Source organism: Pseudopipra pipra, chromosome 2 (assembly GCF_036250125.1).
Source record: "Pseudopipra pipra isolate bDixPip1 chromosome 2, bDixPip1.hap1, whole genome shotgun sequence".
Taxonomy (NCBI): Eukaryota; Metazoa; Chordata; class Aves; order Passeriformes; family Pipridae; genus Pseudopipra; species Pseudopipra pipra.
The window spans coordinates 28,647,357-28,755,434 of NC_087550.1; the positions used below are offsets into that span (position 1 = coordinate 28,647,357).

Below are 108,078 nucleotides of genomic sequence, written 5' to 3' on the forward strand. Positions count from 1 at the left end.
TCTCAGTAAGTTCAGCCTTAGTAATTGATGTCTTTAATATGAAATACAGATAATAAGTTGCTACCTGGCAGACACCCAGGCTAACACATAAGCCCTATAAGGCTGACACAAGATTACAAGCTTATGTCATGCATGTGTAAACTTTGGCCTGTCATTGCAGGTGATAGAAAGGTGGGAGGTTGATACATCACATAGCTGTGCTATCTGGGCCCTTATTCAGAGGGACCTTAATAGAGGGGAAAAATGGTAAGAGAGGAGATTCAGGAAGCTGAACAAAGGGAAATAACAGAGCCTTGCAACAGGAGAAGAATAGCTCCATGCGCCAGTACAAGCTGGAGACTGACTGGCTGGAAGCAGCTTTGCAGGAAAGGACTTGTCAGGTCACAGTAAACAGCAGGTTGTGCCTGAACCCTTGTAGCAAAGGAAGACAATAGTATCTGGACTACATTAGCAAATGCATCACCAGTAACTGGAAGGAGCCAATTCTTCCTCTTCATTCAAGCATCAATCAGACACCTGGAGTGTTATGTCCAGTTCTGGGCTCCTCAGCACAAAGAAGGACAAAGACTTACTGGAGCAAGTGCAGTGAAAGGCCACTATGATTTTGAAGGGATTAGATAATCAGACATACAAGGAGAGATCTGGTACTGTTCAGACTCGAGAGGCGAAGGATTGGGTAGTTCATCATCATACCTGATGAGAGGGAATGAAAAAGAAGCCAGACACACCTCAGTGGTATCCACTGAAAGGAGCAGCAGAATGCAGTAAATTCCATTTGAAGGTAAGAAAAAGGTACTGAAAGTAGTTAGCACTAGAACAGGTTACCCAGGGAGATTGTGTTCTCATCCTCAGAAGTATTAAAATATGGAGGGGTACATTCCTGAGCAACCTGCTCTAGTTGACCCTGCTCTAAGCAAGAAGGTCCCTTCCAACATTAATTGTTAGAACCTGCTGAATCAGCTGGCCTGATAGAGAAGAGGCTGTTCAGTTCCATGTCCTCAGGTTACAGCCACTAGCAAGCCTGAGCATGTATTTCCAATAGGTACTCATGCACACAAAATACACAAGCATATAATATGTACATGTACATAAAAGCACACACAGTGCACATGACTGGCCTGAGGCAGAGAGCACAGCAGTCATGCAAGCACAGCACAAACAGCCTGATCCTATTCCCTTCTCCGGCTGATCAGGATGAACCTGTTAGAGGGAAATGCATACATATGTACTATGAAACCCTCTAGCATCCAAGACTAGCTATTCAGTAGCTGGCTCCATGACCTGGAGCTTGAGCTAGTCTCCTCTGTTGCTGGCACCAGGACAAGCAAATTCTGAAGGCCTGCAGCCCTGCTCAGTGGTGGGCACTCAGACATGCACACACCCACACCCCCACACCCTGGAGCCCTCCAGTAGTTAGCCTTAGACATTGGCTCTACCCAGCAGCTGGCCCCAGGATTCCCTGGTCTCCCAGTCACCTCACACACAAATGCAAACTGTTCTCTTGTAGCTGGTCCAGTAGCTGAGTTTCAGACCCAAGAGTAGCTGGCTTAGATCCCCTGGAAGCTCTAGCAGTTGACTCTCAGACACATCTTTACAGCTTCTAGCTAGACTCACAGCTATGCCATGTCATGGCTCTCAAGTCTCTTACCCTACTCACCAGCTACTCTGACTTGATTTTGCTAGTGGTAACACAAGGGCATACACATCCACTCAATATGCATGGACTCAGGTATTTCCAGCTGCTGGTGCTTAGATCCACATGCATGGAATAGAGTCCATTCACAGGAAAAAAAAAGTTATTGCAAAGGCAGGACAAACTGCACTGATGACACATAGGGCATGGCCAGACAAGCATGCTCTGTACATGCAGACACCACCTTCTTTGCCCTTTTCCCCTCAGTTTTCCCATGGTGCTTCCTGTCCTTGATCACTCCCTTTTCCTGCATTTGATCCCACCCCTAGACATCCCATAACAAAGTGTTGTACAGTCATAAAATGCTCTTTCCCTGTACCCCATGCCCCTCAGAAGGATTAATCTCCCCTTAATCCATAAGGTGATCCAGAGTGTCCTTCCCATTGACTCCACTGGACAGGTTTCCTACCCAGACACCAGAGCTATGATCCTCTGATAGCTCTAGGTTAGAGCACTTCTCCATCCCATCACAGTTTCTCTCCTTCACACTCCTTGGTGGTTGTAGGCATGAGCTTTTATAAATAAATTTTATATATAATTTATATACAATTTTATATAGTCTAGAAACAACCTCTCAAAACAAAGTCTACAAACCACCAAGAAGTCAGGTAAGGGAAAAAAAAAATAAAATCAAAGGTACAATTTGTTTATTCTTTGCTCATGCTATAGAAAACCTCAAAGCATTTACTGGATCAATTTGCAAGAAGTCATCAAAGATTTTCCAAAAACTGGCAAGAGATTAAGAGTAGGTTTCACATCTTTGAAGTGTAGAAACATTGGTGCTTACCACAAAGGAGTTTCACCTGCAGTGACCATTACACTACCATGCTTAAAACCATAAACATCAAGTACAAACACTTTCAGAGTAGCAATAGTTAGGGCAAAGCAAGCTAATTGACCACTTTTATTACAGTCCACTTGCAACAGACTGGAATATTCATCTCCCAGTGACACATCAAGCAGACTACAATCTTGCTGTACTGAAATGCAGTCTTCCACTGCTTTAAATGAGAGCTACTCTTCAGGTACAGAAAAATTGGAAACTAAACACTCTGGAAAGGAGACCAAGACACAGAGAGAAAAACACCACGTTCAGACTCCTCATCTCTGGAGGCAAGGTGGAAGAGCAGCTATACATTCTCCACTGCCAAAGACAGCAATTTTCATGGGCAGTTGAACAAACACAGCAGACAGGTTAATGGAAAAAAACACACATTTTATTGAATGCAAACAGTGGTTGGACAGTGTTGCTATTCAAAAGGTTTGTTCAGTTTGAGAGTTTCTAGTCTAGAAATGGGGCTCAGTGCAGTAACACTTAGAGCCAGACAGTACATTGCAATTACACTGCAGCTTTCACTGACAGCAGTGACAGAATCCCTACTGGAATGGGGAAATGTTCCTCAGTCTGCTGAATCCTCATCCGTGCACAGAGACGTCTCCTCTCCGTGTGCTGCCCATCCTTATGACAGTCTTTACTTGTAAACATGCATTCTTTGGACTGCTTTGCTACTCTGGTGCCCAGCCTGGCTGTCCAGAAACCACACTGGGAAATGATTCATTTTGGGAAGGGAAAAGGATTTTTTAAAAACAAAACAAAAAAAATGTTTTCAAACTCAGGAACAGAGTAGTAATTCAAATATTGCCAGTTTAATCTGGCTAAGGAAAACAAAAAGGCGACAAGACAGTTAATCAGTAAAATCCATTAAAAACAGGAAAGCTATAGCAGGTTAGCTTTTTCCAGCAACAGTAACAGATCCTTGATGTTCTGCCTCCACACACTAACCTAGGAGTCAGGGAGGGAGCAGGGGAAGACATCCTGACAATGACGTGCCACAAGACAGAAAATAAAACTGAAGACAGAAGTGGTGCTGAGATGTAGACTTCCACCTTCTAAACTCCCATAATTATTCTTGGCTCCACGGAACTGCAGAATGCTCAGCCCTTCCCAGCACCTGCCACCAGGTCGTTCTTGCTACTTCCACCAGGCGGTGGTGGAGGTCTGGTCTTTCTCCTCCAGAATCTTGAGGGAACAGCGACTGTGCACTCACCTTGATCATAGACCCCAGCCTGGAATATACTGGGGCCAGGAAACAGTAACAGAAGTGGTCCTTTCTTGGTGGGTGTGCAGAGTGAAGTCTAGGAGCAGTGAATCCTACATGAGTAAAGAACTGTGCTGGCATAGTCTCCATTGGTAGCAATCTGCCTTGTCAGGCAGAAGGGTAGGACAATGGCAGGGAGGGGAAGAGTAATGAGTGCAGGGGGGTCTCAAGGATATGCCCACTCCAAGCTCCTCAGCGTGCCATTTTTGCACGAACGGTGTGACACTTGATACACAGCACATGCCCATCCAGTGGAAAGCACCCATTCTCATCTGCTTCAATGGACAAGGGCTTCCCACAGTCCTGAACAGGGAAAGAAGAGGGAGGGAACTCAACAACAGCCCATGGCAAGGTGATTGCCTTCAAGGACATAAGAAATGCCCCACCGTATCAGGATAATGGCTCACAGCCTACTGCTCTTTCTCTGATGGTGCAAATGGGAGATGCTATTTTGAGGGGAAAGTGAGCCACTTCTGTGAGCCCAGCATGTTCCCCTGGTATACACAATTGCTGCATTAGGGGTGTTGGAGAATACAGCCACCCTGTATAGTCCTTGTTCATGGACCCATGGTTTGCAAATGTCTAATTTTCTCCTGAACCTGCTTCAAAAATGCTCCAGATTCATTCAAAACAACTTTAGTATTTTGTCAGGATAGATAACAAAAGGTACGCAGTTGCTGGTGATGGGCATGGGACAGATGGGAGGAGTTGGCCAACAGGCTTACCTCACACTTGTAACATTTCATGTGGAAATTCTTCTCCAATGCCACCACACGCACTGTCTCATCCTTCCCAGGCTCTGGCATGATAGGCTCACTACAGACTGAGCAGCGTGGAGCATACTTTCTGCAACACACAAAAACACGGAGGAGACCATGACCACTGTGGTGACATTCAAGGCAGGTTTCTCACTGCTGTTCAATAGTATTAGCCACAAGGGAATAATAAATCACAAAGAAGTTTAGGTGGGAAGAGACCTTAACTGCTACAGGGCGCATTGCTGACAGTTTTAACTTCACATCCAACAGATGACATGGGCAACCCAACCCCCACATGCATGTGCTCTCTCCATACCTATGGTAGTCATCCACACAGTGAGGCTGATTGGACTGGTCCACAATAAAAGAGGTCCCCTCAAGAGGGGTATGGCACATCACGCAGGTGAAGCACTGGGGATGATATGAGTTACCAGTAGCCTTCAGCATCCGATCTGTTATGGTCTGTTTGCAGACACTGCACTTTTCCAAGGTCCCCTGAGCCCAAAGGAAACAAGTAAGACACATTAATCCAATCCACCACCTGGGCAAGGCTATGCCACAGAGAGCCACGACAGAAGGAGGAAGGGAAAGCAAGAGAGAGCAACCACAGCAAGCTCAGCACTCTCCAGTGGCTTTTATTCCAGTGACTCACAGCATAGCAGTCCTCACAGAAGGGCTTCTCATCCACATTGTAGAACTGCTGCCCCTGCAGTTGCTTCTCACATTTGAAGCAGGTGAAGCATTCCACATGGAAGAGGCTGTCCAGGGCCCTCACGGCTGGTTGAGTTCGTGATAGGGGCTTCCGGCAGAAGCCGCAGAGCTCTGTCAATGGAAGAAGAAAGGGATTAGGAGAGATAAAAACTCACCGCAGTCTTAGTCCTACTGCTGTCCACTGAGGGAACACACCAGAAGTAGCAGCCTCTGAGGGGGGCGGATGCTCCATATCCTTCATTAGTTTCTGAGTCAACTTCTCTAGCTCCTCTACCTCCTTCATGGTCAGACAGGAATTCCCTCTAGGTGGATCCGCACTGGAACCTGTGGGTCTATGCTGCAGGAAGAAGAAACATTCAATTCCAAAGGACACACATAGACAGAGTCCTTCCCACCCTGTCCCTAACAGACCTACTCCTCTCACTTTTACTGGTCGTCTCTCTCCCTCTTTAGGGAACAATCTGCTATCCACTCTGCTTGCTCCTTTCTACCTTCACATGAAGTCCTATCCCCTCTTCATCACTATCTCTATATTTACATCTCTCTTTCAGATGGGTAACAGCCTACCCTACTCTGTGGCAGAACCGCCCTCACACCCTTTGATTTCACTCCCAGTGTGCCTGTCCGAAGACATCCATAGCTCTTTCCCTTACCATGTCCTTTGCAGCAGCAGGTTGTTCTGTTGGACGTGGCTTCACCTGCACTTGGGGTCTTTCCCTCTGCTGGGCATAGGTGAAATTGGGAGGCTGTGGTCGAGAGGAGGGACCTGAAGGTGAAGGGGCTGTGAACTGAGTCTGAAGGGAGGTAGGATATCTTGTAGAGTTTGAGGGAGCCATGGGAACACTGGCATCTGATTTGGACACAGACATAGGAGAGCCAGCAACAGAAGGTGGGGTGAATTTAGGGGTAGGCTGAGCAGAAGGGAGAGAGGGGGGTGGAGGGACTGGTGCTTGGGGTTCCTTGCGTTGCTGTGGGGCTGCCCATGGGGTTGGAGTGGGGTTCAAATCAACTCCAGGGGGCTTGAAAGATGAGCTTCCACTTGGCTTTGGTGTGAACTTGGAAGGAAAGGAATGAGGAGTATCTCTGGGTGCAAATGGCATTTCCTCATGGGCTTTTGGGGCTAATGGTTTCTCCAGAGAACCTGTGGATCCTGGAGTTATCTGTAAAGGGAAGCAGCAGAAGGAAAACAGGCAGTTATCAGCAAGGTGGAAGAGAAAATATGCCACCCAGAGCAGTAAGTCTGCAGCTATCCCAGACCCAGAATGCTAGGAGTACCAACTGTTACATATTTAGCAGTCCTGACAAGTTGCAAAATCTATGCTTTCTGGTCCTTCATGAATACTTCCATGCTATAGTTTATCCAGACATTTTAATCTTCAGTAGCACCTTTCTCACTACCTCTGTTCAGCAAACTAGTCATCTCTTCTTCCACCTGCAACATTCTGGAGAGCTCACCCGGGATTTGAAGGGGTCATTCTTCTCCATGTCATCCAACATTACAGACAGTGAGTCAATCTCAAGATCAATGCTGCTCATCTTGCCACGTACCTATACCACCATCCATGAGGAAAAAGGGAGCAGAGCATGTTACAGGAACAGCCAGAGAAATGAGTGCATCCTCTTACAATAACAGATTTTGATACTTTGGACTGTGGTACAGATTTGCTCCTTGCTTTGAGTGGATAACAAGTTGGTGAAGATGAACAGGATACAGTCTCCAAGGTCTACAAAGAGTGGGCAAATGCACAGCCCAAAGAAGTTCTCAGACAGATTTAGGTGGAAAAAGACATCTGGAGGTCTATAGTTCAACACACTGCTCACAGCACAGCTAACTCCCAAGATACACCAAGTTGCTCAGGGCCCTGTCCAGATGATTCCCGAACATTCCCAGGGATGCAGGTTCCCCAGTCTTTCTGGGCCTCTGTGCCAGCGTTGAGCCACCCTTGGAGCAGAACAGGGTTTTCTTCTGTCCAAGAGGAATTTCTCTTGCCATAACTTCTGTCCATTGTCTCTTGCTGTGCCCCAGTAAGAAGAATCTTGTCTTCTCTCCAGCCCTCCTTCAGATATTGCAGACTGCAGTTAGATCCCTCCCTTGGCCGCTTCTTCTACTCCAACCCCCAATGACTGCTACGACCTTCTACTGGATTGCATCTCCTTCAGTATTCCACTGGAGTTATACCAAAAAGACCCAATGGATGCAGTCCTCCAAGATGCAGCCTCACTAGCACAGAAGGGAGGAATAATCACAGTCCTTGCCCTTTTCTCACAAGTGCAGCCCAGAGTGCAGTTGGCCTTTATTGCCACAAGGACGCATTGCTGGCTCACATTCAACTCACTGTCCACTGAGAACCCTAGGTCCTTCATCTGCAGAGCTGCAGCCCAGAGAGCTGACCCTAACCTATGCTGGTCCATGGGGTGGTAGCATTTTCAGCTTTCCCAGATCTCAGGGCTTCCTGCTGCTGAGGTCAGAGAGTAGCAAGAAGCTGTCACAACCGACAGACCATCACAGAAACCATACTTCCTTTGAACCTCACTCACCTGTGGGGCAGGTACCGTGCTCACAGGTCCTTCATCAAACATTGGTGGAGGAGGAGGAGGAGGAGAAGGAGGAGAAGGAAAAGCTTCTTCTGGGGCTGGTGGAAAAGGTTCTTCAAAGGGTGGCGGGGGTGGTGGAAATGCACAGTTTGAGGAGAAACTTGTCTCCTCTCCGGGTGGAGGAGGAGGCGGCAGTGGCAAGTCTATGGGGAAGAAAGAATGAGAATAAAAGTTTGGATCATTCTTACTCCAAGTCAGGAGGGTTCTTAAAGGTATTGCAACAAGTAGAGTCACAGAGTCATAGAATGGTTTGTGTTAGAAGGGACCTTAAAGAATATCTATTTCCAACCCCCTTGTCATGGGCAGAGATGCCACTCACTAGATCAGGTTGGTCAGAGCCCCATCCAGTGTGGACATCCATAGATGGGGCATCCACAACTTCTCTGGGCAACCTGTTCCAGTGCTTTATCATCCTCTGAGTAAAGAATTTCTTCTTAATATCTAATCTAATCTAAACCTGCCCTGTTTCAGTTTAAAAACATTGCTCCTTGTTCTGTAACTATCTGCCAGTATAAAAAGTTCCTCCTTTTTATAAGGCCTCTTCAGGTACTAGAAGGCTGCAATGAGGTCTACCCAGTCTTCTCTTCTCCATGCTCAATAACTCCAGATCTCTTAGCCTGTCTTCGTCAGAGAGGTGCTCCTGCCCTCTGATTATCTTTGTGGCCCTCCCCAGAATCCACTCTAAGAGGTTCATGTCTTCCTTGGGCTGAGGACCCCAGAGCTGGACGCAGCACTCCAGGTGGAGTCTCGTAAGAGTAGACTTGAGGGGCAGAATCACCTCCCTTGACCTGCTGGTCTTCTGATGCAGCCCAGGATGCCACTGGCCCTCTGAGCTGTGAGCACACACTAGTTCTGCTGTACCCAGGGGATCCTAGCACCCACCAAGGACAACTGAACTCCACAGGCTGGTTTCCACCTTGTCCAAAGCTTTTCACAATCATGTAATCTTTCCTCAATAGCTGTTGCTATTAGTCATTGAGAATAGTTATTGTGTATTTGGTAAAGACATCTCACTGTGTCCTTTCCAAATCCTTGTCTCAGTTGCTGGTCCACAGCATATGCTTTTCTTGCCAGTAACTTGCTCAAGTTACTGGATACAGAGCAGCTATGACAGTGCCAGTGGACAGCCCAGGATCCTGAAGAACCTGTGTTTTTACAGGAAAATTAGCTGGCACCTCACAGCAGGGCAGTAAGCATATAGGAAACAAGTGTGGGGGGAAAAAAACAAGTTGCAGCAACTGCCCATTATGCGTATGAAGAATCTTTGAAACTTCTTTGTTTTTCTGGGGGATGAAAACAGCTTTCCTTTTGGAGGCCAAGATGTCCTCACACCCAGTACATGAGAAATTTTCCAGAACCTTTTAAAGCAGGCTGAAAAAGCACCAGAGGACTTCAGTCTCCTAGAAGAAAACCCCATTGTTTCCAATTTGCCAAAGATGCGAAACAGGCAAAACCAGACATTTTCTACTACAACACAGTCAAAGAAATGTGAATCCTCTTCCCTTCACCATGTATGGGTAAAGTTGTCCTCATCAACCATGCAGCAAGAACACCAAAGATGAGGAGGTGTAACTTCCACATCCCTTCTTCTGGACACCCACCTCTCTTCCTAGCTATCCCCAACCAGCAGTAGGGTAAAAGGCCAAGGTTTTCATTCCAGCTACTCTAAGTGCAACTTCTAACAGCAGTAATCAAATTGTTTCATCTTCATATCCAGCTGTTGTCAACAAGCTTTATAAGGACTGATCGGTAAGCTAAGGGAGACGATACTGCCCTTTCAGAAAATGAAAGCCAAAATCTTATTAGCCTGTGGAATGCATAAACTGCCCTGGTATGCAACACCTCTTCCAAGCCTTCTTGTGCCACAGAAATTCTATTGGGGGGAGGGAGTAATACTGTGTTTGTAATTTTTCTTTGAAATTACAGTTTGGGGTGCAGTTTGTACATGCTTACCTTTTGTTTTATTGAAATCGAAGAATATTACAGAAACAAAGCCCTGATCTGTTGTCACATTGTTTCAGATACACTAAAAGCCCGTTTTATTAATTATTTATGGAAAAAAAGAAGCTGCCCATAAAGTTGTTATACCAGTTTTATAGAATAATCAATACTAAATATAACATTCCTACAGCAATACTAATTTAGCCCTCTTGTCGTTTAAGACAAAGAGACCAATTGCTATGGCTTTATATTATACTACATTTTGTTTGGGGAGTGTATGAGAAAGGCAGAAAAGGATCAAATCAGATGCATTTCTCTCATGACTGAGTTTTGGTGGTTCATCTGTACTTCAGATGTCTTGCTGGCAGCTCTCAAATGATGATGACACAGCAGTCTGTGACAAATGGTTCTTTAGCTAATCTTTCTGTCTAGTTCATTCACAATACACATTTTAAGGAACAGAGAAGCAGAGCAAACAACACCCCGTGTTCCACTCACACTGTACACTGAAAAATTTAACATCAATCTGTCTAGTACTTCATGTAATGTATTTGTGTCAGTTTGAGACCTTCTGACAGACACATCCCTAATCCACACAACTATAGCAGAAGACCACAAAGCCTAAGATGGGACCTTGGTTTCCACAGATACAAGATTCCAGCCAACAACATACAAGAAATAGATCACCAGAGTTAGCTGGTACAATTCTAGGAGACAAAAGCACTGGCATGCCCTTGTGACTTGAGACATGGAAAAAAATGGCTTAATTTCTCTCCTCTAAGCACAGGAACAGCCTTCCTACCATCAGGTCAGCTGCCCACTAACTTAGCATGCTAACCTAAAAAATATTAGTGTTGCACAGTCTATGCTAAACAGGGAAAGAAATTTAAACCAGTATTATCTGAACATGTGTGTCCTGACTGAGATGCACCCTTGACTTGGTAGAACCTTGGGGTAACGTGCAGCATCAAGCATTAGCAAGGGGTCCTCAAGGAAATTTCTGATGGCCCTATGCTGATTAGTTCCAACTACAGAACCACACAACCGTGCTTCTTAGAGGACACAAAACCAAACAAGCAACAAAACATGACACACAAAAAAACCCCAACATGCCACCATCACAGGAAATAAAAAAAACACATAAAAAAAGAAAGAAAAAAGAAAACCACAGTGAATCAAGAAGTCACTCTACACAGGAAAACACACCCAACCCAAACCACTAGGAAAAGTACAAAACTGTACAAGACATACAAACTCTAAGTCTCACTTCCTGTTTATGATCACTGCCATCATTTTTTCAGGCAAATATTTCTCCCTCCTCTTCTCCAGAAGGAAAGATGGCAATTGTAGGGTCCACAAGAAGGATCTCCACAGTCAGAGATAACCAACTTGAGCTGGAACCAATCATGAAGAAGGACAACAGCATGATTCATCACTATCAGGGTCAACTTCTCTGCGACATACTTGCTCTCAGATATGCTGGCCAGAAACTGACTGCAATTACACAACTATGCACCCAGGGAATACTGCAAAAAATCCATTGCGTTCCTCCAGCATTAGTGCAATGCAGGACTGCCTTCCCTAATGAAGGGGAAGGACTCCTTTCCTAATGAAGATACTACATACTTTGAGAAGCCTTTCTAATCCATTTATCTCATTCTCGATATCTGAGACTGGAATCTGCCAGCCTCTACAGCAAGAATATCCATCATTTATAGCACTTATGCCCCTGTTGTCATGTTTAGCCCAGTCACAGATCTCACACCTTGAGAATTTAGAAATGCATATTCACATCTGCCATGCCAACCCTCACCTACCTTCTGCCAGCAGGGACATGGATGCTGATGGAACCTCCCCCACCTTCCCTATCTGAGCACGCTGGGCACCAGGTCCAGGAGGCGGTGGCAGCGATGACTCTGATGCTCCCCCAGACTTGAAGGGGTTCACCTTGGGTTTAGGGGCAACCACGGGTGCAAATTTCTTCTGTGGATTGTAGAAGGAGGGCGTAGAAATGTTGATGCTGACTGTGGACGTCATGCGGGTCCCTGGGGCACCTGGGGAAGCCATCTTCTCAGCACCTGGCAGGAGAGAAGACGGAGGAAACCTACATGAAGTCATCCTTGAGCCAGAGTGGAACTTAATAGAGAGGATGTGAATGTGAAACAGAGGGATACAGGAATTTAAGTCAGGCCAGAGGGTGAGGTGCCTAAGCAGAGGAAAAAGGAGGAACAGAAACTGCAGACAGCTTGAATGAGCCATCATACTTCACCACTTCAACTCAGGATGGCATTAACCACAAAGGGGTTCTGGACACAGAGAAACACAGATCTCTGCTGCACCAGAGCCTCACACGCCGAAGGGGATCATGGTGACCAGGAGGGTGATCCCCCGCACCCCAAGGGGTGCCCCCAGAACTGGAGTCAGCATTTCCTCTTCCCCTTTACCCAATAACGCCAGACAGCTCCCCTCGACCTCAGCCTGTGACAGTCCCAGCAACGCTCCCCCAGCCCCCACTCCAAGCCCCGGCACCCCCCACCCTTTACCTCCAGGCCCCTCCATGCCGGCAGAGGCAGAACGACGGGGCAGGTGAGGCTCTCCTCGGTGTCACACCCCCAGGCAGAACCCCCGCTATCCCTGCTCCCTGCCCACGGCCGGGCTGGCCGCGGCTCCGCCGCCCGCTCCGCCCCCGCCAGGAAGCGCTCCCCGGATGCCGCCTCGGCGCCACCGCCCCCCGCCCTCCCCTTTGGGCTGCCAGGGGCGCGGGTAGCACCCCGCAGCCGGGGCTCCCCTCGGCCAGGCGTCCTGGGGGCTTGTGAACCTGCCCCTCTCCCTCGGCTCGAGCAGCCGGAGGATACCCGTACCGAGCCGGCTGCTGGGGGAACCCCAGGTCTCCTGAGAAGAGGCGCATCTCCAGGATTCCCCCAGGCCAACAACCTCACTCGTGCGAGAAGCCTCCATGGAGCCAGACGCTTTGTTGTAAAGCCTGGCATGTCTATAGCCCTCCTAACACCCCAGCACAATAGGGCTGCCGTCAGCACAGGGGCTCCGTGCCAGCATTTCACGTTGGCATGTCCAAATCAGTGCCCCTCCACACTGCCGGCTTCTCTCACGGACAATAACAGCTGCTGGGACAGACAGCCCTGGTGCCACAAATATCCGCCCACCCCCGATTACCCCTGGCTGCTGATAAGACCTTCGTGCCCCATTCTAAGCGCTCCCACGACTCAGTGCAGTGTGGCACGATATAGTAACCTGTCACAACTTCTCCAGGTCACAAGCATGTGACAACACAAACACAACGTCCATGCTGAGGCACTTTTCCTTCCCTTTGTGAAGGGCTGATGAGTTGCATATGCTTGGACAAACTCTTCTGGGCTTTTCAAAGGGAGAAAGAGGCTGAAACAGTAAGCACTAGCCAAAAAGCTGTGCTGAGCATCTCCCACTTGATCCAGCATGAGGAAAGGGCCAAGGCTGAAGAGTAATTAGCAAGGTCTGTCCTCAATCCCTCAGACTTGTAGGGGTCAAGCAAACTTGCAAGTCAGAAGGGACTGACCAACTCTCTCCATTCTACAGCTTCCAGCCAAGCTACAGAAGCTATTAAAAAGACCTCCAGCTTTTCTTTAGAGACTTCTACCTCATGCTCGACTATTTCACTATGGTGTAGTGAGCCGCATGGTGGAACAGTAGTCCTACCAGATTTGACAGCATTATGAGCAGAACACTACAGTGACAATGTCACTTCTAACCATGATCCATACTGGAGCTGGTCAACATACAGTCTTGGGACATTGGCTGCTTCACAAAAATCCACTGGCTTTGCTACCAGCAGATGCTATCTCCCTTAACCCAAAGAAGCCCACTTCCCGATATGCTATGTTGCACTTAAGGCCCTTTTCTGCTCAGGGCTGTCTCCATCCAGCAGCTGCCCCTGCTCATCCTTATTTCTGTTTATCAGTCCACCCCCACACAGACCAAACCGCCTGAGAAAGGCTGGCCTTGCAGAGCCACCCTCCCAACCCTGGGGCGCTGCCAATGCCATCTAAGCCTTTGCAGAAACACACAGCTCATGCAAGTCCTGTGGCGCAGATTGTGAAAGCTATGGAAGAGGGAATGTGATGCCAAGAGACCTAATCTCAAATCCTTCTCATCCTCACATTTTCCCCAAGGGGAGAGATTTTTCTACCTCCTGTAACAGTATTTAAGATGACTCAAGTGGAGCTCAGAAGAAAGATGCCCTCAAAGGACACAGTCTGGATACCTAGTTGCCTCATACACTGTTTCTCTCTGACAGCAAGGAAAAGTAGGAGGACAAAACCAAGTGACATCTCCCAGGAGGTCCCGTAGTGGGTCTGCCACTTCTTATGCATCCAGAGAGCTTTCAGTTATTTGATCCCGTGATACCACTTTCAAAAGCTCTGCTCCTTTCCTGCGGTAGTGAAAGCAGGAGGAATTTGAGGAAGCAGAGACCTGAGAGCCATTTTTCACCTCTGTTGGTAAAAGCAGTTTGGCTCCAGCCACGCTGGGAGCCCCTGTAAAAGCCAGCCCAGCATCGTGGTTTCATACACCGCATCTGCACTTCCCCTATTTCCCAACTTCCTCCCAATTGAGGGGAGTCAGAAGGAGAACTACAGAAAAAAGAAGAAAAAAAGAGTATTAAGAATAGATTCAACGGATTTAGGAGTTATGCTTATTTTCATACAGAAAGTTCTCCGAGCCTGCCCCAAAGCTACAAAGCTTCAAAGAGAGAAAAGTCAGTCAGCTATGCAAGCTGCAAGGTAGAGCCTTAAAGCAACCGGGCTGGGGGAGGGGGATATTCGGAGTTACAAACTTCTCTCACAGATGCTGGGCTTGCCTCCTCCCTCTGCAAGGGAGGAAAAAAAAGAGAGGAAAAACTCCAAAAAGCTATGCAAACATATTTAAAACGTTAGAAAGTTCTACGACTTTGCAAGCACTTGAGTCTTCGCTTTCTCATGGCACTCCCAGAGAGATAGAAAGTCCTAAATTAAGTAAATTTCATACACAAAGCGCCCCAGATTCCTCTCTCAAACACATCTGGAAAAAGGCTCCCGAGGTGTCTCGCTCATCCATGCGCACACAAAAGAGAGCTTGTCCCGAGTAAAGCCCGGCAGCACCCCCTCCCTCTCCCCCGCTCCCGGGGCTGTGCGGGAGCGCTGAGCCGCCTCCATTGCACTGAGAGAGAAGAAAACTCACCTCACACACGCGAGCCTTCTATCTGCGGAGGGGCAAACGCCCTCACGACCGTAAATCAGCCCCACCGAGAGCGAAGGTCTCTTGTCCGAGGGCGGGAGCGGCAGGAAACCCGCACACACCTCCACGCCCCGCGCCAGCCCCAGGGCAAAGAACAAAAGCTTTGTCGCTAAGCCAAGCGAAGAGACTCACCTCTGGGGGAGCGGGAAATGCCACCCCCGGGGCTGGGGCTTTCGGGGCTGGCGCTGGGGCTGGGGCTGGGGCCGGGCTCCTCGGCTGCCCCGGCCCGCCCGCCAGGAGAGGCAACAGCACCGAGAGGCGGGGGAAAGGCTGAGCCCCGGCGCTTCCTCCCAACTCGCGAAAAAAGCCTCGCCCAGGCAAAGTTGTTTGACCATAAAAGGCGCGAGGCTGCGCACACAGCTGAGCTCACTCGCTGGGGAATGTGGCAATGAGGTAACGGGGGGACGGGGCTTGCCGGGACAGCGCCCCTGGGCTGTGCCGGCTGGGGAGGGGGCTGTTCTCTGCCTGCCCGAGAACGCGAGCGAGACGTGTCTGTCGGGGTTTCTCACCGGTACCCTCGGCACCGACCCTGGGCTGGGCTCGCTGACTGCCCCCCGCATAGAGCCCTGCTCCTCCCGCTTTCCCTAACCTTGGAGCTGCCCCCAGCCCGTGATTTCACTTCCAGTCGCTGAGCTGGATTTTCGGAAGAAATGCGGCGGCTCTGGTGAGTCAGGGTCCCTGCTGGCCTCTTCCTCGCCCAAGCCAGCTGTGAGAGCATCTGACTCACGCTCCCTCATTCTGCCAGAAATTAAAGCAAACATCAGATGACTCCACCGTGCAGAAAAGCGACTTGTTCTCCTTACACTGGCTGCAAGGCAAACGCTATAAGCTGGTTTATATCAAATACTATCCACAGGAATTGCTTTGTTGCATTGCCAGTGCTGCACATCGGTTTTATTTTTATCCCAGTGCTGGCTGTGGTTCCAGCCCTGCTCTAGAACGGGGACAACCTGACCCAGCGGAACAGAACATGTAATTTTTAACCCCAGCTTTTGCTGCTTCTTGCTTCAAAGCCTCTCAGGAAGGAGGAGCACCAATAAAGACAGAATTCCTGTGCTGGGAGAAATCATTGTACTTGGACTTTGGAATTTGGTCTTAATATTGGGGTTAATAGCCCTACTGTTGCAAATGCCCTGGAGAATTACTGTATTTGGTAATGCTCAAGGGATTTGTGGTTTTTCTGCTCCTACAACTTACCTATCAACACAGGTATCTTTCAGTACTGGTAGTTTACTTGCAGGTGGGTGAGTAAGCCACAAACCACACCAGTGAGACTCCCAGTCTGCACTATTGCAAAATGCTCACACTAGAGAGCTAGGCAAAGAGATTCATCCAAGGCTTAAATCCAGTGTAAACAAGTCTTTAATTTTACACATAAGGCTTGTACAAAGAAGTTATATCTTTTTATTTAACCAGATGATACAGTTGGAAAAATTTGGCTCTCTGAGGTTTTTCAGTGTTACATACCATATGAAAATGCCACCCATAACAATGCTGAGCATATCACTCCTCACATAGCTGCAACCATTGATATATAGCTCTAAACTTAGGCATATATAGCTCTTCTGTGGGTTCTAAATAACCCTGGAGTTACTGCTGCTTTTCTAGGCATGGCATCAGCTCTGTTACCTCCTATGATTAATGCACAAGGTAATTATATAGGATAAGGAAAGTATCTCTGTGCTGGGTCTTCTAAGACTGTCACTTTTCTAGTGCAGTGAGTCCTTTTCCCTCTCGTTCAGGTAAAGATGTCAGTGCACAGCTAAAAACATTTCATTGCGGAATTGCTAACCAAATTCTGGAACATCACAGCACCCTTTACACGATCAGCCTGACGTCAGAGAACTCTGCTGCTGTTCCCTGGGCTAGCCTTGACTCCAGAGGAAACAAAGAATGTCTCAGACTGAGATTAAAAAAGTGCTGAGTGAATACGAAAAAAAGATCTGTGCTCTCATATTTTCTGGTCACATCCCCATAAAACCAGATGCTTGCATGTTTGATTGTCTCACCCATGCGGTGATGTTAAAAGTTCATGAAGGCAGATAAAGCAAAGTGGGAATAAGAAAAGCAGATTGTCTTAGGCATTTTGTATTAATTGCTCACTATGAAGAAACACATACGAAACAGAGGTGTTTTGCAGGTTGCACATGTGAAAGGTAGACTTCTCAAATCAGAATATATCAGTACACAGGGGGAAGCTAATCTGATTTCATGCTTGCCATATAGTAGACTTAAAGTTTGTGTTTTGTAATCAGAAATGAAGATGACTTCCCTATGTTAGTTCTGACTGCTCCAGGAGGAGAATTAGAATCTCCTTGTGCTAGCAACCTTCCTTCATGGAATTATTTGCTTGAAAGAGTAGACATTTTCCCACTGCAAATTAAAATTAGAGCCCTAAGATGTACACAGTTGTAGTCACTCTCATTAGTTGAAGGAAAATATTAGTCCTGAAGAGGCATTTAGCTGTCTGGGTACAGTCATGGATTAGCAGGTATACTTAGCTTGTGCCAGACCTTGTTATTTCTGGAATTAGCAGCAGCCCTCTGCATAAATCACTTTGTCTGTCCCATACCATGACTAAAAGCGATCTAATATTTGGATTATATTGTGATGCGAATGCTACTATACACAATGGGTGAAGTGACAGCCCACTACAAAGCAGGTTTTGGAGGCATTTCGAAGACAAAGTTCTAGCTGGGTGCTTCTTTGAGGCAAATGACAGGATGCAAGCCCCAGTACTGGCTATCACATCAAAGCTTAGAAATGCTTAGAGTTCAAGGCACTCACCTCAGAGAGACTAAGTTTCAATGGAGACAGGTATAAAGAATCTTCACTGGTAATTCAGTCATGTAATGCAAAGGGTAAATAAAAAATAATGCCACACAGAAGTGATGTGGCAAATTCATATACTGCACTGGGATGAGGAGTATGCTAGCAGTGATGCCTATAAAATGAAAATAAAAATAGATGTAAGAGAAGAAAAAATAAGTCCTTGAATGCAAAAGGAAGGATTATTTGCCAGAACACTATCAGGGAATTAAACTAGTTGGGCAGAAAATCAGTTCTGATAGCCAGGTAGGGTTCAGGTAGCTGCAGGTGGGAATCTTTGTGTTAAATATATGTTTAATGTCAGAAGAAAGCAATCTGGAATCTGGACAGGGTGCTTTAGTTATTAATAACGCAAAATGTCTGTATCTGTATAATTTCTATTCATATCAACAGATCAATTAGTGCCATTTTTTCTCAGCGTGAGTTAGTTAACAATTAGTGATGCCATACAGGAGTCCATGTTTTTCCTAAGCAGTGAAAAGTTCTGACTTATATCTGTGTCAAATCTCTGATGCTTTAGTCACATAACTTCTGTTTAATCTAACCACATTTTACTGATTATTGCTAAGTTACCACTTAATAAGCTTTCCCTGTGCTGTATTAAATGCTATGTCTGAGCCTACTGGAAGAGTTAGGAATATGTAATGGATCTGCTTTGGTCCCCAGGCTGAGAGGTACAGATGAGGTTAGGCCTGCACTGTCCAGGGCAGAACCACCTGCCGCAAATTGCCTGCATCCATATGGACCAACAGATGTTTCAGTTGGATTCAATGAACTTCGAGTTCTTTTCAAACCTGAACAATTCCATGATTCTATGTAATGCACCTTGCTAAGAGGTCTCCTAGGATCTGTTGTGCTCCCACAGCACGTCCCTCTCCTGGCATGCTCCTTGCTCCCACCCTCAAGTGCGTTCTCCGTGTGAAAGACTACATCTGGCACAGATTGTCACCTGCCACGGCTGCTGCTCACACCCTTCATGGAGGCCATGACGTGTGCAGAGCTGCCTTTCTCCTGACCAAACAGCAGGAGTGCTGCTCAAGTTGGAGTGCCTTAGTCCCCTTGCGGGATGTGTGTTGACAGCTGTGTGCCAAACACAGAGAGCTGTGCTGGGGACAGCAGAGCCTTAAGAGACAGCAGTCCTTATGAGCCTAGTCATCTTCCTGCATCTGTGAAATTGGCACACAGTCAGGAATGCTATTTGCAAAGGTCACGAATTGTGAAGTCCCTGAATGACCAGCCCAGGACATATATCTAGTGTGTCCTTGCTCATTCTCTTCAAAGCACACATCAGAAGTGTCCCTCCCCAAGAAGGGGAGCTGTTTAGTAGCTACAGAGAGCCTCTGTGATCTCTGCAACTGAAGGCCCTCAAATCCCACTGTGAAGGTATTGCATGGTACACATGCACATATGTACATACTTTAAAAGGCCACTCCGCCCACACACATACAATTAGATTACCCTGACTAAAAAACTAGAATAGGCCAAAAGCTGTAAATAGAAAAAAATCCAAACCTGTGAAATGCTTTTTTAATGAGGCAAATCAGACACATACAAATAAGAGAGAGCAGAGGATCTCTGTGGTATGACCTTGGTCATGCCAGGACATGACTGGTCATGGCAGCCAGGCACCCAGGAGAATGGGGGACTGGGTGGTGTCTGTCCAGGGAAGAAGCTCCATTTCCAGCAAGGCTGGCAGATCTTTCCTAGACAGAGCCATAGTAGGGCCTCCTGAGCAGGAGGTGCAGCTCCCAGATGAATCGCCACTGCTGTTTCCTTATCTCCTTCCACCAAAATTTCCTGCCAAGCTACTGCCTCTATCTGCTTCTCAGCATGGCAGCAGGCCTGCAATTCCATGGCTCCTGGGGCTTGCTCACTGACAGGCACTCACAGGCTTGCTCACTGACACGGCACTCCCACACCTACTGCTCACTGCTGCTGGGCTCTGTGCCTGAGGAATGAGGGATGCAAGCAGGCTGTCCCAGTGGATATCTCTTCCCTCAGGTGCTGTACGACCTGTTCTGCAACTCTGGAAAACTACGATAGCTCCTGGGGCATGCCCATGTGAGTGGTTGAGTATAGACGGCCGCCAGAGCCCATTCTGCTCGGAAAGCTGCCATTTCCACATTCCAAGGCACCCTTACCATTTCCTCAACTGTGTGCCCCACCCATTGCCACCAGCAAGACAAGCGGTGACATATTTGGATGTTCTATGGCAAATATTACTGCTTGTCAGAAGTGACTATCAAAGAAACACATCTGTCAGCCTGCTAATTTAAGAGTTCCTGTGTGTAGTGCAAGCCTCTTTCCACCCGAGTGCCATGCTCTCGTGCAGAAGTCTCCTTTCTTCACTCCATTATGTTAGTCTTGTAAGCATGGCACAAACAGGCCATGCTCCTTCCTACAAATGAGTGTAATCAATAGACACAGGTACTCCTGGGTGCTCACTGTGTTGCATCCTAGGGGATTTTGAAAAAAAGTCCCAGAAATAATTCCAGTATATGTGTCGGGGGGAGGGTGCCACATCCTGGGAAAAGGGTTCTTTCCCTGCATCCTCCCTGTGACAAAGCTGAGAGGCAAAAGCAGGTTCTCAACTCTCTTGATATCATACTGAGTGTCCTCCTATGTCATACAACAGAAGTTGTGTAGTGGCTTCCCAGGGAAGGATCTGGTGCAGCTGCTTGGTACTGGAGGGACAGAGATGCCAAGCTACAGTCTCAGTAACATTAACCTGGGACAGGATCCTAATCAGTCCAGTCCACAGATGGCCCCTTTCTATCCCAGTGCTATTATTTTCCTGCAGAAGAACTGGGATAGCCAGATAAGCAGAGACAGGCTTTGGAGACTGCTAATTCTGTGGTGCCTACGAAGAGGTGCCATGCATATGTCAGGGCATGCTGGACCTGTGAGTACATTAGGCATGCACAAGCAGATTGCTCTGGTCAGTAAGAATGAAGCCTGGTATAGTCCACACCTGCATTATCTATAGGGTGTGGATCCTGAAGCAAACTACCCTCTCATAAAACCAAATAATTGGTTAACTCCAGATTAGAGTCCTGGCAAAACCTAGTATGTACACAGTATAGATGATCATGGAACCAAGACCTGGAGCAAAGCAACAAACCAACCAAATAGACAATACAGGCGTATGATCCAACAGTCTGCTTGCAAAAAAAAAAAAAAAAAAAAGGGAAAAATTAAAAAGAAAAAACCCCAGGCCAAATGTTACTCACAAGCTGCACAGTAAACCACCATTTGAGTACAGCTTTCCTTGCTTTCCAAAAGCAAAAGGTGTGGGGCTATATGAAGTTTCCTGCAGTTCCCAGGCTTAGTACCTGTGGCTACTAGTACCTCTGCTAGTTAATTTACTGACAGTATGAATAAAAGGATAACTACAGACCAGACAAAAATCTTTGTTTCATGGGATTGTCAAGATAATTAGCAGGGACTTGCAGTGGAGCCACTGTCCTTTCAGTGGCAGCTAGGAGTCTGTGACAAGTGACAATATACAGGAGAGAGCTGGTTTTCAAGCAGAGTATGATTTTCAGTAGGTTGAAAATATAAGGGTGTGACAGGTCTTACTGAAGATCTGTGCTAAGTTCATTCTGTATGCAGCAAAGTGATCAAGCACTGACTGTTCAAGATAGGGTAGTAGCAATTATAGGCCACCATTGCCAGCTTTTGTAGCTAGTCTAAGTGACACTGAGAGATAAGTAGCCACAGCTATTGTTCAAAATGCAGGAGAGGTCCTCAAAAGTGTTCCACTTTGTATTACCAAGTCATTGACTATTTGCACATTGGGTTCTCCAGAGGTGTGCTGGCATGACAGAGACATAGCCTAAATTCTGGATCAGTTGACTCCCACCACTTTGTACCAATGCAAAGTGCTTTTCCTCCCACAACTGTGAACCATCCCTGCCTGTCAGTTGCAGATGCCTGGGCAAAGGCTCAGGACATAACATTATCTTAGAGGTCTTTTCCCACCATAATGATTCTAAGAATCTGTGATTAAAAAACTCAGCTTGGATGTACATTTCTGGAGATGCATTTCCAAGGCATTCTTCAGTTGCCTTGATGAAAGTCAATATGATGACCATGTCTCCGAGGTACTTGGCAAACTTCCCGCCCCTTTCCTTCCATGGCTTATGAAAGAAGTTATTTGGAACCTTTAACCTTATCCAGAGCATTCAGTTTCCATATAAACCACTTTAGATATGCATTTGGCCAGTTGCAGTCTGCCTGAAGGTCATCTGTGTTCAGGCTTCATATGCAAATATACTTCTTCCCTGGGATTCTTGAGGCCCAGGTAATGCCTGTGACAGTGCTGGCTAAAAGCTGGGAGCAGCAGGTAGTGAAAGATGTTTGGAAACTAAGCCAGCAGAATCTCATCAGGTTGCTAATGAAAATAGGCTCAGGTTATGAGGAAAGCCCTATAAAACCATTTTCTGCAGAGTAACTGATGGTTTCAGAGACAGTGTTAGTTGCCAAAAGAAATGAATGGGATATTTACAAAGCTATTTCTCCAGATCAGTGTTGCTTTTCCTGGGCCTCCCACCAACAGCTTTCTTACCCACGCCTTGGTATGTAGTGTTCAATGCCATGAAAAGGACTGCTGGGTCTTACCACCAATAATCCTTTTATTTCCTGTTTATTTGGCGTTTATTGCCATGCTTTCCAAAACTATATCATCCCAAGGTGGTCATCAAGCTTCTATTTTAAGAATATAAAACAAAAATGAGATTTGATAAAAAAGGAATATTTGTTTGAAAATGTTTTTGGAGTAAACTAGAAAATAACGTGGATTAGTGTAACAGCTTGGCAGATTTGAGACATTGCAAGAGCCACACATTACATCCAATCAATGTACAGGCAAGCAGTGCAACCTCAGATGAAATAACCTGACAGGGAGGGAGCTGCCTTAGTTCCAATAGTCCACTTGCTTTGGGACACACTGAACAGCCTGCATTTCTCCAATGCAGTAAAATTGCTCCCATTTTGTCCTGATCCAAAAAAGGGGAAATCTGCATAGAGGTCCACATTTAAACGTACTTATGGGATACTATCTGTATCCATTCCCTCTTAGATTTCAAAAGGAGGCATTCCACAGGGCTAGACTACATACTGCAATAAGTTTTCTTGAGGAATGGGACAGGAAAGGGTAGAGGGTACAGTTCATCTGTGAAGAATATGGATGAAGGTCTGGTCTGGTTGATGCTGTTCATTGTCTCTAACTCCTCAGATGCTATCACTGCCAGACATCAGAGACAGATATCAGCCTTTTGGTGCCAAAAACCTAAATTCAGCTTAATGACCTTAGCTTGCAGTTAAAATTAGAGGGACACTAAATTGTAGACTTTTTTACTCTTTAATGTTGCATATTCTCAGGCCCCTGGCTTGGTTTTAGGCTGGAATGACTCCCTCATTAGACTCAGAATTCATTTAGTCTTTCAGCCTACACTGATGCTGCATCCTGCTTTGCTGTCTTACCAGATTATACCAGAGTCCTAGAGTCTCCATTTGTGTTTGCTTTTGACTCGAAAATTGTTATTCTCCAAATCCCTGCACCTCCAAGCAAGGAATGGAATTTCAAGTTACATGGTGCCACTCTCCTAAACATAGCAATTATTTATGTGACTTGAGGGACCACAAGACCAGAACTCTCCTCATCTACAGTAATTTCAACTCTTTCTCCCAGCTGACAGTAAACTGAGGAAGAAGTAGTAAATATGAAAGTATGATAAATGTTCTCTTATCTACTGCAGATTAAAAACAATTTTGGGAAGGTAGAAAGAACTGAAGAGCAAACCTTCTGTGAGAGCAGATAAAAGCTAACAGCCTTTGTTTAAGTCCAGTATTGATACATAGTATCTCCACAGAGTGTGTGGTGCAACAATAAACATTATTTTTCCAGTAGCCACCTCTTGAATTGCATTGGTGGATTTCTTTCAAGGATCAGCTATGATCCCAACAGGTTTGAGGTCAGGATGCTCTTCTTTGCTGGGCTGCTTCTGATAGGGGATGCCTCGTACTCAGAAGGTACCATCAGGATGTCAAGTGTTGCAAGACAGTAAGAAGAAAAGGCAGCAAGACAGACTCTTCTGAGATCCTGTTCCTCAAATTCCAGTAGAGAATACAGAAAGAAGCCAGGTCCAAATGTTCTTATTAAGGTGGTTGTCAGCAGGGAAAGACATTAGACCTCAGAAGACTTGTAAACAGATGGGAATGGAAAGGTCACCTCCAAATAAGCACAGAGGGAAACATTCTGGAACCCACCATATTCCTTATGGACTGCAGCACAGCAGAGCAGAGCAGGTAGATGTATTCACATCTTCCAGAAACAGCAGCAGGCCTGACTTGATTCCAAAAATAGTTTGAGTCAATGTTGATTTGCCAGAGCCTACTCACAACAGCTGTGTTCTCTATGTTAGAGAGCAATTTCTGGAGATTTTTTAAAATGTGAGGGCCATTCTGTCAGCGCATGAGCGAACAGTTTAAGTTAATATTTTGCTCCAGGATACATTATACTGTCACTATTCCAGACTTAAGAATTTGGCAGTGAGGACAGAATCTCTAGCTTTTACAATAAGAAGTACTTTCTTTGTTCAGACTTGCTTTTAAGGTTTAGGGTATTTTTATATCTTTTTATTAAGATCTGTAAAACTCCAGAAGCACATTGCAGGAAAAAAAAACAAACAACAATGTATTTTTAAAACTGTGAGTATCCACAGTTTCTCTGAGCTTCTAGTCCCCCATCTCCAATATATCAAAGGGAGAAAGTGAAGAGATGACAACTGATATTTTGTAAGGCTAAAAATATTGTGCCTTTTTACATAACACTGAGAATTTAAAAAGCACATTAACTGCTTGCAGATTATTTTTAAAAATGCAGTTTGAGCAACACCACTAGTATAGATTCAACTGACATTTAGCAGAAGTAGCTGCTGTATATTTCACTGTTGGGAAATGAGACATTCAGTAGAGAATTAAGTAAATGTTTTAAAAAAGGTAAAATAAGACTCAGACTGCATCAAAGATGTCTGCACTCTAATATACACCTCACATTTATGTCATGAGTGGTGTCTGTTTCTCTAATGCATATCGAGTAGCCTTTTTGACCCTCTAAAGCCACCTCCTCTGACCTTCCCTCTTGGCACTACCAACCTGATGGTGAGGAACCTTGACATTCTCAATGTGACTGCCAGAGGTTCAACAAATTCCCTTTTTTTTAACACTCCTGGAATTTCCTTTCTTTTTTCCTCCTCATTTGTTAGCATCTGCTGAGCCCTTCCTGGCAGGGAGGGAGTGGGAAGGAGTGCCTTATCTGAAATCACTTATCTTCCCACTTCACTTGCTGCTGGAAAAGCCCCAGGCCATGGTGGAAAAAACTGGAATTTGAGAGAACGGCCCGGAATACCTTCAGTCTCATTCTGTGTGTAGCAGGCATTTAGCTGGTTTAGACACAAGGTAAGGACATATGAGGATGCAGAATAGATTTATGAAAGACACTTGCCAGAACGGTGTTGCTGAGTGGGTGAAGTTTGTGACAGATGAAGCAGACTTGCTAATTCTTTGATGCTGAGCTGCAGTTCCAGAGAGCAATGGTTCTCCATGCTCAAATGGAAGATGATGCATGATCACATGCAGTAGGTCAGTGTGCTACAAAGGCATCAGTAAAATGCTAACAGAGCAAGCTGCACCACCACAGTCCCAGATGGTAAATTCCTTTTCTGTGTTTTCTGTAAAGTCATGAAATGGGAATTGTATGAAAATGAGATCTTAATATATACAAAACAGAGCATGACACTTCTGCATGACTCTGGATAAAAATCAAAACAGGGATGAAGATTCTGAGTGAATATTACACTTGCTAAAAACCTACAAAACAGCAAAGTTCTGAAAAACTCTGAAGCTACAAATTCCTAAGAAAAACTAATGGAAGGCAAGTATCAAGATGAGAAAAGAATGGCAAACACTGAGTACTGAACATTTATTTGTGTACCAATATGTCAAACCCATGTGTTATACAGAAAGTTGATTACATTTTAATAAAATACCACCAAATTAAGCGAGGTCACATAACAGGGATCTTGCAGCAAAGTACGCATGTGAGCCCTGTCTATTGTTACATTACAGCTAGCCCACTGTTTGCCTGCACTTTATGTTTGGGGATGACATACCTCTCCACTGCAGAAATTCTTAAAATTTGTTTCAGAAATACATTTTTTAAGAATCTCAACTTGCATTGAAATTAGTATGTTTTTAGGTATCTGGCTAACATCAAAGTATTGAATTCCTCTGAGTAAGACTGTCCTTAATTTGGGGCGCTCTGTCAACGTTCAGTTTCCAATAGATCATGCCAAGATATACAAAGCACGTGTTTCTGCTTCGGCAGCACAGGCCAATTCGAGAACTCACCATGCAAGGAGAGAGGAAAATAATGTTTTGGCACTCACTATTACCTCTCTTCAGCAATATGGGACAAAATACCCAGGGGGATTTTTTGATAAATACACTATTGAGGTATTGATTATTTGTATTGATTAGTTCTATCTCAGCACTGAACTAATGTGCTCTCCTAGAAGTTATTTATGAGCTGTGGGTGCGGGCGGAAAAAGATCGCGTTTGCTCAGATGTGAGTGTAGGTAAGCATGAGCTTATATCACAATATGCAATGCAAACATATCCTACCTCTCTCCATCTGTTGTCCCTTCTAATCTTCAGTTGACTCACACAGCCTCAAATATTTTCCCAGCTTGAAAGGACCCAGCCTTTCACTTATGTCAGGTAAGTTGCACCACTTTCAGGATCTGAACTACATTGACACTGCTTTTTTCATTCTTTAAACCTCATAAAAAGCCTTTCTGTTTGTCTCCTGCACCAAAGGAGCTCTGAACAAGAACAACTATATGAGTCATTTTGCTATCTCATTTCCTTTTTGGTCCACATGAAAATCCTATCAGTAGCTAATACAGCTTGATGTAGAATTAACTCTTATGGCATCTATCCATTACTTCTATGAAGCAATTACTGAGTTCTCTGCCAGAAGTAGCTTTTGCTGGGGAATCCAAACTGCCAGTGGAAGGAGGCCAGAAGAGAAGCATATTGGAGCTACAGTCCCCGGAGGATGACTTCTGCCTCTATAGATCTGATATAGATACTATTTTTGTAAACATCTCCTACTCATGAACTTCATAGGCCTCTGTATATTTTCCACAGCTGAAGACACATCTTGCAAGAAGCATGTAGGAAGTTTCTCCATGTCTCTCTGGGATAGTAGTTGGTCACACGATATTACATAAGGATTTTAAACAGCATCAGAGAAGCAGAAGGCGGCGAACATTCATTTTTCAGAGCCTTTTCATGGGAAGATAGACATGGTTCCCAATGTCACCTCTGGGGACAGGAGTAGACAGAAGGAAGACATATTTCGTGGTTGGTGATGTTTACTTGGAAGTGGAGCATTAGTTGGCAAGATTTATATTGGTATTTTTTTCATTTTAACTTGTTTAAGTGGTAGCTAAGGGAGATGACAGGGGCACATTACCTACTGTGATATAATCTGCATCCCTGATAATTAATTGATGAAAAGAATAAATTTACTCAGCAAGTATGACAGTGACAACAGCTCTGTATTTTATAAGCAGTGTTTCTTAGGAAGATGCTGTTCCGGTATTTATAATTTATAAGATCTTTATATTTATATAGAGATATAGGGAACACTTGGTAAAATAGGTTTAATGTATTCATCAATGGCTTATAGAAAAGATAAACACTGCTGAACAGCTGTCTCTTAAAACACAAACAAGAAGTTAACAATTTACAGCATAAGCCAGTCTCCAGGTTTATGACAGAGGCCTCAGAGTGGGTTTAGAAAAAGTTGTTAAAAACCATACTTAATCTAAAACTGCGTTACTCTCTGCTGTTACCAGCCCCTCTACCAGGCACAAGGTCACTATCTTTAGCTTTGCTGGAATTACGTTTTCCTCCTCACTCATTCCTGCTCAGACTTACAGTGACCACTCGGTCTGAATGCCAGGGGGCGGGAAGAGACCATTGGAGGCACGGATGCTTGTCTGTTCCCAACTCACCTTGGCACACAATTCCAGAAATAGGTGGCCCTTGCCTAGGAGCACATGCTTATTGAGTTGATTATGGCATCTCAATTTCTCTCTTGCATTCAGGACAAAGGTGCAGGAATGGAGGAAGAAAAAGGTCAAGGGAGCTTTATGTTGCACTTCCTCCACCAGCATCCTTGACCTAGTTTGGGCAGCACTGAAGCTCTGCTCTGCAAACAGAAGTTCCTAAAGGCAGTGACCCACAGCCCCACAAGAGGTCAAACCTTCCTTCTCTTTTGCCCAGCATGCCTCTCACAACAGGGGCTGTGGAAAGGGAGGTCTACAGCTCTACAATAAACAGAGAGGCACATAATTTCATCCATCATACAAACAATTTAGGAGGTTGCAAGTGGCTGTTTTCTACTGCTCCTTCCTTTGAGATACCCAGCTATGTTAAGGATCAAGTGTCTCTCTAGACATTTAAATATCTCTCTTCCAACCCTGTATGAAAATGTTTATTTTCAAAGATCTTTCAGACCAGCATTTAAATCAGCACTTATCAAAGGTATTTTGTACACAATTTCCTACATGAAATTACAGCCTCATTGTTCAGGAAAGTACCCACAATGCTTAGAGAAAATACTTAGTGCCTGTCAAAGTGTATTTCAAAGAAAACAAAACCATTTATTTTCTGTCATTTACCTCCAGTTTCTTGCAGCACCAGTGGGAATACTGTTGCTAAGGAAAAGCAAGGACAAACTGTGGGGGACAGTTAGACTTATGCTCTGTTTCAGTCCCTTGTTCAGAGATGCAGTCCTGTCACTTCCTTCCTAGGTGATAATTCTCATGAAACCATGTACTGATTCAGAATGTAAAATAGATACTTTTCTTATGCTACTGTATGATAAACATATTTTAACTGATTTTAGAAAGTTAGTTATTGGCTTGTTAAAACCTAGAAACTATTCACTGATGATGAGCTCCCTATTGCATAGAACCTACTGTACAGAAGAGCCAAGCAACTGGGTGAAAGCTGAGAGATGATAGTCTAGCAAAGTCTTCTCAAATTCTAATGAGAATGAAATTTGCTTTAAATATGGAGATTCATGTAAACATGGTCCATAATAAATAAAGGTGTGACTAAGAACCAAAGGATGGTGAAGAGTCTATCCTTTCATTAAATTGACTATATTAAAAATGGCAGACAAAGCATGGCTGTAGGTGCCAAGATAGGTATTGCTTCCAGCAGCTAAGTGATATTGATTCCAAATTAAAAAAAGGAGGGAGCTTGTGGCATCAGGACATGTGAGGCAGCCACAAGACAGGCCAATAGTTCTGTGGAGTGAATGAATGGACACTCGGGTGTAATCCTCCTTCTCTCCAGTTCCTTTTTTCTGCTGTGCATGTCTGACACTTACTTTGCAGCAACATGGGTGCTTGCCAGATCCCTATGTAAACTATCAGCTCACTAAAGCATCAGAAGACAAATCCATCAAGAACTGGAAAGAAGTTTTGCAGGCAGGGTAAGTGCTAGGACTTGCCCACCTGCCTGCAGAATCATACCCTGAGGCAGAAGTCAGAGCAGATGTAAATGATATTGTAGCTTAATGAAAGGAAAGCCAAATGTGCACTTGCTAGGACCTGGGGTGTGATTTTAAGCTTGAGATAAAGTAATAGACAAGCTAAAGCATCATGCAGGGGGAATTAAGAAGAATCAATGCAACTTACCTGAAATCTTCATTTCAGCAGAGATCACTCACAGTGCAAAAAGCAGCTTCACTGAGGAACAGATTTAGATTGGGTGGGTGGGTGAGAGAGAGAAGGGGATTAAGATGAAACCAGACTCTCTCTGAACAGAGGAAAAGGGATTCCTCACAGCTGTGTCGGTAATACATCTTCTCAGGCCAGGATGAGATGCAAATGCTGTTTGGTGGAGTTTGGTGAAACTCCTAAGGACAGCTGTCCTGATCGATCTGTCCACAGGAGACTGCAGATACAACAGTTGGCCGGGCAGCAAAAAACATTTATCTGAAACAGGATTTGGGTCTTAATATACCACTCTTCCCATTGCAATTTGCTTTTGTTTCCCCTTTCCTTGCATTTAGCCTTCCAAGTCAATATAAATCTGCTTTTTAGAGATGGTGAAACACCTCTGGTTAAACATGAAGCTCTGCTAGACCTATGGTTCCCTGGTATTTTTATAACCTGGGTTTCAAGAGTGCAGATACGTTGAGAAAAGTATCTTCAGTGAGTCATTCAAAAAGACTAGATGAAAACTGATAGGTTTGGAAATATATGGGGGAGGTGGAAGGAGGAGTGAAAAAGGAAAAGAATTTTACTTCAGGAAAAACTTCATCCTCAGCAGAGATCTAATGTGTTGTACCCAGTGATAAGCATCATAGCACCAGAGCAGACTGGCCTTGGGCACCCAGAGAGGAGAAGACTACGATTTCCTACACTTCAGCAGTGTCATGTTCATCATACATAGTACTATCTTCGATACCATAAAGGGAAAAGATACAACAGCTGCATATATTCAGACAGTGCTTTTTTTCCCCTGCCTGCATAAATTTCCTTCCTATATAAATTTTAGTTTGTATGAGTAGACTTCCTGCTTATTGTTTCAGAGGGTCAGGCAAAATATGATATGCCTGAAGTCCTTTTCTTTTCTTTATTTTTTTTTCCTTCCTTAGGCTGGCTGTAAGTTGTGCATGGGAATGAATGAACTTACATATTCCCTGGTGCTGCTATTAATGAGGGCTGTTCAGCTGTCTTGAGTGACTTCTCAGCAATGCTGACAAAACCTGAATTTTCCAGGCCCAAGGATAAAATCAAAATAGCTCATTTGGGATCAACGAAATTCAATTTGCCATTAACTAGAGATAAATGGAAGGATGCTGACGAGATCAGAGAGGCTTTTGGGGGCGAAGAATGAAGAAAGGACCAGGGAGAAATCCTGAGCATTTCAGAGAGTGGAGGTGGAATGGGCAGACTGAGGGGAGACTGTGGTGGAGGGGAAGTGGGCAAGGAGGACACTGCCTGTTGCTCCTGCCATCAGCTGAGGAAGAATTTGGGCTGTGAAGGGAGTTGACCTAACCACACCTTCTCCATCTGCAGAGATCCCTCCTCACTGCCATGTTAGCGGGGAGGACGTGGAAAAGGCCTCAGCAATCATCCTCACGGATGAGCTTCCTTCACCGACCTGCGGGGCCACGGGCAGAGAGATGCCGGGCGGCGCCGCGCGTCTGCGCCCCGCGGCCCCGAGTCCCGCAGCACGGCCAGGGGCAGAACGGGCGGGGAACACCGTCCTCCTGTCCGAGCTCGCTGCTGGGGCCGCTCCGCGGGCCGCCCGCCCCTCGGCGGCTCCCGCAGTCCCCGCAGGCAGGGCTGCGGCGGGGCCGCTCCCGGGGACCGCACCGGGACCGCACCGGGACCGCGCCGGGCCGGCCGAGCCAGGCGGGAGCGCGCCGGGCGCGCCCCGGGGGAGGCGCGGCACGGCCGCTGGGGGGCTGCCGGTAACTGAGTCGGGTCCGCAAGTGTAGTTACCGGGAAAACCGCGCCCGCTGCCGCCTGCCTCCATCCATACCTCCATCCTTTCTTCCATCTCTATCCCTCCATCTATTCCCCCGTGCCCCTCGCTGCTGCTGCTGCTGCTGCTGCTGCTTCTCACTGGGACGGAGACGAGCCCCCTACCCGCCTGTTCCCCGCCTGCTCTACTCTCCCCCCTGGCTCCCGGCCTGCGGCACCACCCGCCGCTCACCTGTGCCCGCCCCTCCCCGCTCCTCTCCCCAGGCCAGTGGGAGGGGCCCCGCGCCGCTGCAAACCACCACCCCCCCGTTCCATCCCCATCCCGCGCCGCCCGCACCTGTCCTGTCCCGTCCTGCCCACTCGCCCGCCCGCCGGGGGTCTCTCGCCTCGCCCCGCCGCCGGCGCGCCCCGTGCCCCCCGCGGGCAGGAGGGGCGGCCCGGCCGGCGCTGCCTCCCCTCCCCGGGCCGCGGAGGGCGGCAGCCAATCGGCGCGGCGCTGCCGGGCCGGAGCTGTTTACCCAATCTCATCCCGCCCCCCGTCGGGGAGCCGGGAGCGCGGAGCCGGGAGCGGGGGGCGGGCGGGCGGCGGGGGCTCGGCAGTGGCACCGGCGACGACGCGGCCGCGGTCGGGGAGCCGCGCGGGGCGCGGAACAAAGCGCGGAGGCGCGGCGGGGGCAGATGACAGCCTGGCCCGCGGGCTCTCCGCCCGCCCGCCTCGCCCCGGCGGGGGCACCCCGCGCCCGTACCTGACCATGACCCCGCGCCGGTCCCCGCTGGGCCATCCCGGCATCTCCTGCTGAAGGGACCGGCTGCTTTCCGACCTCCACCGCTCTCCACCTTCTCCGCCTACTCGCTGGTGAGGCTGCCGCCTCTCCCCGGAGCCCCGCCGGAGTGATGGGCTGCATCGGATCCCGCACCGTGGGTAAGGCGTTGGCGGGGACGGCGCTAGAGGATGCTCGGGCAGCCGCGGACCCCGCCCGGGGACCGGCACGACAGCCCCCGGCACGGCGGGTGGCGGGTCGCCCCTCGCAGCCCCCCTTCTGGTTGCCCGTCCAGCGCCATTAGCTGCGTGCGACCCTTCCCCACCTCCTCCTTTGCCCGGTCTCCCGTGGCGTGGCGGGGGCTCCGCGGAGCCCCGGCCGCTGGCCTAGGCGCTGGCAGCGCGACGTGCCCGGGGCCGGGGGGTCGTCTGCCCGTGTCACCCGTGACGGAAGGTCGTGGAACATGTGGGTCAGTGCGGCGCCTCCGGAGGAGGGGGTGGGAGCGGGGTGTGCCGTGCCGTGCCTCCCGGAGCGGGATCAGGCGGACGGCGGCTGCCTTCTTTGCTCGGTAGCGGTTTATTGTTATCCGAGGATACATAACACTGCATGATCTGCACGTCTTCTTCTCTCCCCCTTCCCCCTACGTAGACTTCAATGGAGAACAGCAAACAAATGTGAATCCCTTCCCTCTCGCAGAGCCATTGCGAGGGGACACGGGGAGAGATCGCATCCTTCTAGTGGGCCACGCACATTTTACAGCAGAGGATCCCAAGCCTTTAGGCTGTGTAACCCAGCTCTCCCCTCCTACACACATGCAGATACCAAGAGATCCCTTGATCCCTAAGCACAGGTCTCTACAGGTAAAAACAGCATCCTGGGCACACTTTCTTCCCTGCAGGAAAATTTCTTTCTGTGCAAACCACAGGTACAGTCATCAGTTATATGGAGATGTATCATTCAAGACACCAAAAGAATCTCTTGAGAGCAGACCGGAGTTCATTTAGTAGTACATGTCTCTCTACCAAGCCTGTCCGCAAAGCACATGGGCATGGGGACATTTGTGAAAAAAGGAGACCTCTGAGCACAACAGATTTGCAGCACATCCCCAGAATAAATCCAAGGGGCTGTCTCAAAGCCTGGTACTGTGACACTTGTCTCAGTGGGAAAGCCCTTTGTGAGCACTTCCAGGGAATCTACTCCTGCAGCAGCAAACTTAAACTACAGAATCCTGTTTCTACTTTGGAAATTAATTCCCACATCTAGCCTATGTCTCTTAGTGGTCTCAAATGTCCTCATGACCTAAAGAAATCTCTGACATCTTCTATAATGTCCACATGATAATGATCACTGCATTATTTCCCTTAAGATTCTTCAAGCTCACCTGGATCTCTCTCTCTCTAGCATATATTGCTATATATTGCAAAACATATATTGCTTCCACCTCCTGTGTTGCCCATATCCCTCACACATCCACACTGCTGAGGACATTATTATCCTGTTAGCTGGCAAATTGTCCACGTGCCTTTTATTGATGTGTGTCTGAAGTAGCAACGTTAATTCTTGTTCTCTCTTCCCACACCACAACACTTGAAATAAAGAAAAAGCATGCATCTAGTAGCACCCACTCTCCACTCCAGTGTAGTTAAGCTGTCATACCTAACGACACAGACATTTGTTCCCATGCATGCCAGTGTTTTTATGGTCTGTGACTTGAAATCTGTGTTACAAAAAACCCCTTTTGTATAATTGAGCTATTGCAAGTATCATTCTCGTATGAGAATATATATAGTTATATATATATTTATAAATGTTATACAGATATGTGGGCCTAGATGAAAGTATAGAATAGTGTCTATGCATTAAAATGATGATGGGATAATGATAATTGCATCATTTGTCTGCCACTTGCAGTCCTTAAATACAGACCTTAATGGTATAGATATTGGACTCCCTATATGATAGCGACTTTTGGTTGATGCAGTATATGTTCATTCTAGATGGTAATAGCACAGTGGACATTAGGGACCTATTTGTACAGTTAACTGAGGAATTGTTCTTGACCTGGTGTTATGAAGGTGTGCGCTAAGGGGGATTGCACAACTGTAATCTCCATGGAAGTCAGATAGGAATGTAGTGATAGTGCCTAATGCCTGTTTTGTGTAAAACTTCTATGCTGTTTTGCTTTAGTAGGGGCTTCATCTGTTCTCAGTCTTAAAGGCTGGATTGAGTGAAGATGGGACCCTTGAGTTTTATTTGGACTCCTCCATCTAAGGGGTTTTGTTCAGAACAAATCTTATTTGGCTGCCTAGATTTTTCACTCCAGCCTTCCTAAGTTATAGGAAGGATTCTTCAGACCTGTTTTGGGAAAAGGACTAGGTCTGAGCTCTAGAATATGGTTGGCTCTAATACCCTAGCATGAGTAGAACTTTGTATTCTCACTGTATAGTGTATCTAGATTTTTGCAGAATTAGTTTCTGCAAAGACGTCCTAAAGGTAAAAGAAAAGTGGTACTCTTGTGTTAGCTTTACCTTGGAATTTGCATGTGACAGATTTTGAACTCAGAACTTGGATGGTTTTAATTAGTGATAGAAAGCTCATAATCAGTCACATTTAGTTTATTCACCGCACAAGGGTCTGTGCAGGATTGTGCCCTGAGCTTGCTCCAGGCCTTTTTCCATTCCAATTTTAAGCAAGCCACATGATTTCTTCATCTCCCGCAGGGATGTTTTACTATGATCTAGTTAGATGTCATAGTTTGCGCATGTTTAGTGATGTGCAACTTTACATTTTCTTTCCCAAATATGAGTTTTCTGGTTATTTCTCCCTGGGGAAAAGTAATTGAAAGGGTCGTAACAGAGTCATATAACATCTTGTAGTTTTATAGAGGACACACACAATGGTAATGATCAGATTATGATTTCTTGGGGTATGGAATATGCTAAAAAGTGATCTTAAAAGTCTAAGCTGATATCCAGTCACATCTCAATGTTATACATGTGCCTTGTGTAACATGGCATGATAGCAGTTACACAATGAGCATTGCAGCTTGGCTTCTGCCTCTGGTAATAGCTACAAGTCAGGTCTTTGTATTGGTGGTACCCCATCATAGTTCTTAAAGAGCTATCTAGCAACTCTCATCATAGCTGGGACTCAATTTCAGGCAATGTACAGGAGGTTTTCACTGAGATTGCTACATAGTTAAGGTTGTAAAATCCACTAGGAACTTGCAGATATTCGAGTACCAACTAAATGCCAAAGATCAGCTTGATTGGTGTCAGTAACTGAATTAGCCAAGTTTAGGATTTCAGGCCTGCATAGATGTATGAATGCATTGCAAGTGTACCTTTGACCACAGCTTAGACATCTCCTAACATTGGCTATTCTGACTAGTGTGGCAAGATTTCTTTTAATTTCCTGAATGGATTTAGATTAATAGAAAACTCAAGCCTATTAAGCTCAAGATTGCTCTCTGGGTTTTTATTTCAGTGCTGTCTCTGATTTCTCTCATGTGTTTGCACAGAAGCCTGCAGCAAACATGTTTTGTGAAGTAATGTAAAATGGTGGGAAAATATTCCAAGAAATTAAAAACCAATAGCTCTTTTGAAGTGTGGGAGAGGAGAAACTAGACATGCTCACACTGGGTATCAGGAAAAACTTTTTGAGTGAGGAGTGTCAGGCATTGTAAGGGGTTTCCCAGAGAGGTTGTGCAGTGTCCATTCTTTGGGGTTTTCAAGACTAGACTGGATAAAGCCATAGATAACTTGGTCTAACCTCATAGCTGACTCTGCTTTGAACAGGAGTTTGCACCTCAGGAGGTGCCTTCCAACCCAATTATCTTGTGATCCTATGCTTAGGATCTAAAGCCTGGCATGGTTGCCTTTCTGAGTCAGGTTGGACCCATTGCTTTAGTCTTGTTCTGTCAGAGGACCCCAGGTCTTCTACATTTTGTTAGTACACTCCTATACATTCCCCCAGTCACCACTTTCCTTTAACTACTGAGAGTACTAAAATCCCTCACCATGATAATCCCGGTTGTCAGTTGAAGTCCTCCCCGTGTGTTTTTGCTCTGCCAGTTTTGTAAGAAACAGCCCAAGCCATAGCTAGGCTCATGCACCGAGTTATCAGTTCTTGACCATACAGACTGGTAAAGGCAGTGCTTTTCATTTTTCAGTCTCTGGGTCAAATCTGATTGGCCAAAGCCAGCTACCTGGCTTGCTGGACTGCCCTCTACGAGGAATGGTCAGCGTACTGCAGAGGCAGCAGTACGTACTTTCTACATTGCTTTTGCACTGGATGTTCTATACTGAGCGTAAATGAGTGGCTCATAGCATCCACAGCAGGAGAAGTGGAGCCAAAGACCACCCACTTCTAATCCAGCTACTTTAGATTCAGCAGAGTGGGAGCAGGATAGGAGACTGACAGGAGAGGGGGTAAAGCAGCTGGAGCAAGCAGTGAACATCCCCTGCATTTTTCTCCTTACTCATGCCCCCCACAGATCTGTAGGTGTGTAAAGTGAGATCTGGAATGGCAAGTGTAGTCTACACACTTGGAGTGTGAAAAACTGAGACATCCAGTCTGCATACATACATCATACATATCAAGAGGCCCAGTGTCCAGTTCCTCCCTCCTCCACCTTCAACATATAAGGGAGACAGTGAAAAGAAATAGAGTGAGAAGCCTCAGAGAGGAAATGTTAATGCAGAAGGAAACTGAGTCATGAAAGTAGGGATATATTAATTTATTTGCATGCACACAGGTAGAAGGAGAAGGAGCACAGAGCTCCATGTAGACGCTGCCGCTTTATAGGCAGTGTTGGAATACATGGAGATGAGCATCTGGATATACTGTTCCTCTCTTACCCAGGGGAGAGACAAGCAGAACAGAGGGACAAAGGGATACCTTTCCTTCCAGATTAGACTGGTTTGAGGTTGTTCTCAATTCATTACTCATATTTCTTCCGAGTCTGGCTTTTTCACTTTCGAGCAGTTCTCAATCTGATCACTTTAAAAACTCAAGTAAAGAGCTCAGGGATAAGAATTTGTTTCTGCCTGTAAGGATCTGAACAGAGACCGTCTCCCAGACCTAGCAGCCAGTTGTCATGAAGAGCGTACAAACTGATCGTCTCTGAGAGCTCTCTTTCTCTTGTCAGGGTTTCTGAAACATAGGTGAGTTGTTTCAAAGTTGTTGTGGGGAGAGGTCTAGCAAATAGCATGATTGCCTAAGCCTGGCTTTATAAGGAAACAGTACTAAAAAAGGTGTGCAAGATATGTGTATGTTAGCAATAGTCATTAGTATTAGAAAGCAATCTTTGGCATGTTGCTGATTGACCTCAGACTTTTTTTGTGTGTATGTGTGTACAACACAACAGATGTTGAGGAACACAACAGATTTTGAGGAACAGAACTCAGGAACAACATACTGACTTTGTGAACTCTTATGGACAGTAATATAAAAGAATTATGAGAAAACTTATGAAGGAGCTGATGAAAAAATTGAAGTAACTAATAGTTTTTCCTTGGCGTGATAGAGCTGGGAGTCTGACTTCTATAGACTGATGTGTATTGAAGCAGAAAAAATGAAACTAATCAATAAATATTGTAGGTCCGTTTTCTTGAGGGGAAGTAGAAAAAAATAGTTTTCAGCTTGTTTAATAAGGTTAAGCTCTCCAACAGTAAACAACCCTGATTTTAGACTGGTACTTACAACAGCCAATTCAAGATAATTTGCACTCAAGAGTTTTTAAGCGCTTGGATCAAAAGTTTGTTTGTTTTTCGAAGTTTTGAAACAGTGAGGAAGAACTTGAAGTGAAAAGCTGGGGTGTTAATACAACTTTAAAAGTTCTCTGAGATGACCTAGGTACTTAATTTTGTCAGTCTGATAAAATTCCCAATAAAATATTAGAAGGACAATATGTCAGTGAGAATGGGTTTATAGAAAACAGATCCTGTCAAACTAACTTAATTTCTTGACTTTTATGAGACTCCCTGCAGCCAAGTACTTCTGTGATAGAAGTACCTTTACCTACAACCACAGTAATGGAGCTAAAACATGAGATTGGTAAAAGATAAAAACACTAATCAGTTAGCAGTCGGCTCAGCACCACATGATTCTCTGGCTAATAACATATGAATACAGTACATTTTAAGGGCATCAAAATTCAATAGATAGCAAAATAGTAAAGAAAGAATCACTGTTGAAAAACTTGTGTTCTTATGTGAGCCCACATCTGTCAATGCAATTGACAGTACTGTGTGATTTTAACATATTGCTCAAAATCCTAAGGGAGATCTAAAATACTGATAAACTTGGTAGAATCTAGAAATACTGGAAAAACTGCTAAAAATGAAAGTACAAATTAAAAGAATAAATTGGTGATATGGAAAGTTTGATTCATTTTGAGTACTGAGGCCTGACAGACAGTGTGTATTTCAATCTAGCCAAATATGAGTTCATATATTTAATGAATAGCGTGAATGGTATTTACAGGACCAGAACTCTATGTTAGAAAGCAGTCACACTAAAAAAGTAAATCAACAGCTACTATTGTGATGCTGCAGCTAAAGAAGCCGATATGGTTCTTTGATCTGTTGAGAGCTGAATATTGAACAGGAGGAGAGGACATCTTTTCTCTGCATTTGACACTTGTGAAAAAATTATTTTTCGTCTACTTTGTCTAATTCTATTATTATCACTTTGAGAAATACCGCAAATGGCCAGAAAATAAACATGGAACCCTGAATAAAAACTTACAGAAGTGACTTGATGACAGTCTTTAAATGTTTGACTGAAGAAAAAAACTATCTCGAAGTCATCTGACTCTTCAACCCAGTAGAAAATTGTTAAGATGTGATGGAAGGATTAGATACATTCAGATTGGAAATAAGGCAAAAATCAAATGGTAAATATACTGAACTATTGGAGTTATTTACCAAGAGTTGTAGTGAGCCCTCTGTCATGTGAACATATACAAATCAAGATTAAAAAAAAATGCTCTAGTTCAAGCACAGCAGCAGAAAGTATAATTAACAAAGGGAATACCATTAGCCTCTCTTTATTTCAAGGAGGTGAGATTAGATGATCAGGATGTTTCTTTCTGAGTTTAAGCTACAAGTTCTCAAGTCCAGGAGTATACTAGACTTTTACAGGAAATGTAATTCCTATATCCTGAAATGAATGTGGTTGTATCTGCAGATACTGATCAGACATGGCTTGCAGAAGAGTTTCAGTGCAAAATTTCTAAAGTACATTGGAGAAAATTGTTTAGTGATCCAAATGGTGACCATGTGGATTGACATTCCACGTGGGAAAAAGAGTTTTAGGGTTTATACTACTGATCATTTATGCTCACTGGCCAAGATGGTCACAGAAAGCTGTGACAGCCAGAGGAAGATCAAAGAGCCTGTGAAGGCAGGAAACTCAGTAGTAACAGAGACTTCAGTTAACCCTACGTGTAGGCTGGCAGATTAAGTGTTTACTTCAGGAGCTATTCAAGAGACTGTGAAAGAGTAACTTGCCTTGTGCAGTGACTAGGATGACTTAGTGCATGATGTTACTACTAAAGAGGCTTCAAGTGACTTGGGGAGATTCAGACCATGGCAGAACATCACACACCCCCCAGCCTCAAAACCCCAACAGTTTTATATCTGTTCATCATGGAAGAAGTGGTGGAATTTTATCCTGTGGAATTTTTCCATGTTGGAGATGCATCAGATCAGCTTCAAATCAAAGACTCAGTGAGGCTGCAGAACAGGTAGACAAAAAAGTCATCAGATGGTATTCATGCAAGACTTCTTGACAGGTTTGAATGTGAAAGAGCTGAACTACTGATTATTGTTTGTAATGGTTTCCAATTACTTTGGTACAAGAAGATAGTAAGGTAGATAATGTGGTGCCTTTAAAAATCATTTTAAAATGATTTTGAGACTTGGAAAACTATAGGCTAGTAAACAAGCTAATATACTTTACTCTGAAGAACAGAATTAGTGCATGCACGGACAAATAAGATATTCTGAGAAAGAGTTAACACTACTATTGTTAAGGAACATCACAATTTATAAGTCTTAAAAGGGGTTCAACAAGCATATTGACGGAGATCCAGTAACTATAGTCTACTTGGGTTTGCAAAGAACATTTGTTAAGGTCACTCACCCCAGGCTGTTAAAGACATAAATCTGCTGTTGAATCAAAAAGAAGTTCCTGAAATTATTAAGGAGCTGGGTAAAGGTAGGAAAAAAGGATTAGCATGAAAGAGGGATATTTTTTTCAGATTTGTGCATATCCATAAATGATACAAAAAAGAGGGGTATCTAATGAGGTAACAAAGTATGATAATAACAGTAGTCATTTGGGGAAGCAAGCAAAAAACTGCATGCAGAAATTTGAAAAAGGATTTCATAATATTGAATTACTAGGTCATTTGATTTCACAATATCGAATAACATAAATTATGGGTGAAATTTGAGGTGGATAAATGTAAGATGATGCACACAGGTAAAGCAATTCTAGTGTTACATTTGCAATGATGGAGGTTCTGAGTTTACTATTACCATGCAAGAAGGAGATCTTGGGATTATAATGTGTAACTTAATGCTTAGTATCACTAAAAATGCCAATCAAATGTTAGCAATTAAGGAAAGAATAAGAGAATAAAATGAGAAACAGCATTATACTATGCGTAAATCCATTCTGTGCCCTTATTTTGAATATAGTATGTTGTCCCTAATTGTCCATTCCCATTTCAGACAGGCCATAATCAAACTGGAAAAGATTCAGAAAAGGGCAGCGAAGACAATCAAAGGTATCATGCGGTGAATATGTAAGAAGCCATTTAAATAGACAGGAATTTCTCAAGTATGAAAAAGAGATGATTAAGGAAAGTTATGACAGACATCTATAAAATCATGAATTTTCTCTGTGATAGGAGGAGCATGGAGAAAATGATGAGGGAAGAATACTTCATTATCTATTTCTAAAGAGAATCTAGACATCAAATGAAACTAGCAAGTGACAAGTTTCAAACAAATAAAAGTCAGCACTTCCTCATGCGACACAGAATTAAATTGTGGAACTACTTGGCATAGGATGCTACGGCTTTTATAAGAGGCTTTTTTAGTTTAAAAAGGGAACAGATGAATAGAAGAAAACTCCTTTAAAGATGACTAAATACAGAGGCAATGTCTCTGTCTGAGGAACTACCTGAGGTGTAAATTGCGACAGGCTAGGACAAGTATTTTGGGAAAATATCACTGCTATTTCCTTTATTCGTATACTCTTTCTTATACATCCACTCTCACTTTAGGGGCAAGCTCATATTCATCCCAAACAGATACTAAATGCCTCCTTTCCCACTACTCCCCCAAAGAAGAAAAAGTGAAGAAAAGAAACCAAAGAGAAAAAAAGACAGTCACTGGAGTGGGGAATGGGAAGAAGAAATAAGAAAAGAGTACAAGGTTAGCAGGCTAACAGGCTAAAACCTTGAAAATAGGGAACCAGAGAGGAACAGCGAGCAGAGCACTCCTGTATATTCAGGAATTGGTAAACACTGCCTAGTGATGCCCTGTTCAGGACAAGGAATAGAAATAGCACTGTTAGTTACTGAGATCTGGGATTTTCCTCCTCCTGGGGCTGAAGATAGCCAGCCTGATGAGAAAGGGGAAAGTTGATAAAGAGGGCTCAGAATTTAGTGGGTCTTGGGATAGGAACTGTACAGTAAAGATGTGAGAAGCGCAGCCAGAATCTTAATAGTAAGTTCTGGAGGAGTCAGAAGACTGGCATGCTTGGTGTGTCAGCCTTCCTCTGACTGCAGAAGAAACATGACCTAGGGGGGGTCCTGTGAAGAAAGTTATGCCTTCTGCTTGATGAAGGATTTTCCCAATGATGTTCCCAATGGTCCATGAAATTAGCTTGAAGTAGAAACTGGCAGCCAGGATTCCTCATTCTCTCCTGAAAACGAGTGGTCCTGCAGCCACATATTGTGGTTGTGTTTAAGGGGGAGGAGGTTGAACAATTGCTGCACTTACCCAACAGAGAGCAGTGACTGTCCCTTTGATGTGAGGACAAACAGCAGAGGGAGTGGGGTAGCCCTTGGGGATCAGAGGGACCTCATGAACAGTAAGTACCCCCTGAAGGTTGGTCCGTGTAGGTGCCTGTGCCCTCGGGGCCAGCAGGGAAAATTGTGGGGTAGGATTAGGGGTGGGTGTGATGGTGTTTGTGATGGTGAACTGTAGCCTCACCCCAGCAGGTACAGGGCTGGGCAGTTGGAGGCAGGACTGGGCACTCTATGCCTGCAGCTCTGCCTGGTGTGCTCAGCTGCTGCAGTCTCAGGGTTAGCAGGTCTTTGTTATTTTTCCCAGTTGCTTGGGGAGCTGTGCTGCTCTGTCTGGTGAGGACACCTGAAGCCCTGCTCATGGATTTTTAGGATTGGGAACAGTTTCTCTCACCAGATATCTGTTGGAAATACAATGTAGCAGAGAGGAAACGGACTAGGAGTTTCCTGGAGTGTAAGATAATTTCCTCATGCAGCTAGAGAGTAAGCGAACTAGGGAAGGCACCTGCTGGACTTCTTTTTTGTGAACAGAGAAGGACTTGTGGGTGCTGTCATGACTGGGGGCCATCTTGGGCTAAGAGATGACAAAAGGATTGAGTTTTTGATTCTCAGAAGTAAGGAGGGAGATTCAACAGAACTGCCACCTTGGAGTTCTGGAGGTCAGACTTTGGCTCGTTTAGGAGTCTGTTTGACAGAGTCCCTTGGGAGGCAGGTCCTGAAGGGCAAAGGAGTCCAGGAAGGCTGGACATTCTTCAAGAAGGAAATCCTAAAGGCACAGGAGCAGGGTATTCCCATGTGCTGAAAGATGAGATGGCAGGGAAGAAGACTGGACTGGCTGAACAGAGAGCTTAGGCTGGAACTCAGGAAAAAAGGGAGAGTGGAAGAAGGGACAGGCCAGTCAGGAAAACTACAAGGATGTTGTGAGTTTGTGCAGGGAGAAAATTAGAGTGGCCAAAGGCCATCTAGAACTTAATCTGACCATTGCCATAAAAGGCAATAAAAATGTTTCTATATTAGCAATAAAAGGAGGGCTGAGGAAAAATTCAGTCCTTTATTGGATATGAGGGGAAACATAGTGACAAAGGATGAAGAAAAGGCTTAGGTACTTAATGCTTTCTTAGCCTCAGTCTTTAATAGTCAGTCCAGTTGTCCTTAGGATATTCAGCACACAGAGCTGGAAGACAGGGATGGGGAGCAGAATGAAGGCCCCATAATCCAAGGGGAAATGGTCAGAGACCTGCTACACCACTTAGACACACACAGGTCTGTGGGACCAGATGGGGCTCTGAGCAGCTTGGTCTAGTGGAAGATGTACGTGCCCATGGCAGGAGGCTTGGATCTGGATATTCTTTAAGGTCCCTTCCAACCCAAATCATTCTCTGATTGTATGGGATTCTCCTGGAGAAACTGGCTGCTCATGGCCTGGACAGGTGCACTGTTCACTGGGTAAAAATCTGTCTGGATGGCCAAGGCCAGAGAGTGGTGGTGAACTGAGTTAACATCCAGCTGGCAAGTGGTCACAGATGCTGTCTTCCAGGGCTCAGTTTTGGGTCCAGTCCTGTTTAATATCTTTATCAATGATCTGGATAAGGGGATTGAGTGCACCCTTAGTAAGTTCACATACAATACTAAGTTGGGTGGGAGTGTTGATGTCCTGGAGGGCAGGAAGTCTCTGCAGAGGAATCTGGATGGGCTGGATTGATGGGCTGAGGCCAGTTCAACAAGGTGAAGTGCCGAGCTCTGCACTTGGGTCGCAACAACCCCATGCAGTGCTGTCGGTGGAGAGGATTTGGGTCTTCAGATAACAATGAATGCACAGAGGAAGGAGGCATGAGAAGTAACAATTTTTCCCTGTAAACAGCCCTCTCCTCCTGCATGGGGTCCCCCCAGGTATGTGGGCTATCTGCTTGTGACCACTGCTTCACTGTTTGGAGGGTTAATGACCCTTTCCTGGGTCAGAAAGCAGGCAATTCAGAAGTGTCCCTTGAGGAGCTGTGGATGCACAAAGAGATTCCTGATGATGAATGTAAAGGACTCTGCAGCTCTCTAGGCCATGTCCTGCCTCACTGTCTGGATGAGGACTCACTGGCAGAGGGAGTTGTCCTTTGCAGCCCTTCAGAAGAGAGATGGTAGGAAATACCAGGTTCTTTAGGGAGGTTTAATGAGAATAACCACATTGGGAAAAGGGGTGAGGCAGAAGTTAGTGTCACCTCTACACCCAGCACCTGGAAGGGCTTGATGCCGAGAGCCCTTTACGCATTGCCTCCCATGGAGTGGTTTGTATTGCCAGGAAGAAAACCTACTATGGCTTGGAGGTCACTGTCATGACGTAGGGTATCACTGCCTCTGTGAACTCTCACACTTTGGTTTTTGGGGAGAGTGGTGAGAGGCAGTCAGCAGTCTCAGTGCCTCCTGGCTGGCTCTGACCATTGCTGCTGTTCCAAAACCAGGTGCTTGATGACGACTGTGACTGAGTGTGCGGTGGCTGTGGTGGAGAAGGATGTGGTCACCTGCTGGTTGACTCCTGAGGAATATTGGATATGGTTCTTCCGCACTGTTACGGATGAAGTAATGGCACATAGATGTCACACTGAATGGTATTTTTATGCTCCAGGACAGTGCCCATGTGACATGCGGGCTACAGAGAGATTAAAATTTAAACACATATGGAGAGCAACATATGAAATTGCCTGCTGTGTATTACTTCTGTAATGTTGGCTGTAGGCCAGCAAAAAAGGGCTGCTACCTTGGTTCATATTGACGTTTTCATACTTACTGTGCTGAATGAGGCCCCTGGGGACATATTCTCTGCACTTCAGAGAGGCAGTGAAGAATGAGGATAAACCCATCGCCACTGTTCATGCTGGCTGATACTTGCTCTGCAAATGAGACAGGGCTTTGAGATTTTTTTTTTTTAAATTTGTGTTAATTGGATGTGTTTCATTTTGCAGTACCTCCTTAGCTTAAATGGCATGACTGCTTCTCAGGACAGAACTGCCTGTGTCTAGCATTATGCTCTCTGTTCATCTCCTCGTAGTTTCGAGGATGTGATATGCAGTAGCCTTTAGTATTGGTTTGAAAATGTTTCCAGTCGAGAAGAAAAATGTTGGTGTTGGATTTTGTTCATTAATTCTACTTCCTAAACAGCTCTAAAAAGGGGACCCATCTGCAGAAAGAGGCAGAATGGTCTGGAAAACTATTGAAATTATCCAAATCCAAAGCAAAGATCCTGAGAACTGCTCATCTGATTCCTCTTCTTACAGACATCTCAGAGCTGTAGGTGCTTTCATTTTTTATAAAAAATTTCCAAGACATCTGTTTTGTGGAGACCGAGACATTTCTCTGCCTTGGTGAACACCAGCTGAGCTGATGATCAGTCCTGTCTCATCCAAGAAAACAGGGTTTTTTTCTGGTCCTTTTTGACAAGTGACCCTGTTGGTAGGTGCCAACAGCAGCTAACTAATTTTTATGTTTCCTTATGCAGTACAAGCTGGAATACTTATGGAGTTGTGAATAACTCAGGTGAATTGATTTCTCTGCTTTACCTGAGAGAATTTGAATAGTTCCACTGGAGGTTCACCTCAGGGACTGTTTGACTCACAGAGGTTTATTCCTTTCCTTGATGCTGACCTTTTGGCTAGCTTTGGTTGGTTTTGTATAAAGCATGCAGGGAAGGAAAAGGTTTCTATGGTTATGCTATCCATCCATCTGTCAGTCCTTCCCAGTAGCTTCAGCTGCTTTAATTTCAACCACATTTGACAAGACATGATGATGTTGTGTTTGACAGACACTCCCACAAGTATCATGAAAATTGGTACCAGGGAAAGAACAATTTACAGACTGATCATAATTACTGCAATTACATTTGTTGTTTTCTTAGTTCAGGGAAAAGAAGGGAATGAAAAAGAATAATGAATCATGTACTCTAAATATTCATCTTTACCAACATTAACATTGGCTACTGATATCAAATGATAAGGTTTCTACTCTCTGCTGGAAAGTAAAATTTGAGAAATAGAAGAAAGTGTGCTAACAGGGGATAATAGCAGTGCTGGAAAGTCATTGTTTAATTAATATGTTTCTTCTTCCGTTAATTGGCATGACACATCAGAAAGCAAATGACACAAATACATATTTGGTATACGGTGTACATCTTCACTAGTGTGATGTCCAAAAGGGAAAAACAGAATTTAAGTCTCTAAAACTGTACTGATCTACTTAAGTGTGGAACAAAATAGAGAAGACAAGTTGGAGATGATTAATACCCAGCACAGAAGTTACAACACAACAGATTATTACAGGCTATAGATGCAGATTAAAGTCATAGATGCAGAAGCCTGATTCAAACGTATACCTTGTTAAATGAACAAAATACAGGCACAGGTACCAAATATAGTATCAGCGAATGCACAGTGGTAATAGCAATTGAGAAAATGTCAAGAGGAAACCCAAGGAGAATGGACTTGTTTAGATTAAGTAATGAGTAATTCAAACCGAAGTGAATTTCTTATGATCACAGAAATGCAAAGAAACTGAAAATATGTCTAACTAAGAAAATATGTCTGTGTCTCCATGGTAAATTAAGGTATGTGGCAAAATGAACTAATGAAATAGGGAAAAAAAAGTAGTTATACTATATCAGCAAGGCAGGATACAGTCATCCAGATGGTTTCTTGGATTTTTCCAGTGCATTCATCAAAATGGTCACATTGCTTGGGGAACACTTGGTACATACATTTTCTAATTTCTGAGAGTCCGTGATGCTCAGAAAACCCACAAAACAAAAAGTAGGGAAAAGGGTATTTTCTTTCTTCCATTTTTTTTCTGCTTTGAGTGTTTTTCATCTCTATTATTTAGAAAGGCTAGATTTAAAAATAAATCTTGATTTTTACCTTAACAGTAATGTAAGAGAAAGAGGGATGATGTTTTCCCCCAAAGGCTTAAATGACTTGAGTTGGAATATTACTTTAGTTGTAACGGAGAGACCTTTTTCTAATGAGTGTCTTTCAGAGTTTTTTTTTATCTAATTCATGTTAAAAAATACAAAGCAACGATGATCTGCCATAATGTCTTAGTATATTTATGTATTTCAACTGCTTTGGTTTTCTCTCATTGCTTCATGTAATCAGCTTCCTACTTGTTCTTCGGTCATCTACTGAGTCTTCCAGAGCAGAATTTATGATGTTTAAAACCCTCAAAACACGTATTAAATTTTTAAATAAAATGAAGACATCTCTTAAGAGTTTAATGAAAATGAATTCCCTCTATATCCTTGCTGTACACACCATACAGAAACAATGACAAGGAAATCGGAAACGCAGTTATCTTTCAACTTTCATCGTCTCATTTCAGAATATTTAAATGAGAAATTTGATAGCATGTGTTTGTAAAAATCCCACTTTAAAATTAGGTTTATGGCCCACTCGTTTTAAAATGCTTATCAGTTCTATATGGAGAAGAGCAAATACTATTCTGTAAGAGGTGATTGATCATAGAATTACAAAAGGACTAGTCATGATTATTAGCAGAAGCTGGAATGGAAGATGGATAAGAGAAAATAAATTATATTGGAGAAGAAACGTACCATTACAAAAGAAAAAAACCCACACAAATTGATGGTAGAAAGAAGTTGACAAGAGGTTGGATAAAAACAATGCTAATGTACAGTGTACTGCTTCAGTTTCTCTTTTTCCACTTCACTGTCCATACTTTTTTTTTTCCTGATTTTCCATGTTTTTTTCCTTCCATCTGTCAGAGCAGAACTTGATCTTTCGTGTCTGTGGGTTAATGTTGCTCTTGCTATTTCTAGCAGAAGAGAAAAAAACCCAGTAACCTTTATCCAACTTTCAATAAGAGAAAGTAACATTGGTCCATGCCCAACACCAGTTAGAACACAGGGATTTTCTTTTCAGCCAGTGTGTGGTGATGTAACTCTTCAGCAGATATTACTGCATTTAAAAGCATTTAACAGATGTTAAAGAGTTATTTTCTCTCAATATATTTCTTTCTTAGTACCTATGAAACTATTTAGATCAAGAATTTATTTTCAATAATTATTCAGTCTTTATGGAGCATGCAAAATCATGTATTACTCATTCTTTTCCCTGAAAACTAGGTGGATGAGCTATTTCAACTGGAGAAAACCAGTCATAAATAAAATTCTGTAGGCCTTTAGTTCTACTATTGTGGAACAGGCGTGGACTTTGAGACAAATAATTGTTTGATGTTATTGTTCTTCAACCATTTGATGCCACCATCTACCAGAATAATGTTAGTATACAGCCTGGAGAAGAGAAGGCTCTGAGAAGACCTTATAGCACCTTCTAGTGCCTAAAGGGAGCCTGAAAACTGGAGAGGGACATTTTACAAGGTCATGGAAGGATAGCACAAGTGGGAATAACTTTAAACTGAAAGAGGTTTGCTTTAGATTAGATATTAAGAAGAAAATCTTTACTGTGAGGGTGATAAGGCGCTGGAGCAGGTTGCCCAGAGAAGCTGTGGATGCCCCATCCCTGAAAGTGTTCAAGGCTATGTTGAGTGTGGCTCTGAGCAACCTCGTCTAAGGAAAGATGTCTCCGTCCATGGTAGTGGGGTTGGAACGGGATGACCTCTAACGTCCCTTTCCAACCCAAAGCATTGTGTGGTTCTTGGAATATTTTCCACGGTCTTAACACTTCAAGGAAACCATTAGTGGGCTTGCAGAATTGAGAGCAAAGGTTGGGTGTCATTTGCCAAATTCTGGGCTGTCAAGACACATGTGCTGAGCAGCAGGCTCCCTGAGGTTGTTCTGTTTCTTTGGCAGGGGTGGGGGTGTCTTTGCAGTGCATTCCTAGAGCTGTGCTGCAGACTGTGGTGTGTGCCAGGATGTCTGTGTAGACTTACAGAAGGGCCACAGTGTTATGCTCAGAAACAGCTGTAAGTACAGGGAAACGACCTCAGGTAAACAGATAAAACAGGCGTGACACTGTTACCTGCACTGAAGGCTTCGGTACATTTGCCTTCTGCTCTGGAGAGGTGGCATCTCTCCTGCCTCCCCAGCATCCCTGCCCTGGTCAGGTCTGTGGCAGGAATGCCCCAGCTCTCCCGTTCTAGTGTGAAGGGTTGCAGGTGGAGGGAAGGAGCACAGACAGAAAAAGGCAGCTGGATCCCAGCATGCAAGGACGGGCTCCCGCTCTGCTCTTCACTCCAGTTTCATCCTCCCACTGACCTCTGTTGATCCCTCAGCTCAACCTGACCACAGTCAACCCCTCTGCTCCTTCCCATACCTGTTCTCCCTAGATTTGCATTTCCTGACAGTGCCCCTTTCTTCTCCCCTTTACTCCTTAGACCAAATTCCATTCTAAGCCACAACCAAACCTTACAGCTGATGTGCCTGGGACTGTCAGTTGGGCTCTCACAGCTCTGCCTGGCACTTCCCCTTGCCAGAGATATTTCCAGCCTTGCAAGATTTGTTTGGACCCCAGATCTAAGAGGTCTCCAGGCATGCTGGAAATAAGCAACTCGTGAGTGGCCTGTTAAGACCTTGCTCCTCTCGCTTGAATACAAAAATACCCAAGTCTCAAGATTGCCACTCTGATCAGTGGCAGGGCAGTCACCAAGAGCTCAGTGAGTCCAAATGTATGCATGTGCTTGTCAAGAAAATCAGTTAGGTGGATCATAACCTTGAGAGGTGGTCTTTGTCATGCTCATCATACCTGTGTCCTGCCTTTTCCTGAAGTCTGTCCGTGTCTGATCTCTATGCTCACCTTTGTAGAATACAGTACAGGAATCCTTTTTCTTTTAAGTTTCTTTTAAGTTAAGTTTCTTTTAACTGCAACTTTACTCAGCCTAGTTAGAAGCATATGGGGGATATTATTAAAACACTTGGTTTGAATAATCCTGGTGAACAGAAACACACTTTGGACGTGAAGGGAAAAATATCCCTTAGTTCTTTCGGAAAGGAGATATTTTTGTACAGGAGAAAATCAAGATATGAAGGAGTGGTGGACACCACAGTATACAAATAACATTTGCTTTCTGATATTTTACATATTGCCTTTCTAGGGGACCAAATTATTTCTTTGCATTTTGAATTTTAGCTGACGAATGCCTCAGGCTTCCCACCCATAAGTGCAGACCTATGTGGGGTGGAGCACAGCATCTCTTGCCTGTCAGAAGATTTCTACCTGGGAAGTGCACTGATGAGAACTATGTATATGCGGCAGAGCTGCTGGAATGAGCAAGGGAGTTTGCATATGTTTGTGGAGGAGAAATTTGCTATGAAGAGTAAATAAAAAGCTAAAAGCTGATGGAAATAGAACCATTCACATTCAGTGGCATTCCAAATAGACTAGACATTGCTGAATTGATCCCAGGAATGAATGATCATTTGGGGAGCTATATTTCTTGCCAGGTTCTAGCAAGGCTCAAGTTTAAAGACAGTACAATTGTTCCTCTCTGACATGGCAGCAAATAATTCTAAGCAGAGTTTGAGGATGGCACAAAGGCTGAAGGCACAATAAATCACTAACAGCACAGAGCAGTCCTGGTTACTTGGCTGACTATTTATGTGTGCTTCTTTGCATTTAGTTTCGCTTTTTAAATTTAATGTTCTTTAATTTTTTAATCTTAATTAAATTTTATCATTTGTATTTTATGTTATTGATATTTAAAATTTGAAATGTAATGGCAGGTATTAAGAAGGTCTTTAATCTTGCTAAGAATGGCAAAGCAAGGGCTCCAGCAGCCCTAAGTTGATGTCAGACCAATTAAAATTATAATTGAGAAATGCCTTTTTAAGTGATGATGGTTTAATATTGGAAGGGAATATCAAAAGAATTGGTTCTTTTTCAGTCACACATCATGACTGGATGAATCTGTGCTTTAGCCAAGCATACATTATGCTTGGGAAAAACACGAGTGACTAGTCTTCATGTGGAGATAGCTGTGAGAAATATAATAGTTGATGATGTACATGTCTGATTAAAACCAGAATATCTGATTTAAGGCCACTATTGTGGCCTTAAACTCAATGATTCTCGTTTGCTTAGCTGAGTTGGCTTAAGACTGATAGAACAAATTGTGATGGCATTCAGAAGCCTGACCAGATGTGTTCCCACAGGAAATGAGGTGATTGCAGTAGACTGGAAGGGACTGAAAGATGTGGACCAAATCAATATGGACAGCACGAGTTCACTGCATGGCAGCAGCTTCCATCGACCTTCCACTGAGGTAAGTGCCTGTCCCAGACCTACTTACCCAAGGGGATCAGAAAATTTGAATTCTCTGTGAGGTCAGAAACGCGTGTTGTGCATCACAGAGGCATCATCTGGGAGAGGACCAGAATGCCAATGAGCACCTGAGCACCAGACTTTCATACCTGTGTAGTTTGGCTTGCATTGAATAGAGTTGAGTCACTCCTTCACAAGATCCATAATGAGTAAGAATTTGCAAATGAAAGTGCTTTTTAACCACTCATGACGGGAGTGGAACACGACGTGGAGTAAACAGTGACAGTTCTCACAAGCCTGTAGGTCTGCATTCCTTGAATACAGATTAATATTGAAATGTCCAGCACTATGTCTGTCCCAGCTTCTGCAGCATAGCCATAAAATCTTTTGATTTGTTTACATTTTGATTTTTAGGGCTGCATTCACTAGTAACTCCCAGCCAATTGATTTACCATGCAGTATCTCAAGGGCTGGTTCATTTGCTGTTCTGAATTATTGCAGCTTCTGCACTCTTAGATACCTGAATTTTCAGCTTTGTAAGGTTTAGTGCATGTAATGATGATTAATAAAAATACCAAAGCTATTTTAAATGCATAATATTGAAGAATTACAAATAATGTTCACAAATGACCATAAAAAATAACATACAGTTTGCAAAACCTTTAAAAATATTAATGTATCAGTATTTTTATTTCCTTTTTATATGTCTTTGGCTTGGAATATAACTTCAAGAAACTTCGAGTTTCATGGAATCCTGGCAGAAATTGTTGGGCCCGATCTTGTGTGGAAGATTCAGTTAAATCAAATGCAGATCTAAAAGTCAATGAGCATAAACTGCACCTCAGTGAACATCTTGATTTGTATGAATGGATATAATAGATATAACTGACTCATCTAAATTTTCCTGTGTCCACATCCCCAAAACCAAGTTGTTGAGATGTGAGTCCTCCCAGCTGAAGGAAACACACTGTGAATTGGTGCTGTGATGGCTGATATAGTGAATGGCTGTAGTTTGCAAGGGGAGAGTGAGTCAGAATGGACAAACCGAAACACTACAAGAAAAAATAACTTCAGCAGACTTCTGTTGCTTGCTGTATTACACTTAAAATATAAAGGTGGTGTAGCTCCTCCTTGTGTTAGCCTCAAAGTGGTACAGCACCCACAGTTGGAAGGGGAGCCTTGTGAAAAAGTGTTTTTCCCTTTCCTCCTCTATCATTCTATCTGCTATTGCACTTCCAAGCACCGTGACACCTACAGACGCCATAATCAACAGGAGGGAATGAAACCAGCTTGAAAGACACAAGGTTCTTTTAATATATCAGATAACGTAGCGGTTGTTGATTATGGCAAAACTACTAGAGTTGCTTGGCTGTTCGCAACTTGTTTGTTGCACTGACGTGCTGTCATTCTTTACTTTCTTTAGCAAACACGGACAGATTTCTCCTGGGATGGCATCAACGTGAGTATGCGCTACACTACTGTTCAAATTTCTAGTTATAGGAAGACCAGGATTTGTCTGCCATTGGATACAGTGGAGGCCAGAATGGAAATACGACTGAAAGTTTTTAGTGCCACTGAAATTCTGGGAACTGTCTGTGATTCAAAGGATGGTGATAAATTTTTTTTTGCTTTCCGTTTTTTGCTGTCTGGCAGGTATTTAGATCTGCAGATGGCTATTGAGTTGCCTTCATCCTTTTTGGGACAAATGTGTGATGTTTCCTATGTTCTATTTTTGAAATTTCTGGGTGCTGCTACATAAGAAAGGTGTCTGTCCAGAATGTTAAGAAGATTGTTAGTCCTTGGTCATAATTTAATCTTCTCTGGGAAAAATGTCTCTCTCATATTCAGTTGCATACAGAAGTAAAAGAATTCTTAATGTCCCCCGGGGGAGATGGTCAGTACTAGTTAACTTCAGTTAACAAGCAGAAGAAAAAACAAGCAAACATTTTAACATTTTCTTTTGCTTTTAATACCTGTGCTATGAACAAAAAAATGTGGGTTTTTTTTGTTTTGTTTTTCACAAAAGCAAAACCAACATCCTGGAAAAGGAATAATGCATATTTATGCTACCAAAGTTTTTTTTCTTTTTTTTTTTTTGATCAGTAGGCTTAAAAAGTATTTTAACGTAAGTTAATTTGATAGTTTTGTACACTTGTAAAGGCAAGATTAGAAGCTTCATTTTAAGTAGTATAAATATTTTCATATTTCAGATACTTTCAAAACTTTTAAAATGTCTGTAATTTTCTGGTAATCTGTGGTTTAAAAGCGCTTGGGACACTGAATATCAAGAGGACATTTTTTAAACTAATTCTCACCCTGCTGATACTTCTTTTATTGTAGCACTTATGGCTTGGGGTCTCTTGCCTAGGATCAGTTAGAGAAACAAGTTGTGCAGGAAAATAATGGTGCATGCAGCAACTGTCTAGAAGAAATTTGTCAGATTTTTTTCCTCATTGCACCTCTGTCTATCTCAAAGCAAGGTACACAGTCATGTATACTTAAAGAAAGTAGAAGACAGTTTCCTTACTTGCAGTTTCCCATTTTCCAACCCATTCAGAATCCATGGAGCTCTTCTGTAATGCAGCTCTTTCGCAGTGTAATTCCATAAACCTTCTTTGGTATCTAAGCTGGATCATTAATTTCCTTCTGATCCCATTCATTTCTGCCTTCATGTCATAGCTCTCCAACCTTGCAGTGGTAGAAACCCCCTGATTTTACTTTCTTCTCTGGCCGATTTCCATGAGGCAGCTCATGGCCCAGCCCGCAGGCTGTCATGGAACAAGTGGGTGGATACTGAACAGCAGTGCCCAGGCAGGAATGACCTGTGGGGGCATAGATGGACTTTCTCCAACAAGCTTCATCACCTAAGGAAATGCATCATGGAATAAGGGATGTGTTCTCACTTTTTACTGTTCTTCCCCTGCTTTGTGATTTCTTCAGCTCGTGTTACACACAGACATTCCTGGCTCCAAAGTTACAGAATGCCTTAGCTGCTGCCTTTATGCTCAGTTTCCAGAAAACCTCATCTCTCATAATTCAGCAATTGACTGGAATTATATGCAGTTCAACATCTTTAAAATGCCTTTCTTTGCCTCCAGCTATTTCATTGCCCAGTTACTGCTCCACTCACTTTTTGTGAGGTCTGTGCCTGTGACCAAATGCTTGTTTTGTGTCAGGATTTAAAATTTCCGGCATCATGGTCACTACTTTTGAGTATTGTTGTGTTTCAAACATTCTGGCCTTGATTTTCAGTGAGGTTGAAATGAAGAGCAGAAGCAATGCTTGTTTAGCCCTTGTGAAAATTAAGCCTCAGATGAAATGCGTGGCATCTCTGAAGAAGCCTGATGAATTCATCTTGAGAGATTATTTTCGTGATGATGTTTGTGACTGCTGACTGTCCCAGTAGTGTCCTGTCCTTGTTATTCTGGGACTTTGGATGAACATAGAGAAGACAATAAAGAAAATTAGCAGAGCTGTATATACCACATTTATATACAGGTAGTTGTAGGTGCTTGAAACAGGACACATCACTGATACAGTCATGTTCATTTTATTAAGACCATATGAGAAGAATAAAAACCCCCAAAGTGACATATAAAAATTATTAACTTTAGTATGATGATGATACATTTAGTATGATGATACATTAATTACTGTGCCTTGCCATTTGCACTGACAGCTCCCCATTGGAAGTTCCCTGAATTGTTCATCAGCCTTGTCTTGGATCTCTAACAAAGAGTTGGGAACGGTGCTGCATGTCTATGAAGGACTGGCAGCAGCAAAGGGAGGCTTCTCACAGCCTGGTTCTGCCTCTCCCTCTGACCTTGCCTCACTCAGTCCCAGTGCTATGCAATACCCAGTCCTGGTTAAATAGCCTCTAATTTTTCCTTTCCTTCTTTTGTTCCTATTGCTTGCTTCTGCTCCTCATCTTCCAACTACCTACTGATTTCTCACTCCAATTCACTTCCTTTTCTCCTTCCTGTATATCATTTCTTCATATTCTCTCTCTTTTCAGCTCTCCATGGAAGATACGACCTCCATCCTCCCCAAGCTGAAACGCAACTCCAATGCTTATGGGATTGGGGCTTTGGCTAAATCATCTTTCTCTGGTGAGGTCCTCAGAATTTGAGTTTATCCTTGGCAGCTTCTCTCCACAGGCCTTTGTGCCTCTTCCCATATCTCTTTGTTGCTCTCACACCTGCTCCTTTCTGACTCTCGCCTTTTCAAGGCCTTAGAGGAGTCTCCACCACCATGGTTCTAAATACAGAGATCTCATTGTTGTTGCCCTTTCAAAGAACAGATTTGTCTTACTCCTGTTGACTTCTCACCGTGCACCCCCGCTCAGACATCTTCAGTTGCTTCCCCTCAAACAGTCTTGAGTTTAACCCCATTTTCTGTTTCTTAGTTTGTTCACTTCCAGGCTTCATCCTTCATGCCCAACTCTATCCTAAATGGATTCTAGGCAAGGAAGGAAATGGTCTTTCAGATTTTGGGTTTCCCTTTTTCCCCCTTCTGAGAGCTAGTCCAAGGAAACATGGAGAAACTCTCCTGGAGAGTGATACAGGGAAACTGGGAGACACCCAGCCGCAGGCATGAATCCTGTCAGGAAAGGAGGGGAGAAGCTCCACTTCTAAGAGAGGTAAACAGCATGGCAGACAACCGTGGAACTGTGTAATAGCCCTTCCTTGTTTTCTAATGTCTGGCCCCTTAGGGATATCTCGCAGCATGAAGGACCATGTCACAAAGCCAACAGCAATGGGCCAAGGCCGTGTGGCTCACATGATTGAGTGGCAAGGCTGGGGCAAAGCCAACAGCCAGCAGCAGCAGCACACGCACGAGACAGCGCGCAAAGACGCCGACGCCTACTCAGACCTGAGTGATGGGGAGAAGGAGGCCCGGTTCCTTGCAGGTAGCACTGACTTTCTGGCATGTAGATTGGATTGGTTGAGATGACTCAGAGCAGAATCCCCGAGAGACCACGTAGGAGAGGTTGTGGGTGGTTCAGATGGCCAAAACAGAGAGAGACTTGGTGGTTGAAGGATTGCCAATGGAATGCAAATGTGAGAGGGTCAGGGCCCATTGTGGGTGATGGGTGTTGCTGAGATAGGACAAGAGTGGGACAGTGTGACCAAGAGATGAGGTTAAGGAGGGTGATGAGAAATGGAGACCTTCACAGATCCCTATTTACCCTTCCTGTTTCCTTTGGCACAGGAGTGATGGAGCAATTTGCTATTTCTGAAGCAACTCTCATGGCCTGGTCCTCCATGGATGGTGAGGATGTGAGTGTAAACTCAAATCAGGACAACCCAGCAAGCAACTACTCTGAGAACTATCAGGAGCTGATGGAGAGCCAAGGTGAGCTCCAGTGCTTCTTGCTAATCTTAAAACTTCCGTTTCCTCCTCTTGTTTTCACGTTGCTGTCTTTCCCTTTACCCTGTTTTATTCTGCAGCCTCAGTCTTTGGGGGTGTGACTAGTAGAGTCATTCCTATTTGTGGAGCTGTTCAAGGAATCTAATTATAACAGGGAGGCTCCAAAGTCCAGTTCCTTTTGCCTTTTTTCGGGCACAACTGTGGAAAGCTACCAGCCATTGCAGTCAATTGTGGATATAATCAGGGTTATCTGCCTACTGCCTAGAACTGTGTTTTCTCTTCGCTCTCCTTCCCTCTAAGGGATTCTTTTACCGTGTACAGTGCAGTGCCAATGCACAGGCACACAGACTACCTGAGTGAGCCAGCTTGGCCTAGAGAGAGTGTCTAACTGTGTGTTGTTTCCCTCCTTTACTTGCAGAGCATATGGCCCAGACGCAGTATGATAGCTGGCCTCATTCCTACGTCTCGCAGGGCATGTATTGCTTAGGTTCATCTGATGCCTGGGAGGCCAGTGACCAGTCCCTCATTGCTTCCCCAGCAACTGGCTCCTACTTAGGCCAGAATTTTGATGAGTCCCAGACAAACCTTCAGGAAAGCATTTTGCTTCAGAGCAGCTTTCTCCAGCAGCAACAGCTGCAGCAACAGCGGCAGGAGCAGAACTTCATCCAGAGCACGGGGCTGGTCCACGTGTGGCCCCTGCAGACTGCTCAGAGTGGGGGTGGAGCTGAGTCCAGCACATACATGGAGGACCACATTGAGGATGAAGGGAACCCACGGCTGGAGAAGGCTCCTCTCCTGAACAAGAAGCCCTCTCCAGAGGAGGATGATGCAGTGTGCCGGGACCTGGAATCTCTATCTCCTCGAGAGGAGATGGAACATGCTGCACTGAGCCGCAAAGTCTCAGATGTCACCTCCTCTGGGGTGCAGTCCTTTGATGAGGAAGAGGGAGAAACAAATAACTGATGCTTTCTGTGAAGTTCTCATCACTGCTGAACAAAGAGAGGGGTGGCAAGGAATGAAATTACAGGGATTCTTCTCTCCAGCTCCCCATGTTTCTGAGGAGGCACACCTTCCATTCTTGACATTTAATTATTTTTTTAAACAAGAGGAAAATCTCAAAGTGATTGACACATAAAAACCTCTTCTCCCCTCCCCCATGGACATATATTTTGGATTTTCATTGCTCTGGGCAACACATGAGGTGCTTGTAGAGATCTGGATTGGTAAATAATTTCTAAATCTTTTTAATACAAAGTCTTGGCTGTGGATACAAATTCTTCTGGTACGGGGGATATGGCTGATGAGACAGGCTGGGTATAGGGAGCGACTATGTGGCTAGAATTCATCTTGGCAGAATGGATGGTGTTCTGTGCACATGGTCCCCTTTGATAGAATATGTGAATATAAACTGGTTTAAAATGAAGATTTGGCTTTGCAAATATAGATTGCACTAGTATTGTGTGATTGTGACCAATACAGACTATAAGTCTGTATTCGATACATATTGTACTGAAATGAAAGTTTGCTGTGTAACCAGATCCTCAATAGCACCTTGATACAAAATGGTAGGTTTGATGGATACAAACTGTGCTCCGTTGGCACAGGCTATGCTGCTGTACAGATGGTGTGGCTCTGTGGGCCAGGCTCTGCTGTGGCATGGAGGAATGGATGCAGATGTGAATCTAACCCTGTTCTCAGATATTCATGTTTTGGCTTCTTTCATTTATTTGTTTCTTTATTTGACATTTCTGCCTTCCCAGGAGCTGGCAAGAGCGGTGTGTCCTTTTGGCATTGGGCACTGGAAGCCGGTAGAAAGGACATTTTCAGCCTCGGAGATAGTAATAAAAAGCTGACTCTTGCAGGAGGCTTGAGAACATGTCCATCTTGGTGCTGCTGCTGCATCTTTCTGTATTCTTCCTTGCCAGTGGTATGGGGAGACCCAGAGAGTAGGCAGTAGATCCAGGAACAGCATGTACAGCTGTGAGATCACAGATACCCAGTTTACATTAGAGTTTTCAGCTTTTGCTTTTTTTTTTTAACCTTTTTATATTGCTGGATAAGTGTTAATAACAGAGCAGTTAATAATAGGAAAGGCCTGTACTCCAGTCATGACTTAACAAAAATACTGTTCACTTCCCATTTCTGCCACTCCTTCTGCAGTGCCAAATGTAGCTGGAGGAAAAGGGGTGAGAGGAAGTTTTCTCCTCCTATTTGTCTTCTTCCTGCCTATGTTTTCTTTTGTTTTCCCACGCCCAAGCAGTATCAATAATGCTCAGTATTTGGTCTGTTTGTTTTTCCCTCCCATCTCTTTTTTAGGTGTGGAGAAAGCTGATTTCAGGAGTTTTCCCTATTTTTACGGGTTCTACATTTTTTGTTAAAAAAACGTGGTTCATTGACTAGGGGAATTTGGTCTCTTGCAATTCCTCACCATGTTTCTACAGACCTCCTTTTGGGAGGAAGAGGTTTTGAAAGGAAATTGTCTCCTTTTGAGCTCTCGCCAGAGAAAAAAAAAGCAGAGACAAAAGCAAAAATTGTACAAGGTTATTGATTTTGCTGAAGAACTGAACAGAACCAGCAGAGATTACCCAAATGCTGAGTTTTAATTGCAAGACGTCTTGCAAAAAAGCATCGGCAGAGCATGGGTGTAAATCAGATGCTAAATCTGATGAGCTAGAGAAATGAATTTGCCTGGGCACTGCCATACTGTTCCAGGGGCAACTCTTTCTCACTTACTCTGACTCATATCTGCTCTGTTTAATTCATGATACATTTGATTTTTCTTTGCCTCTTCTTCAGGCTTGTTGTGTTTTTTGGATGACAGGAGAGTGATGCGTGCTCCTTCCCTGCTTCAGATTTAGTTCCTTCATATTGGCAGGGAAGAATGTCTAAGGAGAATAAATTGTGACTGAAGTAATACCATCAAGTCTCAGAGTTCAGACAGCTCCTGGCAGTCAAAGCAGGTGACATCCAGGAATTACGAAAAGTAGGAATGGGGCTCTCAGGTAGAAGTTTACCCCACTCAGCTTTCTCCCACTTACACCGACAGCTGCATGAAGAGGGACTCCTCTTTCAATAACTGAGTCGTTCCAGCAAAGTCCACTTCAAGCGGATCTGTCTTCCCTCTCTTGCACCTCTAAAGGAAAGACCTTTGGGATATTTAAGTAAGATTGGTAATTTGGTGTAGGTAAGAGGGAAAAGTTTTTGTGATCATCTTTTTTTACTCATTTGTTTGGTCTTGCTTACATCTCTCTAAGGAGGTAGCTCTTCTCCTGAATGATGACCTTTCAATATCTCTTCAAAGATGTTTACACATTCAGGTGCTAACCTCCCCTGGGCAGGAGGGTTTGATAAATATGATCTTCTATAATTCTTGCAGGGCCAGTGCTAGCTCATTGTCCTGAACTGGTTTGGGTCTAGCCTTAGAGCGGGACCTAGGAAATCACGCTAGACAGAAAAGGGAGATGAGGCAAGTGCCAAGAGCACATCAGCAAATGACAAATGAGTGTTAACCTTTTCTTATTTCTTTTTTAAAAATCCTTCAGGGAAACAAACATTTGTTGGGTATGTTTCTTTCTGGGAGATTTGGGTGGCTTCTTGTTTTCCTCTCCAAACCGTTTTGTTCCCATGTGCCTCTCCAGGAGCAATCTGGATGTTTACGGTGACTTTAGAGTAGCTTCTAATGATCCCTCTGTGTTGTTTACAGGACTGGGACAAGTGGGTCAGCTTGTCCAGGCCTTCTTTTTCTTTAATATGGACATGTGGTACATTTACTAAGATGTGTGACTCATGTCTAAAAGATGTACATTATCTCTGTGGAAGACAGTGACAAGGAATTATCTACATGGGAAGAAGTGTGAAAAAAATTAACCTCTGTGGAATGGGATAGAGAATTATACCCTGCTGTATAATTCCATAACCTGATCTCTAGAAACCTGTAGATAGCCTCATTCTCTGTGAATACAGACTGGTTTGAACACTACTCTCTGTAAAAACTTCCAAACTTACTAATTTTATTTTTTTTTCATAAAGGTCTTGACTTTCTGTGAATAATAAAATTTCAGCCTTTTCCTGAAAGAAAGAAAAAGGCTATTTTCCGTGACCTCTCCACAATCCAAAAGAGAAATGTATCTGTATTTGCTAGGAGCTTGACCAGAGAGAGCAGATCTGCCTGTCTACACTTGTCACCTGCGTGAGCATCCTGAGCTGAACTGGAAAGGCAGTTTGAATCTCTTTGAAAGTGGAAAATTGTTTGTATAACCTGGCCTTTTCTTATGTAACAGGCCTGCTGGTTGTGTGTATCCAATATTAGAGAGAGACCTGGAACCTAGTGTACGTTTCCCAGAAAAGCTGTTATTATGTAGATACACCTATTCAAGCATATGGGAGGCACAGGTGCTCTGTGAGTGAAATTTGGCCTGCAACCCCTTTATCCTGGTGAGGAGGGATGAGTTGGAGAGAGTCCAGCCAAATAGTCAGAGCCCAAATTGTATTTGTGAGGCTGAAAATAAGACGAAAGGTAAGCTCAATATTCCTGATCTGCAGTTACTAAGAAACTGAGCCTGCTGTTTGTTTCCACAAACCTTTTGTAAAGCAGAGCTGCACTACAGAAAAATTTGGATATTCTTGAAGCAGTGGAGGTAGAAGATTCTCATCTTTTCCCCAAGCCTTTGTCTTCAATAGGAACTTGTTGAAATTATTATGCTAAACACAAAGAAAGCTTAAACACAGGTGACCCTAATTTAAAAGCTTCCACTGCAAGAAAATTCTCTCTCGTTCCTTTTCCCATGATTGCTCATACCTGATTACACTATTTCATAAGTTGTTGGGGGTTTTTTTATAAATCTGAAGCTTTTTTTATAAGCCTTCTGAGTTCTCTTCAACTCCATTACCTCAGACTCTGGGATGGAGAAGTCAGTCTGCTCCTTTCAGTTTCTGTGCCTCTAAATTACCATCACCTTCTTCTGGAAAGCTGCTGACAAGTCATCCACTTGCTTTCCCCCTTAAAAACTTTAATGTTACCTTTAGCGACAGACTTGCAGCAAAGAACAGTTTAACCATGCTTCTAAGCTGATCCAGTGGTCAGCTGCTGTGAAGGAAGGCAGCCCTTTGCCCTGGCTGTGCTCACCTCCCACAAGCCTTGTGCTGATGCTGATGCACAGCTGACCCACAGCAAACCATGCACTTTTACCCTACTATAAAAGTGAAGAGGGAACAGCTGTAAGCAGAGGGGGAGATAGTGCTGTTCACAGCAGCTGGCTTTCCTTTATATCAGGTTAGAGAAACAGGGAAAGTGCACTTTGAAGTGGCATCTTCATGATGAATCTAAGCTGCTCGAAGGAGCTGTCATGCCTCCTCCTTTCCGCCAGCACCAGCTGTGTACTTCTACTGCCTAAAAAGCACCAGCGCTAGCACTCATTTGCCTGCTCAGGAACTGGTCCCATTGAAAACTAACCCAGTCCCCTATCAAAATAAGGGTTTCAGTGGGATGAACTCTTCATATTGCTTCACTTGGTGAGGCAAGCATCACTGAGGGCTGGTAAAATGTGCAGATGGTCACGTGGAAGACTGGTTGCCAATGCAACTTAAATTGGCTTAAGCCAATTGTGAAGTACCTGTCTGAAAAGAATAAACCCAGTTGGGGCACCATGAAGGACATATTTCCCTTTCTCTCCCATAGTGTTTTTCTTGGAATTTCTAGTATGCTCTTACTTGATTTGGTGTTTGTTGTTATTTATGCTCTGTTATTTCCCTCACTATTCCCTTCCTTTCCAAAGGCTCCTTTGAGATAAACCCTTGCAAGGGACAGGAGGACAGGAGTAACTTGATAGATGCATGGAATTAATAAAATTAACATGCATAAATCTTATATGCACTCAGTGATTAAACTCCATGGCAGCTAAAGGTACTGATAAGTCTTTTCCTGTAATTGCAAGAGGAGAGCCTTGTGCAAGAGTGGAGCACAGCTGGAGCAAGGGAGGCTTATTCCTGTCTTTAAGCCAGTTCCAATCTAGTGTGAGATCCAGAAGAGCACTTCTCACCTACACAGAGTCTGTGTGTGCTGTACTGTATACAGCAACAATGAAAAAATGTTAGTTGTAGCCCCAGAGAAGAGAACCAGAGAGAGGAAATTGTTCTCTTAGTTGGACAGAGGTATGAGGTATGGTGGTGAGGCAAGGTAGTGTGCAACAGTACAGGCTTGTGGACATCTATGTGTGCTCTGTGCAAGGGCAAGGAGAAGTCTAGCTAGAGAGGGAAAGACATCGAGAGAAAGGCTCGGGAAAAAGGTCAAGAAAAGCTAAATGTCTTTTGTTTACACAATTCGGGTAGGAAGCTTCATGGCAGACTTGCTGCACAAGCTGTAAATCCAGGATTGTTGCAGCTTATAGTACTCCTTAGTCCAAGCCACACTGTTTTTTCTGTAAGACAAAGTGATAGGAAAGGGTACCTGCTAGCTTCTTTTCATTATCTTTGAAAAACCATTCTCAACATGCTTAGTTCTTCAGGGAAATCTTATGAGAAATACACCAAGTAAGAACTTACTCCTTGTCCAAATGAAGTTAATGTGAGTTTTGTTCTCATTGGAAACTTAAAATACCTAAATTCAGCTCAGTTTGCCTTAACTGATGTATTGGTAATTGTCTGGAAGGAAAAACTCAAATAAATCCACCTCTAAATGCTATAGAAAGCAGAGCAACATTGACGTAGTCTAAGCTCTTCCTTCTGATTTCTCCCAGGTGGAATTTCCAATGTTTCTTGTTCAGACCACTCTGGCATGTCTTTTAAATTAACTTTTTGACTTTTTCTAAAAGAAAAAGAAAAAAGAGAAAAAAAAGCCGGTGCCCTTACATCTAGAAAAATGTAACTAAGTAACAGTTTCATCTTTGATTTTCCTCCCCTGTAGCAATCTGACAGGGAAAGATTTCTATGCCATGGCTCAGGGAAAGGAAAAATAAACAGGGAAAATGTGAGTAAAATAGTGCCTATTAGAACTAAACATATGTGTAGGACAGACTACAGTCATTAAAGCACAGTCTCAAATATGATTGCAAGCTGTAAAGTCAATGTCAGGTGCCTCTTTTGTATCATAGGCTTTTCCCAGGCTAAGTAGCGCAGGAGCAGAAGAGCTGGACTTGTGTGCCGGATCAATGTCTCTCTTTCTCTCAGAATTTGTCATGGAACCTGGAGACACTACACTCTTTCAGCAGCACAACCAGCTCCATGAATTGACAGGTGTAGGCATGAAGACAAATGGTTATTGTGTTAACAAATGGACATGGACGATTTGCACTTGGAACATTAGGGTCTATTTACATCCTTGCACTGGCATTTTTCCCCAGCATAGGCAGATCAAAGTGTTATCTTTTCCTTGGAAATGAAGAGAAGCTCTGTGATTGTTAAGTGTTGGTCTGCACAAAAGAGAATAAATATGTGATATATTTTTCCAGTGCAGATACACATTGCTGGAAGAGGAAAAATTTGGTCCAAGAAAGATTATGTTTACTAAAACTGTAAAGACTTGTTCAAGACTGTTCTCAGTGCAGATACTATAGAGTCACAGAATGGTTTGGGTTGGAAGGGACCTTAAAGATCGTCTAGTCCAACCCCTCTGCCATGGGCAGGACTTACCTATTGATAAGTAGTAACTGCTGTCTTCTAGGAAGAGAGAGATTACAGTGTTCTGTGGATCTTCCTCATCTCCTTTGACTGGGGACATTTGAAATGCCCTCTGAAACCTAGTCTTGTTTTTGCTTTCCCATAAGGGATCAAATGTCCATGCTAGCAAGACAATAAAGGCTTTTCTCCATTATGTAGACAAGATCATGCATGAAGATTTGCTTCTAATAAGATACAGGCATCTAGTCCAGATTCATTGGCCTTCTGGGTTCATTTTCATTGGGCATGGAAATCTGGTCATGAGTTGGAGGCCAAAAGGTTAAGAACCCTCTTCCAGCGCCCTGCCAAGTTCCCATGAGGCAAGTACAAGTGGATTTCCCTTCCTTTCAGATACTGCATGCTTGAGCAATGTAGCAAGCCAAAAGCTCTTTTGCAGGTATATATTCTTGTTTGGCTTTAATTTTTCTTCTCTAATTTGTGGATGTTGTGCATGACTGGAGGTCTCTGGGAATCCCTACATTATAAAATTGGGACTCAAAATAATTTAATGAGGAACAGGATTTCTCTTGTTTCAGCTCCTTTTTAGATAGGGGTGGGTAAAGACTGAGGTTTTGGGAGGTACAAGGGTGGTGGATGGGAGTCTCAGGGGTGGCATGCAGAATGGATTCCTGAAGCATGTATAAAAATAACTGAAGGCTTGGGTCTCTAAATGTTGTATTCTTGGTATCTGAAACTACTTTAGCATAAGTGTATGGGACAATGGAGGTTGCTGCAAAGCAATTTTAAAGAGCTTCCCCCAAGCCTGTACACTTTCTGTAGCGGGGAGGCTGCATGGTGATTATATTTTTCTTTCAAGCTAGTGTTTACAGAGGTGCATTGATGTTTGGGGAGAAAGTACTGAATTGAAGTAAAACAAGGGAAAGGGACCCGCTATTGAAAGCTTTCATCCTTACCTTGTCCCACCCTAGCCCTTAATAACTAAAATGAGTCTGATTTGCCTTTGGTCTTCCAGCTCCAAAACATGTTTGCCTGAAAATTTTTGTTGGATATACTTCGCATGTTTTGATAATGTGACTTATGAGATAACACTTCTACAAAGATATATATAAATACATACATGTACAACCACATGCATACATGTGCACACACTACATATAGACTTAGAAATTTATATGGCACTACACACCTCCATGCCTGTATGTGGCAGTAACCACAGTAAAGGAGGGGAGGTAGCTCAAAATAGCATGTACAGTCCTTTATGGAGTTGTTATTAAACAGAATGTGGTCTTGCCATCCTGGCTGGTGGAAGTGTTTTATTTCTGTGGGACTGATTCCAGGGGAGTTGCGTCTCAGGAAGGAGGATCCTAGGAAGAGGGGGTGGGTTTCCATAGTCGGATGGACCATGTTGAAAAGGATCCGTGGTGGCTTGGAGAAGCATTCCAGAGTAGGAAATATCTGATACTCTCTTTCTCATTAAGAAGATAAGAATGTTTGAGTATACAGAGCTAAAATCTAATGTGTGTCTGTGACTACCATGACACGAATCCCAGGCCATTGTGGCAGATTTGAGGATAGATGGCATCACATCAACAGAATCCTCTAGTTTAGCATAGAGTGAGTTTTCCTGTTACACTGGATAGATGTAAGTTTTGTCCCGATATTGGTGACATGCAGACACACCTGGCACAGAGTTGGACAAGTTTCACAGCAGCAGGTTAGGACTGGACACAAAGAGGAGTTTGATGCTTAGGCACTGACTTTGGGTAGCACAACTCTGAGTTCACATTTCAGTTTTAAATCAGTGCATCTCAGCCTGGTGTTCTCTTAGCAGATTGGGGAATTAGTTGACCCAGAGGGAAAAGAACATCTCTGCACTTCCAACATTGTTGTATCATCTGCTTCTGATCTAGGACATTAGGCCAGATCCAGTAGCTATTTGCTTGCCATATGAGACTTTTAAATTCTAGTCATAAAAGATATATATTTCCTTGTCAAGATACTTGTGCTTTTCCACTGGTTCTTCCAGGGGCTAGGCAGTGTCCCTTTGCCGTGCTTAAGGCATAGCATATTTCACAATCAGGACTATTTAGGTGATCATTGCTTTCTGTATTCTATTTGAAGTTAATTTGCTTCTTTCCAGTTTACCTGCTTTTACTACTTGAATAGATTGCCACCTACCACTCGGTATGTATATCTGCATAATTATGTGCATATAATTAATTTTGACTTGCATAAGACACACTTAACTTCTTCAGGTTTTTTTTTTTTATTTTTTGTCAATCCTTGTAAGTCCCACAGTACTCTCTCCTGGTTTTGTGGAGGGTTTTCTGTCTTTTGGGTTTTTTTCCAAATGGCCTTTAAATTGTCACTACTGGTTTTTTTTAAACATGTGCCAGATGAAATCAATTATTCCACATTTGTTTAAGTCCTTGGGAAAATAGGATTTTTCTGGGCCTGAAAGTCGTATCTCTGCAATGTCTTTTTTTCTTAATTTCACGTTATGCTATGAAGATGATGTCCAGCTGCTGAGTGCTTCACCTAAAAGAACTCTTTTACCATCATACTAGGCTAGACATATCCCTCAGTTAGGTTTGTCTCCTCTGGATTTAGCTGCTTAGCCCCAACATGAATCTTATTCTATGGTGTCTGCCTCAGGCTCTGATTTCCACTTTCTGCTTATTTCTCTCTTTAGACTAGATGGCAAACCTACCATATGTTTATCTCATGTTACTGTTTTACAATTTCTCCTATCTTACTTCTAAGTCGTTTATGAAAACAGTAAATAAAAAGGGCATAAGAGCATTTTTGCTGCACACCTCACTGGATCTGCACTATGCCAGCTGCAAGGGTATTTTCTATACAGTTCCTCAAACAGTTCATATCTTCTGTGCCAGAGAAATTGCAAATTTGATTTAAGCATAAGATTCTCTGACATGTTTGGTCATAATCCAACCATCTCAGCTCCCATTTCTTTTCACAGCCCATTTGCTTAAGTGCACTGTAGAAGTTTGAGGGGGAGAAAAAAAAGCAGATTTTTTGGGGTTTTTTTTGCAAATGCATTCCTCATAAATCTTCCATTACTGTCTTTTGCATTTGTTTCTGTGTGGAAAAACTGAAAAGCTTCTAATTTAAGTTCGTGTGACTTTATTTTTGAGTATATCTCAGTATGTCTTGTATTTTTACCTTCTGTTCTTCAGACTTAGCTATCCAGTAAATAGTCAGATATTAGCAGTGTTTGGGTTGTTGTTCATGTAAAGCAGGCAATTCACATTTTCATTTCTCTACATTCTGTTTTCTTTATAAATTTGCTACAGGACTTTTCCTCAGCATACATTGTCTTCTATATCAGGTGCAATCCTTCAAGTTGGCTGAATATGTTTCAGTAAATGGTTTTACTGTGGAACAGAAAATGTTTGCACAAGCAGCACGCCAAAGCAGCTGGGATGTGAACAAATGCTCATTTGAAAGGCCAGTGCTTGAACTAGTAATAGGTTTGGCTGAGACTGGCTTCAGGTAGCTTTCACACTAATCCCAGCAGTGGCCCCAGCAGTGTCTTTAGTTGCTTGTCTTTCCCTGAGGCTGCACCGCGACTTAGTGACTTCCAGCAAGCTGAGTGAAGGGGAGATTTGGTTCAGGGCACAGGCAACTGAATTGCAGAGCTTTCTGCTATTGCACAGCTGTGATTTGAAGGAGGTGATGTTTGAGTGTGTGTGAGTACACATTCACAGAGTTGTCTGTCCAGTGGCAGGGGGAAAGACACAGAACAGCCTGTGGCTTTTGATCAGGACTAACTTAAGCTTGCCTCCCACAAATAAAGCCTTAAAAAGTTTTGCATCACATGGCTTAAGATATAAAATATTTTTCTCTGAGAATACTAATGCTCAGGCATGGCTTTTAGGTGGAATTATTAATTATTGGTCTCCAGTGTTTATTAAATTTTTATGAGAGCTGTGCCCAGATATGTGCTTATGTGACCATGAATAACTTAGTTCTTGCTGTGACCATATTTTTAATAGTGTGTTTTTCATTATACCCTTCCTAGGGTTGGACTAATTTGGCAAAGAGGAATCTTTACTTGCTAAGCTAGTTACTGCCCTGTCTTGTGCTCTTTGGCCACAAAACACACACTTCTATACAGTGTTTGTATAACTGGGAAGAAGAGGGAAGTTATTTTCATGGACTCTATCTGTCTCTCTATTTCTGCTTGTACTACGTGGTTTTGTCCTTAGGCTTAGCAAACTAGAATTTTTCTTAGTCTCAAGTAATTTGCCAACCAAAAAAGTTACATTGTTCAGGCAAATTTTTCTTATTGTCCAATAGTCCATCTCCATGTGTTTTCTCCTTCATCCGACTCATGACTACATCTCCTAGCCTTATCATAGCTACCCAAAGCCCTACCTCTTATCTTACCAACCTTAAGTCTCCCCTATTTTTTTAATTCTTTATATTGATGCATTTAAAAACAAATCTTCTGCTTTCACCTTTGAATGCCATGTGAGAGTTCTATTTTTTGCTAGATTAAAATTTAAGACATAACTTCTCGCCTTCATTTACTTCAGTGAACTGACAATTAGTTGAAATTAAGAATGCACTTATTTTGAAGATACAAGGTCAAAGGATTTTATTTAGTTTTTCTTTAGTTGTTTTTGATGGTGGTGTTTCCCCCAGATTTTCTGCTCTGATGGAGATATTTCATTTTTGTGTTCTTCTCATACTGTTATGTTGGGTGCTGTCTCAGTTTAACGAGACAGCAGTGTTTACTAGGGAGAGCGAGTTCCCTTCACAAGTGTCAGTTTACTACACATTTTACACCTATTAAAGTACTTGGCATCAGCTCAGTGAAGATTTTATTGGTAAAATGGAAGTGGAAATAACTTCAGCCTTTGCAGACCATCTTTGCAGTATGTTTTTTTGTCCCATCCTGACTCCCTATGCTTTTTCATGTATGAATACAGGTGAGAAAATGGTGCAGATGAATGCTGCTTCTGTTCCATGGGTGGAGGCAATACCTGGAATGGATCTTGAGTAGTGTCTACAAGAAGCAGCAGTTACACTCACCTTTCAGTTTCCCCACAGAGAGAAATCCAGCTCCTCATAGGAAGCCTGAGAAGCTAAAGGCAATAGGAATGGAGAAATACACGTGTGTGAATGTGTGAGCACACATGTGTGTGCTTGTATATTGTCAGGTGACAAACCTCAAGAAGCTTTCCAGGTTAGCTTGTGTCTTACTCCAAGCTCCCCAAGCCTCTCCATGTGCATCATTTTTGTTCCAGCTTCATCTCCCCCAGCTCACAGTCTGTCTGTAATGACTCACATGCTCACTGGCTTTGATTTAGACTCCATCTGCTTTCTCAGCTAGTCAAAATCCCAGTTCTTCTGTAACACACTGTAGGAGAAGTGTGGGACTGGAGCAGAACATGTATCTGTATTCAGGAGAGAAGAGGGGGAGGTGTATTGACTCCAGTCTCAAAATTTCTCCTTGTCTCATCTATTTCAGTGGAAGCATTTGTTTAAGCTACAAAATGTAAATCTGCACTGTAAGGCTGGGGATGACTTGGAGAAACTCGTCGTTCGTGAAGGTACATGTACCCTCAGATCTGATTTGGTCTCAGTGTTGTCACTCACTGCACATTTGTGTGGGTTTAAAAGGAATGTCCTTTCTCCTTTGCTTATATAAAGGACTATCACAGTTCCCTGAGAAAAAAAAGCAGTTGTTTTGCCTCTTCTCTGCAGGCAGCAGAAGGTGACACAAAGGTAGCGGGGAGGCTGTGTGCTGATGCCTGGCAGACAGAAATGTGCCCCTCTGGTGGAGGCAAGCAGCTGGTGTGTGCAAGAGACTTGCCCTCAGATCAGTGTTGTCTTCTCACAAGGACAGGGGGACTCTGGGAGGACAGAAGAAAGGGAAAGGCTGTCCCCAGTTAGCTCATAAAGGTGGATCATGTGCCAAAGACAATACACAGCTGGTGGGCTCTGAATTCCAGGCAGCAGAAATAAATTTTTCCGTGAGACTAGCTGGTAAAATTTCCTTCTACTATAATCTTGTCACAGACTCTCCCACCCATAAGCATCATCAGAGAGGAATTGGTGCAAGGTCAATGTCAATCCTTGGAATTAAAGCCAGGAGGGAATTTTCCTTTGGCACCTGGGTTAGAGGTAATGATATTTTTGACTTGCTACTGAGAGAGCTTGTGGAAAATTACCTGTTAAGGTGAAACTGGCCACTCTAAGTTTAGGTAATGCTATAATAATATCAGGAAAGGGGATGTCACCCAGCATCTGGGAGAATACCCCCAAGAACATATTCTCCAAGCCTGGATTTCTTCTCTGTTGCTGGTAAGTGGAAACGCATCCAATAGGCCTCTTGGGGTTGCATGTAAGTGCCATGAGACACCAAAAATATGATAGAAAGAGATGTAGACTATTAGAAGAAAGCTGCAGAATACACAGAATTTGATTTTGCCTATTTACTGAGAAAACCTCACAAGAGCGGTGAGTTAAACAAACCAGCATCTTATCTTTGGATGCTAAGATTTTGCATGCATGACACGAACTGACAAGACATCTTTTTGCAAGATGCAGATCAAGATCTGCTCCAGATTTAGAACTGGAATAGAGAGGGATGCTGTAGACAAGGGTTGAGGTCTCTGCTGTTAGTCACAACGGAGAGAAGCTGGCAAAAGTGAGAGCTGGAATTCTCAGATATGAGGTATGCAGAAATATGTGGAAAGTAGGCAGTGCAGAATTAGCAGGAAAGAAAGCAGTTTTCAGAAAGAAACCTGTTTTCAAAGTGTAGAAAATGCGGCTTCCCTCTGCTATATTTCTTGGCAGCCTGCAAACACTCCATATTTTTTTTATTTTGAGTTCTTGTATTTTAAGACTATAACTGTGGAAAAATTGTGAACAGTGATTCAGAGAGACAAACACAGGTATTTGAAATATAAGTACATATATGCTGCTTTACTCCTCTTCCCCCAACACTGAGAATGCCCCCACTTGAAATTTTCACGTTCTGTTTAAAAATTCCGGAGATTAGGGGAAAACAAAGAGGCTTTTCTCCCTTCCAGTGCTTTCTAAAGCCCTGGCTGAATTCAAGACATGAGACATATACCAATTATTTTCCTTATATCTGTTTTTAGGGCGTGGCTCAGCTAAAGGACAGAGGAGAAGCTCCTAACTGCACCCCCATCCAGGAAAATCCCAGAGTAAATATTGAGAAAGAATAAAAATGTTCTACATGGGAATGTTTGGGGGGGGATGCAAGATAAGAGCTAGTAGTGAAAAGGAGCTGCAGCAACATGGACAGGATTGCAGTCAGAAGCAGCAATATGCTTCTAGGGTGGGGGCCTGGCTGTGTTACACTGGTATGTGCAGGCCAGGTGTGACTGGAAGGATGACAGCAATGTTAAATGAGAAGAACTGCTCCTCTTCCACTTTCCACATGGCAGATTGACCCAGAGCATCCTGACTGTGTCCAGCAGTATTCATATCCTGTTACAACCCCTTCTGCTGCGTTATGTAGACATGGCAGAAGCCTAAGCATTATGAGCCTGTACTTTGGCGCCTTCCAGTCCACATCTGATGCTTGCACACACCTGTATAGTCCAATAGCCCAACAGTCTTTGTACAGAGACAATGCAGCAGAAGAAAGGGTTGGTCTGATGCCCCTCCTCCCAGCTGAATCATACCTCTGTGGGGATTGCAAAGAACATCCAAAAGCTTCTCTTTGAGGAGCAAACACAAGAAGACTGGCTCACTGAAGAGTGTGATGGACTACTACCCTCACACCAGTTATAAGCGGACATCCTCATCCTCATCTTCATCTTCATCCAAGTCAGTGGTGCGGAGGCTTATGTCCTTGAGGATGTCTGAGATGTTTTCAGCAACTGGCCCTGTAAGCTCCATCTCTTCCAACTCAGTATCAGTGGCATAAGTGGAGCATGGGACTTCCCCCTCGTCATGCGAGTGTGAGGGCTGCGGGGAGTCCGGGCAGGGAGGCAGTGGGCTCTCCGTGCCCAAGGGTGCTGCTTGCTGTGCTGCCACCATGCCATTGTCCTCCCGGCTCCACGCCTGAGTGGCCTGACTGACCTCAGTTTTGGTGGAAGTCCGGTTGGTATTTCGGAAACTGGCGAGGGGTGGGCGGAGACGAACCCCGGAGCGTGTGGAACCTTCTATCGCCTTCTGGAGCTGTAAGAAGAGAAAAAGTTCAGAAGAAACAAATGAAGAGAAGGGTGATCCAACCTTACTCAGCAGAAGTTCATCTACTCCCCAGGGCAAAGGGACCACAAATAGAGTCATAGCTCTAGCTCTGAGGCCTATGGAGATAATATTTTACATTGGTCGTGTAATGAAAAATTCCATGGTAAATAACAAATTCCACACCACTTTCAGAAACAGCAATAGCCACTCAGTTAAGAGCCCTACATTCACGAAAAGGATGAACCTTCTAACATTCTTGTAAACAACACCTGCTGCCTCCTCTGAAATGCAGTCATCCATTCCTCTACATGGCTTCCAAAGAGTTGATTCAGAATTCAACACTGGATTGAAAATGCAGCAATTATAATTATAAATATTCCCAGCTGGAACTTGCAGCACCTGTAAGGTATTGCAGTGATCCGCAGGACATTTGCAGTTAATTAAGAGGATGGTAAAGGGATCTGTACTTACCTCTTCCAAAGCCAGCACTCCCCTCAGCTTCCCCATACTGGTTACATAGGCATGGCTGAGGCCCAGTAATGAGAACAACGTATGCGTCTATGAGCAAAACCACAAAAGACCATTTTAGGGATTTTGGAAACTGGTAGCATGGTACTTGGTGCTAGAGCTGGTACTTGGGATTTAGAAATGGGAATCACAAAGGCATGCAAGTCTGCAGTTATCCCAGTGAGAAACTGCCTTCCCTTTTGTATTTGCCAAATGCTGCTCTTTGGTCCTTCTGCTGTGCACCCATAGTTGGGAATGCGTTGATGATGGAGAACATCATTCTCAAGGTCACTCTCATCCTGCATCTGGCAGAGATTCACATGCAATAACCTTGTGTTGTGTATTTGAGGACTTACACAGATCTATTTCATTTTGGTGCTGGAAATTGACCTAGCCTATGTAAAGCCAGAAACTGCCTAGGTTATTTATTTTAGTGCTTTCCTTAACAATAGAAGATTTATTTTTTCCTGTTCCAGAATATTTTTTATTAAAACTTAAGCTTGTTGCTGCTTATCCAGTGCAGTGAGAACACTGAGAACAAGTTATTCCCTTTCTCTTGTGAAGTCTCCTTGAAAGGGCAAATATCACACCGTTATCAGTCTTCTTTTCTTAAGCTTAAATATACCCTGTTATTTTACTATTCTTCATAGATTTGGCTTTCTAAAACTTTCCACATTCTCAGTGCTCATCTATGGTGTATTTCCAACCTTCAATTTCTTTTAGCTGAGCTCTAGCTGACTTTACCTGTGGTCTTACATTTAGTCATCCTTTCACAGTTGGTGTTTGCCTGTTTTTTTACATCACGAGATATTGAATGTCATTTTCAAGTGTAAACTAGGAAAAATCTCATTTCTCGGGAACAAGACATTTTACCCTAATGTAAAAGAAAATGAGACTGCTTAAATATAGTTTGATCATGGTAAACAGTTATATTCTTGCCATTGTCAGTAGTCTTACATTTAGCTCTAACTGTGCATACCTCAGATAGTTTGATTATTTATTCCTGCTTTTTTGTGTGCATCCAAGTTAAGTTGATTTGTCTCTTTTTTTCAGAGTTTCTCACTTGCTCTTTTGTATAACAGGTACAAAACTTCCCCTTTTGCAGCCTTCAAGTGTAATTTCTTGTAACCCCTATATTCTCAAAGATAAATGCTAGTGGTTTTCAGATCACTTCAGCCAGCCCTTTAGAAAACACCAAACTCATCTGAACTATATGCTAACCTGTTCTTATTTTGCTCAAGGCTATCTTACCCTTTGATAACAGCAATTAATTAATTTTGTGAAAGGTATATGCTGACCATTCACATTAAATGAATATTTATAAAAACAGGCACTGTGCACTTTCACTTCAGTAGACTGCTTTTCCTTTCCATTAAGTGAAAGACCAGCCCTCTCTTCCCCTAACATACAATGATTGCTTTAATCCCCAGTCATCCTGTGTTGACTCTAGAAGTTGCATGATCCAGTTTCCTCTTTCCTTGTGCTTCAGTTCAATGAAGAACCTATGATATAGGCAGACTCTAAACCCTGACAGAAACACCCTGGAGAAATCCAGGAGTACTCATTCCAGTACTGCACACTGACAAAGTAGAGTGTAAATCTCAGTGTAATGCCACAGCAGCAAGGCATACAATTCTACTACAGTGTTATGGTAGTGGCTGGGAAATCCTGTGTGGTGTCCAAAAGGTTTATAAATAAATGCACTCAGACTTCTTATCACACAGCCTTTTGTTTTGCAGGAGATTGGAGGTACACACAGAAGGCTGTAGGAACAAACTGACTTCTGTAACTGGATGTGGAAGTAGCTGGTGGTAGTAGTTGTAGGTGAAGACAAGGAGAAGAAATAAGTTATAGACTGAACTTGCAATGATAGGATGGAGAAAAATGATATATGCCTCAGGGAGACATCAGCACCCACCTTGTGCAGGGAAGTTCTCTCCACCAGTTGGAAAGGGCAGGGGTCTATGCGGCAGCTGTCAAAGCACACATTCTTGTTCAGCTCCTCCTGTTCCCAAGCATCTATCTGACACAGGAAAGAAGAGGAATCACTTACAGTGATCTGCAGTGTTGCTGCCTTGTGTACCCAAACTAGTCCCCTTCTTCTGTTAATGCTTCTTCCTTCCTACGTAGATTGTTCATCTTGCCCATTATATCACCCCCCCGAGGTTTCACATCCCTTTCTTGCTTGATGTCAAATCCCTGTGGAAACAGAGCAATTCCAGTACCTCAGAGGTTTTCTGAGAAAATGGTTTTGCTTCTTCCTGCTTAAAGAGGGAGTGAACATCTTTTGCTTCCCTTTCTGAGTGCATCTTCCTCTTGTCATTGCAAGACAATTGATCCTTTGTGTAAAAAGTGAAGGAATAACATAGGACCACAGAAAGATTTAGGTGAGGGGGCACTTGTGGAGGTCTCCAGTCCAAAACACTGCTTGCAGCAAGGCTGACTTCAAAGGTAGGTCACATTAGTCAGAGCCTTATCAGCACATCTAGCCAGACAATCTGCTCTTATCGGGTGAGACTTGCCCACTGTGCAACTTGAAGAAGAAAATGGCTTTAGCCATGGCTTTATGTGGCAATCACTGAGGTTGCTGGTGTTCAGGAAGTATTGCAAGTGACAGGAAATGGGTATAAGAAGCACTCACTTAACCTCACTCCCTTTCTGCAGCTGGTCTTACCTCTTCTGGTGTCATTGTCTCAACAACTTCCGCCGGCTCCTGTAGGAGAAAACACTCTTCAGGACAGCCAAAACCCCCACAGTTTCACTGAGTACAGAAAATAAAAACCTGCACAGACCCACGTGGTCCCCTTTTTGCTCCAAATAGTATATTACTGAGTGCTTAGATTTTCTTTATATTCATCCAGTATAAGGTGTACCTTGTTCTTGCTGTGCTTCTCTTGTCAATGACAATTCACCATGGAATTCTGGTGGAGCAATTCAGGTGCCCAAACATGGGCATCTAGTACTGATTTAGATGCTCTCAAGATATCCCATGTGGGGTCCAACCACTGCTCTAGGGTGGATGGGTCTCCCATAAGCTCCTTATGATATCCACAAAGCCTGTGCAGACGTGTCAGATAACCAAGGACATTTAACATGGCAAGAGCCAAAAGCACTTTTTAATTTTTCTCTGTCTAGCCAAAACTGTTTGCCAGATGGAATAGAACTGCACTTTATTGCAGGTTATCCAAAATATCATTAATTTTTTCACTGAGAAAAAATGCCCACACTCAATCATGGTGGCAGCCTTGACACCTGAGCACAGGTGGCTCTTGAGGAAGATACACAGTCCTTTACAGTAATCACACCCTTTCTCTTTGGAGAATGCTGATGCTGTCAGAGTTCAGGACCATAATTGTGTCCATGTTTTGGCCAAATGCTGAATGTTTCTGAATAGTAGGTTCTATTTCCATTGCATTCCCTTCCTTCTTCAGGATACTACTAATCTCTCTGTAGCTCTAACCTGGACAGTGCTCTCTGTTTCAAGTGGACGGCTGCAATGGCACAAAAGCTGCTGAATCAGTTGCCTCAAATGCCTGGAATTGCCTGAACAATGAGAACAAACACATGGAAAAGAGAGAAGAACAAATGAGAGACAAAAATACAAAGCCCCACGCCCATCCCCTTACCCAAGGCAGGCTTGGAAATAATATGAGGGACATGATACGATAGGGCTGTCAGTCACAATCTAGCATTGAATTTGTAAGGTGGTGTCTGGGACATTCCAGAATGAATATTCCCATGCAATATCTGTTTTTCAAAGATAGGAAGTAAACCATTACAAAGTTGTCTTTGCAGATAATATTCATAGATCAGAAAAAACAAAACAACAAACCAAAGGCAGGACTACTAATACAGCAAACAATCTGATACATGGGATAAAATGCTGTGACAAGAGGTTTCTGCAGTCCACAAAGAGAATGTGACTTGGAGGACGAATGTGGCAAAGGAGGTAAGAATTTGGAAAACAGTTCAAAGACAAAATATATCAACAGACTGAATGTGACAGGTGCAAAGGGGTGAGGAGTCCATGGGTTGTAACAGCAGTGTAATTATGGGAATGGAAAAGACCAGAGTTATACTCCCACGCAGCATAGGCAAGAGTCAGCAAAGAGCAGGAGAGAATTTTGTGCTGTTGTAAACAAGGCTGTGGAGGAAATTTGGTCAGAAACGATAGCTATGAGCAAAACTAAAAATGGCAAGGCCTCACAGAGTCATTCCTGTACCACTTCCTCTTGTTGTTCCTGGGTCACTCAGTACTATCTTCCCACAAAATGTCTCACACACTGTCCTTGTTTTCATATGTGATTCTTTTTCTGCTTTGGTAGGGAAGGTGGATGGCTGCTCCAGCACTCCACTGCTGTGAAAGCATAGCATGGGTTTTTCTATGCCTTAGAGGTTTAGTCATACATGAGGCGTGTTGATGAACCAGAATTTGCTATATGCTGTATTATATGCTAACCTCTGGGTGCCTAAAAGCATGAGCTAGAGTCCTATCCTCTGTATTAATTTTCAATACTGAGGTATATCTCTGTGCTTACTCACTCTCTGCATGTTTCAGGATGCGTAAAGGAGAAAAACAACCCACCATCCTGTATCAAATATACATGACATATGAATCAGAAATGCACTGTGAGTACAGTCTTGAGAGCAAAGATAATATAGGCTGGGTTGGTACACAAAGAACACAATACATCAGTATTTGTCCATCATATTAATGTAGCTGAATCAAAGAGTTGCATGTCTAAGGGAGGAACTGTTCAGTTTTGGAGAAGGCTGAACAACAGCCTAAGCTACTCAAAAACCAAGTGCGGCTGTTTAGCTCTCAGGCTCCTTTCCCCAGGGAAATTAATCCATGTGGTGAAGAAGCCAAGAGATGTTCCATGCAGACTCTCCAGAAAATGTCCAAGGAGATGTTATTGCAAAGGGTGGAGTGGGGAGTACTAAAAGAGAGAGAGCATCTTTAGTGGGCCTACTTTTGCCATGCTCTCTGAGGGATCACAACAGAAGATCTTTCCGGGTACAATACACTGATTTTGAGGTGCACTGACAAAGTATCTTTAATACTGGAATGGCAGAGAAAGCTCTTTCTCTCAGTCTCTGGGAAACTAGCACCTGCACAGGCACGTACAAACAGTTAGTATGAAAGCTTCCCCAAGCTGGCTAGGATGTGTTTGAGGCATGCCAGAAGTTACCATACCTGAGTGTTGCTGGGGCTCCAAAGTTTCAGTCATTTGTTTAAGAGGACTTGTCAGGCCATTTGGCTCCTCTGGGTAACTGGGAGTGGGACTTGGGGGCTGAGTCAGCTGTTATGGAGAGAAAATAAAGTCCACCTTGTGTCATTTCTTTCTCAGCATCTCCAAATGCCTTACTGCTTCTTAAGCAGTCTCTGTGTTGCAATCTCTCCACTTGTCTCCCTCACCTCTCCCTTCTCATCTGTATCCTCATCCTCATCAACATAAGCAAAAGAGTCATGCTTCAGCTTTGGCAGGTTTGCCCACGGTCCCTGGCTGTGTCCATCGTAAGGTGCCTCAGACAGCTTCTGCTGCATTTCTCTGTTGAGGAGCTGTCGTCGTTCCGGGCTTATATGTCTCTGGAGGAGAGCTTGCAGTTCCGATCGCTCTACAGACCCCAGAAGGATCATGGTTTCTGCATAACACGGAGCAGAGAAGCCATTAAACCACTTCAAGGTTTTGATTGTCCCTTTCCTCCCTCATGGCTCTTCAAAGTGCTTGGGCTCGTTCTGTCTACAGCTATACAGGAGTCATTAATCAGCCGTGCTAGTTGCTACTAGGCTGTGGTAAGGAAGCTCACCATTCCTGAGCTGTGCCCCTCCTCAGCACCACATCAGAAGCAGGCTCTTAACTTATGCAAGATCCCAGGAGGGCCCTGTTATCACAGTTCAGTCTACAAACTTCCCACACACCTCCCTTATGTGCTATATCTGCTTCACCACCCACACTCCAGCTTACCTGTCTGACCAGCTGGAACAGCCTCCTGTCATACATCATCCACAGAGAAAGATTTTTAGGAAGATTTTTTTATGTAGTAGGTACACACTGTCTGTTTCACAGCATATAATTTGAAAGCTAGTTTCTCTGGCTCTTTAAGCTGAGACAGTCTTCAGGAAAGATCAGTTTCTTCACATTGCTTACCTGGTGAGTCCACCAAAGGCAGAGTCTTCACTGTGGTGCTTTGGAGTACAGTTTGCAAGTCTCGGTATTTACAGTTGGAGGAGACAAATTTCACATCTTGGACCATAATATCCTCCACAAAGATATTGTATTTGCTGTGAATTTATGGACAATAAGGGGAAGAGTTAGCATATTAACAATGCCTAGCAGGTAAATTCCTTAAAGAAATACATAAATGACCACTTCTTTAAAAAGTGAAAGTTGAAAATACAAATACCAAATGATCTTCTGCATGACTAATCAGAGGACTTTCCAACAGGATCAACACAGACTAACTGGATATTCATTACAGTGTTATTATTACATGTATTATTACATTACATTACATATTGTATTACATTACATTAATGTATTCCACCTCATTACCCTACACCAAAAAATACACACATATGTATAGATGTTTTTTATATACTTGCCTATGTATATTACATATACTCTAGAGAGGAAGTCATATGTATGAATAACTGAATTTTGCTTCAAGCAAAATATCCAAATAAAATGATATTTCAAACATTTGTTAAAGAAAAAAAAACCCAAACCCCACTGAATTAAGATAAATGAAACTCTCTATTTAAAATTTTTAAACTAAAGCAATTTGGCAATTTTCATACAGATTCAGTAACACCACAGGTCATTCAAACCTGTGCTTTCAGTGAAAAAAGAGGACTTTTCTCTGTTTTTGTGTATGAACCCTATTTCTACTCCATCACTTGTTTTTTTGCACTGCAAGCCTTTTCTGTCTTTTTATTTCCTTTGTAGTACTATCCTGTTTCCATACTTTTTTTCCTCCTGTGGTCTTATCCTTTTCTGCTTTATTTCTTTGCCACTCCCTGCCTCCACCTCTGTTTTACAACTATACCTTATGTGATTCCAGCCCAGGTCTGGCAGGTAGGGCAACTTCTTCACCTGGATGATGCTGTCATAGAGGCTGGGCTGCAAACTCTGGGCCACCATGTTGGCAAGAATGACAGCCACCATCATAGGGAGGATGTGAGAGATCTGACCTGTCAGCTCGAAGCAGATCACAGCAGTGGAGACAGTGTGGCTCACGGCTCCTGTCAAAGCTGCTGCACCTTTCCCAGGTAGGGTGGAAAAGGAACAAGGAGAGAAGACTATCATATAGAAACAGCATGTCATGTAAATAAGGAAAGTTCCAATGATGGGACCAGGCGGAGACAAAGAAAGACATGGAGACTCACCAATGACAGCATAACCTCCAGGTAAGATTTGATAAACAATATCATCAAAGAGGATCCCGTTGGGAAAAAGTGCTGCCATGATTTCCCCAATAAGACGTCCAAATGCAGCACCTGAAAAATATCACTGACAGTTACAGAATTAACATTTAAGGAACATCCAGTCTGTCCTGTGCAGCTGTGCTGGGCAATCACTTGAATATTTTCTAACAGAAATAAAGCCAAAACTTACATTAAAATGACACTGCGGACTAAAAAGTAGTTCTCAGTTACAAAATATGGAAGTTAGATTCCAGGAGGAGAAAAGGATACTAAGAATGTAAATACAGTTGACCCCTCATTCATCCACTTGGACACACCAGGCACAGCTGTACTTGCGCTTCTCAGGCAGGAGGACATATTTTCAGACTGTGTACCATGTCAGCCCAAATCACAGTTGAGGCCCTTCAGACATTTTCTGAATGTCCAAACATTACAATCACAGCTTACAGAAAAGTTTAGGTGGGAAGGGACTTTTGGAGGTCTTGTTCTGATCCTTGCTCAGAACAGGGCTAATTTCAAAGCGAGATCAAGGCACCTGTGGCCTTGTCCAGACAGGTTTTACAAGTCTGCAAGGATCTTTTGTATTGGTGGACACAAAATGGCACAATATTCCAGAATTGTGTCCAAAATGCTGAATGCGGGGAAATAACCAATTTCTTTGCCTTGGTGGCTAGGTTTTTCCTAGTACAGCCTTGTTTGTAGTTAGCCTTCATCACTGCAAGGGCATGCTATTGACTCATGTTCAGTAGCTGCCTGCAAGAACATGTAGGTCCTTAGAGCACATTGTTATGTTTGACTTGTGGGTACTTAATGCTGAACTTCATGAGTTTGTATAATTCAGTCTAATTTAGCTTCTCTTTCTTAACATTAGCATAATAGTAATATTATATTTTGTTATTGGAATTAAAACCAGTTAAAAAACCAATAAACTTCTGTTATCACATTTCAGTCAGAAGAAATGAAGAAGTCATAGATTACATAGCAGGTAATAGTTTTGAGGTTGTCTCTTCTAGCTGGCCTTCAGGAGTGAAAGGAGTAATTACTATGAATTGTAGGATGAAAGTTTCTCTGTAGGTGAAGAGGCAGAGAGATTAGAAGGCCATGGCTTAGCATGTCTTCCCGCAGTGTGGCTTTCCTTATGTAAAAGGACAGGGATTTTCTCCTCAGCATTTGGCTTTGGGGGTTGGGAGAATGGCAAAAACAGAGATTCAGAGGCTGGTGTATGGACTGCTAATCAAGCTTGTCATAGAGATCATGTGATGACTCCTCATACACTGGAAGAAACCTACTGGGCATGTATGCATGCAATGACTCTCTTATCCTCCCCACCTGTCAGACGTATATGCTGCAACAAAAAATTGAGACTCACCTAATACGAAAACAGGCATGAAGCCTCCACAGGGGATTGGCATAGTAGTAAAAACAGCAGACATGCAGAACTAGAACAGAGGCAGAGAGTGCAGTTGTTACTGAGCAGCAATAGCATTTCCTGCAGCCTCACTCTACTGCCCATCCTGTGAATCTATGAGGAATCATGTTCTGAGGGATCTGACAGTTCAGCCAGAAAGTAAAGGATAAAGGGGCTGTGAGGCATGAAAGGGAGCGGGAGGAATTGTGGCAACACACCGACACTGATGCAGAGGACCTCTATGTGACCCCTGTGGTGGCAGGGAAGCTGAATCACCAAGGGGATGGATGAACAGGAGAACTCCTTTGCCTTGGACCTCAGGAGTTGGTATTTCCTACTGCTCCAAACACCTTAGCTTTCTATAGAACAGGATTGTCAAAAATTCACTGATTCAGAAAGATTTCAGTACAAAGAGAATTCTGGAGGCCTTTTCCCCAACTCCCTGCTCCCAGAAGTGCTAACTCCTAAGTTAGATGGGGTTGCTCAGAGTCTTCTCCAGGTGAGTTCTAAACATCTTGAAGGGTGGAGATTCCCCAGCTTTTCTGGATATTTGTGCTACTGCTGACCCACAGTCAGGAAAATTTTTTCCTAACTCCTAAGTTTTGTTTACTCAAGCTTGTGTCTGTTGCCTCTTGTGTTATCACTACATTGGTCAAAATAATGAAATCTGTTCTGGTATTGCTAAGACTGATTCAAATGCTGACTTCACCCAGCACATACAGACTTCTTCTGGAGGCAACAGTCTTAAAAATACCTCAAAGGCCAATGTGCTCTTCCTTCCATAAGCCATTTGAGGAAAAGTTCCTGACTGGCCACAGAGGCCAGCAAGCTGCAGAAATGGAGTACTGCTAACTAAGCTCTGTCTTTGCAGTACCAAACCTGGCCAAATATAGCTGAGAACTGGAACTACAGTGCAGTGGAGGATCAGGCCAAGGCTTTGCCCAGAGTAAAAACAGCAGTTTCTTGTTTATATGGTCTATCTCAACTCTGAACATATCCAGAAGAAAATAAACTGCTTGGCACAGTTATCTAGTGAGTTGAGAAAGCCTTTAGTTAGTAGGACAAGGCCAATGACTCTAGTATCTCAGGATACAGCTCTTCCAAAGACAAAAACAGGGACTCAGAAGAGATACACCATATAGTCCATACCTCTTTTATTCAGCTGAAGGAGACCTTATCTGCTTGGAACACTATAATAAGAATTATCACACAAGCAGAACCCTTAGCCTCCTGTCAGAAATTCGATAGACTGTTTTACTCTAGGTGGAAACAGCTGTGTCAATCACTCATTGATGTCCATTCCTGATCTACTGAAACGTTTGACTGACATTGCAAAGTGGCCTCAGCTCTTCTGTTCCTTTGCAATAAATAGCATAAAACAGGACCTTTTCTATGATATTTTTATCCTTTTATATGTTTTTTTTCCAGCTTAGGAAAACCTCTTTCTTGCTGCTTGTATTTTGAAAACTGGAATACCATGTTTTCTTCTTTCAGATGTTTTCTTTTGTTCTGTCCTGTATCAGTTACACAACTGATCCTTTCAAGGCTGAACAGTTGCAACTTCCATGCACCATGTCAGCTCAGAACTTTTAATCTGCTGTTGCTTTCTGAGATGCAAGTAAAACTGTTTTCAGATGTATTTCTCCATCCAATTATGGTAAACAAAGAAATTGTAACAAATCCTTGATCCTCACATATTCTTATTTGTCTCCTATCTGTAGTCAGGAATATAAAATAGACTGTATCAAAATTTATTTAGATCAAATATATATTATCTGAGAGCTTTTTAGTCAAGTATTTATTTTTGTGGAATTTGATAAATCTTTCCTAATGTAGTCCTCCCTACCAGCATCTATACAGTGAGTATCAAAGGTCATTCATCAGAATGTGTGATGAGATTGACCTAGGGAGCAGTGCTTCCTACCTTCACAAGGAAGAAGAGCAGGATGATGACGAAGATGCTGACTTTAGGATGGATCCACGCAGCAGATTTCCCTAGGATCTGAGTGTCCCCAGTGTGTTTTATCCAGGTATAGTTATCAAAGAGAGTGCTGATGGCTTCCCGTGGCATCAACTGAGCAGCAAAAAAACAGGTGTGAGTCATGAGATTAGATAGAGTAAGTATTCTAACTGTTGCAAGAAAGTGGAGGAGATTTTTACTTTGGTAATTCATGATTACTAGACTTAATTCACATTTTTCATCTTCGGGAAGAGAGATAAAACTTTACCTGAACAGGTGAAAGGATAACTACTTTTACACATGGGGTGACATCTTCCTTATTATTTGCTTAGGAGAATGGACCTATTTCAAGTTTTATATGAAGGAGACAGCAGGGATCATATAGTGCCTCCTCAGTTCAAACTCCTCCCATATCTTTCTTCCCCTTTCCATGACACAAAGTTATGGGGGCACAGGATAGAAAGAGATTGTTCTGCAGAATTGCACGGAATTGCTAATACACGTTCCACTCTCACCTCTCCTGCCATGAACTGCCCAAATCCAGGAGGAAATGTCGCAGTTGCTATAAGGAAGGTTATAACCCCAGGGTATATGAGTCGGCTGTAAAGGAAGAAAAATTTATTAAAATATGACCCCACATTCTCTTGTAACACTATCACTTCAGAACTACGAATGCTATTTCTGTGAAAGCTCTCTGTACCTGTATCCTGTGCTTTGGAGTGCTGTTACTGGCTCCACTTATCATCATAATTCATAGAGTTCACCTGTCAGCAAAGCCCTTTTTCCAACCAGAGTTAATGTAATGGGAGGGATGGAGGAAGAGAGAGGGATGTACAAAATGCACAAACTTGAATGTGCACAGGGAAACTTGTATTTGCAATGATGTGTCGACCAATTGTCAAAAGCCAGTACCTCCTCCATTTGTTCTGATTATGCCAGTATTGCTTCTTCATCACCCATGCAGTGTGTCCTGTCCTAGTGGATTTAATGTACAGTTTTTTCCTGCAGGCACCCCCTACTGCGTTAAATCTTATGGGAAAAACTGCTTCTCTTTCCACGGAATTGCTGACCATCACAATTCTGGGGAAGGTGTCCTTGGTATTTAGTGGGTCTAGATGTGCTGGGCCACTGGGCCATAGCTGGAGAGCAGGCTGAAGCCATCTGTGTTTTCCTACTGCTGTGTCCAGTCCCAGTGTGGGTTTCTGGGTAAACTGAGACACTTCATGAGCACTAGGACAACATTAAGCTACTTCTACATGCTGGACTAATCCTGTCATGTCTCCCCTGGCAAGTTACTGTGTTCACTATAGGAAGTGTTTTCTGAGATGCTGTGGTATTCAGGAAGGCAAAATATAAACTAATTTCTTTCAGTCTAAGGGCCTACAAAATTCTGAAAAAAATTAAAGTAAATTCCCACTTCACAGGCTTTGCTTCACTTTGTTATTAACTTAATTTGATGGCTCTACCGATGCTTGTGGGTACTGCTACATAATGAAGAAAGACAATTTGTTTTCCACATAAGAAATTAAGTTAGTTTGAACTTCTATTTATCTAGTAGTTTTATTCTTCTCAGGTTTGCAACTTGCTAAGAAATGTAGGCCCTCCACACCTCTCATAGCATAAGATTTCTTCTGTTAAAGAGACTGAAGATATTTACAGTTAGCCATTTTTTTCCTCTTCAGATTATATCTTTGGAGGCTAGGACTTTATTAGAGAGGGGGAAAATATTGTCTATCTAATCAATAGTTTCCCTTGTCCTCTTAATGAATATTACAGTCACCTTTCTAAACCAGTAAACTATTTGAAACAATTGGGGCTGATCAAGAAGAAAATCCAGTGCGGAAAAATTCTCTTGATGGTTACAGAGATCTTACTCCTGTATGAGAGCAGTTTCTCATATTTTTACTATCTCACATTTGAAATATTATAATACCTTCCAGCAAGCATTTGTTACTATCCAATAGCAGTAGGGTGTAGAAATCTGGTCTCTAAAGAGAGTATCTTCAGAGGCACTCACTATTTGGTGAGAAACTGGCTCAGAGCCTTGTGACGCCGGACGCACAGGACCACTTGGCGATTGAGATAAACAAAAAACGCTCCCAGGAACCCAGAACATATGCTAATATGGAGAAAAATAAATAAAATCATAAAAAAAACCAGATAATGCACAAACCATCAACCAAGAAAATGAATTTAAGTAGTTTCATCTTCAGCTGCTTATGAAGTCTTTTAAATGTCACTTAAAGGGTTACTCCTACAGCAACTCATTTGAAGACTTTGACTCCCTGATGAAAGGGAAGAGATTACTTCGGACCTCTTTGTCATTCATAATGTCATTTTAACACTTAAATTTTCTCTTGCTTAGAGGGGGAAATCTCATCTATAAAAATCTGTAAAATAATCTATAAAAAGTGATTGCAAGTTCTCAGTGGGGGCTGTCAAAGAGTAACTGGATAAAGACCAGTATTGTCAGAAATTAAACATCAGGTTGGAACAGGAAATAGTTAAAATGGAGTTTAACTCTGATTCAGCAAAATTATATGCCTAAAACAAATACTAAAAGTAATTGCAACTCTTTTGCCTAGAGCAAAGTATGTAATTTCTATGATCCTAATCACCTAGGCCTAAGTTTCTGATCCTAATAAAGTAAAAAAAAAAATATAGTGGTCTTATCCTTATGCTCTGTAGCCTAATGAAACCAGGATAAATAGGGCCTAATATTTAAAGGTAAAAAAAAAAAAAAAGAACAAAAAAAAGCTGTATTTGGAATTTGTGAGGGGAAGCCTTATTTTATGTGGCACATAACTAATCCACATAATATTGAGAATAAACAGATAAGATTTTCATTCTATTAATTTTTTAAATGAGTGGAATTTTCCTTGTTATGTGCTAAGCATGCTTTTGCCAAATCTCAAAGATTAATTTAGCATACTTAAAACATTGCATGTTGAAAAAAATCCTGCTTGGTAATTTAAAAATTGCATAAAAACAAGTTTAAACTAAATCTAAAGCTGTTCACAAACAAACATGTCCAATGAACTACTCTTAAATATTTTAAGCAAGCACTGTTTAGAACTACAGTTAAAATAGACCAGGCAATATAGGCCTAAGGACTTCACAGTGAACTACATTTCTCTGTAACACCTTATTTTTAAAAATAGATCTCTCCATTCATGTCTAATAATTTGCCAACAAACTGGAAGTGCACTTCCTGTATATATTATGCAATTTAATATTTGCTGACAGGGAAGAACAAGATCTACCTATTGATAGTGCTTGTCCTACCTGAAAGCAAAGAAATATGTTGGACAGAAAGAGAGTTCAACTTTGAGATTTAAGAGAACTTGGAGCATTCCAAGTTGGCATCAGGACTTTATCCAAGATTATCCAAGTCTTTAGAGTTGTCTTCTATTTTAAGTACCACACTGAACACCTAGGCATTTGAAAGTATTTTGTAGTTGCCATATACTCCTTTTCCTAGCCTATACGCAGTACCGAAAAAATCCAGCTCTGTCAACTCTGTTCAAAACATGGCAACAGAAGTTTTGCATTCTACCAATCAGCTGTAAATCAGGATTACTTTTTTCCTTGCCAGACTAAACAAATAGATTCCCCTAGTTCAGCATGCAAGTCTGTTTAAGGGGAAGAACAAAATGGATACATATTATTAGCAAGAACTCGTGTATATTCATGCATTTTCAATATATCTGATGTCTTCAAAAAATTCCACTTCAGTTCATGTTCAAATAAATTAAGAGGAGGGCAGCCTACTAAAAGGAGCTGGAAAACCTCAAATACATTCCTTGTCTGGGATCCAGGTCTTGCAACAGAATGTGATCACCACACCAGTACAGGTGTTTGTTCTTAGAGTACATTCCCTTCATTATTGCTCTGCAGTGATTTCTCTGGAGCCTCTCTCAAGCTCTAACCAGAGATGTTTCCTCACAGCAATTCCAAACTCAGGTTTTCTCTAGTATTTCCCAATATTTATTCTTCTTGAGTTCATTCTTTCATTTCCCAATCAAAGAATCCACATCCACAAATGAAAACAAATCAGATATCTCCACAAACAAAATAAAACTGATGCTCATCTTAATAAATTAACCATCGTTCTCACTGAATCCAATTGCAGTTCAGTTGCCCTTGCCACCATGTCGGATGTACCAACCTCTCTTGAAAAGGATAACCATTCTGACCTGATGAAAATGAAACTTCTGGTTAAATCTTTTGTTCCATTTTTATCATGTGAAAAGGCCATACTTGTTGGATCGGTTCACTTGGGGATGCCATCGAAACAGTTAAAGGCCCATTCAGTAAATCTATTCCCAGAACTTCAACCAAGTTAAACGTACTTTTTTTTTTTCCTCAAACTTAATTTTTCAAGAAGATATGTGGAAAGGAAATGACAAACAACTTGATAATACCCACATTTCCTTCTTTACCCATTGTGCTACATGGACACCCTCTGAAGGAGGAATTCCAACAAGTAGAAGCCTTATTTGTGACAACCAAAGTGTCTAAAAGTGATGTATATAACTATTTGGCAGAAGAATTCCTAACAGAGATCACATTATAACTTTGTAGAGCAAGGAGTCAGTTTTCTGGGAACTTACCCTATTATAGCAAACGCTGGGAGCTCTTTCAGATCAAAGGGGAAATCCATACGGAAGTTTGTTCTGAACAGGGCTGTGATGGTATCTGTGAGAGAACAAGGAGGTAGAGGAGGAAAGGTAATAATGCGGTGAGAAGTTAAATGCCATAAAATCTAGGAGTAGGGACAAGGAAACTAGTTTATATGTGCTCCTGTGTGGTTTCATGACATTATATACAGTATTACAGATTGGCAGACTGCTCTGATTTTAGTAGTGCCTATTTTTGAGCACTTGCAACCCCAGATATTATAAATTTGTTTTCAGAGACTATATACATTTTATAACTACAATCCCAGATTTTTAAAGGGTTTTCTTTTCTTTCTTCTCTTCTACCATCCATTCACTATTGCAGAGAAAAAAAAAGCTCTGTTCACTATACTCACTGACTCTGAAAAGGTCTCTTTGTTGAGGCAGGCAGTGCTTGCATATCTGGAGAAGCTGTGTCACCCACAGTTGTGATTGCCTTCTAGAAACAAAACTCAGATCCTCTCTGAAGTTACATCTGAAAAATTTTTGACTGGTACCAAAACAATGAAAGGCTTAGAAATGAGAGATGGAAAAGATCAGCTAAGCACCATCTTCTCCAGCTCACTCCTCCTGGTAGTGTTGCCCTGCTAAAACGAAATATTGAAACCTGTCTTACTTTTATCTGGAGGTACACTGTTGTGTGGAAACCATACATATCTGTATGCCAATGGGTGAAGTACAAATTAGCAATTTAATAGGGTGGAAATGCAGCTGAATGAGGATGGATGTAAATCCCAATTTGCCCTGGATGAAGCGATTATTTGCAAAATGAGGAAATAAAAGAAGCAGTGAAAATCTAGCCTTGTATAGCAATGACAGGAGGCATTAATTACTTGTTAATTGTTCAGGCAGCACTAGTGTAGTGGTTTGGACTTTGATTTTCCCCAGAGGCTGAAAAGTGGTAGACCCCAAGGGGTGGAAACCTCTGGAAGTTTTGAAATTCTACCCAATGGGCGCTCCTGCAGAAATGTCAACATCTCACAAACTGACCGGAAGAGATGAGTTGTAGTTTTTGGTGGTTGTAGGAGAGGTGGCCATGTTGTGAGCCACGAGGTAGGGGCTCTGTGCCCCTTGGGGCCTCTGGCCCCCTCCCAGCCCCGGCTGGGGGGCTGCAGGGACCTGGAACAGCATAAAGCTGGGCAACCTTGACAACTAGGTTTAGGGTAATGATTTAATCAGGTCTCTGTGGGTTACATTAGCTACTTTCCAAATTGGGAAGATCTTGCTGTCTGCCTCTTCACCATGTTCCTTCCCTCCCAGCTGCACTGTTCTCCTTTCCCACCGTGCCCATTCCCACAGCCTTCACTTAGTTCTTTCATCTCATTGCAACCTGACAGAAAACCTATCTGCTCTTTTCCTGAATTAGTCCTCTGCCAGGAAGGCAAGTTGAATGGAGGGCTTGAACAAACACAGAGATGGTACAAGGGAGGGGAATCGAAGATGGTGAAAAGCGAGATATCCTCTTTTTTTGTTAGATCAGCCCAAAAAAGGGATCATCTCAATACAGTTTTAGGAAGCAGATGGTCCAAGCCACTAAATGGCAGTGCACTAAAAAATATAGTAGGGCTCATTTTCAAAGACTTTTGCCACAGGGTGACCAGACAAAGGGAGACAGTCACAGCACTTAGTCTGAGTCTTTCTAGGTTCCCTCTCTACTCCCACAAGACAGAAAGAACTTTCCACAGAAAGATTCACCGCACCTATCTTCATTCTCTTTCCTGAGTGGCTAACCCATACTGAAACTGAATGTCTAAGCCTTTTTCTCTCCATTGGCTACAAACTTCATCACTTTAGAGTAGCTGTTCAATTCTTACAAGGTTAGAAAAAGTAAAAAGAAATGAGAAAGTCTAGTTAATGTGAAGTCTACTTAGAAATAGCTTTGAACTTTAAAATAACACGTAAACACTTTAAAATAACATGTAGAAGTGATCAGAAGGAGCAGGAGGAAGGCAAGGCATAAAACACTATGGCAAATAAGATGAAAGTTCGGGACATGGTAAAGCAGAAGTTCTGCAAATTGTAGAACTCCAGTCTTCCATGGCTGGCAAACAGGGGCTTAAGCTTCAGCAGTCAAAGAGAGTGGGCCAATCGTAATTTGGAAAGTACAGATTATGGTGTAAAGCCTGCCAAGAAAGTCATGAGTATCTAGAAGCAGGCAAAGATTTTGTGGGTCTAAGAAATACAAGACTTTTGGTGAGATGCTGCACAACTTAATTGCATCTGTTACTCTGATATGATCACTTCCCTACCTGCTACTTCCTGGTAGCAGGCATAACAGAAAAACCCTTGCATGAACAAAGACTGAAAAGACTGTGCTTGTAACTTCCAAGGGAAATGAGCAAGAAAAGACATGAAAGATAAGTTAGAGCAGGCATGATAAAAGATCATAAAATAATGAATGACTTAGCTAGACAAAAATTTCTAGTTCCTTAATACAAGAACAAGGAGACTAGCAACGCAGACAAAGAAAATTCAGAACTATGAAAAGGAACAATTTGTAATAGACAATTGAATCATGGAGCTTTTTCACCCAGACAGTCAATGAAGCAGAACTTAAGGAGCCATTAATATGGATATTAAAGCTGTCTGGATGATTTTGAAGAAGGGACAGGAGTCAAGATGTTTCAGGATTAAGCTGATTTCTAGTGATTTGAGAAAGTAGACAAAGTGAAGGACAGGAGATTATCTCCTGTTATCTCTCTTTGAATTTCTTATATTTTTTTATGGAAGGAATAGAAAGATTGGTGGGAGGGGTGTTTTGTGACAGATCTAATGGTTGAATACCCCTCGCTTTTAGGCACTGTGACATAAACAAAGATGTATTCACTTTCTACATTCGAGTAGAAAGTGTAGTCATTTTCTATATTCAAGAGTATGTTCAAACTCCAAAAAAATCCAGCCCTGTGAAGCCCAGAGACACAAGTTATAGCACTTTCAACTAAGCAAACTGCCCCCATGGAGCTCAGGTCAATAAAATAGATACAACTGTAAAAATGAAATAAAAAGGCATTATAAGGAAGAGATTTACACAGAAATGGCATCCTTCTGCACCAGAGCTCTATTCCTGCAGTGTCTGAGATGCTTTCCTGAAGAAGCTTGCCCTGTGCTATTTCTGTCTGCACAAATGTCACTCTCATGCTTTTCAGTTACTTGAGACGGTTATTTTTTCAGGACCTTCAGTCATATCCTACCAATCCTGTAGCCTCTTAATCATTTAATCATCTCAATTTTCTTGACTATTTGTTTTAATGTTTTTAGTCAAGAGATGATCAAATAGACCATGGTATTTCCATCAGTCACAGCAGCATACACTGTGGTAGGTATTGCATTCTTTGTGATGGGATATCTCTGTATTTACAGCCTTCATATTATTTTGAGTAGAGGCAAAAATCTCACCTCAGGGGCCCTTTTGCTTGCCAAACACTCATATTCTGTCATTTATCAGTCATATCCTCAGCACACTTAGGAATAGGTTAGGTTAGATAATCTATGACACGACACTTTCTCTTCTCTGTACTGCTGAAATCACATGTTGTGGCAGAAGTTTCAAACGTTGTAGAACATTGTGGTTCTGAGGAAGATGGAAAGTAACGCATTAATACAGCAACTTTAGTACGAAGACAGTAGCTCTTAGCTTACCTGCATCCTTGTTCCAAACTGCAAGAACTCGGAAAATGAAGGCACTAAAGGTAGCTGCAAAGAAACCTCTCCAATAATTGCGCACAGCGAAGTAAGTGGAAGTGACCTCAATGCTGAAAAGTACCCCTAGAAAGAGTTGAAAAGGGAGAAAAGTTAAAATCAGAAGTGCAATGTTAGAAGCATGAGAGAGGCTTCTAAATAGCCTTCTAGAGCAGTGGTCTCCACACTTATTTGATCACATACCCCTATCAATAAAAGATTTTTGAGCATGTACCCTCCCTTTTATAAGTGTATTTATTTAAAAATAATATGCATGCATTACTGTACTAAAATATCATGTACAATATAAAACATACACACACACAAAAAAGATGAGATGATGAAATAAACAAAAATTTTTAAAAAGTATTTGTTTTATTTATTAATGGAGCAAAAAAAATTTGTTCTCACCTTGAAGTACATCAAGTACATACATCAAGTATGTTTATTTTTTCAAAAATAACTGCTAAGTAGCATGCTACTGACAGACTCCTGTCATCACAGAAAAGATCAGCAAATTCAGAAGACTTGTCATTTTTGTAAAAGAAAAATGTGTAACTGCTCTTTAAATTCAGTTGCCATGAGATAATCAGCAAATATCTGTAGAATTTTCATGGTCACTGCCTCCCCCCCATCTCATTACAATGTATTGCAAAGATTCTACTGTTTCAGTCTTGTTTTTATGAAATGAAGCACATCAATGATACCCTCTAGCACCTTGTGCATGTCTGTCTCCCATGTCTTTGCTGCAATAGCTCACCCATGAACATCACAGTGAACAAATTCCTGATGTAGCACTATCAATGTAACCTTACCACCCAGTCCTTCTCTTAGTCCGCTCCACAGCTTTTCCGTAAAGTATTTTTATTAAAGAAGTGATTTACTGTTGAGAACACAGCTTCTGTACTAGATCCTTCCTTCAGTGACTCACGGAAAGTAGTTCTGCATGTATTTCACTATTGAAACAGAATTTGGCAAATACCATAATGTGAGGCATTTTAGAAACACCTGTACTTTCTTCCATCCAAACAGGAAGCTGCTTCTAGAGTGTAATTTGTACAAATACCTGTTTCTTCAAACCTTTAGCAATGTTTCCTATGTATCTTTCCATAGCATTTGCTGACCAAGGAATGCATTTTAGTTTGCTGCTCTATTGCCTTCTGTGTATTATTGCAGACACTTTTACCTTGGCAGGAAGAACAAGTGTTTTCTCGGTGGTATGTGGCTTTTTGTATTTCACTGTGAAGCAAGAAAAACCTTCCTGTCTTCTACACTAATGTCATTAAGTGTAATTTATTATTAAGTTCAGTGAAATTTTGTACTGTATTGAATGTCACATGACTTGAAACATCACTAAAATAATTGTAGAGGTTTGTCTTCATGTTCTGGATGCTTAGATTTTAAATGTCTTACTATTTCTGATGGTTTCATACAATCATTAGTGAACTTCTCAAAGCACAATACACACTTAGGGTGAGGTTCATCGTTAATGATAGCAGATGTAAATCCATATTTAAAATAGCCTTTGATAATTCTGATTTTTTTGTCCTACTTCTTGTCAGATCTGATTAGCTGATCACTGCTGCACCTCATAGTGTGGCTGATTAAGAGCCTGTACTAGGAGCAGAAGTGTCAGCTCTGCCATTTTCTTGTCATTTGTCTGAGCTTGCATTATTAGTATTATCTTCAATCCATGGCCTCTTTGCAGGGATCTTTTTAAGCCACTTGTCGAATTTGTGAGGATTAGTTTAGTAACACTAGATAACATAATCCAAAAATCCACTTAATCCAATATGGGCACATATTGATTGCAATACACTGCAATATGCTGAAAGAAAGCAAATGATTGAGGCACCATGGTCAACTCTCTGCTTTGGGAACAACCCTATGCCTCATGCACTGTATGTGATAAGTGGCCATATGACATAAGAGGGCACCACTGCAAATTCGTATACTTAATGTTAGCAAAGTTTAATTTATTTAGTTTTTTATATTAAAAAAATAAAAATTCTGCTATTTCCTTCCCACACCCAATCGATAACCTTGTGTACCCCCTGGGAAATGTGCACCCCAATTTGGAGACCACTGCTCTAGAGAGCCTTCCCCTCTTGCCTCCAGAAGGTGGACAACATGTGGAAAAAAAGACTGTGTCAGAGATGCTGGAGAGGTTGGTAACAATAAAGGTAAGCTTTGTCCAAAGTAAATGACAGATCAAAAATGTGGTGCAGGAAAGGGGAAGAGGAGAGGAGGACTAGTCAGGAGAGGATTTAGGTACCTGAGAAAAAGGAAACAGAACAGCCACTTGCCTCCAAGTGGTGTGCCAAAGCAGCAGCCAACACCCACAGCACACCCCACAGTCAGGACATCCGTGTAATAGTATGGCTGCTACTGGTGAAAGAGACAGAGAGACAGACAAACAGAAGAAAGAAGGAAAGAAATCAGAGAGTGAGTAACAAAATTGGCAGGTATGGCCACATAATATCACCCAGCTCTGTCACCAGTCTCAGTTATAGCTACATTTATCTTATTTCTCCCTACTGAAATGGCTTCAAAATATTCAAAAGACAAGACCTGGCATAGGACAGGCATATACCTGGAATCACACATTCAAGACACATGAAGAAGGCAGCATCTCATCTTCCATTGAAACATGCACATTTCTGTCACTGTAAAAGAAATGTCTCATGGAAAATATTCCAGAGGGTGAAATGAGCCCAAGTAGGTTTTGTTCCACCTCTTTTACTTTGGCAGGGAATCTCAGGATGCGCTTGTGCCACAGACTGCCTCAAAAAACCCACCCTGTAAGTCAGCGTGTACAAGGCACATGCATGTCCAGGGCAGAGTGTGGACTCATGCTGAAGGTCCTTTCACGCTGGGTAGGTGAGTGGGTAACAGATCACCTAGTAAAACATTGTGCTATCCTGGTGAAAACTATCATGATAATAAAGGGAATTGGAAGGTATAAAAGGTAGAGACTTTCTAAGAGACTGGGCACCAATAACTTGTCAAGGGATAAACTGGCTTTTTATATCCATCCTCATTAAAACATAGAGTGGTATGTATCAGCAACAGTGCCAAGAATTATGCACCATGGGCAATATGATATGAAGTTGCAAGCTATATCCTGGACTAAGGTCAGCTGAAGATTACGTCTCCCAGGTAATGGAAATCACATATGGCAATTTGGTGTGAATCCAAAAGAGGAACTAGGCTACAAACACTATTATAATTTTCTGTTTGTTCCCATACTACAGTGTTATCACAGACTCACAGCAAGTATTACTTTGGAAGGTGGCTCTGAGTGCTTCTCTATCTCTCCATCAGAGATGGACTAACTCCAAGGTTAGACCAAGGGTGCTAGGATCAGGGTGTTCTGGATCAGGGTGCTAGGTGAGCCCTGAACACCTCCAACAGTGGAGATTCCCTAACCTTTCTTGGCACTTTTGCCCCCTGAACCACCTTGGGGCAAGGGAAGAAATGTTTTTTATGCAAGGATAGAATTTCCCTTGTTGCAAGGGGACATACAGCTCTCAGCCTCTTTCTTGCTGAGCCTGATTTTCTTCCTGGCACATCTTTTCTCAAGTTATCAATTGAAGAACCTCTAATCTGTAGCAGACAAACTACATTCCTTTTTTTAAAATAGCCAACCAGAGTAAAGATCATTATTATTGCTGCTGCAAGACCATGTTGCATGTCAGCTAACTCATCCATTTGAAGACTAACAGGAAAGTAGTGTATGGACGAAATAAAGCCAACTTAGAAAAAAACATAGCATTTAAAAACTCCTTAAACTCATGAGCACAATAACCATGGAGAGAGGCTCAGGGCAGTGCATGGGGAGGGAGAGAAGTGAAATGAAGGCACAACAAAGAATGGAGAACGTTTTAAAGACAAATTATTTATGAATATATTTCCACTGCTTTAAGAGAAGTTATGTTCCTCTGGCACATGTGCTGTTTAAAGAAATTCCATGAATCAGAAGACTAGTACAAATGTGAGGAGGAGACATAAATTTCCACATTTCTTCTGAAACTGGGATCATAGAAAGGTGGGAAGGGACTACTGGAGTTGCCTCCTTCAACTTCCTGCTCAGAGTTCTGCTAATTCCAAGGCTAAATCAGGTTCTTGTCCAGGTGAGTCCTGAACATCTCCAAGGGTGGAAATTCCCTGGAAACTCTGAGTATCTATGGCAGTGCTGAATCACCCCTGGGAGAAGGGAACATAATTTCCTTGAACACAGTCAAAATTTCCCTCATTGGAAGTTTTGTCCATTGCTTCTTGTACTATGTCACTCTGGAAAGAGCCTGGATTAATCTTTGCTAAAACCTCCCTTTAGGTGGCTGATGACATTGGTTACACCATCCCCCTTTAGCCTTTTCTCCTTTAGGCTGAACAAACCCAGCTTTCTCAGCTTCTCCTCATATATCATTACTCCAAACTCCCAATCATCCCATTGGCTCTTTGCACCTCTCTGATATGGGGAGTTCAAAACTTCACACACTGATGTTTCTGTTCTCCAGTCCATTGATGAAGTATTCATGTAGTAGTTTCCAGTTCACATTATCACTTCCTATCACACTTGCCATCACCTCCTGCTCTGCTGCTACTCCTTACATTGAAGTGTTTTTTAACTTCCGTTCTCTACTCGATCCTTGTTGACTTTCTGGACAGCCCTTGGTGCTCTCCAGCTGGAACAATGTCCATGGCAGGCAGGGACTGAACAAGCTATTGATTAGAAATCAGCATATTAATAGGTGTCACTCTTCCTATAACCTTCCCTTCCTTTTGCTGCCACCAGTTTCATGTGAAAAGAAAGAACTCGTGTTGCTAGAGTGGTAAGGTATCTGTGGAGAACCTTTCCTGAGAGCAGAAGATCTCACAGCAGGAGGCTAAATGACTTGTACATTAAATGCCACATATAGGAAGACACTTGCCTCCAAGAGGAGCCCCGAAGCAACATCCAACTCCAACTGCGCAAGCCGGCACCAGAAGGTCGAACTGCCTATGCACATTCTGGAACAGAGAGTGCAGCCAGAGACGGGCATGCTGGGGTTAGAGGGAGCAAAGCCAGGGGGTTAGGACCCAGAATAATGAAAATAAGCAACAGCAAGCAGCAGATTCAGCCACTGCTATTACAAATAGCAGGCTCTACACGCTTTAGTGCAGCCTTTAGTACTGTCAGCTGGTCTTCAGCAGTGACATCTGGTCCTTGTGCGCAGACACTCAAGTAAAACAGCCCCTCCAGTTGTTGTATTATACAGTAAATTTCTGCTAAGAGCCTGCATGTAAGGGAGTTCCTGCATTTAGTTATATGTGCAGTTAATAGATTTTTTTGTACAACTAGTCAACACAGTGATCAGCCTGCAGAGGTTGTTCTGCAATAACAAAAGCATAGAGATGGTATCAGTGTCTATAATTAGCAATGCTGTATAAATTTGGCTTAAGGACAAATTGATTTTTGTCTGCAGCTACTTTTTTATACAGACAATGATCACAGTGCAAAAGTATCAGCATTGAAAACTTGTCAAATACATATTTCTAATCAGCCTCTGTGTAATTGAAAGGTAACATTGGTGGTCCTAGACTGTATATCTGGCCTCCCACTACCATTTCTTTTGGCTTGTAGTTTGCTGCTCAGCAGTACAGTGAACTTCATATTTCCTCTCTGTTCTGTGGCCTACCTATACTATCCTATGTGTCTACAGAGTTCAGCCTGTGGAAAAGCTATATGCAGAGACACATGTCTTACCTCATACACACCACAGAAGATTGACATGAACTTGCTGAGTACTGCAGCACAGATACTGGCAATATGAACAAAAGGACCCTGCAAGAGAAGAGGAGGAGGAAATAAGAGAGGGTTACCCTCTAGTTACTGACAACCATTTAGCTATTGAAGACCTCATAATTTTTCTTTGGCCATCTCAACCATTCAGACAATCAATAGGGTTGGAAAAGACCTAGATCACCAACATCACAGAGTCCAGTTGTTAACCCAGCAGCACCATGTTCACCACTAGACTATGTCCCCAGATGCCACAACCACTCAGCTTTTGAACTTTTCCAGGGGTGGTGATTCCATCACTTGCCTAGGCAGCCTATTTCAATGTCTGACAACCCTTTCAGTGAAGGGGTTTTTCCTAATATCTAGTCTAAACTTCCCCTGGTGCAACTTGAGGCCACTTCCTCTTGTCCTGTCATTTGTTACCTGGGAGAAGAGACCAACCCCCACCTGGCTACAACTTCCTTTCAGTTTGTCTAGTTGTAGAGAGTGACAAGGTCCCTCCTTAACCTCCTTTTCTCTAGGCTAAACCACGCTAGCTCTTAGCCGCTCCTCATAAGACTTGTGCTACAGACCCTTTAATCTTCCTCAGTCCTCCAATATCCATTTATTTTCCAGACTCTGATCACTATTGCACATGGAAACAGCAATATTTACCTCTTTCCCCACAGGCATGCCACTTCCAAGCCCAGCTGTAAGGCTCACAACTTTGGCCACAAAAGCTTTGAGAGTGAGATACTCCTTGAGGACCACTCCCCTCATAATGGTCTTGAGCTCTGGGATCCCAGACCCTGGTAACAACAGCAGAGCAGGGAATGAACTAAACCCGCAGGCAAATGAAACAAGAAAAACAAGACAGACAGAAACAGATGTTGCCATGCCTTCTGCCCTCACCAACAGCCTGTGGAGAGACGAGGTGGCAGACAATGGCGGCAAACAGAATAAGAGCAAGTGGGTATGCAACCCACACCACATACTGCATAGGAACATTCGGGTGCAGCTTTCCGTACATCCACTTGTAGGCTGTAGACAGAAAAACAGAGAAGTTGTCAGTAACCACAGGTGCTCCAAACAGGTTGGTACATATCAAAGAATCACACGCTTGCAAACGTGCCCATGCTAAATCTCCCTGAGAAATGCTACCCCAAAGTCTTCATTTTCTAAGACAAGCCTTGTTACATTTGAGTTAAAAGGATGTGAGCAATGTTGTGTGTGCCTGTGTGCACACTGAGATAAGGGGAGGGGGGCCTGAAAAATCTTGTAATTTTTATAGCTGGGAAAGGGGAAACAGACCACAGGAAAAATGCAGGGAAGGGATATAAGACAGCAAAGAAGAGATCTTTCTGAAAAGGGCCAAAGGTCAGAGCACTATGACGCCAGGTAGCAGAAAACTGCAGGGCACTGTATAAACAAAAGTTGGAAAGAATAATGATATAAAAAGTCAAAACAGTGTCAGGAGGATGTCTAAGAACTCTTTCCCCTTCCCATCTTCATTGTGCTTAATATTCTTGGGGAGGAAGAGAAGCAGTATAATAGGAAGGACCACAGTACTACTTCCCTGTGCTCCTGCATATTCAGAAGGGGAAGGTATTGAAGGTAATGTTTTTGTCTTTGGCTCATAATACACATATCCTTTGTTTATGCCCACTAACTTCTAAATTTTTTCCCTGCCGTCCTTTTAATGAACCTCTTGCCATTTACCCTTAAAACTTCAAACTGCCCTGACAGCAAGGGGTGAGGATGTATACTGATGTTAAAGGAGGTGGAACATTGATCACTGGGCTTTGTAAAACATTTGTATCATTTACAATCTGCTTTTGCAACACCTGAACGGGACCCACCCTGTAGGCTCTTTGCACTGGCATAATCCATTCCCCAGCTCACCAACGCCATGACCAGACCCAGCAGAACCAAGAAAATCCAGTCCTCTCCAAGCTTCTTGGTAATATATTTCTGCATGCGTTTAGCACAGTCTGTGGAGGGAAGAGTGAACCAGAAAAATTGAGGGAAGATAGATGAAGCACGTGTCTATCTCTCCTATGCTGAGAACTGACCACAATCAGGATTTATTTGGAAGTATCATGGGATTTGTGTTGAAGGACTGGTACCCATCCCTCTCTCACACAGTTCTGCAAAAAAATAAAAGGGAAGGGAGTGTGTGTGTGTGTGTGTGTGTGTGTGTGTAGTGTGTGTGTGAGGATACATAGGATGGAATTTAACATCTTGTACACTAAGAGCAAAAGTCTGATACAAGGAAGTCGTTTTCCTCTTGTTACAGAGATCTGTTGTGGAAAAAAATATTATTATTGTTTTTTATTCCAAACAGATCTTGACTCTTCCTAGGATGAAAGCTCACATGAAAAAATTTTTTCTTTCAGTGAGATTCCTTTTCCTTCCCCCTGTCCTTCTCCCCAGTCACAATTGCTTAAATTCCATCTCTCTGGCAGGCCTACCCAATGTCTGGTCATAGGGTAATGAAAGATGAATTCTCCCTACCTTGACATTTGGAATAGTGTTCTTCTTTGATCTGTACTTGACTGTCACGTTTCAGGGGTCTTCCATTGTTCTTTTGGGCCTGTTTCTTCAATAGTTTTCCTGCTTCCTTCTCTGAAATGTCAGTTATCTGATCTGTGTATTTGCCATAAAGCTAGAGGAGCAGAAAGCAAGAGAGATCAATAGAAAAGATAAGGCAATGCTCCTTCACAGATAGCATTAAGGATGAAAAGGCAGATCAATCCACCAATAGTCCAAGGTGCGGGCCCAAATGTACCCAGGGAGGGAGACTGAAATAGAAACTCTCAGACCGATGCAGCTCATTTTGCTTTTTTTCTTTTTTCTTAGTAGTTCCCACTTCTCAATCTTTCCAAAACCTTTTCATCTCCTTTTTGGGAGTACAAGGTATGGTCACAGAATTCTCATTGTCTTCTAACATGCCAAGAAAAAGCTGGCTGTGGTCTAAAGAGATTGAGCAGACTTTCTGGAGGTACAAAAGAAGGTCAAAAGAGTTCACATCAGGCTGCCATCCTCAAAGCTGTCTCACAGATTTCAGCAGCACTGTAAAACATCTCTGAAGGTTTTAAGATGTATTACACTATCGAACAGGCTGCAGGAATGTCCTGCATCTGTTCCTCCTGCTGCCAAGGATTGCTTAACAGGGCACACAGCCACCGATAGTGCCTCCAGAGGAAAAGAATCAGCATCAGCTCAGAAATATCACTGGGTACTGCACTTCTGGTATTTACCCAAATCAGCATGTTAAATCCTCATGTATCTCCAGTTCCTCTGAATTTCCTAACTGCTTAGTCCAGTCTTTGTCTTCAGATACTAATCTTGAAATGCCATTGGTTATATGCAATTCACAACTAGCTACACATGCTTAGCAAGGATATATCATACATGGGTATGCAGTAAACACGGCAGTTGTGCTGTCTTGTCAACAAGATCTTAAGGGAGTTTGAAGAACCCTGACTGTGCCCCCTTGTTTGTTTACCAGATTCCCTGAAGAGCAGCTATCCTACCTCACTCTTCCAGAGTATAGGTGGGGAAGGTGTGTATTTAAGAAGCTGAGAATAAACCTCTCCTTCTCACATGTCCTTCAATGAACCAGGTTCAGCTTTACTTCAGGTCAGGTTACCACCTGATGCACTTCCCACCTGTAAGAAGGCAACTCTGCTTCCTCCGCAGTACAACATCTGCTTCTCTGAGATCTTCTGAGTGGCAGGAGGAGAGTGAGCAATGTTTTTATCAGTGAAGTAAAACACTTTAGCTGTAGAATGACTAGACATAGGAGAGAGATAATGCACTACCACACACTTAGAAGACATTTCTATTTGACAGTTCCTGCCTCCTCCTTTCGAGGTAACACAAGAGATGTTCCTGTTCCCCTAAGATAAAATAGATTCAGAGACTCAAAGAGAGATTTACACTGAAAGGCACCTCCGGAAGTTTCCAGGCCAAGCCTCTGCCCACAGAATGCAAACTCCAAAGCCAGATAAGCCAGATTAGGCTGCTCGAGACTTTGTCCAGGCAATTCCTAAACATCTCCAAGGGTGGAATTTATCCAGCTTCTCTGAGCACCTGTTTCAGTGCTCTATCAGTTAATACTTCAGTACAACACATATGACTGAAGGTCCTAATTATTTTAGTTATTTGCACATATTCCTCAAGAGACGCTTGAGCCATATGCCATAGCTCCCTTTGGAAATCCTAGTGGATTTTTTTTTCATCGAACACATCTATGCTTTATTAAATCATGCTGTTCTAAAGGTGGCTCACCTAGTGTCGCTTGGACAGATTGATCCTACCTGAACAGCTGAAGGTATTCTTCTTTTCATCACTATATTGGAAACTACACAAATTTAATGCAATTATTAACCACATGACTACCAACACATTCTAAGTAAATTAAGCAATGCAGATCCTTTGCAGTGAGGAATGGCCATGCTCCGAACTCCATAATACAGACAGGACAGTGAAACATCAGGTTGAAGAATTTCATCTAAAAGCTGCCACATAGCAGGCCTGCATAGCAGGTTTTTTTCTCTTACTATGTCTATTTCAGCCAGAAATGCTAAGTACTAACAGATTTTAGACAAATGCATCTTCACATCACCTCAGCTAGTGTTTCATTGCTGTTAAATGGTCATGAGGGATGCATTTATATCAAATACAGCTTAAACCCAATTGTGAACTCAAACCTATATCAAATATGAAATTCAAATTAGAATCTTCCATCTGCCAGACAGAACATCATGACAGTATAATAGTAAGAATGTTGAAAGTCCTCATATGGTATCTCAGTTCACTGCTTCTGGCTGGCTGGAAAATGGTGCACTCAGGATGTGGGAAAAAAGAAGTTAGTCCACAGACATAAAAAAAAAGAAGTTTGTCCTGCCAAACAAGATAGTTTCAACTCATTCGCACATGTGCTTTGCTTCTCCAGGAATCTGGCAGTATCTAAAATGGTAAGAGATTGTGGGACAGAGAAAGAATCCAGAAAGCAGAGGATTACCTTAAAGCAAAATTAGGTTAGGCAAGAACTATCTACTCCACTAGAAGGCATGTAAAACTAAAAATATAACGCAGTAAGACTCTGACTGTTTCTTCTTCTGTTGCTCCCTCACTAACACAAGGAACACAGGATTTCTGAGCACCAGAAAAATTGAAGACAATTTTATAAGATCTCAGTTACCACCTAAGGGTTGAATCAGAAAAGGTACTATCATGCCTAGCTTGGCTAAATGCTGAGTGAGACCGTGATAATGGTGCAAAACCAGCTGAAGGTGTAAATACCACTAAAGATTAAGGGGAGGAACATACATATAAAAAAAAAAAAACATCCAGGGAGAAAGCACAACCAGAGTGAAGAACATTTTCAGGGTTTGTCTTCCCAAAAACTGGGGAAGTTTCATTGCTTGAGTAACATAGGAAAAGCTGCACAGAATCTCAGGGAAAAATACATCACAATCTCAAGACTTTTCTGGGAGCTATTTTCTGAGAGCTCAGCACATGTATAAAACTGTTCTCTCACAGTCCAAAGTCTAAGCTATTTCCCATGCCGTTCAGACTGAACAATACATTTTACACAGAATACTCCAGTCCTGAAACCCCCTTTCCCCAGCACTGTCAGTGCATCCTGTTTATAAGTTGCTGCTCCTAGTCACTGAGGCAGTCCTGGGCTCTGCTTCTCATCCCTTTCATTCCAGCCTTGTAACCATCCTTCTATCTTCATTAGGTGATTTTTTTCTGATGGATCACAAAAGAGAAGCCATATTGGTCTCAAAGGTGAAAACTCACAGAATTCACTGCATAAGTAGATTGAGATGTCAGTAAAAAGTCTTGACTCAATGGTTTAGACATAGAGCCAGTGAGGCACATGCAAGCAGTGGGGGACAGCAACAAAGTAATAGTTTTTCCTGTAGAAAAGGTGGCAAAGGGGAGGGTCTGTCAGCAATTCCATTACTTGAAGGGCGAGAGGGGTTGGAGAGAAACGTCAGAGCAAGACTTCGTGGAGGGGCACAATGAAGGACAAAAGGGAAAAAATACAGCTTGCAAAAAAATCCACGCAAAAGGAAAACATGTCCCCACCTACCCCCTCTTGAGGGTGGTTCAACACAGGAACAGATACCCAGAGAGCTGGGGAATCTTCAGTCTTGGAGATGCTCAGAATGTGCCCGGAAAAGGCCCTGAACAACCTGACCTGTCTTTGGAGTCAGTCCTGCTGTGAATAGGAGTTTGGGCTGGAGAGCTCCAGAGGCCCTCTCACCTACCTCTCTGTGAGCCTGTTATTCTGTATTACTGCATTGCCTGATTTCGTACGGCACATCCCTCCCACTACACCCATCTGTGTATTGCTGAGTGAGCTCTCTGCCAGGAACACACTTTCTATAGTCACAAATAACACAGCTTCTAAATACTTCACCAGCTGTAGCTGCTTTTTCATGCAGACAGAAAGCAATACAAAATCCTACAGTGTATGATAATGTATATTTTTATCAAGGTATATTATATCATCTATCATATGTCTACTATCTGTTATCTTAATTGTCCAACATCATGTGTATATTTTTATTTTTATTATTATTATTATCATCCTACTATTGTTATTATTTTATTATCTATTAAGCACTATATGCTTTTTTACTATTTGAAGGTCCAAGGCAAAAGACCAAGACTCCACTGTTCTAGGGCCTGTGTAAATCCAATCAAATCACAGGTAAAACAGAAGGCAACAGCTAGCAAAAGAAAAGTGTACAACAGAATCAAAACCCCTCTCTGCAAAATGTTTTTTCACGCATCAGTGGAGAAAGAAATCTTAATGATTAATCTAGATGGAAATGGATGAAAACATGTGCAGCAGGTTGTTTTTCATGTTAATAACATGCTAATAAGTATGCATGTTTGTACAAAGTATACATGCATAATTATAATTTATCTGAATGTGGATGAATGGCTAGCAAAATACACACATGCACAGCAAGCCTGGCTTTGCCAGAATATGTCTGCATACAAAGTTTCATACATAAACATACATGCATATGTGTACATGGTTGTTTATGTGAAGTATTTCTGGGACATATTTTTCAGTAAAACTATAAATAGAACAGTCTTTTTTTTCGGTTGCAAATTTTGTTCACAAATGCATGCTTGCTTGGGGACATATCTGCCTGAAGATATCCTTGGGAATGGATTTGATGGCCTTCTTGTTTGTGCTTGAGGTTGTCTATCTACGTGCACTGACCATCATGCCTCTGGAGCCGAGGGCAGAGACATTCTGGTGCCAGGCAGCAAGAGCACAGTGGTGTGTTGTATCTCCTTACTGTATCATCTGTGTCTGCTGGTGAGTATGGTTTTAGATGTGTGGGACTGGCGTACCTGGTGGATATGCGTGAACTGGAATGTTTCTGGGATGCACTTAACTGGAGAAGCAGTTTACATCCTGCAGCTCCCTCCCACACCCCAGCTCACTGTCTGTTCATGGTGCACACACCAAGGTGCATTTCCTTTGCCCATCTCAGCTCTCCAGCCCCAGGTGCTGCCCTACTTGCACCCCATGGGGCAGGCGTGACCCTCATTGGAGTTCAGCTCCAGGTGGGCACACGCACCTCTCCATCCTGTCCCACCCTACCCCATGCTCCAGTCAGACCTTTTCCAGAGGCCTTCCCAGTGGCACTGCTGATTCCAAACCATCTGGGGGGTGGTTTTGGAAGACTTTAGTGTAGGACACATGCAAATTCTCTGATGTTTTAGTTTCAGAAGAGAAGTTCCTGAATATGGCCAGATAACCAATTCTCTTATCTTTCGTGATGTGACACATAACCATCCCCCTTGGGATGCTTATCTACTGGAAGAGATTTTCTTGGTGCCAAATGTGGCTTTTTTTTCTATCACTAAATCACAAATGTCTTCCCCCACCAATTATTCACCATCCATGTAAGGGGATTTGTATTCATGTAAGGAGAAACACCCACTCTATGAATTGCACACTCACACACTCTCTCCCTCATCATTTAATTGGATCCTTTTTTGCACCAAAGCCCTCTTAGGTCAGATTGGTTTGAGCAGAATGGTAGGAAATTAGATACCAGGGCTCTGCTGTAAAATCTCCCTTTGCATGAGGGTGTCCCAAAAGTAGAGGTAAAGGAGATACAGAGAGTAGTAGAACAAGAAGCCATAACCAGAGTACATCTCTGTCCCAGATATTTTTCTGAACCACTGCTTTTATGAACTACAACAAAAGCCAGGTCAAGTGTAAGGGTTAGAAAATCCCTCATTTACAGCTCCCCTAAGAATTACCAAAACTATCAATATACATGTATGGGTCTATGACCATGAAGTTCTTTTTGGTCAGAGAAAAGTCACAAGAGAGCTTTACTTCATCTATACAGCTATGCAGACAGACACCCATCCATCTACATCACTGTTCTCTTTGATTTTATTCACTCTTCTGCTCTATTTAATATCACTATGCAGATGAAGGCAGCTGCAGCTTCTCTTTGTTGTTACAAATACATTAATGCACTGGTTGATTTTTCCCCATCCCAGCATGTCCATTCCAACTCTCATTGAATCTATGGCAGGTGAAAATGACCTCTGACTTGAAATGCTGATAAGGACTCCTGGCTTTAAGTACAACCCTGAATGCCAATGCCTGACCTGGGAGTCAACAAACAGAAAGGGGAGAATTGGTAGGACTGGGAATGGACAACGATGTGTCCTCTACCAGCACTGTTCTGGGAGCCCTAAGAGCCTATGTGATCTCAGGGAGACCTGTGCTGCCACAAACATCCCAGTTGTCCAGCCCTACCTGTGGGTAGCTGAGGGAGTTCTCCAGGTGGCGCGGGTCGTCCCCTGTCCCCCCGGCCTCGCGTCCTGCCTCCAGGGGTATCCCATAACGGGTGCATTTCTCAAAGCAGACATAGTCGTATTGCGGTGTGCCCCCCCACAAAGCTGGCTTCGATTCGGGTTCCTGCGTCATGGTCTCTGAGCTCTCCATGCCCCTACTCTTCCTCACGCTCATCCTTAACGGAGCTGCTGCTCTGGGCCTTACCTAGAACCACCTCGTGTTCTGGCAGAGAGCAAGGCCTCCGCATTTTCTGCTGCTCCTTCCTTCTTTTTTTCTCTCCTCAGACCACTCTGACTTGTCCTGTTCTTGCACCCTCTTTCTCTCTGCACCCCCTACCCTCCTCCTCCTTGTGCCTCTCTCACTTTCTTCCCTTCCTGTACAAAGGCAGTGATGACAGGGTTCAACTATATTTATAGCAACCTTCATCTGCCACATGATTCCTCAGTACTGTGCCTGATCTCAGCAAAAGGCAATAACTCTGTTGGGATTGAATATCAGGTGTGAGCAAGAGGGGAACTCCTGAAGGAGAGGGAAGGGGGAGGGGGAAGGAGGTGGTATGACAGACAGAGATATAAGTACAGAGAAAGAAAGCAGACAGGAGGAGGCAGAAAATATTATCCAGGACATCAGTTCTTTCACAGCTTCCCATCCTGAGCAAGCCGTGTTTGCAATGACTACAAAAGTCAAGGGGCTTCCTCAACCTCTCCCCAGATACCAGGTGTCCAAAAGACTGAGCGACAATCATAAAGATGCCAGCAACTATGATGAGATGGAACAAGATAGGTGTCCACTTAGTGTCCCAAGAAAATTTTACCTAAGTCCACGGCCCACAAGAGAAGGAGCAATCCCTAATGGAGAAGTCAGGCATCCCTGTAAACTGCTGAGCATTACAGTCTAATCTCAACCTTCCCACGTGCCCTTATGGGGAACACTTTGCACTTTGAAGAATGTCACCAAACTGCTCTGTGGGTACTCAATTATAGGTGTATGCAGAAATTTATTCTTCTTAATGCTCATTTTTCACACACTAGAGCATTGAACAGCTTTTTTTCTCCAATCTGCCAGTTGTTTCTCAGCCAGGGAAAAAAGCAACAAGCTGAGCCAACACCAGTGAGCTACCA

General features: G+C 43.0%; 3 protein-coding genes and 1 long non-coding RNA gene across 13 annotated transcripts; 2 read left to right on the forward strand and 2 right to left on the reverse strand.

The window, feature by feature from the left end:
- Positions 1 to 2,888: 2,888 nt before the first annotated feature.
- Positions 2,889 to 32,300, reverse strand: ZYX (zyxin). 10 transcript variants are annotated; one of them, XM_064644703.1, is made up of 11 exons: positions 31,812 to 31,879; positions 29,675 to 29,974; positions 11,615 to 11,875; positions 7,800 to 7,999; positions 6,717 to 6,809; positions 5,915 to 6,421; positions 5,457 to 5,598; positions 5,203 to 5,372; positions 4,867 to 5,045; positions 4,518 to 4,638; positions 2,889 to 4,095 (listed from the first exon to the last, which is right to left on the reverse strand). In XM_064644703.1, exons 2-11 carry the CDS (start codon positions 29,685 to 29,687, stop codon positions 3,985 to 3,987), a joined length of 1,797 nt encoding a protein of 598 aa, XP_064500773.1. In that variant the 5' UTR covers positions 29,688 to 29,974; positions 31,812 to 31,879; the 3' UTR covers positions 2,889 to 3,984. The 10 variants fall into 10 exon arrangements, with proteins under 10 accessions (XP_064500773.1, XP_064500776.1, XP_064500778.1 ...); XM_064644706.1 differs by lacking the exons at positions 29,675 to 29,974; positions 31,812 to 31,879 and adding an exon at positions 32,221 to 32,300; XM_064644708.1 differs by lacking the exon at positions 29,675 to 29,974 and having other exon boundaries at positions 31,812 to 31,892.
- Positions 15,237 to 17,005, forward strand: LOC135409343 (uncharacterized). Its single transcript, XR_010428144.1, has 2 exons — positions 15,237 to 15,458; positions 16,808 to 17,005. It is a non-coding gene; the product is annotated as an uncharacterized LOC135409343 (long non-coding RNA).
- On the forward strand, positions 32,298 to 65,766 carry FAM131B (family with sequence similarity 131 member B). Its single transcript, XM_064644717.1, has 7 exons — positions 32,298 to 32,396; positions 51,381 to 51,490; positions 52,913 to 52,948; positions 55,505 to 55,598; positions 56,201 to 56,398; positions 56,701 to 56,844; positions 57,278 to 65,766. The coding sequence occupies exons 1-7, from the start codon at positions 32,369 to 32,371 to the stop codon at positions 57,820 to 57,822; spliced, it is 1,155 nt and encodes a 384-aa protein (XP_064500787.1). The 5' UTR covers positions 32,298 to 32,368; the 3' UTR covers positions 57,823 to 65,766.
- Positions 65,767 to 70,922: 5,156 nt separating this feature from the next.
- CLCN1 (chloride voltage-gated channel 1) lies at positions 70,923 to 107,343 on the reverse strand. The gene is made up of 23 exons (XM_064644728.1): positions 106,919 to 107,343; positions 100,609 to 100,759; positions 99,954 to 100,085; positions 99,007 to 99,135; positions 98,770 to 98,903; positions 98,080 to 98,157; positions 94,637 to 94,715; positions 92,292 to 92,417; positions 88,587 to 88,671; positions 85,991 to 86,092; positions 84,489 to 84,573; positions 83,938 to 84,087; positions 81,975 to 82,044; positions 80,567 to 80,677; positions 80,227 to 80,440; positions 79,329 to 79,462; positions 78,596 to 78,822; positions 78,374 to 78,479; positions 76,637 to 76,719; positions 75,851 to 75,889; positions 75,095 to 75,199; positions 73,141 to 73,227; positions 70,923 to 72,657 (listed from the first exon to the last, which is right to left on the reverse strand). Exons 1-23 carry the CDS (start codon positions 107,129 to 107,131, stop codon positions 72,262 to 72,264), a joined length of 3,036 nt encoding a protein of 1,011 aa, XP_064500798.1. The 5' UTR covers positions 107,132 to 107,343; the 3' UTR covers positions 70,923 to 72,261.
- Between the last annotated feature and the right edge of the window lie 735 nt (positions 107,344 to 108,078).

What these genes read in the sequence shown, in the direction of transcription:
- ZYX (XM_064644699.1), bottom strand. Translation starts at nt 15,826, where the DNA reads ATGTTTGCTTTAATTTCTGGCAGAATGAGGGAGCGTGAGTCAGATGCT. An exon ending in GGGCTGGGGGCAGCTCCAAG is followed by an intron (nt 11,876 to 15,654) that starts GTTAGGGAAAGC and finishes CTCTCCTGCCAG; the next exon opens with GTGCTGAGAAGATGGCTTCC. An exon ending in GCACGGTACCTGCCCCACAG is followed by an intron (nt 6,810 to 7,799) that starts GTGAGTGAGGTT and finishes ATGGTGGTATAG; the next exon opens with GTACGTGGCAAGATGAGCAG.
- FAM131B (XM_064644717.1), top strand. Translation starts at nt 32,369, where the DNA reads ATGGGCTGCATCGGATCCCGCACCGTGG. An exon ending in TCTCCTGGGATGGCATCAAC is followed by an intron (nt 52,949 to 55,504) that starts GTGAGTATGCGC and finishes CTCTCTTTTCAG; the next exon opens with CTCTCCATGGAAGATACGAC. An exon ending in GGAGGCCCGGTTCCTTGCAG is followed by an intron (nt 56,399 to 56,700) that starts GTAGCACTGACT and finishes CCTTTGGCACAG; the next exon opens with GAGTGATGGAGCAATTTGCT.
- CLCN1 (XM_064644728.1), bottom strand. Translation starts at nt 107,131, where the DNA reads ATGAGCGTGAGGAAGAGTAGGGGCATGGAGAGCTCAGAGACCATGACG. An exon ending in CCAGCGTTTGCTATAATAGG is followed by an intron (nt 86,093 to 88,586) that starts GTAAGTTCCCAG and finishes TCTCCATATTAG; the next exon opens with CATATGTTCTGGGTTCCTGG. An exon ending in TGGAGGTTATGCTGTCATTG is followed by an intron (nt 80,441 to 80,566) that starts GTGAGTCTCCAT and finishes TACCTGGGAAAG; the next exon opens with GTGCAGCAGCTTTGACAGGA.